This window comes from Calidris pugnax, unplaced genomic scaffold (genome assembly GCF_001431845.1).
Source record: "Calidris pugnax isolate Ruff unplaced genomic scaffold, ASM143184v1 scaffold103, whole genome shotgun sequence".
Taxonomy (NCBI): Eukaryota; Metazoa; Chordata; class Aves; order Charadriiformes; family Scolopacidae; genus Calidris; species Calidris pugnax.
Genome location: NW_015090990.1, coordinates 17,973,276 through 18,117,454, shown reverse-complemented (window position 1 = coordinate 18,117,454; position 144,179 = coordinate 17,973,276).

Below are 144,179 nucleotides of genomic sequence, written 5' to 3'. Positions count from 1 at the left end.
CTACATCTTTCACTATTCCAGCTCCTGTGAGAAGATATGTTTATGTTCAGGAATCGGAATAAGACAAAAAAAGGTTCATTTTTGCCACATCACTTCAGCAAAATTGTGTGCTTTGCTTTTTATAACTAATACTCTAGTTAGAAAAGAACTTTAGTTGTGTGTTCCCAATTTCTTCATTTTGTGCACTTTTAAAACATACATACATATGCCAGCACATTTCACAGGCCTTTGATGTTTTATTATCTCTGTATGTGGGTGGTTTGGTTCCAGCTATAGTTTGAAGTGCAAATTTGCCTCTCAGTTTTCATATGTGAAGGTTAAAAATACAGTCATGTAACAGCCCCCACACCTTTCTTCCTGGGTTTCCAAAGCAGAAATCTCAAACAAAGCTCTTTTCTATAAACATTTGCATTATATTTTTAAAAAATAAAATAAATAACAATCAGCTGTTAAACAAATATAAAGAGCTTCAAGGCCCACTGTCCCTAGATATTTCTGCATATCCCTAAATCATTAGCCATAATGCCCACTCTGTTAAAAATCTCTTGGAAGCACCAGGCATAGCAGCAAAATGAATCACGATGGGTTGGAGATTAACTTGGCACCTGCCATTTTCAGCCCACTGTGCACTCCTAGTGCTTCGCATCTATTGTGACTCATACGGAAACGAGGAGATGGATCCCAAACAGAGCTTTGCTATAGAAATCAAACATACCATCATCTATTTATTAAATAAGCATTTCCATCTGACATACTGAGAACAAATAAGAAAGTGTTAGCTACGTGTTACTTTTCATTCTTTATTTGACATTCTTGCAAAGCAGGATGTTATTTTCTCAACCCTGCTGGCCCATGGGTCAGTGGCAGCAGCAACTTCTACAACATGGCTCCTGAGAATTCGGCTGTCTGAGAATTTTTGAAATCATACCAGCTCTGCTGCATGTGCCAGTGAAGAGAGGAGGCGGCAGCATGTTACTTCAGTGTTTTGTTCTCTATCTCTGAAAGACTTAGGAGGGGTTTCTAGATTTTTCTATGGAAATTAATGTTTAAAAGTAATCCCAGAGCTCTCAAGCTTTAAGTGCTGTCATGAAGACTAAAAAGGGCTAAAGGGAGGTTGCTGACTTTTAAAATTAACACCTTTTTAAAAGACGAAAAGTTGCATAAGAGTCTTTCCAGGAAACCAGGTGCAAGCGGAGGCACCAGACTGTGCCTGGGGGGGTGGTACCACCCCTCAGCCAGCTGGGCTGAGTTAACTTGGAGCAGCCCAGCAAACCTTTGCTGCTGGGGCAAAGCTGCAGTAAATGATTAGTTCTGTGCAACAAAGGGCAGCGGGGAGAAAAGTGTGGTTTGCTCTGTCAAATTTTCTCCTTACAATGATCTTGAGGCACTTTGTGCCACGTATAGTCCTTTATTACTGCAGTAACCTTGTGAAGAAGTAGAACTTCTCATTGAAACAGTTATACATTGAGAGAAAGGAACTAAAAAGGAGATTTTTTCCAATTTCTTTGACTTCAAGCATCTCAAGGTGCTGCTTTTTAAGGTTAATGAGAACAGACAGAAGTGTGTTTTTCAGGTTGCAGATGCTCCTTTTAATGATGTCAGCAGATTAGAGCTGAAGCAGTAGCTGCAAACGAGCAGTTATAAGTGACCTGATCCTATACTGCTGATATGCTTTCCCTGAAGGTGGCTTTTCTGCTCAGCATAAGAAAGCTAGGTGCGATACTGATGATAAGGTGGGGTATTTAATCCACACTGGCCAATGGTAATAGGATTCTTAATCCACCAAGTGCTGCCATCACAGAAGTTAATTCAGTCTGTGGATTGGTCTTTCCTTTATTCCTTTGGGTTCATTTTGCTTTGTTAATATTCTCAAACTTTTCCCTGGAGACAGCCTTTCTTTTCCAGCTTGTGACCCCTTGTCCTTTGCTTACCCCTGACTTTCAATTTCCTTTTGCCACTGCTCTGTACATAGTTTACTGACACCTTCTCTTTCTCTCCCCTATCTTTCAGCCTGATACAAGCTATGCATTTTCCAGGTAGGCTGAACTGTAAGAGTGTGTCTTTTCATTTGTGGGAGATATGAAATATTAAAACTAACATTTCCTTGCTTCACTCAGTAAGAGCTTAAAGGAGCTGTTACAAGGATTATTTTTCTTCTACTTGCTGGAAAACAAAGATAAAATTGTGGCTTTCAAGTAGGTCATTTAATCTTAGAACATTTAATTGTGAGGTTGCCAGCCGTGATTTGATTTCTCATCTTCTTTTGTTCCAAGGTTACAAACCTTCCAATTCATTTATATTTATAAACAATGTTCCCACTATATTACATGCATGGATTATTAGGAACACCTCCCAGTAGAGTACTGTCAACTTTTTGTACATAATTAATTAAAAGCCTCAAAGTTACCTTTTATCAAACTTTTACAGAGGTTTAGCATATCAGAAATCTCAAATGAAAGAACTCTATTTAGACCAAAGGGTTATTCAGCTTACCCAAGTAAGGAAATACTCTTTATTTCATGGGATTAAAAAAAAAAAAAGGATTAAAGCCAAAGTGGAAACCACCTAAGGCAGAATGTGGTTGCACTGATAACAGAATTATATTTCACAGTAAAGGGAGCCAAACTCTGGCTCTAATTAAGAGTCCAGTTCTGATGAAATAAGTCAAAGGAGAAATCTGCTAGCCCAAAACTCTGATCTTACCTGCAAAAGAATTGAAGTGGGAGTAATAACTGACCCCTAACAGTTAAACTGCTTATAAATCATCTGTGAGAGGGAAAAATACTGGAAATGGAAAGCTCTGCCTATCTGTGTGGCTGCTGCTTTTTACAGTATTTCCTCAAAAGCAAATTGAGCCTTTCAGCTTCAAATTAACTTGCAAAACTTTGAATCAGAGGCCAGGTCAATCTCACGCAGGCTCTGTGCGTGTGGGAGTCCACACATTGTCATCCTAATTTCATACTTGCTATGTGCAGCATGTGTGAGTAGGTCTGGGATGGCCCCTAAGCAATGAGGATGAGCTGGTGAATTGGATGAACACACATTTCTCCTTGCATGCCTTTAAAAAAGCCCTTTTTTGTGTGTTTCCTTGCTATCCTAACACATTCTGGATCTCTGTGAGCTCTCTGTTGGGGAAGTACCATGGTGAACATGATTTATAGGCAGCAAAAGTCCTTTTGATTCAGACCATTGCTGGCACTTAAACAAATGCAAAACTCTCAACAGCATGTTGCACTGTTTAGCATTTTACTGGGACTTTTGGGACAGGGTTTGTTGCCGTACTACTTTGCATAAATTTTGCTATGGAAGTTAAAACGTTTGGAGAACTTTAGGGCTTACTCCTCTTTCTCTTACAACAAATTATTGTTGAAACCAGGCCCTGCTGTAGGCAGCAGTGCAATGGGCACAGGAGATCCTTCGCATGATTCACAAATTAGTGGACTGGACACTTTCACAGAGGTGGACTATCTGGAATATGACGGATGGTTACATTCCCACCATTCACTCTGATGGCCAGGAGATAATGTTGGCCCTGTATATGAGATGGGGAAATCTTTGAGCCACTCTGCCAGCTCTTATAATTTTTATCAGCAGATTGAAACCATTTCCCAGGATCAACAACTTTGTTTTTCAAATGCTATAAAAAGTAGCTTTGCAACTTATCTAGGAGTTTTCCTTCTCCTGGTATGTCACCACTGGTGCAGCAGTACTTTAACTGAATGGACAGTTTCTCTCTAGAGAAAGTCATGTACTTAGTGTCTCAAATGCTAGGTTATGTCAGGTTTAATTTGAAACCTGAGATGCTGTAATTCAGAAGAAATTTCTGGCAGAGTGCTCACAATTAAACAAGACAACATTGGTTTTCCTAAAAGGCGTTCTCTCATTCTCCTTCCTATTAATTATCTTTAATGATTAATGGTTTACCTAAAAAAAAAAACTACTAAGAACACAAAGGCTAGCAGACTCTCTAAAGTTCCCTAAAAGACAACAAAAGTTAAAGATCCTAATGATGGAGTCTTTACTCTTATCTGCCCTCTTACCAGTTCCCAAAGCATCACTATACTATCTACAAAGAAAAATTCCCTTTCCAAGAGACTGAAACTAGAATTTTGATGTAATAAGGTAGGAATGCAAATATTACATCTTGAAGCATTCTGAATGAGTAATTTACTACACAAACCTTGAACAAAATGATACATTTTATATTGTACTTATCCTAAGCTGTCTATGCATTTCTTCTACATGCACATGCCAAAATCCACATGGCTGTTCTTACAGAAATAACTTGGTCACCATAGAAGTGTACACTCATTTTCTTCAGTGAATCAGCTCACCATGTTTTATGCATTCCCATTATACTTATCTACATCTAAGGTCCTCATCCTGGGCTTCATTTATATTCAGTGGAGATCTAGTAAATGAGTCTAAAACATGGGCTATCTTAATATAAAACAGATGTCTACATTTGCTCTGATATATCATACCCTGACTTCTACCAGTTATAACAACTAGATATCCAATGGTGATAGAGAGATCCCTGGGTAACTGACTCAGAAATAGTAAATACCATCCCCCCGAGTTCCTGTTACAGCTCTATATTCTGTCAAGCATGGAGCTTTGGCGTCAGAAGTTTATAGATGTAAAAAGTAGCCAAACATTTTCCTTTTCTTTAAACAGACACAAAGGGAAGCTAATATAAGGTACAACAATAGCTAAAATCAGTAGTCTTTCATGAAAGGGGAGAAAATTTTCTCTCTCTGTAAGTAGCAGAAGTCACTTGACAAGGCTTGGACATGGCCAACCAAATTAATCATTTTCATAAAACACTGAGATTGTATGAACTGCAGTAAAAAGCACTGATTGCCACTTCGAGACTTCTAGTTGAAAGCACAGGACACCCCCCTGCTGTCTTTCTTCATCCTTTTTAATATCTTGCAGAAATTCTGTAAACCCACTTTCTTAAAGAAAAAAAAAAAAAATCACTGTCATTAGTGTCTTTCAGGACACCTCCTATAAATAGTTAAAATTGCCCTGCTTTACTCAGTTTAATTATTTATTTGAAGAATAATTACTCCAAAAGATGTCAGATCCATTATCATGGAAGTTGTAAATGATCCTGAAACCAAAAAGAATGCTGTCTTCTCAAGATCAGTAACCTTAGCATTACAGACACTATTTTAATTGTTGTTTCATTGCAGAATCCATACAGAATAAGAATGAAATGTGAATCTCAGACTACCCTAAGATTTAGATTAGAAGAGCTAAGAAAACCTACAGATAAAAAGTGAAGGATTTCCCATTGCAGATGCTTGTCTGTACCTGTCAAAGTCTTGCAGAAAATAATATATCCCTCAGCAGCAGGAATAGGTAAAAGAAATAGTATTAACGGACACAGTATAAGATGTGAATATATTATGATAGAACAGTGTTGTTAAAGCTAGAGTCAATGAACTTGAATTAACTTCTCTCCATCAAAACCTAATCCTTCCAATCATACATATGTGTGCAAAGTAGATCCCTATCAAGGCCAAAACTGAACATGCTTCTATTAAAGTAACATAAAATTTGTTTATTATTCAACTTATTTCTTGACAGTTTGCACACATCTGCCCAGTTCTGTGAAACATCAACCTTGTCCACCTCTCAGAAGGACATAGAACTTTTTTGCTAAACATACTGTTGCAGTTAAGCGCTTTCACAACACTCATCTCCTGTCACTGAACAAGAAAACACGTGGGCTGGGTCAGACCAAAGATCTGTTCAACCCTGTAACCTATCTCCAGTAGCGGCTGAAGGCAGATGGCCAGGGGGAAGCTGAAGAATATGGCACAAAGACTGACACTTCTCCTAACAGTCCCTCAGCTGCCAGTCATCCACAGCCCAGGGACTGCTGGGGCTGTGTGGGGTTTCTTTGCTCTTTGTCACATCCACTGGACATGCCCTCCCACAGTGTGTTCAGTCTTCCCCTTGCGCCATGGAGACCTTCAGCTTTCAGTATGACTTTTAGCCCAGGACATTGGATGAAGACCAATCCTATCCAGCCACTCTGCACAAGAGTTGGCATTACTTGTGTTCTGCCCAAGCAGATTTTCCAGTTGTGCCTATTTAACCATTTGCCTTAATTTCTAATTGTGTACCACTTTTCCTTGTCATAGCCTCTTCTCTGCATTGCATATTTGCACTCTCAAATTCGTGCTTTATTATTGTGTTGCTTGGTTTTTGTATTTTGGCACTTATGAACTATGAGAGACTGTATATTCCTGGAATACTAATTCAGAATTGCTACTGAAGTGATCAAGTTGTACCACATAAAAGCATCTTGTTCCATGACCTAAAAGTAGCCCAGACATTTCCCTTTACCCAGAATCAACACTGTTACCATCTCAATACTGTTTCTAAAAAGGAACATTCCATAACATGGAAAATAAGAGGAATATTGCAAGGTACAGGCTAAGGGGTTTATTTTTGCTACTCTGAAAAGAGCCTACTATCTGTCCTCACTTGTGTAAGGCTCACTCTCACACCAGCCCTGTATCGCTAGTTCATTTTGGCAGATTGAAACATTTAAGGGCAGGTTTTGTATTATTTCTATCAGAAGCCAACTTTCTAATTTCTGAACATATAAAATGATGTTTTCTCAACCATCTTTCAGGGCTTACTATATTGGATTTGAAACTTGTCTACTTCTCATTTACTATATGCCACTTTTTTCTAATTGCAACCAAAATACCATCTGTGCTAAAATTTATTACATGAGATTTTTGCTTTGGATATCAACTATTTCTATAAAATATCACTTAAAATCAATTAGTCACTTTGGACATAAATATAAACGAAACAAACAGTTACATACATCTTCCTACGCCTTTTTCCTTTTAGCTTTTATGGTATTTTGAGAAGCACCAGATTCGCCTGACGAATGGTTGCCTATTTAATGACAACAGATAAAAATTCTGTAACAGCAGCTGGGAAAAAATACAGGGGGAAAATATATCACTCTGCTTATCATCGTACTGAATGAAGGAAAATATCCTGAAACTTAGACTAGTGACTAAGATGACTCAGAGCTCCTCCATCTGTCTGCAAGGCTGGTGTCAGCCACAGGATGATGGCCAGTGAGGATCCTGTGCCCTTCAGCAAGCTGGGGGTCAGTCTGGGGAGGGAGAGATGCAGACCCCAGCTGGGAGAATCTCCTGCTGCGGGGGTGGGAACACAAAGGTACTGACACAGCTGAGCCAAGGAAGAGAATGAGTTGGGAAGATAGATCAGGATTTGTGGCTGTATTTCAGGCAGGAATACAAACTACAGAATCCAGAGACAAGCCTTTTTTTTTAAATCTACTTAGAGATTGTCTTTTCTCTGTGCTGCCAACCTAAATGTTCAAAAATCATTAATCAGGCTCCCAAGCACAAGAGGCCTGACTTGTGTCAATGCCTTAACACCAGACTCCTGGGGACCACAGGTGAAGTCAGATAGCCATTCCAGAGTCTGTGGGCTTCTCTGACCTTCACTGGGCTGAAAAAATTAGCCAAGGAATGTTCCTCCCTGCACCCTGCCAAAAACACCTCCACGATCTCCACATTAATAGTCACTCTGTGTTGGTACCTGCGGCATGCTGGATACTGCCTATATGTAGCTTTTTACTTACTATCAGGTTAATCTGATTTAAGTATGGACTGCTACTAAGAAGGAAACTCCATCCTGCCACTTGGTGCCCAATCTGTAGAGCAGACACTGTGACAACCGTTAAGGGCAGCCCAAAGAAGAGGTCAGGGACACAGAGATGTCTCTTCAGTGTGAACTTAGACATAGTTAAATTGCGGTCATCGAAACACAGATAAATTCTGTGAGGTCATTTGACAGTCCTGTGAGTCAGGACTGCTTTTTCTGCCATGCTTAGAGGCCAAGCTCTTTTTAAAGAGGACCCAAATATGGGATGAGAAATTATGGATGCTACAGTCTTTTCTTTCATGCTTTGTCAGTCAGATCTTCAGATTACAAACCCTTCACAGCAGGGTTCACCCACCTTCCTACCTCTACAGAAAGGGCTTTACTTGGCTTTTTAAATAAACACACTGGGTAATAGAAGAAAACAGAGGGAGAGGACGGTACTACTATCATTTCCAGCAGGGGCCCCAATAAAGCTTGCTCCTCCTACATAGGTTATACAATAATGACTGCATTTAGCACAATGAATCCAGAAATGCACCTATTAACAACCATGAAGGGGCTTTCTTGACTAAATCAGCTTAATCTCACTGCTCCTTGACAGAAAGTTTACATGGCCTGTAGGTCACATGCATTCTATTTTATCTCCTTTCTCCCTGTGTACATGCAGTTTAGACCTCTAATATGAATTTATAGGATACAGGATTGCAGCATATCACTTGGGGCATATCATTAAGAAATGAGGGATTTGGAGAGTAAGAGAACAAGCCTTGCTATTAGAGTACAACAGCTTATGTTCACTTATTAAGTCTTAAGAACCACAAACAATTGCCTTTAGAAGGCAGAGTCCCAAACAAAGCAAGGTCTGTAGGTCTGATTTTACTAAATGTCAGGCAAAGATGTAAGTTTAAGCACCTGGGTGTGTGTAATAAAACAGAATCTAATCTTAAAGGGGTTTGAGGTAGGTTTTTTTTCCTCCTGAAATCCCTAAAACAGAAAGTTTGCTACTGTTGGGAAACAGTTTTACTGAGAACGCATCATATTGCTTAGCAAGGACATGAATAATTGAAGAATACACTCATTGCAGTAATCCTCTTTGGGGGCTTTCCCAGCACCTTGTTATAAGCCGCTAAGCAGCATGAATGAAAGCAAACTACAGCCTCAGCTGAATCCTCCCTGCCCAGCTGGAAGTCTCCCCAGGCAGGGGCCAGGCTGTTGGCTTCAGATGTGCAGTCTGCCTGCCCCTGTGCTCACAGGGTGCACGCTGTAGGCACCACAGCCTCTGTAACACAATGTGGGTGCTTGTACATACCACAGCCCATTGCAGTCCAGGGACCACAGTGTACACCCTTCTTCTAGGCATATACATGGATTTGTAATTCAGGACCAAAGCAAATTAGCACATATCTCTTAGCATCAGTGAAGTGATACCAACTTACACACCGAGGACATATTTTTAGTTGCTTTTTGCTATATACCATATATAAACTAAGATTGAGACTTCTTACACTCTAAACTTAGGTCTTCTTTTCAGACCAATATAATATTTTCATTGTAAAAATGATTCAATAGTTCAATATCAATTCAACAATTAAGAAATAGTTTAGCAAATATTTTGCATGTGAAACCTCACCAAGTGGCATCTACTCACAAAAGCAGCACAGGACAACATAACCACAACTTTAATTTGCTTCTGCTACTGAGCAAGTTGGCTTTCCCCTGTGCTTTTCAGTTACAGTAGCTTTGATTAGACTTTTATCTATAAAACTGAAGTCTGCATCGGACAGCATGGAACAGATCTATCTCAAATATGGAAAACTATAAAGAAATAACAATAATAGGATCCCCTGCTTGCATGTGAGAGAGTGAACGAGAACATACACAATTATCTGAATGAAGTTAGAATTTCAGCTCCAGTGACCCTGTGGTCACAAAGTTCACAAATTGCACGACAGAAAAGGTTCAAAGAAAAGGACTTTAGTCAGTTGTACATTGCTACGATACAGCCTGCACTTATTATATCTCCAAAACTAGTTTTCTTAAGACAGAAATTAGGCTTTCCCTTAAATTTACAAATAGTTTACAAAACACAGCTCACAGTAATTCATACTTTTGATCAGCAGCAGTAAGGGAAATATCTCTACATTTAAAGATGAAAAAACTCCAAAATAGAAGAAAACAAAGAAAGTACCAAAAATACAGACATGATCAATTTTCTTTGTTGAATTTGGCATAGTCCTGCATACAAGTCCTTTCTAAGGGAGCTGTGGCTTAAGTTCAGCAGAATACAATAATACTGACAGGAATATTATGGTAAACGTGATAGTAAGAAAATCAAGATTCCAATATGTGTAGAAAAATATATTGGTGAAGTAAACTAATAGAAATGTTCCTATTTACAAAATTAGTTCTGCATCCATTCTTGTTTGCTTTAGACCATATACACTAAGCTACATCCACTCTGGGTCTTAGCTGAGCTGTGTGATTCCTAAAAGAGGTCCCAATTTTGTAGCAATTCCTAAAACCCAAAATGGATCAAAATCACATTTAGATTTTTTCCAGGCTGTAAAGGCACAGGGACGTTACCCTACAGCTTCGAAATTAACAGTTCTCCCTGCCTGTGGGTGGTCAGTCCTCCAAGCTCAAGGAATACCACATAGCCATAAACACTACCAAAATTTAAAATATATAGACCTGCTATGAACACCAGAGTCTAGATCTCTGCTGCTATTCATATCTAACTCTTCATGCCATCTTATTAAGAACTATGTGAGTATATTATGTAATTTAGAAGAGCTTTTCTACTCATAAAGCTATGGCATCTCTAGAGGAGTTAATATTTGTTCTAGGGATCAACAGGCACTACAAATGAAATTAAAGATGACTTTTTCATCTAAAAAATCCTTTCTAAGCCTCATTGACTTAGTGCCCTATACACAATCTAGAGTTTGGAGCAAAAACAGAGACCACAGAGCCAGAGAGTCTGATGACAGAAAAAGACAGTTATTGGAGGGGTTTTATCCAATTTGATCCTACTCAGAGGATCTCAATTTCACACAATGTTTTAATCAAAGTAAGCTTTTACGAATATCCACTTCTACTTATTCTAATGGATCCTAGGACTGAGAAGCCCATATGCTAGAAAGCAGGACATAGCTATTAAAGTAATTCTCATTAAGTAACATAAAATTCAAAGAAACATATTTCAAGAATCACTGAGTAAAAGGAACTAGGACACAGACACACTAAGCCTTTGTTAACTTTCCTTGGATAACAACAGTTAATTACATAAACAGGTTACGAAGAACATAATTTTGCAGAACCAGATCAAGCAGGTGCACAGGCTCTATGTGATTTGGCCACTAAGGTATCAGAACTGCCATGAACTGTGTAAGAAGAGGCACCAAAGTGGGAAGGCATCAGGTGTCCTCGTGCCCTGCCCCTTCCAGGAACAGTGTTTTGAGGATGCGTATTCTTAATGGTAAATCTTTTCAAAGCCTCCACACCCCTCCTTAGACAAATACCAAACAATTAAAAAATGTTTCATTTCCCCAAAGACATTAGATTGAGAGGAAATTCAAAACACAGGGCTACTTTCTAAATTCACCTTTCTGCAACTTCACATTTCAAAGAATTAATATACAGTGCCAGAAGCTGTATGATAAAAAAGCAAACAGTATCTCAGGAAGTCTCATTTTCCTTTGTAAGTCTAATCAGTATAATATTTTAGGGACATATGCTACCCAGACCACTTCAGACCATGATCACCTACTATGTTGAAAGGAAGCAAGCAAGCATGAGAGATAGCATAGTGTCTTCATTACAGTTTAACTGTTTCACGTATTTTTTTGGGATAATGGCTGCAGTTTAAACCTGAATGAGGGTGCTAATACTCACGTGCACTTAGCATGTGTTGTTTAGAAATACAGTGAGTTAGGCAAACAGTTCAGAAACATATTTCTAGATGAGGATGATCACAGAACAAGTCAATGGAAATCTGCATGCCAGGTCACGGGTAGGTGGTAACTCTCACAGAGGATTTAGAGTCACAGTAACAAAAAGAAGTGATGCCAACATCCCTACCAAACAGCACAGAAAAAAATGAGACATTATTCAGGGTATGTATATTTGGCCTACATCTAGACAATATTTTTATATATATAAATATATATCAGAATATATCATTAGATATGGCAGGGATCACCACAAGAAACCTAGCCAACAAAGACTTTTTTTTTGGGGATTAGTTCTCAGAAAAGTAATCAAAATCCCAGACCCATTAAATTAGGGGGAAATTCATTGTGTGGAAGCAAGGATGGTTGGATTTGTTGGGGCCCACATAACATTGCAAACACAACTGCAATCCCTGAATACCTACCTGGGGATGAAAAAAGTTATTGAGCTTACAAAAGCCATCCAACTCTCGGAGAAAGTAAATACCACAAGGGACGTTCCACTCCATGAGTCACTACTGAATGTTTTAATTCAGGTGGGCTATGGGATCTCTGTTGTCACTCCTTCACAACCCTTTACTCACGTGCTTAATTTGACACACAGAGCCAAAGATTAGTTCCAGCAAAGTCCTACAATATCCTTAACCATAGGATCAAAAAACTCCTACTGACTTCAAGTGTGAGAGATCAGAGACTGAAGGATCAAGCTTTATAGCAAGTAGGGTCAAGCAGAAAGTTTCCAACCCACAATATGAGCTCTGTTTTTTATTATATATCACTGCTCTTCTCTGAAGGACTATTCTCTCTCCAGCATGGCAGTTTCTCTTTTTTTTTTCCCTGAATGGCCATTATCAGATCACAGCTTTACACTGAAGTTGTTTATAAATGTTCCTTATCACATTTCCTTTATTTTTTTATCAAGCCATTTTTCCAACATGAAACAGGACGTTTATTGTTCATAAATAAGAGGCAATGAACCTGCAAAAGCAGTCTTCATAAACCCTGGAAACCTCCTCAACAAGCAAAATGACTAACTGTGATGGACATTCATATATCACTCCATAACATTCATCACAATTCCTGAAGTTTCATTAATTCCTAGAGGAAGGCATAAATGTAATGCACATCTTAAGGAGCCAGCAGGTTGGCTTGCTCTCTAGGCATAAAATAAATATGATGCTCTCTTTCTTACTCAAGAGATGCAGGTTTTGCATGTGCACACAGCAGAAAATCAATGTCACTCAAAATGTGGGGATATTCTTCTAGCCAGCCCTACAGGCATCAATTTTGTTTTCAGAATGGGCAAATGTTTAGTCCTAATCCTGTTCCCATGAACAAAATGGACATTCTTCCCTCTGAAGCTCAGGCAGACTTGTATGAATAAGGCTTTTGATCTACCTCTGTTTTTGAGCAACCAGGTTAAGAGTGCAGATTTGATTCCCAGGAGAACTGAGGGGCCACCAGTGTTCGGGCCAGTGCTGCCCAGGACCCTTCAAAGAGGATAAGAGGATACCTGCAGCAAAGTAGGGTCTAGCTAAACTGTAATAGCTTGGAGGATCACAGAGACAGCATGTCTATAAGAATCCATAAAGAAAAACAAAACAAAAAGACAAAAGATGACACAATCTTTTCTTTTAAAGCTGGCAAGCTGATAAAAAATAAACAGACCAAAAAAAAGCCTCTTCTATGAAGCCTGGTGCTATGCAAGAATCTGCATTCCCTGCAAATGCTAAAGCAAGCTTGACATCCTGTGGCCAGAGCCAGCATGGGAATGATTCATCCTTTCAAAACCTGGGCTCACTCAGGAGATAATCCTGCTCTCGAGGACATATGTTTTCCTTTGAGGTGGATGTGACTGTCTTGTGACAAGCAAGTAAGTATCCTGAAAAAAAAAGGTACAGATGTGCATGCTAAATATTTCTGGCAGGGTAAAACTAGGACCTGAAAGAGTGGTCCCACATGAAAGCGCACCAAACGTCAGAGGGTAAACATGGGATGGGTCTCCTTTTTAGCCCAGAAAGTCTGTGTGGCCTCTATGCCTGAAGTGACCCCCTGCCCTACAAGAGGAATGCAAATACAAAAGGGAGACCAGAGACTGGAAAAGAAAAAAAAACAAAGTAGAGCACAGAAAGACTAGTTTTTCCTGAGAGAAACAGGTGCAAGCTTGAAATGTAAATATCTCTGAAAAGATTTAGTCATAATCATAAAGTCTGTTTAAAACTCTGCTGCTTCTTTTTCCAGCCTAGATTTCACAAAAGAAAGAAAAGCTGTCCTTAAAATAGCTGTGATAATTGTTATAAAACAATCATATGTAGCAATCTCAGCTTATTGATGCACAAACAATGCACTGCATCAATCATTGTAAACCTTTCCAAACCTACATGTGCACGTAATTTGGAAGAACTTATCCTACAGCAAAGATAGCGAGGCAATTTGCTAGGGCTTAATATGAAAAAAATTATTTCTGTTGAAAGAGCAAATGATAACAAAAGGGATATCTCTAGATTTACGGTTGAGAAATAAGACCCGGCGTTTCAGCTGCACAATACCTGCAGAAAAGTCACTTTTGCAAAATTTACAGAAAATTGTCTTTAAACTTTCAAGATTATTGGTATACTTTTAAGTAGAAGCTAATAGATTTATTGCTAGGATTATTAAGATAGAATGAGTATTATTTACCCTTGTTTTGTTTTCCAGAGAAAAAAAAAAAAACAACTGTTATCCAGCATATTTTATATATTCAGCCACAGCAAGCTTCCCAGGTTAAATGTACAGCCTTTGAATCAGGCTACAGAATGGTTATGTTGGGTAAAATAAGCAATTTCTACATAATCTTATTCAAATTATTCACCCACTGTGAATTGCTTTCTAGTACACTGCTTGGGACAGATATAAACCTCTTACCATTTTTGAATGGTAGTGTTTTGACTTTACAAGAAGTAAATTTTTGTGGTTTTCAACAACCTTTATTTTGACCTTTTAAAAAACACTATATTTTATTCTTACAATATGCAACAGAAGGTTAAAAAGGAGAGACAAATTCCAGTCCTGAGGACACAAAGCAGTGAAGCATTCTGAGGATTCAATTACTTCCTCTTGCAATTGTTATTATTTTATATTTTATATTATTATTTTATTATTATTTTTTTTTAGCTAATTTCAGAACATTCTGGTTTTGTTGATGTTCAGCCCAAAGCAAATTCTTAACTGGAAACGTTAACTGTTAGAATGGAAAGTTGTTAATGATATGAAAGAACAGGCTGAAGTCTATTCCAGCTTATCATAAAAAATAAGTTTTAACTCTAAATATTGAATTAATGTAGTTGATAATAATGTACAAGCATGGTTTTGCATTCAAAGTAGACTTTCCAGGGTTTGAAATTTAAAAAAAAAAAATAAATACTGAATTTCACAGATGTTTTTAAATCAAAATATTTCCAAGAAAATAACCCCTGCACTGTTACCTCACATAGGCAGTCTTCTAACTATAAATCTTGTTTCAACTCATTTGATTTCACTCCATGCCTGAATATACAAAAGCCTTCAAAAGCAATTTATTAGACCAAAAACACGACCAGTTCTCTGTTTGATCTAGTCTTTGCTTCATGCAAACTGAAATGAAGTTTACAGCCACTTCTATTAGCCAAAGCTGACTCAGCAATAAAGACTCCTTGGATTTTACATGTGTTCATAAGGTGACTAGGAGAACAGCACAACTCTTTGTGCTAAGTTTATTCATTGAAAAACATGTCATCAACCTAAATAGAAAATTAATCTACACAAAAGCATGCAATGCATGTTAGCTAGAATCAGAGAGCTACTCCAGACATAACAACACATTAGTGCAAACAATGCCTGCCAGTTTCTAAGGTTTTTCACTTACATTTCTAAATTATTCCATATTAGAAAATTATTACGCACACATCCTTACTGTTATCCTTACAATTGAAGGCAGGGAGGATTAGGGCAGTCAACGAAGACAAATGACTCCTGTCCTACACAGCAACACCCAAACACTGACCCTCCAGCCAGTGCAACGGGGAACTATTTAAACCCTCATTAGTTAAAGAACTTCAGCTGTGCCGATGAATAAGCAGACTGCTGTCAACAGCCTGGGCTTCTTTAGCAGGTGTGCAAACACACAGGCATGTGGGTTTTGCTCTGCAAAGGTAGGTGGTGGCAATTATAATCAGTGTGGAGATGTGTCACTCCGAATTTGTGAGCTGTTATTCATCAATACTTGCACTAGGAAACATTAGATTATTCTGCAAGATGCTGAATGTTCCTGTTGATTGAAATTATTTAAGGATGTCAAATCAAGGCTTTTCTCAATGCTGTACCACACCTGTTCAATTTCTCTCTCATTGTTATCACAACTGCAACAAAAATAAGCACTTCCTGTACAAAAGGCCCCACTAACACTTCCACAGATGAGAATCTGCTTTGCAAATTAGCTTGATTTGTAGAGCAAAAATCACAAGGGTACTTATATGTAATTTTTAAACATAATCATAGGCACCTTAGAACTAAACTTTTAATGGCATGTAGGCAATTTTTTAGGTAAAATTAGATCTTTAAGAATCAGCCTGGTATACAACGCGTGTTGTTCAAATATCTGACCATAAAAGCCACATTTTCAAAAGGACAGAATCCCTACTGCATGCCAATGTCATTCCTGGGCTCATGACATTAACATTCCCTAGAAAATATTATGCCAGCCTTCCATACTAGGCTTTTTTAGGGCACTGACAATGGCATCTTTACTTTTGCAAAATGTGCCACAGAACCCACGCACTGGCAAATGCCTTTTTCATCCCAAACCTACCTTCAGGGCAAAAGCTGTAAGAGCAGCAACCGTTGGGCAATTCAGTTACCCAAGTCAGGTGTGGGCAAAGTGGGATGGATTGAAGGGTCTGTTTTGGAGAGCAATCACCTTGCAACTCTCATGCTTATGGTTCATGCATCTTCTGTAGGTGTACAAAGTACTTTTAAGGCATAATCCAGCCTGTGCCCATTTAGAGAATCCTGGCTTTATCTACACATGGAGCACACTGTGTAAACGCACATCTGAGAGACTGTTTCTGCTCCTTGGCTGGATGAATGACGTTTTATAATTAGAGTGGTGATCACATGCAGTATAAATAACAAATACCTCTCCAGATGCCTTATTTAGGTCTGCATATATTTATGCAATCAAAACACAACACGGAGAAAAAAAACCCAAACAATAAAAGCTTAGGAACAACAAAAAAACTGGGATAATAATAAACAGAACCATTGCTGAACTAATAAATATTTTCCAGCAGGTGGAATCTTGCTATTATATCCAAAATGCAGCAGGGATTTTTCCATGCTCTGACATCTGGGCTGTAATAGCATGACTTCTAATACCATGCTGGACATAGCTTTACTGCAGGCTCTAAGGAAATTAGGAACATGACTTAATGCAGAAAATAGGAGTAATAATATTTTGCTTATGGAATCAGAGTGAAGGGTGATTTAACTGCAGATTCAAAATACCAGTAATGAAATCTCAGTGTATGTAGAGTTGGCCTATTTAGCTATTTAACTGGTGGCTGATGATTAATGTAGTTATAAGACTTTGAAATGGCTTTTTCTTGGAATGCAAAATTGATAGTGGTTTATGTTTTCCATTTGGGTTTTTTTTTATGAAATGAAAGAATTTCTAGGAGCCAAAGAACATGAATGGGAATGCTGGAATACATTAGTTTTGAACACTTTTAGAATAGCCATGATGAGAAGTATGTTGTTTTAGACTTTAATTTATTTTGATAGTTATAATGAGGGACAATCATTTTGATTTGTTATTCTCCATGTTTTCGACAACTGAAGGACAGATTCAAGTGCATTTTTAAAATTAATAACCTGTTAACTCCACTGTGCTGCATTATGTTTATATTTTCCCCAGATACAAATACAGTTTTCTAATTTAACCCCTGGGTCTCTTATTCAAATCACTATTTTTAATTATTGACACATAAAACAATCAAATATGATGCTTCAGCAATAAATTAGCATCATATTAGAGGGAATCAATCTGAACATACTCACTAATCAAGTTGATGACTCACCAACATGACTTCAATCCACACAATTGTGAGTGTTGAACTAAACAGTCCAGGTTTTCCAATAGTTAGCAGGCAAGCTCAAGAGCAAAGAAAGAAAGATGCCTACAGAGACTGCTGAGACAAGATTAGCTCTCCTTTCAGAATCAAGTCCAATGCTCATTTAGGCAAGAGGACACTTTATTCGTCTTTGCACAGGCACTAGATCAGGTCTGTACTAATAGATTTGGAGGGGGGAGAAGCCATCCTTTTCTTAGTCACTGAAAGAACTTCCAGTGACAGACAATAAGGATCATGGCATCATTTTTATCTGTGGTAAGTTACAAGATGGACTGAAAATAAAGCAAAACTACTAGGCTGGAGATTTGCTGACTTGAATGCATCCCTTGCAACCTCAGCCCAAAAATGTGAGCGTTATTAGGGTGACTAATGTCCCTACTGATAAACATGCAGAAACAGGCCATTGACTGGCTTGCCCTATACACACACAGACACAAACATGATATTTAGGGCAGGCTACGCACACAGAGGTTCTGCACAGCATTTAAAATACTGTCCATCTACTTTTCTAGAGAAATGAAGAGATAACAGGAAATGGACAGACAGGCTCTGACCCCAGAGGAGCTGAAAAAAGGTGAAAATGGGACAGTCTTGCAGCATTGCAGGTACATACGGGCCACAAGCTCCTGCTGCTGATGGGGACCTGTAATGAGGGCTTACACACAAGGCTCTTTGCAGGGTCAAGGCCTTCATCTGCTTGCTAAGATCAAACCCTTGAAAAAGTGTTTGCTGTGTGTGATAAAACAGCCAAAGATCATGTACTTTCTCATGTTACAGCCAAAGTCTCAGTGAGATCACACATTAGCGCATTATGTACCAGGACTTACACTGAAAATGAGACTCCATGAAATATGCAGAGCTCTGCAGTGTGTTTTGTTCCTCTTGCCACCTATTCCCTGCTCCTATGAAATTGTTCTGCTCCCGTTTGTGGTGGTGTGAAATACAGAGACTTCACGTATAGTACACAGCCGCTCCACCTTGGCATGGCATTATGCAGAGCAGCTGAGGGCTAAGTGCCATTGACACTCTCCCAATCTGTCCAGGACCCTGATGCAGCTGGAGTCTTGGCGGGTTGGCACTTTTACAGGCACTGTGAGATGCAAGTTTCAATCTGCTTGTTCCAACTCAAATGTTAATGTCTTCTCCCCACGCTTTTCAATCACAAATAATTATCCATGAAAAACCAATAAGTTAGGTATGAGATTTTTGTCACCTTTTTACAGTGTTTTGAAATTGCTTTTACATAGTCTTTTGGTTTTCTGTTCCATCTTCTCCTGCTCTTCCAACTGCTGCTTGGCAACACAGATTACTCTGCAAAATATGTGCTCTCCAAGATTGCTCAGTTCAATAAAATTTTAACCAGAGGCAAGCATGCAATGTAATTGAAATGCAGTATTTCAATACAATAATTGAGGGTTTGGTTTGGGTTTTTATTATGGCTGAAAGATTCCATATTGATGAGAGAACATGGCTTCTGCTCAAGTGGACCAAACAAGGCATATGCAAGAATTTGAAAGATTAAAGTCCTGTCGGTCTGGGGACTGCTGTAACATCTCCACTGTGAAAGGACAGTATTCATTGTTCATTCATTGTTCATCTTACACACTAGCTACTAAATACCATCCTGTCGCCTGGACGGTATGGTATAAACTAATTCAAACTGTTTAAAACTAAGCAAACTGGGGTACGGAGGACATCAGTTAATAGCTAAAAATTAGGAGGCATAAACAGTCCCCTGCATATGCATGGCAATTTAATATGGCCTGGGGAATTTTCCGGGACCATTTGAAAATGCAAAATGAGTTGGTTTCACAGAGTCTTGACCACTTCTTCTGTGATACAAGCTTTTGCCTTTGCACGACCAGTTTTGGGGGTTTTTTTTCTGATAAATCAGTTTTTCATTCTACCTAATGAATGCCTTTTCCAGAAAAATCCTGTTTTTCCACTGGCACTTCTTTTCATTATATGACTTGCCTTTCAGATAGAGATGACACTAAAAAATAACCTAGGTTCAAATGGGATAAAATAGCAGAGAGGAGTTTTCCTTAGATTCTTACTTTTTTTCTCCATATATTCTCCTATATTCAACTCATTCCCCATTTTTTTTTTTAACAGACTTTATTGTCTACATTCTGAAAATACCTTATTTTTATATCTCCCTTCTGATATTTTTGTACTGTTGCCCTGGGGTTTAAGGTACAGTGTGTGCTAACTGGACCCCAAGTAGGTGAATTGTACTCTCCAGGTTAGTGTCATGAGAGAGTTTCTAGTAGAGTCTCCCTCTCTCTCCTCTCTCTCTTTTTATTAATCTTTGATAACCCTCTTTTTCATCTGCACACTACACCGTTCTAATTTACGGATGCTTTTAAAACTCAGGCATGGGATTACTTCATTTGATTCATGGAAGGCCACGAGCACTTCAAATTAACCTTTTGCTTCCTTGGGAAAAAAAAAATTTACTTTGGGGATTTGGTTCACCTGTTGAGAAGGAAGCTGTCTCTTCTTATTTACCGAGATTGCCTCAGTACCATGGAGATGACTCATGCATACTCTGCAGGGCTTAGATGGCACCGTAAATTCACTGCTGGACACCATGGACCCGGTCCAGAGCAAACTGAGGTCAAAAAAATCATTCCTATTGACTCCAATGCCAAGCCTACTTTATACTGAGTGCACTTTGTTCTCACAGAAATTAATGGAAGAACATGGTGCGTAGTATATAAAAGAACCATCTAAAGGTGACAATGTATTGTTTTATCTGCTAAAAAACAACAGCATGAAGTGACATCATCATGCCACTGACAACTGTATCCTTTGACTTTTCCATATCTGTTTATCATATTTTTTTTTTTAAAAGGTGTCCTAAGAGAGATGTGGTCAGTGTCCAAAGCACATGTTAAGCCCTATTGTCTAGCAGCCCACCAAGAGTGCACAACATTTGCAAATACCTCAGTAAAATGAGGAGAATAACTCCCTAATGGAAAAAGAGATAGAGACCACTTGAAAGGAAAACTCACACGGGATGGCAGGTAAAGGTCTGCAGGGCTCATCTTTAGCATGAGGCATGTGAAATTCTAAGAGTGCGAGGGACTACTTTGTCAGGGTCTACAGAAGAGCTAAGGAAAGCGTTCACACACATATCACCAAAATGCTGAAAAAGTTTGCCCATGAGCAAAACAAATACGATGTCTCCATTTCCTGATATATACATCAGAATTGGAGTGCAAACACTTCCAAGTGCTGGATGTGGTTGTTGTGTTTGAGAAACAGCTAGATCAGAGTTTTTTCATCACTGTCCCTGGCCATCAGACAGAAGTGTGTCTGATGCTGAGAAAATAAAACAAGCCATGGAGTGAAAGAAAAGCAAACACTGAATTTTGTTTCTGCTTTCCTAAGCATTTTACAAACAGGAACTTGGCAATTAGAAAATAAACCCAGAAACTGTGGTAGTATCAGTTTAACACTGTTTTTCTTCTTCACAAGTTTCTCCTCTGTCCCTCTCAGTATCCAGAGACAAAACTGAACATTTAAATCCGGTCCACAGCCCTGGTCTAATTGCTTGGCTGCAAACTACTTTACATAACTACTGTAATAGGCAGCAGATTTGTATTGTTCAAATACTGTTAGTGTGCATACCATTTTACAAGTCTGCAAGAAAAGCAATGAACCTAGGAGGGCAACAGTACTTTGTGAGGGTTTAATACAATGCCACATTGTGCAGACCCAGCAGGGCAGAACAGGGCAGTAGCAGAGGCCATTTCTGTTAGAGCCTTTCGTCTCAGACCATCCATTTGCTGCCTGCGATAGCACAGGTTGCCACTATATATAAAAAAATAATCCAGAAAGCAGGAGAAATGTCAGGATGAATGTTGTCTTTTCATCTCCACAGAAGCTGCTTCCTGGCATTAAATTTGAGCATTACACCCTGCATGGCTTATCCTACTTCCCTGCTTTAGCCTATCTGCTTCTCTGCCTCTTAATGAATCAGGACTCAATAAAGCCTGGCTTGGTCCATTATACTTGTTCACTTGTAGCTCTTAATAATACAGAGGGCATATCTTCACCTAGGGTTTATTGGGTAAAGCCATGGTGCAGATTAGTAGTTCATACAAGACTATATATAGTATTCAAGTTATCTCATTTGAACACAATTTTCTTGCTTGTGATCCCGCAATGCCAGAGTGTTTTGCACCAGGAGGTACTGGTCCAATATGATCTCAGTAAGCAAGCCCCTCAGGCTTAGTAAAGTACAATTCAGAATGCTATTTATTAGAGCTAACATTACAAGAAGAGATTAGCATAGATAATCTTATGTCCCTTTAGAGGGTGGGAACCCCAAGCGGTGTAGCATCGAAGGGGTGTGTGATCTACGTGCGGCACACCGTGCAGACCCTGTCCATAGAAGAGATTCTCCCCTTTCAGTCATTCGACTTATTATGTGATTTTCTTACAAGGAAACAACTCTGTTCATTGCTTCTGCTGCCAAACAGAACGGATTTCCGCACATGACAACTTCCTGCTGCACCCCTAGGTACTGGCAGGGCCACACAGGTGGGGCAATGGCAGCACCTAGTGGGACTGGGCACAGACTCCCCTGTTACAATGAGTCGGTTGGATTTCTCGTGTGGGCGAGGGACTTGTGTGGCACAAGATGGGCCCTGAGGTCACGCTTTCCATCTGCATATACTATGTGGGCTGGGTCCACTCGGGTTAGCTCAGCTGTGGGTCACTGACCACTCGACGTAAGGTGGTCTCCCAGGTGAGGACCACTACACAGGGTAAGTAGGGCTAACATTTAGGATCAACACACGGCATTACGCTGTTAATCATCCGCCCACTGATGACGGTGCTGCAGATGGAGACTCTGGCAGGGCTCAGGAGGCATACTGCAGAAGCAGTAGGTTTATCACCCTAAAAAGCTACGGACTTCTGTAAATTAAAGTACAGTGGAAATACTGACAATTTAGGGACTGTGCTTAATTCACATTAACAAGGAAGATTTGGGATCACGGTGTTTTCCCCAGAATTGCATTGACTCTTTCCACATAGAAAGCACTCTGGGCCACGTAACCCAGCTTCTTCCTCCCTTTCTTCCTCCTCTTTTCTTTCTCTGCATAAGCCAAGTACTCTCATAAATCAGTCTTCTCCAGTTCTTCAGGAAATAACTCAAAGTGCCAAAGGGACTGAAGAAACAGCAATAACTATAGTGACACCAAAAGCCACAGTATCACCTGGACCTGCACTAGCAGCAAAACGTGCAAGATTTATAGGCATCACTGAGCCAATGCAGAAAACACAGCTGAAGTCATCAGCCTAGAGCTAAGCAAACTTACTGGGCTGTGGCATTGGTGGAAGATTTTTCTTCAAGGTCAGTTGATCCCAAAGGTTCCAGAGTTTTTAGGTAGAAAATGTCCATAGCATACACGTACATTCCCAGTTTTATGCTGCTTTTCTTTATCTCCCCACCAGCCTAGTGAGAATAACTAGTGTGTCGAGACATATGAATGAATTATACACAGCCCTAAACTGCCAAACTCTTCACTGCAGTGAAAAGCATTAAACCTCAGCACGGTGCAGAACAGATGTAGGAATGAAGAGAGGAAAACGAGTGAAGTATCAAGATGGCTCATTTTACTCTGCGTAATTAGAGTGACCACAAAAGAAGGCAATGTGTTCTCCTGACACCTTTGCTACGCAGAGTAGCTCATTAATATGCATCCCAGCTAGCAAAATCAAGCTTAATGCCAGTGCAGTTAAAGAAATGGAGCAGAGTTGAGATGGTCTCAATATTCACAGTCAAATGCTTAAAGTTGTATGAGTGTTTATTTGTTCCTTGCAATGATGTAACATGCCAGATGACTGGTATAAAAGTGTTTAGTTGTGGCTGACCTCTCTTAGAAAATACTATATGGCTATGGTTTATGGGGTAGCTGTGGTTCAACCTTGTGAGTGATGACTTCATTCATTTTTGATGATAAACTGCTGTCCTTTCAAAAATTATTTCAGGAAATGGAAGAACACTGTCTCTCATAATCAGCGCAAGCAGACAGTAGTGTCAGTCACATGTAGTCTTATTTTGCAGTAAAAAGACCACAGAGTAGGAAAGAATAACATTAATGTTTCCATGTGCAAACACAGATAACTTCTCTTTGTCAGAATCATGGCAACTTTGTGATAGAAATTGGGACCCAATGCCAAAATCACATAAATCTTCAAAATCCCCAGCAATCCAATATTAACACTTTCTCAGTACAGTGTGACATTATATACAGTTGTCCCAGCAGGAGAGAAAAAATAGCAAGACAGTAAGCTACTTGTAAACAGAACTGCCTTTATCTTTCCCTTAAATTGCATTTTGCAATGAACAAGTTAAATTGTCTCAGTTTGGCTTCACTAGCAGTGTGCCTCAGTGCGAGCACAAGCACAAGCCGAACAAAAAATGGACTCTGTTGCATTATTTACAGCTCTTTGCACAAGCCGCTTTGCATGAGCATTTATTAATCGCCTGCAAAATCAGCAAAATATGTTCCGTGTGTGTCAGTTCAGCATATATTGAACATAATTGCACATCTGAGCCACACGGTTGTTTATGTCACTTTGTAATCATACTAATAATTACCAAACAACCAAGTAATTCAATGAACAGTAAATGTAACATTTAATTACTTTATTAATTTCCACATAACATGGAAGAGGGAAAATAACCAGCTCAATCTATAATTTCACTCTTTTTGCAAACCCCATCTTTATGCAGATATATGGGAGGAATTATCAAAACACAACACAGGAGGTGCACAAACATAACTCAGTGTTTGCTTGATGTTTTTCTTGTTGGCATCTCTCCTGCATGGAGCTTTGAAAATTTATCCTATAACGTCAAGCAACTTCAAGGCATCCTGGACTTCGAAAATTAAAAGGAAAAGAAAAAAATAAATAAATTCTGCACTGAGATACAAATTCCACCTTCTGTCAGGAACTTACTGATTAGAAAACTCTTTATAGGTTAAGCCAACCATTACATTTTTATGTTGCTATATATTTCAAAACATAAAAAATAAAACATTTTCTCCATAAAACCTTTCAAAACCGTAAATACTAGCACAGTCCACAGCTCCAGACGAAGTTGCAATTTATTATTTATCTGTTTTTATATTCTGCTATAGTATCTCTTTCTTTTATAAGCCTGGCAAGTTTCCCACAGAAGTTTCTTCATCAGCAGTTATTTTAAACTATACTCCTTCTAAGTTCATGCTGCTCGTACGTTGAACCAGCCCTCAAGAACCAAGTATGCTTTAGCAGCAAAGTGTCTTGGTTTGGAGAGGCACAACAAAATCTCTGCAGTTAGTGAGCATTAAGAAAGCTATTTAAAATTCAAATTCCTCATTCTTAACCATGTCTGAATTCATGCTGAGGAGGATTTTTTTCACAAGGATTTCTGAATTCACACTACCTTCAGTAACAATGCTCAAGACAAAGCTCAAGTTTTCAGTGTCAATTGTGCAAGTCAGTTGCATCCACCCTCAGATGAGAGGATGAAATCCTGAACCTGAGTTTCCCTATCTGGAGCCTCTCTCACCTAGGACAAGAGCCAAAGGGTGAGCTGTCTTTATAGTAATTTTGATGGGCCATTAGAAGAAGTGCATTTGAAACCTACGCGAACATGGAAATACTGATGCAGCTTCTGATGTGCATAAGGCTATTTTCCCTAGGAACTGGATGTAATTGAGTATTATCAAAATGTGGCATCCTCCCTAGAAAGCAGTGTCTGCCATCTCTGACCAGCCTGTTAGGCAGAATTAACTGTGCTGCATAGGTACCACGTAGTGTATTTGACTTTCAGTGACAACGGCAAAAGACCTGGGCCAGCTCTCACAAACATGCTGTAACAGTCAAAGGACTCAACCAAACACTCATTTGTCCTGGCCTGCAAGGCACTGGGAAGAAGCTGATCATTTGGGCATCGTTAAAGTTGCACAGTGATGATCTTAAAAAAGGAATCTTTTATCGAGGTTGCTATTTAATAGTTGGGCAAATGGGAATGGCTTAGCATCTCGTAGGGGTACAACTTACCCCTACTGTGTAGTTATCGTACCCCAGATCAGAGCTAAGGCCCACCTGTACCTACACCAGAAAAATGGTGTAGATACACCATGTTGCACAGTGATGATCTTAAAAAAGGAATCTTTTATCGAGGTTGCTATTTAATAGTTGGGCAAATGGGAATGGCTTAGCATCTCGTAAACTACAACTTACCCCTACTGTGTAGTTATCGTACCCCAGATCAGAGCTAAGGCCCACCTGTACCTACACCAGAAAAATGGTGTAGATACACCATTCACAAAATAATTTTCTAGCACATCTGTTCATTTATCTCATCACAAAATAATTTTCTAGCACATCTGTTCATTTATAAAAATAGTTTGTACTTCTTTTATGATTTTTATAAATTTTCAGGTATTCATTGACAATTGACTGCCTGGATAGCCTGAATATAAAAAAGGTTTTAGTGCAAAATGTAAATGTTCTGCTTTGTCCTTGATGTTTAATACTCATATCTTTCAGCTCATCTACTTTATTTATTAGACTTTCACCTTATCCCTCACATTTACTCTGACACACAGAAGTTCTTAGTTCAGAGAGTAAATATAGTACAATGCAAAGGGTTATGAACATAAAAAATGCATTAGAGAAAAATGTAAATGCTCAGATTTGTCCTTGATATCTAATACTCCTATCTCTCAATTCATCCACTGTATTTATTAGACCTTCACCTTATCCCTCACTGTTGCTTTGATAGTAAAAACTTCCTACTTAACAAGGGGTAAAATTGCTTGTGCTGAGTACTGAATAGTACTCCTGACGCAGATGTTAAACTTACCATGGGTTTTGTAGCTGGGGACACTGCTTCTGAGAGAAGACTTTGAAAAATTTTGAATAAAGTTGTTGGTGCAGAGGCTTATATAACATCAGGTTGTTCTTGTTTTTAGGAGAATGAAATAGTCATTTCTCTTTGAAAGCCTTTCACTGAGAGCTCTACATGTGTTACTACTGCTACCAGCAAGGATTTGTGACCATTTTTACCTCTAACCTCAGCAAAGAAAGTGATGGATCTCATCTATTTCCAATTGCATTATCTTTGATAACACTGAGGTGTAAGTCAGCTTGGCTTCAATAAACATCTTGAGTGATCAGTCGGTGTCAGTTGTTTTACTACATGTATTTTTATGCCAAAGTGCAATCCTGCTCATTTTCTTTCCGTCAAGATAAATAGTATGAAATACAGGCCTTTGAAGTTTTAACAAGACAATAAATTATGAGAGTGGAGTTGCCCTAGTCAGAGCTGTCCTAACAATCTATACCTTTCACCCCAGACTGAAGTAATTAAGATTTTGTACTGTTACCAACAGTCATTTAGATTTTTTAAGAAGTAATATTCAAAGTCCTTTGATAATGTAGCTGAAGGTACTTCAGTGCTGACCTATAACCAAAGCTTAAACAAAAATTCCCTTAGTTTCCCCATACAGAGAAGAAGGTTCTCTGGAACTGAGACAGTTCATACCAAATATTGCTACTCCTAGGAAAAAGAAAACGTAATGAAAAGATAGTAATTTGACTAAGACAGAGTGTTGAAATGTTGATAGAAATCTAACTTACATAATACAAAGACAAATGCAAAGGATTAAAATATCATATAATTTTGAAACCATTACAATGTGCCTGAGTGATTCTTTATTAGAGAGTCTCAAAAAAGCATGTAATTTCATCTTCCATGAAAGCTGTAATCTCTCTGTTGGTGGTGTTAAAAAAGGCATTTCAACCTCCCCTCTGAAAAGTCTTTGATTTTGTGGGTTTCTGTCAGGCTGCTGTCATTACTTTAATGCATTTTGTGTATATTGTAATAACCTAAATGTTTTAATGCATTTCTTCTCAGATCAATTTGAACAGGTATCTCTAAATCAGTCTTTGTAATGTTAGTTAAAGAAGTTATAATTGGATCAACGGGAGCTATTGGCAATGAAGAAGCATTAAAACTTTATTTTGTTCATTTCCCTGTAGCAGAACTTGTAGTAATAGACTTCTGAAAACTACTCATAGTTATATTTTTAGTTCTTGACTTTTAGAAAACACTTACGTGAGATAAATGAATTTGGAAATGCACATGAAGTGCAAGCTATAATGCATATCTCCCTCACAAATCACTTGCAAACTGTTTTTATAAAACTCAAAAAGCCATGTGCAATGATGGCATGAGACGTACTTTTGAACAACTGGAAGCCATCATACTGAATCTGTCAAGAAATAGCCTCCAGCAAACATGGAGCTGCAGAGGAGAAACCTCACCATTCCTTGAAGTAAGGTTGATTTCCTAGAATTATTAGAATGAGAAATTTTGTTTGGCAGGAGGAATCACCACACTTTACACAAAATTTGTAACTCAGTATCATGGAATTGAGTCCAGTCAGAAAGATAAGATTCTATCAGCTCTTGGGAGGCCCCAAACCTGCATTTTTTTCCTCATCTAGCCCTCCATTGAGGTAGCTAGAATATGTCTGCCACTGACTTATGGAGCATCATGTTGGAAACATGACTTGGGTCTTGAAAGTCATTCAGCATGACAGCTATATCAACAGCAAACCATTATCACTATTTGGGAGCAAAACCACCCCTGTAAAGGTTTCTCCAATGTCTTAAACTCTTATATATAAAGGTGATGACAACCTGACAATATTTAACCTCCTGCCTTGTCCATATAATTGAAGGAATAATATTAAATTAATTTATTCAAGAGGATATATTGAAGTGCCATTATAATCATCCACATGCCATTTTACTTCCATGTGGAAACTCTACTTCTGTAAGTATACCATCATTCTGATGGAGTATCTTATTCATTAGAGGAAAATAAAAGATTGAAGCTTTTAGAGTTCAGCTGGGCATCATTTACTGATGGTAGTAAGAAAAAATAGGAAAAGGTCAAATTTCCTACTTAAGCAGAACCATCAGGCAATCACTTAATGGTATATCAAATAACACCACCACTGTCCTCAAGCAATAGAAAGCTTGCATATATTAGCCAACACCCCTAAACTGGGTTGAAGACGTGTGAACACACAGTTACTGGGTTCAATCCTTGGTCAGTTCAGAAGACCCCTACTCCAATCGCCATTGCTTTCAATAGTGTGATGAACTATTATCCAGTTTGAGTGCTGGAATCAGGATTTAGCCCACTGAATGGCTGATGCTTACCCACATCAGGCTCCTTCTTGTGGGTTTTTTTGCCACTTATTTATGCAACCTCTTGAGTACTCCCTGAAAGGTTCTTGAACTGATGTTGATCAATAACCATAAAAGGATTTTTAAAGGGATAATTTAACACTAGCACTCTCTCACAGCTGTCAGTGAAAGCCAACACACACGAGTCCAGTGTTCAAGCCGATCTAGCCACAGTAATTAGACACTTCAAATGTGAGCCTTATGCACATGGCTTCTTGCTCAGTAGAGACAAGTTTAGCCTTTGGCTTAACATCTAGCTAAAATCAATCTGAAACAGCTGACATGTAATCTTCCTGAGCATTGTCACTTAATTCCACAGATTCATATTTCCTATCATCAGGGATACAATTTACAGGAAATATCACTTTCTGAAGCTCTGTTGTTCTGACTTTAAGTTTTCTGATCTTGCCAGAGAAGTCTTTCTTTGTCTGGACACTGGCAATAGGTTATTGAACAAATAACTTTTGGATCTACTATTTAGTTCTGAGGTTATGTTCTTAAGATTTGGCCAGGTTTCTACACCATTTATTAGGACAAAGGACTGGGGTTTCCTTCACTTGGCAATTGGTTTATCCAAGGAAAAGCTGCACGGTGGGTTCAAAAGGATTCCTGTCCAGTTCTCCTGGGGTAAATACACCAATCCTAAATACGGAAAGATCATTAGGAGGACCTGAGAAGCCAGAGAAAACTACCAGAATCCATAATCAATATCAATGAGACAAACTCAAGAGAAGGAGAAAATTTTGCTCTGAGGCATGTATTGTTGTAATATACCATATCTCAGACTTGCAGTAGCAAGTCTCAGACTTAGCTGAAGGAGCCCAGTGTCTGGGCTCCCAGAATAGTCTGAGATGCACACATACAGGCAGGTGCACAGGGAAACAGGTACCTTTAGCATAAAACTTGAGCAACTGATCTGATCACCAGAAAATTACATTGAGAACTAGGTAAGAGATTATAAAATTAAAAAAAAAAATAAAAGGGAGGGGCAGCTAAAATACACATAATACTGGCATTATTGTTTTGTTTATTTATATTGTCTGTTTATTTATAGAATCATAGAATCATTTAGGTTGGAAAAGACCTTTAGGATCACCAGGTCCAACCATTAGCCTAGCACTGCCAAGTCTACCACTAAACCATGTCCCTAAGCACCACATCTACACGTCTTTTAAATACCTCCAGAGACGGTGACTGAATCCGTTCTCTGGGCAGCCTGTTCCAATGCTTGACAACCCTTTCAGTGAAGAAATTTTTTTTAATATCCAATCTAAACCTCCCCTGGCACAACTTCAGGCCCTTTCCTCTTGTCCTATCACCTGTTGGTTGGGAGAAAAGACCAAGAAACACCTCACTACAACCTCCCTTCAGGTAGTTATAGAGAGCAATAAGGTCTCCCCTGAGCTTCCTTTTCTCCCAGCTAAACAGCCCCAGTTCCCTCAGCTGCTCCTCATAAGCCTTGTGCTGTAGACTCTTCACCAGTTTTGTTGTTGCCCTTCTCTGGACACACTCCAGCACCTCAGTGTCTTTCTTGCAGTGAGGGGCCCAAAACTGAACACAATATTCGAGGTGGGGCCTCACTAGTGCTGAATGAAGGGGGATGATCACTTTCCTAGTCCTGCTGGCCACACTATTTCTGATACAGGCCAGGATGCTGCTGGCCACCTTGGCCACGTGGGCATGCTGCTGGCTTATGTTTAGCTGGCTGTCGACCAACCCCCCAAGATCCTTTTCCGCCAGGCAGCTCTCCAGCCACTCTTCCCCTAAGGCTGTAGTGCTGCATGGGGTTGTTGTGACCCAAGTGCCCTCATGGAACCTCATCCCGTTGGCCTCAGCCCATCGATCCAGCCTGTCCAGATCCCTCTGTAGAGCCTTGCTACTCTCAAGCAGATCAACGCTCCCACCCAACTTGGTATCGCCTGCAAACTTACTGAGGGTGCACTCGATCCCCTCATCCAGGTCGTTGATAAAGACATTAAACAGAACTGAATTTAAGAAACAATTGTCAGGTAAAAATAGTAGAAGTGTTCTGGGTCAGATTTGCAAAGGTGCCTGGTCACCCGCCATGCAGGCAGCAGCTCTGTGTAAGGTACTCTGACAAGTGGAAATGATTGACTTACCTGCTTCTACTGAGGGTCAGCACCTAATCTGCTATGGGGCTTTTAAAAGCACTTTTTCTAAATTACCACATATTTAGGCCACTTTTTCACACTGAGATGCCTAACAAAAGTTTGAAAATGGAAAATGGCTATTAAAATATTAAGCATCCTTGAGTTAGCAAAGCTTTATTTTCCTATTCCTGAGCACAAAGTATTGATGAATTTGCCTTTTGTGGCCACTACACGCATAGTTCTCTGTGCAAAATCACGTTGAAGTTACTGCTACTTAAGATGTTTTTTATGCTTGTTGTTTCTTACAATTGCTAAGATTATGACTCCTTTATATACATGTTTGTCTTTTATTTACACAGCTCTTAGCATAACAGGGAATCTGTAGACACTGATACATTTTCATGTATCAATCTATAGCACAGAAGATAATGGTTTTGGAGTTATACTACTTCTCCTTCATTTTTCATATGGATAGGACCAAATGTATTGAAAAGAAATCGGGATGCAGAAGACCAGTAAGTTATGGATCAGCACAGCCAAGGGCCCTAAAAGGACCAAAGTGGGGAGAGTGGCCCATATTAGAGTTTCTCTTTTCTCAGATAGAGCATTTTCTGGATTTCACTGGGTGACACAGATGCTGGAGGTGAAGGCAAGGGTAAGTAGAGCAGAAAAGCCTTAGCAGATCATTTAAACTGCCCATGAAACTTTGGCCTTAATGTTTGTTGAATGTGTAAAAAACAAAGATGCGTTTCAACATGGAAGGAATAAACATTGCAGATCCTTTTTGTGCACTTTCACAAGAAAGTGGATATATGAATCGGTAAAATAAATTCTTTTTAACGTTTACAACAAAGGAGCAATGTGCATTCTGTCAGCCTGCTAAGCAAGACAGTTCTTTTATCATGGCTTAAACTGTATCTTTAGAATTCTGGGGAATTTTTTCATCTTCCTATATATATTCCACAAAAGGCTTAACTTTAAGGGTAACCAAACATTATCGTCCTTGCAGAATAAAGATTGTAATTACAAGACATGTAAAGAATTCTACTTGACCTTTAAAAACTGCATGCTTAACAAACATATTGATGACTGCAGACACATCAAAAATTCTATACTTTGTAGGTATATATTAAAACCATGGTCATACTAAAAATCTTTTCCTTTTTTTCTGCTCTAACCTGGGACAATGCTTAAGTATGTGTAGGAGCACTGCACTTTCCAGACATGAAAACTTTGCCTAGTTTTTTTCCAAGCGTCAAGGTGTCCTTTTTATAAGACCTAAGCAACTAAGACTACTGATAGGAAAGGTAACCGTTAGTTACAAGAGAAAGCTGGGAGCTTGAACATAGATCTTTCTAACTCTAAATTCTGTCTGTGCTTCCTTGGCCAACGTTCCTGCGGGGGATGTGAGGAAAAGAAAACCCCTGTATCAGTTCCTTGAGCATATGCTCATTCAGTACATGCTCTGCTTTATGTGTGTTAGGAAATCAGTCAAAATTCCTCCTAAGCATGTATTTTCAGTCTTTTCCTCTTGAAAATATGGAAGAATTTTTCTTCATACTTTAAAATGTTGTCATTGGCATAAATTCAGGATGAAAATTGCAGCACAAAAGGTAGGTGTTTCATAAAGTTATGAGTGATTTAAAACAGGGAGTTACAATGCTAACTACTTTTCAACATTAATTATAGAAGCCGCTACCAGGCATATTCTATAAATACCCACCCTCTTCTCTGGAAGTAACAAGAGCACTTTCTGTGATCCTGTTATCACACTGAAACAGGAATTCTCATAGTTTTGCATTGTTAACTGTATTTTGATACAGAGATTTGTCTCACATGCAGAGCATTTACAATTCTGCAGACCAGAGGAGGCTGTTTCTGTTCATGACTGCATAATATATATGCAGCGGTGTAATTATAGCAATGTTTTATTAATGTGACCACCTCTTAATAGCCAGCACTGGGAATAGTCATCTTTCTTGGACCACTTACCCACAACAGAATGAAGTTTGGGAATCTCTGCACACTTTTAAAGTAATATTTTCTGATTGTTTGGTGCATTTCTTGAGCCAAGTTTCATAATTTGGTACAAAGAAGAGGAAGCTGAGCTCTGCACAGGTGCAAGAACCCAGCAGTAGAACTATAAGACCAGTGTACAAAAGCAGAACCGATGTTACTGTCAGACCACAGGCAGGGCTCTGAATTAACTACCTGGAGTGAGTTTCCTGTATCTCCCTCTCTTTTTGTTTGCAGCCTTGGGCAGTTACTTCAAGTAATACTTGAATGTTCACTCTTTATGCGCTGCTTTAAGACCTGCATATTAGGGATTTGAAATTGTCTGGTCTTACTAGTTAGGTCACATGACATATTTCTGTTCTTTGATGATGGGATTGCTGTAGTAAGCTTTGCATTTCCAGAGCAAACACTCATAATTATAAATTCTATATTGGTCGTCTTTGCTAATCTTGGTGGGAAAAATTCCACTGCAAATTTCCAGCAAGTAAAAAAAAAAAAAAATTCCACGCATTTCTCAAAAATTGTGAGAAATGCAGCTTTTAATGGTAATTTTTGTCTGCTAAATACATCAAGGTGAAATCTTGGAGCACTTCAAGGGTGTTTCCAGACTCCTGACTGTCCCCACACATCGGGAGCTAAGCTTCCACTACCTATTCAGGGTCACTGTTCTACTTACAAGTGAATGGTTATATGCATGTAACTATTATTATGATAATCATGCAACATTTATTTTATTTATTAGGTTGGAAAATAGGGCAGACGATTTGTGACAATGTCATCCAATATCACATGTGAAAATTGTTACCAAAATATGTTTCAATGGGTGCTGTGGTAACAAGGATGTGATGGCAACCTGTGATCTTCACAATAAAGTTCCTTTTCATAATTCTGGGAGCCAAAATGAACAAGCCAGCTCGTTCCATGAATTTCACAAATAAGGAAATTAATATTTTGTTTGCTCTTGTTTTGTATTTGCAAATGATCTGAGTGTAAGCACAGAGGAGCAGTTTTAGGAAAATGAAATTTTGATTGGATACCAGCAAATTCAGTTTAAAAAAATATGAAAAAGAACTATTAAGCTTATAGCAGGACTTCATGCTATAAATTTGGTGAGACAGTCTGAAGTAAATTACTTAATAGCTATCCTATTTTAGACTTTGAATAAAAGTGCTATAGTCTGTATGTTGAGTATATTCTGATTTTTCCTTCTTCCTTCTATACAATCCATTCAATGTGATATATGTTGGTTGTAAATATCTTAATATGTTGCTACAAATGGAAAAGCTTGCATAAGCATGATTGATCTAAAAACTGATAACCATTTCAGCCTGAAGACAAGTTCATTTCCTTTTCTCCATCATAAAAATCTTACTTTATATTTCCTTACTACAGGAAGTGCAGTGACTCCCATTGAGTTGGAGCACCCTATTTGAAAAAGTCGTAATTAAATAGGTGAACCCTTCTCACATTGCACTCTAAAAATGTCAAGAGATCTTTCTGAACAGCCCATAATTGGTCTTTCACATATTTCCTATGTCAAACGTTTATGAGTAGCATAAAGTTCTTCTGTAGTAAATTTTTGCCAGAACTAAAATCACAGTTTTGAAGCACAATAGCATAAATGCAAGATCTCGGTTTTTTACTGTGTATTCTACACTTACATAGCGCAGAGAGAAAAAAAAAAGGTGTTAAAAATAATGTGATCTAATGGAAAGGTATTCACACATACGCAAAAAGTAAAAGTCAGCATGAATTATGTTCTTAAGCCTCTATATCTTTTAAAAGCTTCATTCTCAACATGTAACTATTTTACTGGGAAAATCTTAATAGCAATACACTCTCTGAGAAACTTGCAGCTCTGGGATGTTGGACACAATCTCCCTGATTAGTATCAAAAACCTGATTAGAGATCAAAGCATTTGCATACACTTTAAGCCTAAATACCCTTTAAAAACAAGGTAAATTGCCGTATCAGGCTTCTTATGAGGTGGGAGGCTAAACCAGAACTCAAATATTTTTGTTTCATGGAGAGTTCATTTTTTAAGGGATTTATTACAACGGTGTTCTCAGGTCATATACAAGAGTAGTTGTCTGGTTAGACTTCCATAGCTGGCCATTTTCCAGAAAGCTCCCCAGAAGGGCCACTACTTTGAAAAAAAATCAATGCTTTTTTTCCCCAGAAGTTATTAAATATGACCTAAAATTATTAGAACCCCCAAAATGTGGCATTTTTGAAACTCCAATGAAGGAATATTAAGACTATGTCAAAGAGAACTTTCATGTTGTTTCCTTCTACCCTTTCTAACTTCTGTGCTTTTATGTAAAGAATTCTGATTTCCTTTTCTAAAAGGAGCTAGTAGGAATGTACCTCATAGCATATCTTCAGCATATCAATCCCTTTTCCAAGGAATTTTACTTTTTTGAGCATTTCCATATACTCAGATTAAAACTGCGTGAAGATGATAGATTTATAGTTAATGCATACTACCAGGATTACCCAAAAAAACTATTTTAAATCTATGTTCTGATTTTTCCCTAAGCAGATTTTTTTTTTTTTTTTAACTTTAGGCTGTAGATCCATGGAGGAAAGCATCAGCAGTTTCTCCCTGGGGTTAATACAGTGCTTCGAAAGAGGAGCATTAAATTCCCATAAGTACAGACCTGATTCAAAGAAATCCTGTAAATGATGAGCGGAAAAGAAAGAAGCATTTAACCATGCAGAAATAACATGTTTCATTGCTCCAGCACCAAGAAATTACGCTGTGCAGTCTAGAGCTCCATCTCCTGGTGCTTGTCAGAGAACTAAAATAATTTCCAAGTGTCTCCAAAACCATACACAGATACCTCAAAGCACCTAAGCTATATTGCAGGGGCAATTGCAAGATTCCTCACCCCACAGCGAGTCGTTTTAGGTCTGTAATCCCTTGTGAGTAGGGAAACAGAGCTTTGTAGAATGCTCTTCTGCATCACTCTGGACTCACTGAATCTGTTCCCCAGCTTGGTCCCCACGGGCCGAATAATAAATAGCATGCTCCTGCTTTTGATGCAAAGCATGAGACTTTGTGCATATTGCCCCACTCATAAGTTTTTGAGAAGGTGGAGACTGCAATTACGCAAAAGCGTTGTGCAAAATAGAATAAAAATTATGCATTCTAATGTATTTATTTGGTTCTCCAGTTGTGAGCTGCTGAAGAAACTGTCATTTGAGGGTCAGATTACTGTCTAGGAAATAACTATTTGAATTTCTCATAAAGTGGAAACTTTATATTTAAAACCTCTTTTTAAAAAAATGTAAAATATGTATGTATGTATAATTCTACATCCAATTTTTACCAGAGATGTTAAAATGTGATTTCTACTCAGCAAAATATAAGTTGCCAGAGGAAATACCGTACAGATAGGTAAACTAAATGTACAATAAATAAGTGAATGTAATATATGAGGGAATAGATAAATCAAAGTTAGGATGCCAGTTTGGAATGATGTGTTATAAGGTCACAATGAAAGGTTAAGTTAATGCATTTTGTCTATGCATCAGCCACAAAACATCCCTAATAGGAAGGACACCACAAATAATATCTCTCAGAAATATTTCTGAAAGAAGAAGAAAATTAGCATTGTTATGAATATTAGTCATTTTATTAGAATCTTTTTCTATCATCTTGCTGGTAAACGTACCCATTCTTGTCATACTTGTATTAATTTTTCGCCACGAATAGATTTAGAAGTGAATATCCCATCATTTCTTAAGAAAGATCATTATACGAGCCATTTAGAATGTTTTTGCTTCTATTAAAGTATTTACAAGTAAATAAGCTATTTCATTCAGCCAATCAAAAATACCGTAAGTAAAACACATTGCTACTGCTGTATGGTAGCTGGATCATTAATTTAATATACTAGCTTCATTTTATATACAGGATTTTTATCAGCACTGCCAGTGCAAGAACAGTCAGTCTAATAGTAAAGTTTATAACTTATCTATTTTTAGTTTATTTTTTAATCATTTGAAGGCTTACAGGATCACATGAAAATCTATATCTATTCAAGAGAGGACTCTCATGAAACAAACAGAACATATAATGCAGGATGGTGATTTCTTTGGGAATGAGTGGTAGCTGTGACCTGCATTTAATTTAAATAACTGACACGTGCACTTTTGACCAAGTGCACATTGCTCTCCCCATTTCGTTTACATTCTGGCTATCAGCAATTGTTGAAATCAAGTCCTGTTTTGTTATCCCAGTGTAAAGCAATATTAGCTTCATCAACTCAAGCTAGCTGATTCCATATTTATTCCACTATGAGAGCAGACATTAACCTGCAAAATGGTGTAGCTGTATTCGGCTGCTCAGTAAAGTAAGGTGCACCCATTTCTCTTTCAGAAGCTCCCCTTAAATTTCATGAACTGAATATCACTTTTAACATTTGTTAAACATAAAGAGGAAAGAATGAAATATGAAGTGGAATATTAAGGGAAAAGAATAAAACTATGAACAAAGGTCTTTTGCAATATTTTTTTAAGAGTAGGAGTAGCATACACTCCTATCTACTCTTAAGTTTAATCACACGTAGTCTTCATCCTAAAAAGACAGATAAGAATTGATTTGGGACTATGAACTGCATTTCTTGTGAATCATTATGCAGCAAATTCCAGTAATATATGTCCATCCTCCCACAGGGAGCAGAAAATACTAGAAATCACCGGCATTATATATGTGGCAATTCTCTTGGAAACTATTATTGCTACTCAAATTATTGCAGATTCTTATTACAAGGCACATGACTGATCAATAACAGGCTTTTATTAGTTCCCTTACCAACCTTTCAATATATTAAACATGGGTGATGTTGTCACTTAAAACTTGCCAGGAATAATGCAGAAAATTTTAGAAGCATTGGTTTGAGTGGGAAACTTCAAGTACGTGTTTTTTTCTGCTCTTTTCTTCCTCACAGTCAGCAGGGATACCCCCAACTAGACGAGGTTGCCCAGGGTCTCATCAAGCCTCACCTTGAATAATATTACCTACCTTACTCTCCTCGTGATGTTCTTCAGCTTAGCCCACACAATCTCATAAGAAACATATCAGTTGCATTTATAGAACACAGAGAAATTAGGTCTACCATTTTCACTAAACCCACAGAGCAATTCTTCTCACCAAAGAAAGGTAGTAGCGTGTTTTGCCACCACTGTCCTTGGGGAATCAATTGTGTAATATATTCATTATATTTCTATGATTTTAATTAGTCATTCCTTCAAACTGTTTTAAACCTTATATGATATTGAGTCAGACTCAGCCAAATCCAGTTTGCACCTTAACTGCATAACCAGAGTTGGCTATTACTCCCACTGTTGTGCTATGGCAAGTCCTACAGCCGTTGTCTAAAAGTAGATATATATACAGATTTGAACAGTTAAATTACAGTGTCTTGGTTCTTTAGCTTATGTCTGAATTGAAGTCCCTAATGTTAACAAACTTATTGAGAAAATATTAGCTTGTGAGTTTTGACTGGATGGCTAGAGAGAACTATCATCTTCATCTACTTTAGAACTGTTGCTTTTAAATCTGTAGTTAGTGTAGTGTAGCACACTGATAGAGCACCTTTTTTAAGGAGCACCAGCATAATGTCCTTACCAAAGATGTAGTAATGATTACAATGAGCAGTGGACTTGACTAAGACAGGGTGACTGACAAGGAAACCACTGGACGAGAATATAGCAGACCTTACGCGCTGTGTAACCTTGGGCATGCTATAGTTCTGGCACCTCTGTTTCCTCATCACTATGTAAGGGAGGGAATGCAAACTGCTTTCTTCAAGACGTGCACTGAGATCCATTAATGTTACATATGAAGGAAACTATTATTAACTATTTTACTAGAGACCAGAGGCCAGGTATTTCCCACAACTTTGCTAAGTGAACCCAATCAAAATCCCACAGATTGCCCAGCATGCTCCTTAGTGCATCCACTCAGTGTAGCTGGCACCTTTCTTCTCTGAAAGGGACCTCCAAGTCTTTCATGGTTACAAAGTCAAATTGCTCTCATTAGGCATTCCCAGAATGTAGGACATCATGAAATTACTCAATCTCATATATAGATAGATCCACTGATGCTAAACAACCGTCAATCTTCCCTTCTTTTAGGTGCAAACTTCCAATGTCAGATTTGGGGAAAATCAAGAATTTGGACTAATTATGCAGTGCACCTACAGGCTTAACACAAGTTTGTGTTGTGGGTTTTCTTCTTGTTCCTGTTAAATTGGCCTTTTGAAGACTAAGGGCTTGTGAGCTTTGCATGTTAAAGGCTAAACGCTTGTTATAGTGAAACTGATTTTTTTAAGGCCTGAGGGAGATTGAAGGTAAATTGAAAAGAAAGCCATGGAGTCCTTGTGCAAGCCATTCACCTTGTAGAGCTCTAGGCTGAGAGCTCAAATGCCGCTCTACATAACAAGCTCAAAAATACTAATTTAAATAACAAGCAGAAACTCCGCTTGGGATCCACACTGAGGCATTTGTGGATTGTGCAGCCTGAACGCCCAAACAACACTATTTGAAGAAAAAAAGAAGAGTAATTCCTTTTTTGAAGTGGTAATTCAGGGACCAAGTCTCAAAAGCATTTGAACATTTCAAGGACTACTGCTATACCAAATTGTTCTTAACTACAAGTATGAACTTTGAAAGGAATAGAATACTTTTTTCAAATTCAAGTTATTAGCTTCTAGTCTCACAAGGATAATAAATCTATGCATATTCTTGTCACTTCAACTTTAGAAGAAAGTACAGTATTTGTGCTTTAAAGCTGAAAAGTTAATGCTTACTAACAAGTGATGTAGAGGATGCCTATACACCATCTTAATGGCTCAAAAATGTTACACAAGAACAAAAACTATAACTCCTGTATCTAATACTGATCAAATAAAAATATTTATGAGACTGTAACATACGGATTTCATGGAAGAAAGTTGCAACATGAATCACTAAATAAAAACATATCACATCTGGCCAGCGAAGTCCTTTGGTACAGATCTTTGTTAACTGAATGCCACATAAGTACTCCTATCTATTTTTCCAGTCATTAAAACTTTCTCAGTGTGTTAAGAAGCTGTAGTTAAACTTCACTGGAAGTGTTTACAGCTAGTTTGGACACCTCTCCACATTTAAAAAGTTCTTCATAATTACAAAACACTGCATTTTCAAAAATATAGAAGAATATTTGGTGTTTTTTACAGAACAACTTTGCATTTTGAAAGAAAATATTTATCTATAAGACCATTTAAGTTCATGTTAGAAATTAAGTTTTTTCACCTGCTCACCATCAGTTTTAAAGATTTTTGGTTCACCAAAGAAGGCAAGAAGCTAATTGCACTTCTTTAAAATAGAAGAAAAATCTATATTTTGGAAATGCATCTAGTGTTCTCTAAGAGGACAAATTTTACAAAGTCTCTCTTTTAAGTCAACTGAGCTTAGTGTTTTGCTGTTTTTAACAGATTTTTTTCAATTCAAAGGTGATTTAAAAATTCCTTTTTAGACCAGAATGGTACTCCTATTTAAGAACTGGAACATATTAGAAAAAAGGAAGTACAATGAGCAAGATAGCAAGATCTTCAGAGGTATCTTAGTTCCTCTGAAGATTTTTAGAAGTACTTATGTTAAATAGGCATCTAAATATTCTTCAAATATCATTAAATTAGAACTAGACACCCCCTTTTTAGCTGTTGTGAAGATGATGAATTCTGCAAAAAATATATGCAGATGTAATTCAAGTATATGGCTTAAGGCAAAAGCAATAGGTAAGAAATGAAATGTTTGTTTTCAAATTCAGTTAATTCCAGTGCAGTGTAACTTTTCCTTACAGTTTTGCAAGCCAGTTTTGAGAAAGTCCCACAATTCACATACAGTCAAACCTCCCATTCAGTAAAGGGGAACTTTGCCCACCTGCAGGAGTACAAGCTGCAGCACTTGGCCCTAAGAATTTAATATAGCTATAATGACTCATTATTGAATGTTTCTTTGAATACAACTGCTTATTAAGTGTGTTAATCTCAGGCTGATGAATGCAAAAACTGTTTAGTGAAAAGCTGGTTTTCTTTACACTAGTATGCAATTATTTAACTGAAAGGTTGAAAGAGACGTATCTAATTACGGTGTTGCTTTAAAAGTATTTAAGCATCAGTTATTAAAATATCATTTGAAATATACTTATGGACCTCCTGTAGTGGTGTTAAAATACAACATTCTGGTGTCAGATTAGTATTTACAATAGGCTTCCTTTCAATACTGAACAAATCCTTACGCAATCCAGTTAATGTAAAGGATTGATCTGTTTCCTGTAAAACAGAGCAAGAAGATTCAAGAATTTCTGTGTGTGAAGAACGCATACGTCTATGATCATACTGAGATTACTAATTGAAAATCAAAATTAGTGATGCACATTTACAGTGGATGGATGATAAGAGCCAGGTACTTTTCCAGCAACTTTATACTACAAAGAAAGTGTGATGTGGTAAAGCTGCTCATCCTGCTCAACTTCAACAGGAATAGCAGAAGTCTGAATGACAGTTCCCAGACTCAGATCAAATTCTCTGCCCTATGGCTTAGGCACATAATAACTATCCTTGCTGAACTATTAAAGTACAGTTTTTCCGTATTTCACAGATGCAAGGCATTAAGAAAGCCTGTTAGATTCTTTTCTCACTAAGCCCCTAAACTGCTCAGTTAACCTCTTTCCGCTCTTAAACTTCAAGCCTACATATTATTATTATTATTGATTCTTTCTTTCTTTCTTTTTCATTTTGGTGTTAATGTTATTGATCTTTCTGACTCACACTGTAATCCTGTCACTTTGTTTTCTTCTCTGCCTTCTGTTTCTTATTTCTCATGGGGATGAGGTCTCAGTTCTTGTTCAGGGCTCAGGTTGCATACCTGGGTGTCTCCAAGGTCAGTACATGCTGTGGTTGTACCAAAAAGGGACAGAAGAGTTGCAGACAAGTAAAGAGGGCAGAAAAGCTGCAGGGCAGCTTGCAAAGAGTACTTCCAGTTAATGTTAATTAGCCATAAACCTCCATAGACTGCTCAGCCTAGGGACAGGCTCTTGGCTTGTTCCTTAAGATCTCTTGTTGTGCTGCCAGCTTTCTGTAAGTAACGACTAAACTGCAAAAGCTCTGAGATTGTTGCCTCTTTCACAAACTGTCTCTTTGATTCACTTTGTTGCATGCTCCTTTTTCGCATGCATCTGTTTTTTACTACTGTAGCAGGAATGCTATTTTGTCCCGTGTTTCTGTTGTTCTACGAGAATCAAGGTATCAGGCTCTGCCAAGTATCAGGGTTCATTAGTAGGGCTGTGGGTTGCTTCTTCTAAATGGTAAAGTAATTATATGTCACAGTACTCATACTTTCACTTTGTAGAGACAGTCACAGCAAGCCAAGCTCTGGCTGGCTTCACAAGCCTTAAGAAACAGGACTTATTTGCAGGACATTCATGTAGGAGGCAGGGAGAGGAGCCCTGGACCACCACCTCTGCAGCAAGCCCTGCCCTCAAGTGACAGGCACCACTCAACTCCACAGATACGAGATTTCTGACCCACACAGTTTTCCCAGGTAGTACAGTCACAATGCGAAGAAGTACACAAAGGATTAAATATCACATGTAGAAATTTCACAGGGTTTTTTTTTTTTCAGTCAAATAATAGCACAGTGGAAATACAGATCATTTTCTGTGCTGTGGAGCTAATGCAAAAGCCTTGGTCATGACAAATAATAGCAGAAGTTGTGACCAGTGCAGGAGGTTCTTACTCACCACCACTGTGGTCCAACAGCCTTGGTGACCTTAGCACAGAGGTTCTGGATCCATCAATGGCCATCAGCGCTAATGAAAAAAAAATAAAATCAGGTCAACTTTACAGCATCAGTTTAAAAGTAAACTTCCTTAACTTGTGATCTAATTGCAAATTCACTCTTGGGATTTGCAATCCTATTACTGTATCACTAGATCTAGTGAGGGCTTCTTTAACTAAAAACTGAAAAGCAGAAAAAAACCCAGAACCAAGAAACACAGCATCTTCAGCCTCCAGCTTGCAGCAATGTCTTGGAATAAAAAAGAAATTTTTTGTAATAGCATTATGACATTTGCTTTCCCAGTAAATAATTATTAGCCTCCAGCTCAAAGTTGTCACCTAGACAATTCGGTATGGCAGGTGTGGTGGGGAATCAACTGTCAGATTCATATCACAGTTTCATTCTATTTTCTTCCCCCCGAAAACATCTAGATACATTAATACTCTACATCAGAAATTACTGGCTGCTAGTTTGCAAGAAATATGTCAAGAATTGCATGTAAAGTTTACAAGTATGCATACGTATATTCCACGTTTCCTTTGCAAAAGTGGCCTTGCTAATTCCTTGCCTTTTGTCTCCTACTTCTGCCTTCAGTATAAAAGGACTCAGAGAAGGGAATAGTAAGAGACTTTCAGTTTCCTATAAAAATCCTAACCTAATCACAGTGCTGGTGCCTCTTTAGACCCCTACAGCGGGATCTAAGGGGCTCTTAGAGGTAATTAGGGGCAACTCCTCAATACGAGGCATGAGAAGAAGAGCAGTGTAGCAACAGGAGTCTTGATCCCTGCTGCGAGACCTAACTGAGGCTAGCGGCAGCTATCAGACTCTCTGCATGGGAACCCAGCAGGAGAATGGCAACAGCTCTTAAACCCTCTGCAGGACATTAGAGATGAGTACTAAAAAATACTAGAAAATCACACAGGAGTACTTAAATATTACTTGATCATTAACATAGTAATTACATCAGTGCTGCTCCTGCCTGATGCCATAATTTAAGAGGTTTCAGCATTTTCATTATAATCAGTAGCAGTTATTTCCTGTGGTTCATTGCCCATAAAATGTTCACCATGAAAAGAAAAGGAAAAAAATATAGGAGAGGAAGCGACTTTGCCATGCTGGCAATTAATATCCACTGTGGTGCTTCTGCATCCCTGAGCTACAAATCACTCTGGTGGGTGCTTCATCAGGCTTCAGGGAGCCAAACAAGGCACATTTGTTCCTGAAAGCTTTTCATAGAGACTTTTAACTAAGATTTTTAACGGAACCTATTCTGAGGAAGCAGGATGCTTCTCAAGTATGCCTATGTCTATTTTTTTTCTCTTTTTACCAATATTTTAAAGACAAGGTTCTATATTTACTAGGTTATGTGGAACATGCGGTAGTGCTTCTACAATAATGTAGACCCCAGCAACTGTGCAGAATGCATTTCCTAAGGAGGTTATAATCGCTGACATAAACATGCAGAAAGTGAACTATCAAGCTCTGCTGCCGTCAAAATGGAACTTCAAAAATGTTATCAGACATGAATTTATCTAACAAGCTCTCACACATTTTGCAAATGGGAATGTAAAGGATGGTTCCTATCTACCAACCAGATTGCGTTATTAATTAATGCATTACAAGAGAAAAAAGTTTGACATTTAAAGCAAGATTGGGTGACTCTCTCAGTGCATTAGTTTTTATGGTTTTGAACTGAACTGGGCAAAGAATTACAACATTCAATCAACTTGAACTGTTTGTATTGATCTGCATAGAAGATTGGAAAAAAAAGATATATTGTTTCACTATAAGCTTTTTCCTGGTTTTATTTGTTTTGCAAGACAGCAATATTTTTCTGAGCACAGATTGAGTGCAATGGCTCCATAAAACGGCCCAGGAGGCTTCTGCAGCACCATTAGAAGTGTGCTCTCTCTGCTCAGAAGCTACTGAGCAATATTGCTGAGGAAATGGAGTCCCCTGGTATATTATTCCCACAGCTGTCATGATGAACCAGCACTTGAAATTCCTTGAAATAATTCTGGGTTGTGGTGACTATGATAAAAGTAGTGTAGTGAATTTCTTCCCTAAAACATTGTCTGCCATATGAATGACTCCTTCAGAAATTAAACACCTTGGGAAATCACTTGAGATGAGAAAATTAATGTTCGGCCTATAACTGTTGTATTGCAACTTCATGACACACAGTTTTTATTTATTTAATTTCCCTTCTTCTGGGTTTTGAGGGTTGTTTTGCTTGTCTTTTTCTTTCTGGGCTCCAGTTTTCCACAAGCAGATTGTGGTTGCCTTGAATTCACCTGTTAACTGAAATTACTCTCCAAGCACTGAAAGGAGCTGTTGGACTCAGCACAGATATGGGCTCTGGCACACAAGGAGATAATTTGGGAAGCAGCTGTGACTCAGGGTACAGCTCCTCCTGTGCTCCCTTCACTTGTATAAGGTAGGGAAGAGGTGGGGGTGCAAAGTGCATTTTCTCACCCATTCTCAGGGTGCAGCTGGCCCAGGCTGCCTCAGCAGACTGGGCTACTTTCATCTCCTTTGAAGAGGGTTTCAGTGACCAGAAAAGAGCATGTTAGCAAGAAATGATAAGCCAGGCATAGAAAAAATTCTGTCGTACTCTCCACAGAAAGACCAAACTGGTGAGAATTAACAGACCATTTATGCAATACCCTTTGAACACGAGCGAAAGGGATCCTTCCTGAGAAAACAGAGGCATCTCCTCTCAAATTAATCCATGCCATCGAACTGCTGTAACTGAGAGGACCGTTTGTTCCCAACTGTTTAACTTTGCCACATTTTGTACCACCTGCAATGACATTTCATTACTGTGGAGTGGCAGCAGCAAAACCACCATGCAGCTATCAGCAGGAAAGGAAATTAGTGATGATTATGATTAACAAAACAACTCTGACTTAGCCAACGCTGAGAGAAGACAGCCTCCAAAGGAATCAAACACTGCAAGTATCAGGAATGAAATATCAGCACCACCCTGTGGTTCCCTCGATCTGCTTCCTCTTTGTTTGGGTCAAGAGGGACTGGACCTGGCCAGGCAAACTCAGAAGGAAGAGCATTGTTTCCTTCTGGATTTTCTTCAGTCCTCTTTCATATTGCTGATACTTAAAACTCACCCTGCTGCCTCTTTTGATGTCCAAAAACCATTCAGAAAAGACAGGAGGTTTTGTGGGACTTCAGGCAATCCCAAATGAATACCCTGCTTGTCTGTAGCCAGCATTCTGTCCCATATTCTTCATGTTTGCAGCTCTTTAAATTGTTCCCACAGGGCAATACAATCTGATGGCAAACTTAAGAGAATGCGACTGAAATCTAATTGTGGTTGTGTCCTCGCTTTTATAAATTTCCCCATTATTTTAAACTCTGATTCAGACAATTGGAAAATGGGTGTAAGTGTGGAAGATAACCTTTTCTGTGAAAATAAACATATGCAACAAGTCCTGTCATAATCGAGTGGTTTGGTTGTGCAAATCAGTACACAAATGCCGTCCTTACTTTAGCAGAGTTTTCATTAAGGTATCAAATTAAGAAAAAATGAGACTAGCTGTATATCCTTATGCTATAATTTTCTTTGTTGCAGCAAATACTGAAGTCATTTCAACTAAACTGATGGACTCATATAACAGCAATAAATGTCACTCGAGAAGATGCTTATGATGAATCAACAGATGTAAGACTATCTGTGCTTCCCCCATAAAGATACAATCTTGATAGTTAAAACAATCAACAAAATACAGACTGAGCTTCCACACCAAACTTTTTTACTAATAAAGAGGAAAAGTCCCTGTATATATAGATCACTAAAATAAATGCAAATATTCTTTGATTTTCTTTTCACATTAACAAGTCTTCCAAGGATTTGACAAATTTGTGTATGAAATTCTGTTAATCTTTGACTATGTTTTTCTATCTTGTCACAAAATCAAAAAGTGGCATATACATTACTAATAGCTGGGATTTAACACCCCCAAAATGACTCACTCTTTCCTTTTAACTGAATTATATAATGGAATCAAAATAATAAATTTATCCAAAATATATACTAAGTTTTAGGATGCATGTGACCATCTGTGGTACTGGGTGTTGTTACCACCTCCACACTGCTGAAACATAATATGGAGACAGTATAAATGCACTCCAACAAAACATCTACTTACAGCAGACGCTCACAAATGAGCAGACAGTCATAGCCATAGCAAATCACATCATTGGTCCAGTTAGCTCAGCAAGCTGTCCTGAAGAAGACCCATGTCACCAATTCAAAGAAAAAAGCAAGTATTAAACAGTGGACAGCTGAGATCCCAGCTCACCCTATTCCTCACCATACAGAGCAGATGACTGTGTAGCAAGCCATTTCAATAAAAGTTCAGGTTTCTAGAGTTACTTTCTTCCCACATTTGGAATTACCTTTAATTTGGGTGACTTCAAACTTTTGTTAGTTTTAGGGCAGGGTTGAGGATTTTCTTCCCGCAAGGAAAGAATAAAGAGGAATCTGTGTAGGAGTCTGTCAGACTGAGTGATTAGTTTAATACTGCTGAGATTTTATTGTAATATTAATGATGTGTTATGGTGCCTAAGGTCCTGGGTAAGCATCATTTATTATTTTAACTCTAAATAAGTAAATAAATACAAGAATCATAGGAGAAGTTTCTTGCTTAATCTTATCAGCACTGTGGCATAACCACAGTCATAATAAAATTAATGTACATTATATATTCTACCCATTTAAGAAACTACTCACATTGAAACTCTGATTTTATTTAAACACAAAGGAAAACATCCAGATGATGAAATTTATCAGCAAAGTGTATATTGCCACTCTGCTAATTTACTAAGAGAGTAAAGAAGGGATTCAGGATACCATATGGGAAATACAACTATCACTTTCCCCTTATTACAAGACAGATTACTGAATGAACATTTTGAATCTTGTATGTACAGCAAATCCCATCAAAACCAGTAATGTCCTTCTTATTTTAGTTACACATTTAAATCACTACCCTACTTCTTCGTTCAGACTACTGCATACCAGCTTTCAAAGCGTAGTAAAAAAGAAATAACTTGCAGTCAATCTAGAAAAATAAATCTAGCTCAAGGTTTACATTTTTCCATTTTTTTTCTAACTTTAAATTTGTAGAGAGAGGATTAGTGGTTTTCCCACTACCATAAATATTTTCTTTTTTTTTTTTTTTTTTTTTAATGTGAGTAAAAGCCCTCTGGCTAGCCACGGTCACATATTTTATACATTTTGAAAACCCCATGGTCATTTTGAGTGTAGCTGTAAGTAAGCATTGGTAATGCAGCTGGTGAGCATGACCCATTCTGTATCTGTTGGAAACTTGTATTTTTGGAAGGTAATCTAATCCTTCATTGTGACAGAAAAAGTACAGCAACAATGAGGTCAGAAGTAGTTTAACAATTAATTTCATCTTAGAACCGATTGTATTAATATATTAGCATTATTAAATTCCATATTAGCTATGGGTAGGCAAAGAGCTTTTGTATACCCACTCCTAAGGCTTACTCAATCTAATGCCATCTCAAAACCAGACAAATCTAAAGAGAAAGAAAAAGGGCATAAATGCTAAAACAGACAAAATGCTCTAGTCCATGAGGCTCTGTTCTACACAGGGTTTTTCATTAAGCTCATTGCAGAGTATCTCAGTTTCTCCTTCAAGGAAAATTCCTGGTAAACCAGTAAGAGTTCTGGCCATCCAAAGGACAAAGAACCAACAGATCTGAGCCAGACACATGTCATTTAAAGGTATGACTCAGCAAGTTTATTTGAATTGGTGCAAGATCCCTGACGGAAACTTGAACAGGTCACATTTTCCCTTGCTTAGGCAGAGAAAACCATCACCTCTTTAAATTGGTGTAATTCCTGGGTTCAAGAAAGGCCTTTATTTCTAATTTTTTCCCCCTCATTCTTCTGGTCTTTGGAGAATGTGGCTACCACGAGAATTTTCCATCCAATATAGCTACACCATGGATAAAGGAAAAGATGCTGTAGGACTACAAAGGGCTATAGAGCACTGCAGCTTACATTTCCATTTCCTCTCTGTACAATTCAGCTTATTATAAAAACTTAAAATAAAAAATAAAAAAGTCCTTTTCTCTTTTCCCTTCTTTCCCTCTATGTATTTCATGCAGTTAGAAGCAGTGCCACCTTCTTGCCCTGTACGCGCAGTGCTATGTCTATAGTAAGATCAGAACTTTCAATTACGCCCAAAAGTTAAATTTTCAGTAATTACTTCACCCATCTATGCATATGGTTATCTAGCTAGCTGAAACTCATTTCTGATTTGGATTATTTTTCTTTCCCTGGCCTTAATGGAAAGATGCAAGGAAGCAGCTTTAGCTTGACTCCCAGAAATGAGTCCTTCTTATCAGGAATTAGTGTTCTGTTGAATTTCGCCAACAAGGTCATTAAAGTTTGGAGACTATGAGATGCTTCAGTGCTGTCAGATGGCCCATGCCAAAGGAAAGAGTAGAGGGGGTTCTTTTTGGTCTGCTGTGATTTTCAGCAGATACATAGTATTTTTACTTGTCTTTATTACCTGATTAATTCTCTTGGAATCACAGTTACTTTATGCAAACTCATTTAGTGGGCATGCTTTTCTAAGTATGACATATCTTAAAAATTAGGTATCCTTTTTCATAGTCTGAAAAGCATTTAGAACTGAAAGGAAGGCTTTTCATTCTTCAAATACATTTGCATTGATTCCCTCTAGAGCTGAAAAAACCCAAAACCAAAATGGCAGCCAAGAGCTAATCAATACCCCTCTTTTGGGAAGCTTGGCTGTAATCTTGAACTCCAAGGACAGGGTGAAATCTGAGTCTTTTAAATTTTCACCTGCCATCAGACCAAACACATTACTGAAGTACATTCACACCAATAGTTGCAGATGTTTGCACTTTTAGAAAATGAGGAAATATTTACTTCACAGAAAACAAGAAGACGACTTCATCTGACACTCTTCAATTATTTCAATCAACTATACATTCAGCCTATGCCCAGTGCTGCTGAAGAGTGGTGAGGAAACACCAGGCTGTGTAAAGCAGATGGGCTTTTGTGCCAGCTGGCTGCCACTCGCTCCAGGAAACGCTCAGCAGACAGAAAAGCAGCTGAGGTGCAATTCCCTTTGACTTGTACTCGGGGCCACACTGTGCTTCCAAAAGGCAAACAGGACTGACAGTGCCTGTCCATGTGTAGTTCAGATGCACTCCATTCCTTTAGATAAATGGAGATTTAAGAGAACTACCTATTCCTCAATGTCATTAAGCCAAACCTACAATACTCTCAACTTTCAAAAAGTAAGACACTGTTTTTTCCTAAAGCAGAAAATATTGATTACCCTGAAACATGTATAATGTCATGGTGGTAACATCTACTGGTATCCATCTACCTGAGGCTCTCAGACCCATCTTACATTTAGTGAGAAATAGCAAAGAACCAATGCTTTATTTTTTTATCCTCTCCTCAGCTAATTTTCTTTTAAATTTCATTTCCAACCCTTTCTGCATTGCAGAGAAGTATGTGTCAACAGACCAGAATTAAAAAGGTGACAAACTGTGAAGAATTAAAACTTCTAATTTAACAGATGAGCAACTGCAAATAACAAAATCTCAGACAAACACAATTTTAATGAAAGGTGACATGCTGGAGATAGGAGGTTTTTTTCCTCTCTCTTCATCAGGTAACAACAAATTAGTTTAGGAAGCCATACAATAATGCTGTGAATGCAATAACAAATTCATATCCTGTGCTGTTACTTTTGTTTGCTTGTTTGCTTTCTGAAACCATATATGACATTTCTTTTGTAATAGTATATTTTCTTCACACTAGATGTGTCAACATTTGTTCATGTCTGAACTAGCTCTCATTCTTATTACTATCAGCTATAGCTCTTATTTTTCATCTCCACAGTGGAGCTTTACATTTTAGCCTGCTGAGTGATGGGGCGAGGCTGGCACTGCAGCAGCCTTTCTGAAGTTCCCTGGCACCTTGTGACATTTCACATGTAGAGAACTGTCTGGATATATGTTGGCCACTTGTGTGTAATGAAATTTTCCAGTCTAATAAGCATCAGAAGAAAAACTAAACATGTATATAAAGGAACATACTGAGCATGAAGTAACAGTCCTTTACCCCTTTTCGTGGGACTAAATCTAGGCCAATAGTAAATACAAGTGGCTTCCCTGAAGTCAACCAGCCAAATCCAGAACCAATATAAAGCAATAGAACTTTGTAGAAGTTAATGAGCAGCCACACTGATTTACAGTAATTTAGGATTTTGGCCCAGTCAGATGCAATCTAACTATCTTATAGAAGAATGCAGTACTCTTTGAGTACATCCAGCAGCGAATTAAAAAGCCATCAGAGTGCTAAAACCTACTTTTAAAGAAATGGCACTACCTTCTTTACTCAAAGGGTGTAATTTAGATCAATATATGTGAATTTTGTAGGCGATTTGCCTACTGTTGCCCACTGTTGGTAAGCATCACTTGGATACCTCCCTGAGGATCACGCTGAAATAAGTTTTCAGTTGTAAGCAATTAAACTCAAGTAAACACAATGAAAGGCTGAATAACTTGAAATGACTTATTAACAAAACACTGTGTTTACTACATAGTAGGTGGTCACCATGTCCAGTATTAGGAAAGCCTGAATCTAAAATGCATTGCCATACTTAAGATCACAGAAATAGCTCTTTTGTCCTACAGTGCTTCCAAGTATAAAGCATCACAGAGATTTTTGTAAATCATAATTGTGTGAACCATATAACAACAAATTTGATCCAGATCCTATGAATAAGATTCCCAACTCAGTGACTGGGAGTCTTTGAGGTATCAGAGTCAACTCCCAGCATCACTTCCAGCTAGCCATCCTGCATGTAATTTTCCCAGCAGTTCATAACATGCATGGTTTATAAATTCCCCTAGATAGCAGAGTACCCTAATTTTTACCTACTCTCTACTCATATACTTGAAAAGAACTCTCTCATTTATTTCTATAACCAGGGCAGGTGCCACAGTAAATTAACCAGTGGGAATCTCTCATATGCACCTCTGCCTCACTGGGTATTAATGAGGTTTTTCATTTAACTTCCATTAGGGAATGATTTCATGAATTCAGCATATGGGACTTACTGTTTAAATTGCTTACAAGTGACACTTTGACTCTGCAAATGTAAAGTATATATGACAATGGGGGCTGTTTGCCAAAGTAACCCATCTGTGATAAACTGTTGTGTATTTTATGTAATAATCTGAATTTAAAGCAAATGCCACAACTTACATTTTTCCCCTCTGACACATAATATATGTTACAGCATGAACTAGCTATGCCTTTTTAGACTGCAGCTAAATTTCATCATAAATGAATCCGGTTTATGCATGTTTGGGGAAAAAGGACTTTACCAGTTAACAACATCCTAGAATAAATAATGGCACTGGGAGGTCATTTTGCTTAGATTATGCATGGCAATTGAAAGGACAGGAAGTATTAACAAGCAAATATTGGAAATTATTGCAAGACATAGTTCAGATGTGTCCAGTGTAGGCAAAGGAAAATTATCACTTACAACTTCACATGAAGTCAAATGACAGCCCTTCATTTTACACCACAGATGAACTCAACACACACATTTCTCACAGCAGTTAGGGACAGTGGTCTGGACTGTTACCTCATTGTGCTGACTTGGTACAAACACAAATCAGAAAGAGACAAACTGTCCCTAATATTTACCATCAAAACATAAAAGACCATTAATGATTTGGAGGAAAACACAGGAACATCACAGTATGTTCTTTAATCAGCAATATAAGCAGCTGTCTTTGCACACTAGGAAAATTAGTCAGGTTTGGGGAGGCGTTGTAGAATGGGGAAATCTGATAAATGTAAGATCTTTGATCATGTCAAATTTGCTCCAAGTTGGAGGTGTAGCATGGCAAAAACCATTAATGTCCTTGCTTGAGATTTTAGGAAGAAGATAAGGAAGATTGACATTATATGCTAGAGACAGCATTTTAAAAGACTCAAAAAGAGTTGGAAGCATGGAGATAGGTAACAAAGTGCCCAGTGGTAAAGACAAGCAAACACACATTTTTTAGTAAAGGGGGAGTTAGAACAAAGGTAAATGCAACACAAAAAAAGCGAAATTACCAAAGGGGCAAGTTAGGGAAGTGATATTTGAAGCTGCATTTGGGTAAATAAGTGCTGTCAAAATTTAGATTCAGTGAGTCAGATGAAAGACCTTGCAACAGATGAACCAGGAGTTAATGTGCTTCCTGAAACTAAATGTAACAGAGAAGGAAGAAAGAACAGTAGCTGGAGATCTGGGCAAGGACAAGAGTTGTTTGCTGGTTGGGAAAGACTATGAGAGTAAAATCATACTTATCTAGATGCAGAGGCTGAGATGAGCGAACAGATAAGAGTATGGAAAAGTGGATGGAAGTATCTAAAGGGCCGCTGTCAAGAGGATGGGGTCAGGCTCTTCTCAGGGGTGACTGGTGAGGGGACAAGGGGCAATGGACACAAGCTGGAACACAGGAAATTCTATTGCAACGTGGAAAAATTTCTTTACTTTGATGGTGGCAGAGCACTGGACCAGGCTGCCCGGAGAGGTTGCGGAGTCTCCTTCTCTGAAGATACTCAAAACCCCCCTGGATGCGTTCCTGTCCAAGCTGCTCTAGGTGAACCTGCTTTGGCAGGAGGGTTGGACTAGATGATCTCCGACAATCCCTTCCAACCCCTACAATTCTGTGATTCTGTGATTCTGTAAATATGACCAAGAAAGATCAGGGGACAGGTCAAATATCTCCTTTTCTTACAGGAAGAAAGCAGAGGAGAAATTTCTGTATGTTTCTATCAACTTCAGTCCAGACCTATGGCTGAAATAATTCCTGTCCACTAAATGAGAATGTGGACCCTGTCCTGAGGAGTATTAGTCAAACAAAATAACTAGTCAATATGAGCATCAAAGACTGCAGTTCTAACCTTTGAGCAATCTTTAGAACAACAGGTAGTGCCAGAGCCATTCCTGTACCATCTTGATGACTGCTCAGCTCCAGGCTAATGAGGAGGATTCACAAGACCAAGTGATCTGATGTGGCCTGAATGCACACCCTTCACATGCTGTGCAAGAACTGCCCTATGATATTTATTGCTTTTTAAATAAAAAGGAAATCCTCCCTGGGGAAGTATGGTATTTATTAGCTGCTCTCATGAAGATTGCTATTTATCTTCCAAGCTATCTGATTTTGCTGCAGATTCTTCTATGAATCTGCCTATTGACATGTTCAGCACTTTTTATTCCAGAATAATTTTTCTCATCACCTGTGTAGATATTTTCAAGCGGTGACAGAGCCTTCCATATGCTTCCACTGACACATAAGACTTCCTCCTAAATCACTGCTAAAATAGAAATATATATCCCAGCCTATAGAAAAGCCTGGATCCCAGTCTTATCTGTTAAGATCAAAATCTGGTAACAAACTCCCACTCACTAGATAAACCAGATCCTGCAGCAGGGAGTCCTGACTCCACTGCCTCTAAGGGAGAAAGATCTCTTTAAACCAGGCCTTTTCCTTAAGAAATTAACCATGATACTGTCTTTATCAGAAAGAGGAAAAGAATAGATGTCCCAGATGCAGCTTCTTTCTGTTCCACAATATATTAAATAATAAGCCTGAGAATTAATTCAACAGGGACAAAATGTGATGTAGAAATGATGTATAAATTAAAGCATTCATTCAGAGTAACAAAAATATTGATGGTATGATGTAGAGCCATCTGTACTGTGCCATATGTCAAGTAGAAGGACAAATAAAATCAAATAACATCATTAATAATCTTTCAGGGAATAGTCAAATATTTTCAACAAATTAGATTTACAGAGATCATCACATTTTTAAAGAAGGAACATACTGTTGTCATTATTTATGTGTAAGATGGAGACTTAATGTGGAATATGTCACTTAATTATCTTAAATTGTACTTAACTAACTCCATGGTATTTTGTGAAACCTACTCTATTATTTAGTAAATTTAGAAGTCTGGGATGAGGCTACCCAAGTTCCTAACTCTCTTAATTTAAATATAAAGAGGAAACAGGTGCCCAAGTACAATTTAGGATCTTTAATCCTTCTAGGTGCTGCGGAACAGGTATTCCTCAACTCTAAAAATCTAAGGGTAAAAGGAGAAGGGAGGTTGTCATAAGCCATGACTGCTCTTTGAAGGGTTGCAAGGACTTATGGTATCTTTAGAGGCAAGTAGGTTCTTGTTGTACAAAACTCTTCCTAAAAATCAGGTCTGTTCACTATAGCCAAAAATAGAAAGTACCATCACTTTGATAAAATAATCCGCAGAGAATAGAACAAGGCAGTCGGGCTGCATGTCTGCACAAGTTGCCTGAAAATTGAGTGGTGGGAAGAAACCAAGAAAAATAGTTTGCAAGCACCTGCAGAAGGTGAGATAGAACAGTTAGACCATTTGCAACCCACAACCGGCCTCAGCAAGATTGTACAAAGCAGTGTAAAATATTCTGTGAGGAATAATCTAGTTTGAAATTTTCTGCGTTGTCAGTTAACATGAGGTTTCTGTCAACTCTTTCACTTTCTAACAGATACATATTAATGTCCTAGAGATATTCCCAACGTTTTCTTAATCACATGCTTTCATGTTCCTTTGTAAACAATCCATTTCCATTTTGTTCATGCACATTCATCATTACTAGATTCTAACACCTGTTCTTGACTCCCAAACAAACTACATTCCAGTTTTATAATCCTTCATCTTAAGTAAATCCCTCCACCTATAATAATGATTCTAATCTTTGAACTCCATTCAGTTTGCCAAGGTATTTATCTCTAGTGAAGGTACTCCTACATCTAAGAAGCCACAGAAGGGAACCTTATTTTTCTGCTCCATAGCATAATGACTCTGTATGCTTCCCTAACTTTCTACTGCTATGCTGCAAAATCACCTCTAATTTCCAATCTGTTATCTCCCTGACCTTTGGTAGTGCTATGCTTTGCTAGGTCTCTCTGTCCCACTGAATCTCTTTTGTATTAATTTCCTCTAGATAGATGTATCTTTCCTTTTCAATGGGTTTAAGGCTTCTAAACTTGCCTGTTATTCTTGTTCTATACTTTAAGCTCTTTTTTCTTTGGTTTGGATCTCTGGTATTTGCAGCTCTTCACAAGTTAATGTCATCTATGAATTTTATTTATATGTAATCTATTAATTTTATTTTTCTGCCGTTTTTATAATTATAAAAAGTAACACAAGTATTTTATAAGATGAGACTAAACATAAGAAATATTCTTGTAGCAGCCTGTATACTCCTACTTTATAATGTATTGATTCATCCTTCTTCCAGATTTCAATGTATATTGCATGCCCATCCACAAACCAATTGCTTCAGGAGCACATTTTCAGATACAGGAAGAATTCATATAATTCATATTATACCCATAATGCTCTCCCCAGTGCCTAATGCTGTAATTCACTTACAAGAACGGCATTGAGTTTGATTGGCAAGGTGTGTCCTCTGTGAACCCAAATCACTTCTTGTTTCTGTCTCTAGATCATTAAGGGTTTTCATCAGTACTCACTTTGTTAATTGTGGCAGGGGGAGAGGGGGACTAACTCCATTACACAGTTGAATTGCACTGCTGGTCTCTCTTTCTGGCATCACAAAGAGATCATGCCATCTGTACCTGCTGCACCTCAAACACCACTCTGAGGCCACTCAGACTCTCACGGAGAGATTAGGTCTTAAGAGGAAGACACGACCACACTAATGCAGAGGTATAGTTTCTGGTCCTGCACTGCACAAATGTTTTAAACAAAAAAATTTGTATGGGAGTATGTTATAACGTACTGTATGTACAAGCTGTCCTGGTGCAGATCTTTGCTATTCTGCTTAATTCACTGGAACTATTAACATTCAGAGCCAGCTGCAAGATCAAGAACATAGTCAGGTGCTCTGCAGACACAAGACAGCAGAAAGTTTAGCCGCAGAGAAATGTAAGCATTGATAGGATCTTGGGCAACTTATGGCATCAATCCTGCAAACACCCACACCTGTGACATGCAAAAGAGGAGGAATGCACAAAGCAGCAAAAATTCCATTGTATCTAAAAGCTGAGGTTGTCAGGCATTTGGAGCATTACTACCTGATCAAATTTTCTCTCCAAGGAGCAAATGAGTTTCCAGTCCAATTTTTTCAGAATCAGGGACTAAAGATCAGTCTTAGAACCTACTTTGCCTGTCTTTTTAGCCAGGTAAAGTTGGCCACAAAATTTTATGGCTACAAACGTCTGACAAAATATAAGCACACAGGGAAGTTTTCAGCTCTTGGACATCAGATGTTGCACTAGAAGCCATTCCCCATCTCCTCCAAAGGTAAGAGACAACAGGCAGATTTGCAGCATTAGGAAATTGTAAGCATGGTAAGTACAGCATGACAGACGGAGGTTATAACTAGTAGTCTTGCAACAGGGAGACTGGACCTGGTTCAGATGTGCAGGTGTGTATTGGGGGGTTCTGGGTTCTTCCCAGACACCAGGAGCTCGCTGGGAAAGGTGAGCTGCTGTCCTTGGCAAGGGCAGGGGAATGAGGTCTCAGATTCTGAAATAAGAGTGAGGAAGAGCTGTGAAAGTGAAGTCTTCCTGCTTATTAAATTCATAGCTACTTCATACAGTCCTGGGAATACTGATATTTTAGGATCTAAAGTCAATATGGAAGATTTGCTCAATCTATGTAGTTTCTCCCTAGTTGGTGTTTATTTTATCTAGCTTGGAAAAGCAACTTTGTGTTCTCTCTGTAAGTGTATATATGTGTGTGTATGTGCATATATATAAAAAATGCATATGTTTATAAAATACATATATAGTACTTCCCTTAGTTTCAGAATGTCATTCCCTGTGGCCTTACCTCTATTACACACATCATTCATTAGATTATGAAAACCATTAATGTCAGGCAGCAGAACCAAATGAATTCACTAAGGGACCACCATTAGCATATCAAGTAGCTATTTCTCAGCTAAATATTCCTGACAGCCCTCATTACATATGATGGATGGGCTTTATAAGAGGTAGTAGTTCCAGAAGAAAATAAAATCTCAGCATTCTACCACATGTGGTCCAATAACTAGATATCATTTTTTGACTGTCTGTTTGCATTTCTTTCCTTTTTTTTTTCTTTCAGAATGAAAGAGTTGTAAAACTCACAAATAGATTAACTGCATAATTCAAAATTCATTAAAAATTGTGAGCCTAATTTAGCCTACTTTCTGAATTCTGCAGGTGCTTTAGTCATGGGATATCAAACACTGTGTGTCATCATAGCTGTATTGCCAGCAGCCTGTCAGAAAGAAAAAGAGACATAACTGAAAAAGCAAGTAAGGCTGGATTTTAAAAGACCATGTATTGCAGAAACTTTTTATGAGTTGAAACCCAACACTTTCTAAGGTAAGAAAACCAGTTTAAAAAGAAAAAAAAAAACCTGTAGCAATGTCTTCAGGAGTAGATGAACAGTTATTGCAGTGCGTCATGAAAAACAGGCAATTGTACATGGAACCACAAACAAGCACATCTAAATATCTGCTAACACTTGCAGTCTTCTGCAAGGTGGGCACATCTGTGGCAACTGATAACACCCTTCTATGAGAATACAGACCTCAGCACTTCATTTTACAATGTGATGAGAAACAGTTTGAAACTTTCTGCTGTGCATTTCCCTGTAAATGTCAGTAGTGGAGCATACAGAACACCAACAGAAGATTTGGCCCTTACATGCAAAAGACGGAAGCATTTTTAAAGTAGAATTGCTATTTCTGTCCTTGAACAGTTGAAAACAAGTGATGTTCAAGGGATCAAATGATCTTTCACTTACACTCATGATGACACAGAGGGGGGAAGGGGCCATTTGTCATTCTGACTGGCCAATTCGGCCAAAACCACAACAATACTGTATTCAAATCACTTTAAAACCTGCTGACTCTTGGCTATGTTTGAAGAAGAAAAATATACTTCTAGACACTTATTAACTACTGCAAGTATCTGGTCAGCAGTTGTTGAAATCTGTCAATCTGTACTTTTTTTTTTATGGCACTACTGCCTGCTAGAGCAGAAAATCAAATTGTAACACACTAGCCATTTCCCATCTCACTCAGAATGCCTTCAAATATTTCCAGACTATTAACAAATTCCCAGATGTAATCTTTTCGACATAATTTGCTAAATTATCTAAAGTTTTCTAATGAATCGATTTCTCTAGCAACCTGATTCTGATTTTTCTGAATTACAGCTTTCTAGTACTTCTGTGCTGAGAATTAAATACCGTGTGAGACAGAAGGAAACGTCCTGGATAGCAATGGCCCTCCAAGTGACACCATGTCTTTGTGCAAACTTCCCCAAATGTCTGATTTTTCCAACTGCATTATGACATTGAAATCCTGTATTGCAGTTATTGGAGAGCTTTCTTTTTTTTCCCCAGTTGGCCATCTTCTTAAATGTATATTTTTCACAAATTTCACAGTTTATATTTGCCAGTCTGGGTCTCAGTTTCTTATCCTCTGTTCCTCTTTGCAATTTCTTTTGTTGTGGATTTTTTTTTCTTTTTGATTACTTGTCCTGAATACTCATAAGTTAATGTCATTTACTATTCCATTCTAATGTTGTCTACTCCTCCTTCCATACCATTCGTGAAAATGTCAGTTAAGATGCAGCTTCTCCAAGGAGAAGCTCTCCTTTTTGTCCTTCAATTATTATGCTTTTTTTTCTCTTGGTCCACAAAGCATTGTTCATATTTGAAACAAAGTAAATTAATGTTTCATATCTGTTTTCATGGGAATCACTATCAAGTGTTTTCCTAAAATCTAAGTACATATCTCTCACGGTTCACGCATGTACTGATTTCATATTTTTTTCAAAAACTGCAATACAATTTGTCTAGCATGATTTATTATCAATACTGCTAAATTTTCACGGTTCTTTTACTGTCTAAATCTGAAGTGATTTGATTTAAATGAGGCAGAGGACTCCTTTGCAAACGAAATTATCAAACAGCAGGGTATTAATTTTATTATTATTCAGAAATTAGTATTATTGCACATTCAGAAAATTGACTGGACACCTACTGCACAATGATCACCAGTGCCACATGCTGATGTGGCAGGAGGATGTGTTCAGTTTCTTTTCACAGATTTAACTCCATCTAATACTTGTTAACTTGTTTCAGCTATCTTTTTTGCACTGTTATTTAGAGGAAGAGTCTCACCAGTAACAGAAAGAGGTTCATTAGAACAAGTCATGTAAAACCGAGAGAGATATAGGGAAGCTATTCTTTAGAAAATTGCCAAAATCATTGGAATAACACTGTTAAACTCCAAAATTATTTTTTTTCCTTCTGGTATAATTCTGTAGCACTTGTATGCACAAGTGCTAATAATACTTCTGAGGCACCTCCAACCAGCTCAGGAAAGAGACCAGATTTTTTAAATGGCTCATCATTTTAAGTACTATGGTTTTGGGGTTTTTTTGTCTTTTTTTTTTTTTTTTGCTACTCAAACTCAGTAAAGTGTGGTTTTTTCTTGATACTTGATTCTTCACTGCAGAAAGGGAGAGTGCTCATCCTTTGAAAATAAGTGCTCTAAAGGAAATTAGATTTGCCACCCAAAAATTAAGGGACCCAAAAATAAATGTTCACTGTTGAAAACTCCGTCTGATACAATTATAAGCAATTATAGAACTATTGAAAAGCAGCTAGCTAGCAACAGAATTTTCAACACTGCAGCTCAAGATTTCTGGCCAAATGCGTACTGAGATATCTTAGGGTTTAGTGGAGTTGTAATGAAATATAATGACAGTTCTACTTACTGTTTATGAAAGCACTAAAGTGTTTACAATTCCCTTTCCCCAGCAATTAGCTACAATGTAACACTAATACAATAGTGTTATTTATTACACAAAAAGAAAGCTGTAAGGGCCTTTTATCAAGACATACTCTGAATTTTTTTCTCCAAACTGCCTCAGATTTCAGAGAATCACAGAATTGTAGGGGTTGGAAGGGACCTTCAGAGATCATCTAATCCAACCCCTCTGCACCTAGAGCAAGTTGGACAAGAACGCATCCAGGTGGGTTTTGAATAGCTTCAGAGAAGGAGACTCCACAGCCTCCCTGGGCAGCCTGTTCCAGTGCTGTCACCCTCAAAGTAAAGAACTTGCGATGGAATTTCCTGTGTTCCAGCTTGTGTCTGTTGTCCCTTGTCCTGTCATTGGGCACCACTGAGAGCAGCCTGACCCCATCCTCTTGACATCCATGCTTTAGATATTTATAACCATTTATGAGGTCCCCTCTCAGTCTTCTCTTCTCCAGGCTAAGCAGACCCAGGTCTCTCAGCCCTTCCTCATATGAGAGGTACTCCATTCCCTAGATCATCTTCATAGCCCTCCGCTGGTCTCCTTCCAATAGTTCCCTGTCCTTCTTGAACTGAGGGGCCCAGAACTGCACACAGTACTCCAGATGCAGACTCACCAGGGCAGAGTAAAGAGGGAGGATGACCTCCCTCAACCAACTGGTCACATTCTTTTGAATGCACCCCAGAAGACCATTGGACTTTTTGGCCACAAAGGCACATTGCCAGCTCATGGTCAATTTGTTGTCCACCAGGACTCCAAGGTCTCTTTCTGCAGAGCTGCTTTCCAGCAGGTCAGCCCCTATTCTAGTATCAACAGTTACATTGAAATGAAAATTAATACGGAGTGATACTTCAGTGCAGGATACTCAACTCTGCCACATGTTGCTTGAGAAAAATTATTTTAAATACTCAGTTCTTATCAACCAGTATGAACTATAAATCACAGAACACAGACGATGTAAACTGTCAAAAAAAGAGTAAATATATTCATTGCTTTAACCTTCATAATTACCTCTATGTCCTGATATATTAATTCTCATAACTCTCACTACCTGGACAATTCTTTAAATAGAAGTTTATATATGAAGCTATGATATATCTTGAGAATTTAGAGCTGAGAATTCATTCAGTAGGGCTGAAATCTTAGTCTTCCCTAGCTAGATATCACTTCAGAAATCTTTCCAATGAACTGTAAGAGTCAACAGGCCTGGGGAAGAAGGTGGTATCCTTAAGACATGCCAAAACAGTCATTGATCTAGTTCTGCCACTGGGTTGATTTTCATATGCTCTTCTTCATGGTATTTAATTTACTTATCATTTCATTTCTCTATCTGCAAAAGAGGGACATAAATACTGGCCTCTTGTAACATGCTTTGAGGCCTACGTATGGGAAATATAATAAAGTCTAGCTATTATTTATCATGGCCCATTCTTATATCAAATAGAAGTCAAATCCAGAAATAGTTATAGATTAGAAGATAGATCCACTTGTGTAAGTCCTGAATATCAGAAGATGTAGCAGCCATTCTGTATGACAAGAAAAAAAAGACGAACAGGCAGACCAGAAAATAAATCACTTTGGCTTTTCTCCTTGTAAGAAGCTTCTATGCATCTGTCCACAAGGAGTGATTGATGATTCAGACATTTCCATCCTTCTGGACCTCAGCCTTGACAAATGCCATTCACTCTGTATCTTCGTCCACAATAGTATTAGAAAATATTTAGACGTTTTCAATATACAGACATTCCAGCAGCACATCTCCAGATTACAGACAGAAAAATGTAAAACACTTCTGAGTTAGATTTGAGAGTATACAATGGTTTATGCTATATTTTCAGTGTGGGTTTATGCAATATTTTCATGTTGCATTGTAGTTTTTAAAAATTAACACATTCAGAAGAAACATTAACTGGAGGTCCTAGACTGTATAGGGTGTAAGCCAGCAAGCAGCATACTTTACTTCCATTGCCATTTTGGACTGTTTGTTTTTCCCGGCAGTAATCCAAATTAATAGGAAGATGCAGTCTCAGTGATGGTGCTCTCTTTTCCCTTTCAGGAGGTTTTTCAAGACAGGCTGGGGGCAGTGCCTGCAGACCCCCTGGAGCCCCACAAGTGGGATGTGCAGATACACAGCAGCCACCTCGTGAATGTTTGATGGCAGCATTGCCAGTGGTATTTACATTATTTTTACATAGATTTACATCTGCATAGTGAATGGAAACAAGAGCTGTTCAGACATGAGTGGCGTATTTACACATTAAAACAGCAGGAGCCTGTAACAGATCAGCATACTGCTTTCATGCCAGCCCTGCTCATTGTGATGCTTGCTGAGAAGATCTTCAAGGTCTGCCATTGCCAGTTCTCTGACTTCGACCATCTACAGTCACTTAATCCCACCTGAATCCTTTCCCTCTTGCAGGATCTAGGACTTTGTGTTCCTAGAGACATGCAGTCACAACAGATCACAGAGGAACTGGCCAATTCCAATTGAAGCTTCATTTTCACAGAGTGTGGTGCAGAAAGGGAAAAGAAGCAAATATAAAATAACTTAATCTTCTCTTCATATGTATTTGGTAAATCGTGCAATGAAGGTCCAGAACAAGTAGTTTTCTTCTAATGTTTATAAGGCATTGGCTGGATCAGAGTTGTTCTAACCTTATTCATTGCAGTGTTTCTTTTACAGGTGAGAGCGTAAATGGCAGTATCAGGCTCTGATACCTTGACACAGTATCTACTTTGTGAGACGATATGTCAAAATAGAAATTATAAGTGAAAATTACCCTGTTGAGAAAATGGCTAACAATTTTCTACATAACATTTCTCTGTTGTTTTCTCTCTCGAGTTTATTAAGAGCAGACATGTATTAGAGCCTTCAGAAGCACTGTTTTTTGCAAGATTCACATTTCTTTGTGAAGATCTCTTCACACTGGCAGCGAGTCAGGAGGGACAGGGAAGAGCAACATAAGGGTACCTCTTGTGGAATGAGACACAGAACTATAAAGAGAAATAAAGAAAAGGAGATGAGAGAAATGTGAAGGCAGGAATGAAGGAATGAGGAAAGACCTGGAAAACAGCAAGAGACAATGACAAAATGTGGTAGGGATTCATAAAGAAAAGCTGAAAACTTAAAGGAGAGGAACATAGAGAAAATTATTATAAACCACAGAGTGATAGTGGGGGAACAGGTAGAAAACAAAGAAAAAACAGGAGAAAAAAGTATATGAGAAGGGATACATAAAACAGAAATAAAACATTATTTGTGGCTGGGGTCAGTAGATTAGGAAAAGGAACAAGAAATTAAGAAAGCAAGGGTATGCAGACTAAATGAGCAGTCTCAGAAGCAGGGAGATGATGGCTGCCTTTAGCAAATACATGGCACTCTAATCCTAAACAGATACTGCCAGGAGCCTTAAAGCTTGCCTGAGATAAAGCTTCAGGCCAGATGATGGAGAGAAACTTGTGCAGCTATCATTAATGCATAATCTTCCTTTGACTGCAGATGATGATAATGCACGAAGATATGACCCTCTCCACAGTCCCTGATACTGCAGTCAGTATCTGGCAGCACTGCCTCTCCAATACAACATTGAGATGATTTTGTTCTTTTTTTTCCAATGATTTTTAGGCTGTTATCTTTCTATTTCTAAGTCCTTCAGTTGTTGATTACCATAAATTTCCCATAGCACCTTCCATAGTAACCCAAAATAAACAAAGGCACTAGGATGTGAAAATTAGGGAAGAGAAACAGAACTGGAATCATATCAAATAATCATATCTTTCTCCCTACAGAGAGCAAAAAGCAAAATTAATCCTCTGTTGTATGCATTTGGGAAAAAAAACCACTTTATATAAGCTTATCTCTTATTATTTAATCGTAATTGATTAAGTAATAGAGAAATACCATAATGCATAGGGAAAGAATGTGTTTAAAATGGACAAAAGCCAAAGCTAACAATTTTTTAAATAGTACCAAAATCTTCTAATTCTCTGTGATGTTTCAGATAGCTATAGAGATTTTTTTCCACTAAATATATTAGGTCTTTCTTCCTCCCTTTCTTGTCTCTTCTCCCAAATGGGAGCAGAATAAGAATAACTGTCTTTATGCAGAGATGTGTTCTTATCAGAGCTGAAAGAAAGAAATGAACAGTTGTTTTCATCCTAAGAAGAAGTAGGAAGTATGGGCACACATTTTTCATGAGAGTCCCAAATCCAGTTTGGAAAAGCATTCAGCAAACCATATCATGATTTTGAGAATGAGTGAACTTAATTATCAGGAAAGTTTGTTTTTTTCCTTCCCTCTTTACTCCTCCTTTCCTACTAACCATGAATCTACTATTATCATGACTTGCATGTAAGTCTGAAGATGAATTAAAAAGCATGGCATGATTCCCAAGCATATTCATCTCAACAAAACACATTTTTCAGATTTAGGATTCTGCCTGAGACAGAAATAGGTATCTATCAATGGCTATGAATTTGAGCAAGAGTAGCTGACTATAGCAGCAGGTGAAGAAGTGCAGAGAAATATTTTGTGGATCACGATGATGAATTTCTCTGTGTTTATAGATTTCCAATGCTTCCCTATTTTTCTGAAAGACTTCTCACTACTTGCCTTGGGAAGAAAGGGCTCAAATGAAAAAAAAAAATATGACTAGTACTGATTCAGAAATACTGGACAAGGCAATGGGCCTCCTTTTTTTCCAAGTATGCTTCCATGCAAGGATGTATACTGGTACAGTTTGCCCTTTGCAAGTGCTATATTTTTCCTTACATATAATTATCCTCTTACATACATACTTCAGTAGTAAAGCCTGCATGTTTGCATGAGATACCATACTCCTACTTTTCTGAAACTACAACATACAAGGTCAGTTTTAAAATCTTGTGAGCTCCTTAAAGTCACCTTACATCTATTTCTTCAATATGCACAAAGGATGCTTTATATAACAAAGAGAATATCCAAGTTTTTGTCATCCTACCAGCCAAAGTCACATGAAATTCAAGCATAAGTTCAAAGGAGAAATCAACTGCTGTTTTAGTAGTCCAGGGTAGTTACAATTTGGTTAGATTGGCAAGAAATCTTGTTCTTCCTCTCTCTGTAAAAGAATTCAACTAGAAATGAGCTATCTACAAGTGAGAACGGTCAAATTTGATGTCCTCTCCAGTAAAAATCTCTAAATCACTTTTTGGTTCTAAAAAATATATAATACATTTAAAAATACAAAATTACAGGATTGCTGTGATGGTTGCACAAGTGGTAAACATGCCATATATTTGTCACAGTGTAACTTTTCCCTTATTCAGAATAATGAAATCCAAAATAAACTGCAGGGTTTTTTCCTAAATATTTCACGACTCTCTGCTGTCATGGTTTTCCTTTTAAAATTTAGTTGTTACAAAATCCATGCTTCATTCAAGTACACATCCCAGTCTTCTTGGAAGCATGCGATACTTCCTAGTTCTATAGAATGTGAGAGCCAAAGTGTGCTCCTTTCTTTGCAATATCCAGAGTGCATTTTTTAACATTTAAAGTTAGAAGCGGTATCAAAAACACTACAATGTATCTACTGAAATAACTGAATGAATGCCAAATTCCTAATAAAAATCTCAGCTCCAAAGATTCATCCTAAATCAACTCATTTGTTTTATTTTACTTTGGCCCTCAGAAGAACTGGGGAGCAAAAAACACATCTTAATCTATTAATTTTTATGAAATGTTGTGCCAGAGGAAATCTTTAGAAAGCATGGAGTATTCAAATGTTTGTTGCATGAGGATGTGGTACACACCATAAAGGTGTTTGCCACAAGAGAACTGTGCATATGAATCTTTAATTCCTCCCTCAGTGGCTGGATTTTCTGTGGAGGAGCTTCAGAGAAACTCCCAAAACTAATTAAGCAGAGATCCAGCATTATTAAGCTTTGTCCTGTGAGGCACAGAAAAGAACAGCCTGATCTTAGCACTGCACAGCAACTGGGAAACAGAACAGCACTGATTCAAACCCGTTTCTGCCCAGTGGTGTCTGAAAAGCATTTGCAATTGACTACTAACAGTGGTGCACATTAAATGGGTCAGTTGGCCGTATTTTAAATAATTATTCATGTAAGATTTGTGGAGGGATATGATTCTCACAGTGTGCTGGGGTATATTCTGTCAGGTTTGAGTTTGATCCGTGGTACAAAACCATTTTCAAAAATGAGCAAACTAGCACCCATGCTGACAGCCTTAGAAGAGCAAAGGACTGAAAAATCTGAGATGGAATGGTCTTACAGTGATTCCTATAGGTCATGATGATAGGGGAGAATTTGCTTTTTTTTAATCCTAACCTGCTCACATGCAAATATATTAATTAATTTAATTTCATTAATTCAGGGCCACAAATATGGTCAGAGGGCTGGAGCACCTGTCCTATGAAGACAGGCTGAGAGAGTTGGGGCTGTTTAGCCTGGAGAAGAGAAGGGTCTAGGGAGACTTTATAGGAACCTTCCAGTACCTAAAAGGGTCCTACAGGAGAGAAGGGAATGCAGTGATAGGATGAGGGCTAACGGTTTTAAACTGAAAAAAATCTAACATTTTGTTAGATTTTCCCATTAACAATATTGACTTTTAGTGTCTTTCTTAATTAGACATTAATGGGAACATAAAACAAATTAGTAAAAGACTCATCAGTTTAAACTTGGAAGGCTTATGGACTTGACAGCTAAGAGTAAAACCAGTTCCCACAGGTACCTTCTCAGCTTGTGTTGGGAAAACACACTTGATGACATCACTGGAGAGGAATTTTTAGGAAATGATCTCATGGGTTGCTTTCACATGTTCATATTTCTAAACTTGAACATACAAATACCTCTCTCTTTAGTGTTTGATTAGCAACTGCAGATATAAACTTGTGGCATAAGCCCATCCTATGTCTTTTTTAAATTTTAATTTGGTGAAAGCCAAAAACCTCTACTTTTTTTTAACCATTCCCTGTCAGTATCAAAGACTTTTACCATTTCTGTGGAAGGCACTGTGTTTTCTCTCAGCAGTATTGCCAGTGGTGTAGAACTTCCCTTATAAAATTCTTGGACGTTCATACAACAATGTGAGAACTGTTTTAGGTAAAGAGAAACAACCCATCTGCTCAGCTTTCTAGTTGGTCTCTTTTTTGTTCTCCGTATCTTGCCCAAAACAGTATTGAAAATAAATGAAATTTTGCTGCTGTTGCTGCAGCTGCAGTTTCTTCCAAGAGAATCTCTTCTTCAGCACCCAATCAACAAATCCAGTTTAGCAATGTCCGTTAAGAAGCACTTTCAGCATCTCTAGATAGGCACGAGCTACATAAATCCCACAAATTTTAGGACATAGTCAGGGCACTGTGATATTTGCTTCACCAACTGAATAACGTTTAGTGCTTTTTCTTTTGATATTAGCATATAGTTATTTGAAGTTCTCCAATGCATGTGCCTAAATCTGAAGCAGTGGGCTGTTATATCTTACCTTAATGTGTAAAAGGAGCCTAACAAACTTCTCTGTAATTACTGATATTCTTTAAGTCAATAAGTGCCTAAAGAACTGTATCTGAATGTGGCCTGCAGGAATTCTGGTAGGGGTCTCACAGTCTAATCTTTTTGGATATAACTATTCCCAAATACGTTTTCCATACACTTTCTGTCAAAACTCACTTTTCTAGTTAGGAGAATTATGTACTTCTTACTATAAAGTCTAACTCTCTTGGGTTATATTGTGAAATTGTCCAGAATAACCTGACTGATCTTGATCAAGTAATTTTTCATTCTTTTCACCAACTCACTTCAACAAGTTTTTGTGTTTGGCATCATAGGGCACTTTCTATAGATTTCAGGACCATTTTTTGTAGTTCTTTTTTGCTCCTTCTCCAATTTTTCAGCAATTTATAAGAGTCTGGAGTCTTAATCACAACAGAGTATTCTAGGGTCTGAGTCACCAATCTTTTCCAAATTATTAAATCATGTTTTGCTTTTCCATACTGCATAAGTCAGAAAGTCATTCAGAGGAACTGAATGAACTGTCATTCAGAGCAACTACTTTCTTCTGTAGACCCAGATGATTCCCTCCTGACTATTACTTTTTGATACCTGGATAATCAGACAATGTGTCTGTCTGTTCCTATGAATAATCAGTCTGATAGGTTTTCAAAATGAAGGGAGAAAATTCTGCTTCTTAATTTATATTTGTGGAGCTGGAGTGGTTTACCATGAAAAGAAGACATTTGACTGATAGGGATATTTCTAGAATTATTTTTTATAAAAAAGAATAATGAGAAAAGGAGAGGGAAAGATTTAGCGACCATCCATGACCTTATTGAGTCTTAAATGCTCCAGAAAAGCAAAACACATTGGACTGCTGTTTTCTACCTCCCAATTTGTTAAATATTTGCTCTTGAGTAGATTTTCCACAGCTGTCTCTTTTTGCACTTGATTTTCCTGCTTGATATTAGCCCATCAAATGCAGTCCCAGCACACATGCTGCTCAGCTGCTGTACATGCCCTTCAGTCTTCTTTAATTGAAGCACAGTTTGCACTCTTCACAGGGATTCCACAAGGACAAAATTTGTGCAGGCAAAATGCCAGAACAATCTTCACTGGAAAGCCAGATGTTTCATTTCATCGGTTGGCTGGCTGGCAAGGTTTTACCAGGGGAGAAAAGAAAAGATCTGTGCCTTTTTCTTAAATCAAACCCAGAGTTAATTCACTACTAAGTTAGCAACCTCCGATTTAGAAGTGAATTGTTTTTTCGCCATTCATTTGGAATGAATTTGGAATCCAAACAAGTAAAGCCCATCAAAATAATTGTAACGCTGGGTAAAAAGAAAGAATTCCAGTGAGGCTTTGAACACCTTATAAATTTCTTCTCAGTTAAGACATTCTTAAAAGACACATACAGCAAAATGCCGTCATCCCAATAAAAAAAAAAAAAAAAGTATGATGGCTGTGCTTGTTAATTATGTTTGGTTTTCTTATGACTAATTTATTAAGGACAATTGAGAAAGCTAAAGCATCTGAACTGATTTTCCATTTGTTTGGCTATTAAAGTTCCTCTGTGAAATGTATGTTTATTTAAAGTATCTCCAGCTACCCATTTACAATGCATTTGTTAAATTAGTTAAGAGACTTTAATTGGGCATTGGGGATTTGTTGTGCTATTCCCAAATCCGTTTACTAAAAATACATGAGAACATTAAGCAATTTATTTATAAGCTTGTTATATTAGGCCATTACCAACATCAGAGTTTTTTCTTAACATGTTTTTAATTTGCATTGACAAAATTCAATCCATGTTTGCTTTTTTTCTATTTTTAATAGAGCAGCCTGCAAACTGTTTCTAGTTAAATACAGTAGAACCACCTGTTATATTTGGAACAGTGTTAATAGAAGCAGATTCCAGAAAATAAAGCAACAATATTGAATCAGCAATAGAGAATACTGTCTTTCTCTCTTTTGTAACACATTAAGATCATTTGAGCAGTTAACTATATTCGAGATTATAAAAGCACTGTACTACATTGGCATTACCATCAAACATGCACTTATTTTGATCAGATCCAAGGCATTTCATACCAATTAAAACACAGCACACCAATAAAACTCCTATTACAATGCTTTGTTTAGTGACTGGCCTATTCTCACCATCTTACTGAGCCATACTGCCAGACCTTGACATCCCAGTATCAGACCTATATGTATGAACCCTTCCATGAGACAAAGAAAAGGAGGGTTTTTTAGAACACTTAGCTGAAAAAAGGCTAGTTTCATCCAAACAAATGGGAAGAAAAGACAGTATTTCCAGCATCTTGACTAGAGTTCTAAGCATCAGGATTTCTCCATAGTGCAGAAGCTGAGTTCTGTTTTGTTGCCTCAGGTGTTAGAAAAATAGGGACTATTTACAGGATGTGTTTTTTTTTACAGATTTCCAGATTATTTTTTTTTATTTACAGTACTCTCCCCACAGCATCCTATCAAAGTTCAGTATGTTGTCTACAATGTATTCTGAAAAGAAACAGAAACTTGATCTTGCATTTTCATGTGAAAAATGAAGAAAATATCTATGGATCTTTATGGTTTCTCTTAAATAACTTAGCTGGCTAACAGGCAGCAAAGTGTGGTGGAAGGGTTTGGACTTGGGTTAAGCAGACGTAACCTGTGAATTCTATCTGAGCTAAATGCCTCGGACCCAGGAGAATGGATGATGGTGCGTTTCCAGATTTTCCGTTCCCCATCTTGTCTATAAGGCTCCCTGCTTGGCCACTACAGGTTTCCAGATTTTATTTTTTTTTTTTCTCAATCCCCTCCTTTCATTAAACAAATCATAAAAATGAAGCTACCTCCACAGAAAGACATTTTAAAGTTTTGGGGGTTTTTAACCAAAGACCGTTCTATCTGGTGAATCCGCAAATGAGTGAACTACATAGCATTCATTTAGCTAGAGAAAAGTTCATAGATTAAGCCCTTCCATTTTTGAAGTAGGTGTGGGATTTGAAACCAATTGCTACTAAAGAGAATTACATATATAATGTGGCTGAACATTCTGGATTTTAAATATGCTATCTCCTAAATAGTAAAAGGAATTATCTTTATGTCCCTGCAAAACTTTTGGCAGTAAAATAAGCAAAAATTTTGACAAATTTGCATACATTACTAGGGGAAACCCTTCCACTTTAACATCAATTTTAAGTTGAAAGCAAAGACTCTAAGAAAAAGGAACCATATTCAAAGTTCCAGCCCTTCATTAGCCCTTTTATTGCTGGGGTCAAAAGATAGCAATGGGGATTCAAATGCCCCTCTGAGATGAGGATGTCTGCACTCCTATTCAGACAGGGCATTCATGTCCAAGTCAAGTTATTTCTAAACTACAGTCTTACTGTTAGAACATCGTACAGACAGATCTCTGTGCCCACCCAGAGCTAGGGAAAGTGATTGGAACACTACGCTGAGGAAAATGGTTCATTCCCAGGAAATTGAATGTAATTAAATGTTTCAACTTTCCAGAACTATTTTTTTTCTGTCTTGTTAAATCTAGTTACTTTCACATAATTTTCACTCCTGCTGACACTGATCCCTTGTGATGTGATGAGTGAGTAAGTACGTTAACAGCTGTAAATGTTAACAAGTAATTTATTTAATCTGTTATGGAAGTAAGACATCTTTCATGGTAGGAGAAACAACACCATACTCTATGCCAAATATTTTTACTGAACATAATGTTGTGTGAAGCTTGAGTTGTTTTCCATAGCCCAAAGAACAGCATTTTGTTATTATTAAAAAAAAAAAAAATTGCTGTCATTTTTCAAAGGACTGCATAACCCTGGTACATGAGGAGAGTCCTGAAGTGGTACAAATTAGCATAAATGCGTCCATTTCAGTGGAGCTATTCCAATTTACACTGGCTGCCGTTCTGACCAAATACTTCTTTTAGCAAGAAAGAAGACACTAAGAAACACAAAATACTTCAGCAGGGAATGTAAAAGAAGGGGAGCACAATCATACCTAGACACTCTCCTATCATCCTACAAATTACATGTAAGATAATGTTTTTTCCTCTTTACCTGCAAATTATCTAATCAATCTCTAACCAAAGAGCTATCCTCGCTTGTCTGTTGAATGCTTTACCTTTTCCCTTACTCCAAGAGCCTAGAATTAATGACAGTTTCCATGTAGACTTCTTGAAAGATGACAAATTCTTTCTGCTCAATTAAGACCTGACCTGATTTTCAAAATGTGTTCAAAAAAGTTTTACCTAGGTTAAAACCTTATTTTTAAAGAGTGCTTCAAGCACATGGAAATAAAAGTGAAAGAATCTTAAGAAGTCCTTTTGGGGTTTATGACTGCTTGGAAAGAACAAGAGGTAATAAACCGATTGATAGTACTCTACATCCTGGCATAAGCAGCACAGAGGAGAATATTTGCTGGACTTTGCCGGCAGCTTACAGCTAAAACTTATATTCAAGAATCAGAAATAATAATTAATACACTTATATGATTGTTCTTAAGAGATCACAGACGTTCAAAAATGTATAACAGCAGTGGGGAAATGTGGAGACAGTTTTAATTAGTGAACATGTTGTTCAAATCAAAGAGTTGATTTTTATGTTGTTTACTCATGTTATTTCACATAGCTTAAAGCAAACGTAGTTTTAAATTCTAGGAAAGATCAACACTGGCAAGAGATTTTGAAAAAGAAAAGAAAAAAATGACAAACATTTCACATAACTTATCAGGAAGCATCAAGAGCAGCCTTCTTGGTGAATGGAGAGTTTAGCAGCTAGCAGCTAATATTCTCACAATGCCATCTTGACAAATTTAGCACTCTAAATCCTGAGAGCCCAGATTTATACCCATCTGGCAATACTGAGAGACAAACACTCATATATCAGATGTACTGCAGAGCTAACATTCCCACGCAGAGAGCAACAGTCATCCTGTTTTGATCTCAAACTATCTCCAAACATCGTCTATTTCCTGATTTTGTTGTCCTGAACATTGTACTATGCCACAACAGGGGAGACAGATCCAGCCATTCAGAGCTGCTGGAGAGCACTCATAAAAAGCTCATAGGCAATCTAGGGGAAAAAAGCTCATGCCAATAGTATCAGAAGATGTCTACAAAGGACATGAAAACATGTTTGCTTCTGTGACACAAACGAACAGAACTGCATATTTACAGCAGAGAGCAAGCAGAGCTGACAGAAATGTGTAGGCTGGCTAACACTGAAGTTCACAGAATGAATCTAGGTTTACATTTGAGTTCCAGTGAGTTTCTTGCAAAATAAATATATTTTCGGTGATGGAGGGAAACAACTCTTTTATAATGTAATCAGTGTTGATTACACTGTATTTCCCAGGTGTCTAATTTCATTTCTATACTTAATGCGATAGCAGAAAATAAAAAAATAGATGGGACTCGATCTGCAAGTTTCCTTCCTGTAGTAGGAAAGCATGGCAGCAGAACCAGCAATCCTTGGAGCAGGTGACTTCTCCCTGACTGAAACCGATCTTAGCAAAAATTCCTAGAGCACCAGAATGCCCACATTTACTTATCAATGAAATGGGAATAAAGCCTTCCATGTAGATTTTGAGGTTTATTTTTTGTCTTTCTTACACACCTGCAAAGTGTCTGAAACGAATGGTCTATTTTCATCTAAGAATTACTCCTTACAGCTTTCTCGTTTTGTTCACAGGGAAATTGTGCCATTTAAGAATCATTTTTATCATAACAAGAAAGCCCTGTCGTGAAAAATAATGTAACACTTGCCATGAAATTAATTTCTTCTGACTGAAAATTCTGCTTTTTCATCTGTAATTAGAACTTGGGCTTCGAGGAAGTTTTCCTGACAAGGAAAGAGAACTCGGAACAACTCATCCATGAGACTGAACAGAGCCACAAGGAACAGTTTCGTGAAGTCAGGTTACCTTCTGCAAAGGCTGTTCTTGACTTGTCACCCTGCAATGGCAGGAATGAAGAAGGAAATCAAACCCGCCAAAAAGATGGCAGAAAAAAGATTGAGGTACACAGAGATTATACAAGAGAGATACTACTGTACAGATGTCAATCTTAATAAGTGTGTTCTATGCATTTTCAAGGAAAGCAGAGAAGAACATAACAGCCTACACAGAGAGAAAAAGAAAAAATTGAAACTTCTAGGGGAAAAAAAAAAAGAAATTATGTTTGTTTATTTCGTCATTATAATCATGAAATAATGATGACAGATCAATGGGGTTGCAAATGAAGTCCAGGTTTCCCAGACATCAATGCAGACACATTAATAATAATAACAACAAGAAGGATGCTATAGTCTGAATGTTGATTTCTGACAACTTTCAAAGTGCAAATTGTATTATTTTAGGGGCATCCTTTTCCAGTATTCAATAGCATCCCGGATAGGCCTTGTATAATATTGATGTACTATGAAGTGGAAATTTTATGCATTCATGCAACTTTTAATATACATGCACACCTACATTAAGAAGAGTAGTTTACTCATGCATCTGAAGTTAAATACCTTAATCCATACTTAGCTGAGCATATGAGTAGCCAGATTTTCAAAGGAACTCAGGATATAAGCTCCTTCTTATTTCAACATTAATTAATCAGCAATGACATATTTAAGTTTCTTGCTTTACATACAGGACCTCATTCATTATCTTCCCTCAAAAATACAAACATAAACCGCAATAGATATGCATGTACATCTACCTGTCTATCAGTCTCTATATACACACACGCAAGCTTTCAAATAACAAGGTCTAATGAGCCCTTTGAGGTATACAAATGATTAAAAATATAGAACATCAAATTCTCATCTTAACGATACCTCTGAAGGGAACAGCAGGAACAAGCAAATAAAACTAGACCAAATACTCAACCTAACAACTCCCCAGTGAGGTATGGCAGTCTAGGAAAGTATAATAATGAGATCAAATACAAACTGCAATATGAAAAGTGAAAATTCAATATGCAAGTATGAATAATACAAAATTACATTAGTAAAGTGACATCTTCTATTAGTAGAATATCCTACAGTATATGAAACCACGTACTTTATGCAACACACCAAATGCTTTTTTATATTTCCCAAATTTAACTATACTAAAATACATCTTATGGTAAAGTAGCTATTTTCATGTGAACCAGAATACTCCAGAGGCAGTAAAAAGCTGTATTAGCAGGATGCCTAACCCCCACCTTCTTTTCTTTTCTTCAGAGCTGACTGCAGACTGTGGATAAACATATTCTCCCTTCACAGAGCTCCAGTGGGGCCCAGATGTCCCTTAAGCAGCACCACATTTAAGTAGCATCAGTACAAGGGAGGAGTAGCACAAGGAACCTCTTAAGGCTAGACCATCATCTTATTGAAGCTGACACCAACAATTTAATGGGAAATGAAATATGCACAGGCTACAACTACTGATACACACACACAGAGACATACAAGAGCCGTGTGTGTCCTCCTTGTATACGGTAGCTGTTTAGAGAAAATGAAAGATATAGTCCAGATCTATCTCCAGCCTAGCTATGGATATCAGGGTGCCCACCAGGAGGAAAATTTTATATGGTGCATTTTCCTACAGGGCCTTCACCATCCATTTCTTAGGCCATATGTATAGAGAAAATGTAACTTTTGCTCTGTGAAGCAGGATAACAACATTAGACCAAGGAACACAGACTTCCTCCCTCACTTGTACACTACCAAAGGGGCCATCACTAACTCCAGAAGTAACAGCCTATTTCCTAACATATCCAACTTTTTTGTCTCTTTCTTTGCCTCTAAAGAAACACAGTAGAATCAGCTATACAAATATACCCATGGAACAAAAAGCCTTCACATAAACAAAGTTGCACAAACTTCATCCTTATTGTATGTGGAATTACCCTTTCTAAAGAGAAAGTATTTTTTATATGTTCTTTTATTTGATATGCAGTCCTCCAAAAACCTGCAACACCATGTTGAAAGGAAAAAAAAGAATAATTCCATTTTATTCAGGTACATCAGGAAGTAAAAGTGAACGTATAGCATGTATTGTTTGCTTCCAAGATGAAGGCCAAAGATCATTGCAATAGCATACCCTTAAATCAGTAACAAGACTAGACAGGACAGGTTGTCCCAGGTCTTTTTGGATGCCAGAGAAGTCAAGCCTCCCTCTGCTTCTGTGTAGAGATGTTCCATGCAGCACAGTGCTGGCAGTCTTTGGCTACACTATTTGCTCTCATTTGTATTTCTGTATTGGATTCAGCACAGTGGGGAATGCTCCTGAGCAATTTATTTTCTCCAACCATTCTGTTCAGCTCCTCTCACCCCTGGGGACTGAAAGGAAATCTTTGACAGGTAGACAGCTTCCTGTGTATAAAAAAAACCCCTAATGTCAGAGGGAAATCAGTACTTGGCCAACTACAGTAAATACAGCGAAGGAAGAGAAACAGCAAAAGAAAGACATTTGACATAAATTGGCATTCAGAGACAGTATATGAGACAACTGGCTGCCTACCAATCTACCTGAGGGTATAATGGGTACTGGGAGGTTGCCACATTGTTATCTGTATCTTACCCCAAAACCTCTCAGTTGAAAGGTGGGATTTCCTGCTGAGACGTCAAAGCTGTATACAGGGCTTTAATTACCATTAGCTGGAGTAATTTATTCTAGTAAAATAAAAATGTCACTGCTGAAGACTGCTATTGCTGATGTGATGATTGTTAGGAGCACTGACACACGCTAACACTGTTTTTAATGAGGTCGTTTGGTTGGTTTTCAGAGAAATGTTCCTTAAAAAGATAAATCATTAGGAAGCTACCAAACACTATAAACAAAAATCCTCTCTGTCATAAAAATATTCACCCTTGTAAAGAAGACAGCAGAAGACCAAGACATGTAAGGTCCAAAAATTTACTTTGGTCAAATGATTAATTTCAAACAGCAACACAAAAGACAGCATCAGCAGCATCCAACTCTTTGCAGATATTCCATAATGCTGTGATGCAGCATTAAATTACACATGCATGTGAAAAATAAAATATATACAACTGGGCATCAAATTAAGGATTCTCACTCCTCCATAAATAATATTCACAACCTTTTTATAAAAAGGGCTTTTTTGGGGGAAAAAAGGAGATAAAATACTATATTCGGATCTCTAGTTCAGTACAGGAATACCTAGCAAATAGGTAAATTTTTCTACATAATAATTTACTGTAAGGAATCGAACAGTAGAACTGGAGGCCTTGAACTTGCAGACATTCCAGCAATTTCAAGTTTTGCATTTGAGAAACAACACTGCCTTCATTATTTTCTACTTCAGCGCTTCTGAGTAGGAAGAATTTAGGTCAGTGTTGAGTCTGAGTTACTGCTGATAACTCTCAACAAATAAAACTCTGCTCCATATTTCATTCTTTATGAAAAATAAATGAGCACGGGGCAAGGAAATTGCCTATCTTCCTGAGATAAGAATCTGCTAGCCAGTGCATTTGCATTTTGAAATTACTTTTGAAGACATAGTAATGGACTTTCCACATTCAGCTTGAGACACGTAAGGCAGCATCAGAGAACTGGCCATATTTGCCTTTGTTGGTACACGGCATGTGAACCTCATCTTCAAATAACAAACAGGTCTGTTCAGGAGATCCAGTATAGAAATTAAGTAAATGGTAAGAAGAAATTAGTTTTAACTCTGCTTAATATGACAGAGACCTAGAAGCACAGGGGGGAGGATTTATTTTCCTGTGGTGATGAGAAGAAAAGTTAAAGGACTTTTTGACTGTTTGTAGCTTTTCTCCCATTAGTTCAGTGCTTTTTCATATAGGGCTCATTTTGTAATAGATTAAAAATAAAACCTCTATAATACATTATTGAATTTAAATATACTGCTGCAATTGTGCAGTCCCAGAACAAGTACAAGTTTGAGTGGAAGTCTCTCTTCTCGCTCCTCAGTCCTCTGGTCTGAGAGAATAGCATGTTTCACTCCAGGGAACATCAATATCTGTGACTTGACATGTGTTCAAAAAAATTAATTTTGTCTATCCCTATACCTGATGGCACCTGTTAACTTTATGATTACGTATATTTCCCAGTGAAACCATCACAATTTAGCCACACACTTCAGCTCTGCATGTCATTCAGCATGAGTGAACATAAAAACTTAACCATGCAGAAATCAGGCCTCACGTTATAGTAAATTGCCTTGAAAGTTTTATTCGCATTTATACTTCTAGCTCTTTCTTTTATGGCCTCTCAGTACGTTTTCTCTCTTATATATAAAATATAAAATGGGGATTTTTTTTTTAACTGAGCTTACTTAATTGCTCTTTCTTGGCAGTAAAGAAGAAAAACTAGAAAGCGTTGAGTAAAATCCATTCCTTTTCAAGTACTTCTTCCTTTAAAAATGTCCAGGGCATTCAATATGTTAATTAAACTTTAATTAGTCATTTTCTTTGTGCTAGAAAAATGTCTGTGTATTGCTAGAACAAGCAACTTAAGACAGCATGGCATTACCTTCAGAGAGTACGCTACTTGTTCTTCTTTACAGGAGAAAATAAACCACTCTATAGAAGAGGAAAGTTATGCTGAAGCGTTTAGAACTGCAGCATGTACTTTGAACTAGCACAAAGCAAGTAAAGGCTTTGATGTTTTAATATGTGTTTCTGATACTAGATGTTCTGCATTGCCAAGCAAAATGATCACCTAGAAGAATCTCTGCAATTTACTCAAGGTAAAATCCTGGCCCCATCAAATCAGCAGTTTGAACTGATTTTACTGGGGTCAGGATTTCACCCAAGTGATTGTCCCAACCTTCCCTCTTAACTCTTAGTGTTTACAGTCATTTTAAATCAGAGTGTCAGAAAAGACGTCAACAGTAACAGAGTCTTGGCCTCACAGTCACAAAGTCTAAAAATAAATATATATAATACTCATCCTCTTCCCTAGGCTTATCAAGTCCAATCATAACATTTGCCTCTCTGTCTTTCCCTCAGTTTCTCCGGATATGTACTTAATTTTTAGAACACAATTCTCATCTAGCATAGGTGTTTATCAGATCTTGTGCTAAGATTCCCCTGAAATAAATAGTTCCCTTCTATGATTTATAGACACCATTCACATCTCTCAGCTGTGATTTTACCAGGCTGTGCAAGTTAAGCCTTTCAGGCACTTTCTATAAAAGTGTTTAGCATTCAGACACAAGCTGGCTCAACCAGGGTAATCCTGAGGGCTGAGATGCTTAGATACAGACAAGGTCTGTGAACTTGAACTCACCACTGCACTAACAAGGCTGCCTAGTACACAGCCAAAACCAGGCAACATTTGCGATAAAGAGTCATTCCCCTTCCCTCTGAGCATTTTGCTAGCCTGCTGCACTTCTTTCCAATACATATTTTTTTGAACATGACTGTGCAGAACTCTGCCAAACTTGTATCAAGTTAGTCTGCTACAACCCCACGTACGTTTTATCCCATTTTCTAGTCATCTTTTAATTCAATTGTGATAATACTAGTTTCCATATTTGAAATTATTAGCTGGTGTTATAAACCCTACTAAAACTGATGAAATTCCTTGATTCAGCACAGAGGTCATTCCGACTTTACTTACGATCCCTGCCCATCTTCACAGAAAAGAGATGCCATTTTCTTCAGTTTTATTTAAGGTAAAGCCACATTGTCTGTCATATTCTGTTAAACACCTGAGGTGCTTAGTCATATTTGATTTAAAATTAAGTTCTTTGAAAGGTTTGCTTTTGAATTTCCATTCACTAGAAACAGAAGATAGCATAATTTTCCATTACAGTGTATAAGAAAAGAATTACTTCTACAGAAGCAAGATTCCTGTCTCAATCATTATATCATTATCACATTAGAGAAAAATAAATCTGTGGATGATATTTGTGCTTTGTGGCTGTATTGCAAGAAAGCCAGGAAGAAACCCAGAAACTATGGCTCTCTACCAGCTAAGATACAAAATGACAATGAGATAAACTGTGTAAAAATGTGTGAAATCATTTAAATATAGAAAAAAAGATAGTACAACATAGCAAACTTGGAATAATTGAACACATTTTATTAGAATGTCACCTTAAAGGGACATGGCCAAGCAAATTGCCACATTTCTAGCTTTGTAAAGTGAAATAATTCCTTGAACCACTGGAAAGAATTGACTTTTGTGTCTTTTATTATAGCAGTGTAGTAAAAGTTAAAAGATGAAAAAGGCCTATTAGTTCATCTTACATGTAGCAGTATATTCACAACTGCTTTGTCCAAGAAAATTTTAATTAGCTCATGGAATAGCATTTCAGATGTTCCTCACAAGAAACTATTTTGCAGTCTGTTAAATTTTAGTGTAAGGAATTTTTCTTTTACCAAATGTACCCTCTTCTTTTATCTAACAATTCTGCAAACTTTTCAAAGTTAAATCCTAGCCTATTAAAGTTAAGGAGAGTTTTGTTACTGACTTCAAAGTATCTATGATTTCCACCTTAAGGTTTGCCTATTTTTTTATGTATAGCTATTGTGCAACCCCATTAAAAAGCATTACAGAGCTTCTAAGGTTTGGGATCATTTATCCAACTAAATAACTATATTTATCATCGTCAATAGCTTCTTCCCACTCTGCTGTCTGCGGGCCTACGCAGTCAGAATGTGCACATTCCTTCCTATTTTCAGCCCATTCTCCCCATCACTTGCTGATAAATAAAAAGTCAGTCTCACTCACTGACATCAGGATTTGTCTCTCCCCTGTGTTTATAAAACCCATGACATTTCTCAGACACTCAGAACCACACAAAAGGAAATGGGAAGGTAAAGCACTGATAATTCAACAGGAAGTAAAAGCAAGGTTTTCAGTACCACAAAGTATAGGCTTCTTCCACTTGAGAAAGAAGGCAAGTCCATTTATCGGTACTAGGGTTAGGCATACATTCTCTAATGGTCCACATACCCTGCACTATCACTTGCATAAAAAAGCCTATTCATGGGAGAACAAAGAATCTGACAAATACTCCCCTGTTTTTTCCACCAAAATGAAGACGGGCACTTGTAGCAAAGGACAGGCTGTGTAAAATAGACTCCCTGATACTCTGCTACCTGTGTAAACACATCTGCTGGAAACATGAGAAGAATTAGTAATTTTGAATGGTGCTTTGAGGTCCTTGGCTGAAAAGTTTGACAGAAGTATGAAATACTATTACAGTATCTATTATTTTTATATCAACACAATTCAAAGCAACAGTACAAGAATGGGAAGAACAAGTTATCTAAAGAGAAGGCACAGGAACAGGAGCTCTTATTCCTAAAATACTGCTGCTGTTTCTGGCTGACACTACATGGCTGACCAGTTCCCTCTGAATAAATATTGTCAAATCTGTTGCCCCATTCCTTTATCGTCAGTTTGAGAAGAGTGAACGATTGACTATGTTATAATGTGGTCTTTAAACTTCTTATCTATGGACAGATGTAGAATATCCTTTTCTGATGGATTCTGTGATTATCTGCATTTCCCATCTTTCTGGCACCTTTGCTCACTGCTACCTTTCATTCTTATACATCACTGAGGAAGTAGCTTAAAAAAAAAGAAGAAACAACAAGCTGGGAAAGCAGAAGCAATCAATCACATCTGTTTGGGACCTTCTACAATGTAAAAACAAATATTATTTGATTTCAACTTAATGCAGCAGAAAACTAAGCCATATTTATCTATATTGTCCCTCTCTGACACCTTGCTTGAATGTTGCTTTAGCGTATTCTTTACCAGAGTCGGATGATCATTTTCATCATTCACTTTAAATGTGCATTGATGTGTTATTAATTACTATTAATCACAAAATTGCCATATAAGTGCAAAGACTATGGGGGCCCATATATGCCTCATTAAGCTAATATAGCTTAAGAAATTGACTGGACTTTCAAACATGTTAGCTATTGAACTTGGTAAGAATTTGTGATTAAAACTCAGGTAACTTACTGTCAAATATACTCCACTGGAGTACAATGAATCTTGCAAAATCTTTCATGTTCCTAACAATATGTAATTAAGTATTATTATTGCTATTGTTCTTACTACCATTAGACAGTTCACAAACTTGATTCCAAAAACGCCAATGATGAACAAGGCACTGTAGAAATTAAACATGAGAAGCAGCCATTGCCACGATGGCATACAAAGAGGACAACACAAAAGAAAGCACTGCTCATTGCTTAAGCAAATGCTTTCCACCAGAAGAATGAGAGTTAATCAAAGGAGATATATCTGTTTGTGAATGTAATACCACACTAAATGCCCTATATTTTTTCTAAATACTTGTCTGAAGAAGTACTGAACTGAAAATTAAATAGCAATGAAGAGCATAATGCATAAAGGGGGCATTGTATTAACACAATAAATAATCCTAACAGTAAAGCATTGTAAGTTACAATGTATCTGTTAGTGCTGAATCTTCCTGTAATCGTTTACATTTCTAGTTAAAACAAGAACATAGAGAGGGACTGCAGCTGTTCTTCACAGAGATCCACTCTAAATGTGTTAAACATAAAGGTTGCTGCAGCTGTATTGCAGAAGCACAGAAATCATATCCTAAGGTGCACAGCATTGGTTAATTTCATTTAATTGAAAGTTGTATCGGTAAAAGTTTGAATTGGATTCAGAGCTCATGTTGCCCATTGTGTGTGAGACAGAAGTTGTCTGGTGCCATGAAGGCCTAGAATTAGCCTTGATTTCTGTTGCTAGAGCAGAGAGTTAAATGTGAACAGTGACATATGGATTGCATATGCCTAGACATCTGCATATTTGAGTTTCCAAAGGAGAGCAGCACATATTAAAACAAAAAAAATAGAATCCATATGTGATTTACTCTGTAATTTTTTGCTTGGAAATTTCATTTTGTCAACGACCTCAGCATCTAGAGGTGGCAATACAGGATTCAGCTCTGGAAGGGGCCCCCTAAAATATGAAGGCAATCTCAGCTATTGTAATTAACCATGATCATAAACTGATCAAGCTTAGTATCTTAGGTTTATTACAGAGCTTTATTAGAAAGCTGTTCTCACATCTGATCCCTCTGAAGATTAGAAACCTTCTTTTAATGTAATCCTAAATGTATTAATGGCTATTTGCTAAAGATGGTCTTTGTCTAAGGCAACAATTTTGTTTCCCTGGTGTTTATCCACTGATGTAGTTATAAACAGAAACAATTCTCCACTCAGTTTTCACTTGACTGTGTTTTAAAATATATATATTTTAGTGCTCCCTACCCTGATGATACAAAAGTACTAAGAAGATGGAATAAAAGGAGAATTTTGATGACTTTGATTTTTGTTTTAATTGAAACAGCTTAGATATCATTTAATGCTAAACTTCCTATTTTTTTCAGACTAGATCACCCATTCCTGAGTCAACCGTGTTTCCTATCATGTTAACCTTGTCAGACTAGAGGACTGACTGACCAGCTGATACAACCACTTCATGGTCTTTGGGTATGAAGGCAAAGGAATGGCAAACAAAGATATAAGAATGAACGGGTCATACTGATAAAGAAGTCACATTGGTGTCCGAACTGGGTGTCCTATGAGCCTAAGAATTTTATAAGTCAAACTAGTATCTCAAATTAGCATCACAGCCAACTGCTTTACATAACTACACTGGCTATTTCCTTCTACATTGGACAACTAGCAGCACTAAAATTATTCCATGCTAGTACTTCAGAGGGAAGTGGATGGACTATATGCTCCTGAAAAGTGTGCTGCTAATGGTCTCAGAAGAACCATAGGCCAAGTGATACTATGAAGGCATAATTTTTCCAGGCACTGACAAGATTTGCTGGCTGGGAAAAGCAAACCATGTTCCACAATGGCAGATGGAAAGGAAATTACTCTTGCATGGGCTTGAGAAACTTTCTTTAGCCTGCTCTATCTTTTGCCAATGTCTAGCAAGTTCAGCTGGATGACAGTTGCAGGCTGACTGCCCAGGTCCTGTTTAGCAAGGCAACAGAGGCCTTTTTCATTATTTAATCAGCACTTGAATCTCTATTAGTGATGACTTGGTTTCAGAATGCAGAATATACTAAAGAACACAGTCCTACTGTGTTAATGAGACTCATTGCTGAATTTAACATGCATGAGTAAATGTCTGAGTAAAATGCAAAGCCAGTGACTTCGGCTTTTCCAGGAGAAGCAATTGAGCAAACTGTAACAGAAGTGCTGGAGATATCTATAAGATAATCTACACAAGAACTGTGTGATAATAGAGATACAATAAGGAGTCTCCATAGCCAGAGTCCCAGAAGGGTGCATCAACAGTTACTTAAAGAAGGAACATCGAAAGCCAGTCAGCTGAGCTGACAATGAACTACAAGCCAATACTAACTTAAGTGTAATGCAAAACACAGACAGTAAGCTACAGAATGATGCTTTAAAATACAGAATTATAAATACCATTGAAAGCTATCAATTGTTTTGGTTCTTTGCATAACATTAGAGGCCAATAAATTATGGCACCTAATAAAACATCTGGAATATTAAATAATTTGATCTCTTCAAATGTGCTGAAAATGTTAGTCATACACTTGGGAAACAAAGGGGTGGCCAGAATTGACGTGTTTGCTGGTATGATCTAAAAACATTTTTAAAGTCACACTGCACCCTTTTTTGTTTGGTTGGTTTTGGTTTTTTCTTCATATTTTTAGAAGTGAAGATACTTCCAGGGAGGATTTCCCGCAAACATAGTTATAATCAGGACCTTCTTGGCAGATAGTAACTCTCTTCACACTTTCTAGGGATGAGGCAAAAGAAGACAGAAGTAAATGGCATTTTTATCAGTTTTAACTTACATATTTTAATTCTGATCTAATGACGCTTTGGAAGATAAGGGTTGATATTTATGGGATTTCTACCATTCCAGAGAAAACTGCTTAGTGTATGAATTAATCCACCGAAGAGGAACCTCATGGAGCTTAAATGCCAAGTGAACATGTGAAATACCAGATTTTAAAGAGGAGTTTGCACAGCTGCCATGCTGGTTTAGCAGAGAGCGACTGTAGCCACAGCTCTGAATAGCAGGAAAACAGAACTTCGGATGGAAAGTGCCTTTCTGCTATTTGGCAGAATCCACCAGTAATGCACTTTGCCATAGCTTTGGCTCTCTCTCCTGTTCATTCTTCTATTTTTTCTCCAATTCCCTCATTCCTCCTATGTTCTGCATATTTCCTTTAATAAACTTAATTGTTTACATTACTTTGTACTTTTGCAAATATTAAAGTAGGATTTAATATCTGAGTCAGTTACAATGATAAGGATTTAGCTCCAACATCAAGCAGAGGTAGTTATCTTGTAATTTGATTCAGAACAAACTGTAAAACACTTCCACGAAAATCAAGGTTTATTTGTTTTGTTGTCACTGACTGTAGATCCAGATCAAGCAATTAAAAATTTTGTAACAAAATACTGCCAATTATAAATATTAGCAGCACCTAAACTATTTTCTAGCTGCTGTCATAAAAGTAAGAGAATGCTTGTTGATGATATCTTAAGTATTGGGACTCTAAACATCAGAGCTCCATTTTGTGTGTTAGACAAAACAATACTTCTCATATTTCTTTTGCTGTGCTTTGGACGTCACTGCCTTCAGTGTTACCATTGCTTTGGAGTATAAATACATTGAAAGCTAAATAAGTCCTACTACCATGATTAGATTCTAAGATGTATCAGTATGAGCTTCTCTGTGAAAGAGAGATTTGAAGTACAGGATACCACAGAAGGGGCAATCCACTCAGCAAAACTTCCCCCAGTATCCTATTGCACAAGGCACAACGGTGCCTCAAAGTAAACTTAGATGTCTCAGGTTAGGCACAAATCTTGTCACTTTCTTGGCCTGAGTAATATACCTTACTTCAGTGAGGCTCTGCGATGCTCAGAATCTCTGAAAATTAAACCCAAGAAGTGTTATTTTCTGGATGTATTCTGGACAGACAAAACAAATGAAAGGAAGACTTTACCCAAGACTCAAAATTACATAAACAAAATTTGCAATGTAAAAGTATGTGAGAAGAACACAATTCACAAGGATACAGAAAATGTGTGAAAGGTTTTTGTTACTGGTGACAAGAAAAGAAACAACATGTTGGACTTAGAGGCAAGCAAATGTTTTAAGGTAAATACCTGTTTCTGTAGGGAGCCTGGTGCTCACATAAGGCCTTACATACAAGATTGATTCACTTCAATCCTGTTGACCCAATGAAGACTAAATCCCTCATACTATTGGTTTGAATCCCCACATTTGTCTCAAATTTACTCATGCAAAAAAGCTTATTCTAAAACAAAACCCTGGAATTTTACATCTAAGACATTGTTTGAAAACAAACAAGAAAGAGAAAAACATTCAGATTTCATATATATTCTCATGTGTTCAGAATTTCCTTAAAGAATTATTGCCTGCTTTATTTCTCCCCACGCCTGTTTATTTGACAACTGTGAGGAAATGCAGCGTGTAGTCAATCCTGCTTCTTTTACATGTGCATGTAGACATATTCTCATAAACCAGACTAGTTGCCTTTGTAGCAAAATAAGACTATAGAAAATGGTTTCTAATTTTTTACTTCAGAGACCTAATATGTAAATAGTTATGAAACAAAATCTCTTTGGATTAGAAGAAATACAGTGAGACTCGGCCTTCTTGCATATCATTAACTGAAATGAAGCTGAGACTATCGAAGTAAGAAATTTCAGCTTCAGTAGAAAATGTTGATGAGATCAGATTTTTTAGTGCCCGTGAAATGTAAATATTTAGAATTGTATCAAGTGCAATGAACATCTGAATTTATTTCTTGTCATTTGTGGTGGTATCTGAATTTTTGTTTCAAGTCACTGTGACAACAATTTACAGAAATTTTGAGATTTAAGCACATGGATCCTCTCATTAACTTTTAGATGGCTATTCATGTGATTATTTGTTGTTCCACACTGAGTCCACAGGTGGAAAAATAAGAAGATAATATCTTACTTTAAGGAAGGTTAGAAAAAACTCCACTTCTCAAAACCTCAAATTCAAAAAATATAAAGGTTCTTCACAAAAAGCAAAATCGCAAATCTATATCACTTCACTGTGTCTTGGTATAGAAGCTTAATCCAAAACTTACCGACGTGATTTGGAAATACTTTCCTTTACTTCATATGATTTGGAATCGGGTCTATATTGCTGACCTAGGTAAATAATTTCTCCACCTATGAACTGCTTCACCACTTAGTTACAACTACTTTAATTCCTTTGATTTATATAGTTTCTCCCAACTTATACTAGCAGGTATCAAGAGTCAATGTCCCATGTTATTGCTCTTTAGGTCTGTGTGTCTTGGTTACGTATAAGCACAATGAAAAATCAACCATAGCTTAGAACCCATAGACATTACAAAGGTTATCATAGACTTCAGGACCAGTAGAATCTACAGATCATGCTCTACCTGCTGTTAAAGACAGACTGGTTTTGATCTCTTCTAATGAAATTGCATATATCACTCTTGGGTCACTTTTTCTTGCCATCCTCTGCTACAGTACCGTCATCTGTACAGCCAATGTCACAGCATTTGAATTATTCTTCAGTTAAACTTGCAACTGACTGAGATGAATGAGATCAATATTCTTTTCCTTATAGGTAAAATAAACTTAGTAATGCATAACAATAGTAGATCTTCCTTTCTTTGTCCAGCTCTACACTACAATCCATCAATGTATTCTGCTTGGCACTTGAATTAACATATCTTAATTTGTGGGCGACAACTCCTTCTAGCATAATGAAATCTTTCAGTCTTTGATTTCAAGTCTATTCCATAGTCTGGTCATTTTCACCCACTACCAATGATCTTTGATTGGGATATCAAGATATAGAATAAAAAAAGATACATCCTAACAGTGCACCACTTGTAGTTCTAATGCTTAAGCAAGAGGTTTTTTTATTATTTTTTTAAGAAAGATCATCTTTAATTAAATGGAATTCAATTTTATGCAAAGTATTTTCATAGAATTTTGTTTGTACTGAAGGAAAACACCAGTGCTTTTTTCTGGCTGAAAAGATGCCAGCTGGAGTGAAGTAATGAGCCCCAAAAAGAGAACATTTGTACAGCTGGAGTCTGAATGTTATCAAGCTGCTTGTTTTTGATTGACAGTGTAACAGCCATGGTAGTGGAAGGTGATCAATAATACTCCCTCTGTGACAATGTAAATAGTATCATCCAAGAGTGACTGGCAAAGAAAAATATTCAGAGGTTCAGCTCAATTTGGGTAACCATCCAAGATTTCAGATCTTTGTTCTAATTGCCTAGCCCATTAGGGTCTCCAAACTTCAGTCAAATATTGGTTGATCCGTGGCTCACTTAGAGTACTCAGGATTGCTCTGTTACTTGGTATCAGCCCAAGGCAGGAAGTATTATAATGAAAAAGAACAGGTTTTGAACTCAACAGCTCTTAAGCTTTTAAAAGATTTGCTTTGGAAAAGGAGTTTAGCTCCTGCTATTTACTTTGAGCTAGATCATTCTTCTACATCAGATTCAATTTGTTGTGTATTTAATACACAGAACAGCTAGTGCTCTTATTCATGTTGATATATGCAGCCATGTACCCAGCACAAATTATTCAAAAATTTTACACAATGTCTACATGATCTTAATCCAACTCCAATGGAGACAGACTTCCCTGAAATAAGTAAAATAGAGCCCCATCTCAACACAAAGAACAACAGTTTGTCACTACACCCAAAACCATGTTTGTTTCCAGTCAATGCAAAAGTACTCCTGGAGTAAGTGGCTTCAAAAACAACAGAGGAAAAAAATACAAGCACTTGCAAGAATGTGAGGCAACTTGAAGGGACGATAGGAGCACTTAAGACAGAAAGATGGGTGTATCAAAAGTGTAGGAGATAAGATTATAGGTATGAAGGCTATAGATTATGAAGGGCTGTAGCAATGTTTGTGTATATTTTTGTGAGGTAGTAGGAGAGCTTTGCCCAGAGCTAAAGCAATAGGTTCAACAGTTTGGAGAAGTGTGGGGTTTTTTTCATTTTTTATTGTGCTTTTGGAGTATTTAATGCCTCACTAGACCTAAAAAACCCTAGGGTCCCATGCTCATTTCAATTCAATTAAGATATACAGGCTGTGCAAAATATACATCTATAGGGAGCCACATTTTCAGAAATAACTGCTTATCCGTGCACTTTTTAGCTCATTATAACAGACTCATGGAATCCAACTTTAAATAAAGGCTGTTGGTGGACTAAATTAGAACACAATATCAAGAGACTTCATGAACTAGATATATTCTATTTTATTAAGCTTTTATTATATATAGTATGAGTCAGCAAAGCATTCAGTCTCTGCTAACCAGAGTCCTGGTAGTAACTCTAAATCTTGAAGGCAAATATTTTCCGCCAAGGGCACCCTGTAAATGAACTATAGGTTTTGGCCCTTGCTCTGTTAAAACAGACTTGACACAGCGTCATCACACCGACATTTTGGATCTCTTTCCAGAAAGCCTGCCAAGCGCTTGAGGAGACAGCACCATCCTCACGTCCTCGCTGTATGGCACTGTCCTTTCATGACAATATCTTTCCATGCAAACACACCAATTCCCTTTATTTTCAAGATGATAAAGATTTCTTTTTTTTCCAATTCTGAATAAGTGAACAATTTATTTCTCTTGTAAAATTACTTACCTGGGTTTGAGGGGAAGATAGGGGCTTTGTTCCTAAATCCTGCCACAGCGATGGTGCCAATGTTCCACCTTGTTCCCTGCAGATGATCTTGCTCTCCAAGGGGCTGCCATGCAACATGCAATGGCTGGTTCAGGTTATAAACACGCTGGTGTACACCAAAAGAAAAAAAAAATGCTCCAATTTCGATTATCCTTGTAGGAACTCAGTATTTTTAGGTTTCCATTTCTGTCAGATGCTTGAAAGCAGCCAGGTGCAGTGAGGCCTGTCTGGGAATGACAGCACATTACCTCAGACAACCAAATGTAGTTTCTAATGTGGTTTCTAGTTGATTTCCCTGGTCGTTTTCACCAGCCATGAGAGGGCGTTAGCAGTTATCACCACCACAAACAATACTGACGATGTGCAGCTCAGAGAGCCCTGTTGCCCCTCTGCCAAAATGGACTAAAACCCTTCTAATCTGCAGAGGGCGCCTCTGCCAGCACTCACACCGTTAACAGGCCGGATGAGAGAAACGCAGCCGGGGGAAAACGTCTTTGATCATAAATTACATAAATTGCCTCCTCCTGGGCTCTCTTTAGGTAAGGAATGTGTTTCCAGCTGCACCTGGGGTGGCAGTCCCTGAGAGCTGCCAGGCTGAGGCGGCAGGGGGGCAGTGTGGCTGCCCCCAGCACAGCCCAGGCTGCTGAGGTGGGCAGAAGGTGCTAGAAGGGGGGCAGAAGGGGCTGGATGGCTATTTCAGGAGGGGTAGGGGAAGCCCCTCTCTCCGAGAGCAGGGCCGTTTGCCAGACCTCAGAGCTGCTCAAGTGCAGGTGAGGCAGGAGGAGCAGGGCAGGCACTGAACATGCTCCAGTAGGGATGTGCCTGTGGAAACGCCACTTTGGGGTTTGCTCTCTCTGGTCTGTGGTGTCCCCCTAAGGCAGCATTATTTGCTCTGGTCTGCATTTTGGCGATGCACAGTGTTAGGGGTGTAAAGCCTTTCTGCTTTATGGCAGGGGAGCAGGCAGGTGCTGCCGTGGGGTGTTATGCCTGCTCCAGGCTAGTCCAAGAGCTGGGCTGGTACTGTGACAGTGTTTTTTGGGGCAGTATAAAAAGCCTAAGTGAGCTAGTGGGTAGGTAGCTTTGCTATGTGATGTGGGGGGAGCTCCAGGAGCTGCAAGGAGAGGTAGGGCCCCCTCATGTGCTGAGGCCATGAGGAAGTGGGTGCCCTGGCTGGGCTGCCAGTGAGTCTGTGTGCCCCATGGCGTGAGGTGCTGTGTGGGGCCTCCCTGAAGAAAAGGTGTGAAAAAAGCAGCAAACTGAGGGGAAACAGCAGTTTCAGAGGGAGCTGCTGGGCTGGCCTGGGTCCCCTTGCCAGCTGGTTTGAGAACTGTATCTCTAATGACAGGTCTGCGGAGAGGAAACAAGGAGCACTGGCAGCTGGGCTCTGGGGAGACACCTGCAGCAGGCTGGTGAGTTCTGTGTGCCTTTGGGTGGTTTTTTTTACCCCTGGAAATCAGATTTGACAGTAACCAGGGTACAAATATAGCTTAAAAGCACAGTAAAGCTCTTCAGACACCTCCAAGACTCAGTTTACTTGTTGCAAATGCACCCAAAATGGTGATAAAGAATATAATCCCTTGGCGGCGTGGGAGACTAACTAATCATTTAATGTTGGTGCAATTCTTAAAAGGCCTGATAAACGGGTATCTTACACTGGTACTTTTTAAAATTTTCATTTGGAAACATAATGCCAGAGGTCACAGTGGAGATTGTACTTGGCCCAACTTCCTTGAACTGTAATAACTGTAAAACGTACCTCTCTTTTTGTTGATATTTTTTGAACAGTAACAACCTTTGTGTTTGTGTACATTAATGTTCTTGTAATGGAGGACTTTGAGACATCCCCATTGAAAATAATCATGGGACTTGATTCACCTTTGAAGTAGATAGGAAAACTGCAATTTCTCACAGTGTTTGATTGTATTGTAAAATATATGCACAGTTTTTATTTCTAAAATGGCACTGCTCTGAAAGCTGTAATGAAAGGTGACATGAAATAATCAGTCTCAACACTATATAGTTATTTCTCTGCTTTAACTACAAGGTAAAAGAATGAAGAACCTTACACTGTTTTTCTGTCTTGCTTTCTGGAGTCTTTTACATCTCTTATAACACAAGTTGGTACTAGCATGTAGGCAGTTAAAATTAACTCCAGCATTACAGTGATATGTGCCAACATCAGAAAAATAGCACCCAGAGAAACAGTTGGTATTGTAATATGTAAAAAAAGTGTTGAACACACACACACATAACACTAACAAATCCGTCTTAAATTTCAGCACATGCAAAGTATGAAGTTCTCTATCACAAAAACTTTTGGTATAGTTGAGACAGAGACAAGGGCTGGTAATCACTTTCTTCATTACTAAGGGATTTTCAAAAAGAATGAAATAGCAGTAGTTTAAAAAGAAGAAAAGGGGGAAAAAAAATACATGCAGGAGGGACGTTGTCTTCTAAATGTGCTTGCCTGGGATTATTCAGAAGCTGGCTGATGTCGCACTTCACATTCTTCTCAAAGAAATAATCAATATCCACTGTTTCTTACATAATATATAAAAAATCAATTGAATATATAAATCAATAATAGGTACTGTGTGGATTAGTTTGTTAGTGATTCTGAAGTGTTAAAATGAAATAGAGTACCTGGCACAAAGTTTGAGCATTCTTTTTAACTATTGAATGCCATTCAGATGTCCTCTAAACAAGACAATGGATGCTGAAGAATGGGATGTATTTCAGGGCATCTATTTACCATCTTTTTTACATGTTTCTTTCATAGTAAAATCCCAGTGTTTGCTGGTAACTCTGTAGTCAAATAGAGATGTAGGAGAGTGTGACGCATGAAGAAACTAACGGTGTCTTCTGTCTTGCCAGACAGCTGGAAAAGTTCACTCCTACCCTCCACTGAGAGTACTACCATTTTGAATTTATGAGCCTGTCTGTACCAGGTTTGAAGGCTGATGATGCCAATCAGTGTTAAGGCATGTTGAGGCATGATGCCAATGAGTGTTAAGTCTGTGGATGTGCAGAATGCTGTATCCAGCTTCCCAGAGTGTTTGGGATGGTTTTTGTTCTCTGGGGAGGAGCAATCTATGTTGGCAACCAGTCACTGCAGTTCAGAATACTTTTTCTCCTACACCTAATCAGTATCTGTTCATGTGAATACAGCAAGCACTGAATTTCAGTGACTGCAAGTCTAGCATGTGTACAATTCTGATGTTGGGGACAGCTGAGAGCAATAATCTCTCATATTGTCCCCATATGAGGAGTCCCTAGTCTCATCTAAAGATACCTTGAGTGAAGAAAAGTGTGGAGGGTTTTTTTTTTGGTGGTGATTGGTTGTTGGTTTAGCTCACCTTTAAAAAAAGCAGGGGGGGGGGGGCGGCGGAAATTGGTTGGGTTTCTGTGTCTCATACTTGCATCACATCTCCCAAATTGTCCTCAGGATTTGAGTTATTTGCTGAAAATCACTTGTTACTTGAATGGAATTAAAGTTGGGTAAAATACATGTGGGAGTTATATGGCAAAATTAGGAAAGATGAGGTTAGTGGTGTATAAATTTAACAGCAGAAATAAAATATGCAATTCAAAACCTTTCAAACTTCTTTTTCCTTCTTAATTTGTAAAGAAAGGGAACAAGCCCATTTCTTTCTTATGAAGGTCACCTTTAAAAGTGATATATGGTTTCTTGCACTACAGTAACTTCTGAAGAGATATGGGACAAAGAAAGGGCTGCTGAGACTATCAAGACCAATGAAAGCTTGATGATAGTGGCACCAAATTAGAGACAGGCACCTTGTATTTCAGGGGGAAAAGAAAGGAGTGTTGTTTATCTGAAGTAGTAAAAATGTCTTCAAGTATGGTAGTGGGTGGTGTATAACTTTTTTATTATCCTGTCACAGTCAGAAATTCTGCTTTGCAGCACCACAAAGTTAAGAGCAAAACAAATTTATTGCAGTTTATCTGTACTTTCAGGTGGTTGGGTTTTTTTTATTCCACTTTTCCTATTTAGATTTCAGACTTGATATTAATCATTTCCCATCTTGTTCTTGAAATGACGTGAAATAACATGAAATAACAAGGGACTGCAATGCTAAATTCAGATCAAAGAAAAACACTGCTTTGCTTTTTTTTTTTGTTTGCAAATCTAAAATGATGACATCTAAAAGCTATGTTAATTTCAGTGTCACTTTCGAGGAGAGGATATTCTCTATTCCCAACAAATTGTCTGTGCATGAAATAGTTTCTGTGGCATTTTGCATATGGTGAAAATCCTCTTGGTAATTTTTGATGCTCTACTGAAAGTGAAAACCAGATGCAATTTAGGCCTGGAAAACATCTTTCCTCTTTTACACGGATGCATACATTTGTGCATGCTTTTTTAATCAGGGCTGCAAAAATTTTCTGTTATTCTTTACATGGTCAGGTCTTTGTGGTTGTGTAACATTGTTTCACTTACGTACAAACCCATGTTTGGTTAACTGATTACAATTTTTTAAAGTTTGGGGGGGTTTCCAGTAAAACGGAAAGGGTTTTATTTATCTTTCCTACATAAGCTCAATTTTTAGAAGCTAAGATTAAAGGAATGACCTGAATCAGTGGGTCAGATCTTGCTGCAGGTTCTGCCATGGCGCAAGAGCTGTCTGGAGTGGAGGACTGGGAAATATGCCAGTGTATACAATGGCATGTCACACCACTACCAAGTAACTCCATATGTTAGACCTACAGACAGACCTAGCTATGCAGTGTATATTTGAATATGGGTGGAAGTATCCTAACTTGTGCAGTCTAATATCTACTGTGCGTGCCTTTAACCCAGAGTATCACTTCAATGTGAAATCTGAGGGATATATATATACACCTCTCTAGTAAGTCTGACTTTTTTACAACATACGTACTCATATGGGTTTTCCTTCTCCATGGACTAAAACCTAGTCTTTTTCAGTGCCTTTTTGAATGATTGTAAGGTATAGAGGAGTATAAGTAGTAGCAGAAACACAGGCTTCTGATATTTAGTACTCGAGTAAGAACAACAGACTCCTAATGGCCATGGGAAGCTATTAGCTGTCCAAGCAGTAATTAGGTCATACAATTTCTGCTAAATTTATAGTTATATTAGTTATGAAGTCACTTCTCAATTCATAAAGTTTCTGGAGCCTGGATGGTATTGAAGTTTAACTTTGTTTACATATCAGAAGACAATCTCTTGCTATATGAGAGGAATGGGTAGATTTGAACATCTCTTTGACAGTCAAAGACCAGAAATCATTGTTATATTTGTCATTGTTATTCTAAGCTGCAGAACCTCCAACTTACTTAAATGGAGGTGATTTATTGAATTACCCATTTTGGATCAGAAGCAAGATTCCGTCATTCAGATGATCACAGCAAAAGAAATGTGAAAGAGGATGAAAACTTTGAAGGTAGAATATTTTTGTTCCTAGCTGGTGGATAACTCTTTCAAACAGAGTCCTAACTAACACAAACAGTTTTATGTAGCTGTGTTAAGGAATACACTGTCTTCCACAATCCAGTCCTCCTTTCTGTCTTTACCTGAATCCTTAGGGATTTGAACATGCATTGCAAGAGGTAGATAAGAAAATGCAAAAATACTTCTGCATTTCAGAAACGTGGTGTTGTGAGAGGAAAGCAGCGTGCACAAGCTGTAACTATCAATCATATTACAAACACTTTCCTCTCTTCCCACTTTTCCTCTGATAACTTACCCAGTGATTACTTGCAAAAATTCTCACAGCTAGAGTATCTCTTGTCATGGCAGTTACCACCCTAATGACAAAGCTGAAACTCTGAACTCCATACCAAAGCAATAGTTTCTTCTATGGCGTTATTGTTTGTTTTTGCATGACCTTAAGAGTTTCAGTCTACATTGGAGGTTGGGGCAGATAGGTAGTTAATAGTTTCACAACATAATGAGCTGAGGTTTTGGATTGATAAGGGTTCATGGATCCAGTAGGTAAACTGCCTGTCACTGTTCAGCGAGTTGGGCTTGTGATCTCACTACTTCTTGTCCTGCAAGATTCCAGTGTGTCATAAGCACATGCAGTTGTGACCCTGCAATTTGCAGCTGTGAGACTTGAAGCTTATAAATGTTTACATTCCCACAAAAAATTGTGATTCCCTTTTACATGCCACTTGTTTCTCAACCACAAGTAGCACTGCATATGCAACTCACTTTCCAGTGTCTGCTTGCTTATGGTTAAGCAGCTAATTATGTTCACTGCTTATCTCTTGGGTTTCTCCTACTTCTCACATCACTGTCATAGTGATAGTCTGGTCTATTCCTTAAGTGTACATTACAGTGACTAAACAACAAATGATTAGCTTTTTTTTTTGGTTCCAGATGAGAAAGCATATATAGATTACCTTCCGTTCTTTTATCTTCAATGTTACAAGACACACGTAATATGAAATGTGAAGCAGGTAGTCTACATGCTTCAGTGATAGCATCTCTTCAGTGAGAGTAATGTGTTCTGACTTTGGGATAAAGGGAATGCCATCAAGACTGCATAATAGGCAAGACAGAGGAGAAAGAAAATAAATGAGCTAGTATCATATAGTGATTATGGTGAGTCAAGGCAGAGAAGCAGCTCCTTTGACTGATACAAGAAACTTAAGATAGTAGAATACGAAACTCTGGGGGCTTTGAATACAGGCCAGTATTTCTTGCAAGATCACTATACTTTCTAGTGTCATAAACTTTTCTGTTTAAGGTTTTCCTACCTGCAAAATGTTTGTTTCCTTTAGGAAAAAGTAGGTATAACCTTCCCACAAAGAAGCAGCAGAGTCATTCCTGAGTTATTGGGGATGGAACAAGAGAGCCATCATTACTTACAAAATAATACTTGCCAAGACCTTGTGAGCCATGCTTCAACCCACAGTGGACTTGGAGGGTATTACAGAATAAACATCTAAAAATGGGTTTATAATGGAAACCTTGACAGACCTAAAAGCAAAGCAGTAAGCAGGTGCCACTATAATTAAGAGCAGTGACCATTCAAAGAAAAGGGTTGCCAGCAGGTAAATAAACTGCCATTGTGCAGCTCACCTCGTTAAACAGGAAAGTTTGGAAAATGATTGGAAAAACGGCATCAATCAGTGTTACCTTAGACATCAGTTATAAGAGACAGCTGCCTACTGTGGGACAAACATAGTATATGTACTATTAAACACAAGGTCTTTGTTCTGAGAGTTGTGCTACAGGTAATCTGAACCCTTGGATTTATATCCTCTTCGCAGTTGTCAGGTTCTTTAATATAACTTTTAATCATGTCATGTTTCTCACACACACACAATCTTTGATATATGTAATACACTGGGTCAGGTGGATAGAAATATTCAGATGAGTAAGTCAAGCTTCAGGCAGTCTGTCGTGGGTAGTGGATGTGCCAGCATAATTCTGTATGCATGCTCTCCCATTCTTTTTTTTTTTAACTACATTTCAGTATACCAGTGTAATTGTGTCTGATCTTGACTGTTGCAAGTTCATGAGCTACTATAGCCAGTTAAAACTGGGTTGTTTGGTACGGTTTCCCAGTTGTTGGGGGTTTTGTTATGGTGTGAGTGGTGTTTCAGAGAAACATGGTGAAACTGCTGAGTGCACGTGGCTGATTGGATTGGCAGAGGACACTAAGTCACAGCTGAAGCCTTCCATCATCATGGACTGCAAAAGTGATATTGTTTTTAGAGTAGTGAAAGAAAACCCAGAATGGAGTTTGGAATTGTGTTGTTCATTATCAAATATATCTCATTCTAGAGGTTTATTTTACATATTGTGCCCTGAATGCAAGCTCTTCTGTGGGACAGTATGATTTTTGGATTTTGCTGCAGGGAAAGTAGCCAGATTGCCTCAGACTTTACCTCACGTTATTGGGCTTTTGGGGGCATTTTGTGGGTGGTTTTTTCCCAACAGTCCATGATGTGTAGGTCTTTGGAGGGAGTACTCTGCTTTTTTTTTTTTAATCAGAGATAATGATTTGGACTTGCCAGATACTGTTTTTAAGGCTGATTAAAATTTAAATAAGCTTACGAAGCAATTGAGTTAAAATGGTGCAAAATCCTATGTAATTGCTTTCAGTTAGTTTTCATCCTATCTTGTTCTGCTTTAACTTGGGAAATAGAGCAGTACAATTGTAAATTTAAACTGTGGCTTCTAGAAAAAAATAAGATTTAGTTTTTTTCCCCCCACCGGCTTAATACTACTGGATTCTCTATCCATTCATCTTGAACTATGACCAGAAAAACATGGTGCTAAACTGCAGCTTCTGAAGCAGCGGGCATTTTTTCCTCTGTCAGTCTTGTAGGTGTGGCACAACTTATTAGCATTTGCAGACTCATACTGGGTTTCTTTAGCAAAAATGAACCTATAGGTGCAGTCTTAATGAAAAATAATCTGTAAATTGTGCTGTATTTTTTAAATGATTGGTTAATGCCTGCTGTGTGTGTTCATAGTGATTTGAAAGGAGCTTGAAGCTATAAAGCTTACAGCAGCTGTAATTTTGACCACTAAAGAAGCAGTTCCTGGCTTCTGAAGGTTTCACTTGCTTAATCTCCTTTTTTAACTCCTCACAGATTGCTTGCTTATCAAACTGGCTGCTTTGATAAAGCTGCTTATCTTAGATCAAGAGCACAGTATCTATCAATTTCAATTTATTAAATTCCAGGAATGAGAGTATATCTGGTTTGTTATCTGGATCTTCACAATAATTTTGGAATAACGGGTTGCATTTAGCAGCTACTTTCTTTTTAAACATGACACTTTTCTATTTTTGCTGGTTAACCATTTTGTGTTTTTTTTCTTTCTCTCAAAAGTTAGTCTAATGCTGGTAAAAAGTACCTCTCTTCCCCTGATCTACTGGCTATGGCCCCGTTAATACAGCTGGGATGCTGTGAGCCGCCTCTGCTTCTCACTCCCTTCTCTTCCTTTCCAGATACATGACTCTGCTTTTGTCTTTGCTGAATTTCACAAGGTCCCACTTGTGCCATTCCTCAGACTCTTGTAAGTCTGTCTAAATAGCGGCCCTGCCTTCAGGCATGTCAAAGGGTACCCCCAATTTGTTGTCACTTGGTGTCTGTGAACTTGACAGAGGGCTATGTCACCACCTCAAGAGTCATTGATAAAGATGTAAACACACAGGTCCCTGTGACATTCAACTTACTGGCCTCACTATGAAGTATGAGTAGGTACTATATATTTAGAACAAACACAGCATACTTTCTGTGTGTAATCACCACTTGCATAGCTTGAGTAACTCAAGCTGGGTCTGTTAATGGGGAAGAAAAATTATACATATTTATAACTTCATTTCCATTGCTTACGGCTTCACTGTGACCCTACTGTATTGTCTTCACACTGTAGTGGTAACACTGCATTTCCCTTAGCCTTTTGCTTTACTTCTCAGCCTGTTGGCTGTTAGGTTGCTTTTCTACACATTGGATCTGCAGCTCCAGCAGCTTTGACTAAGAAATTTAAGTGGCAAGCAGATGCCTTCTGGGAAGGGAGACTCATTAATCTCCTATACAGCTATCCAGTTGCGTATGTGAGAAATGGCTTCTAGCTCAGACTCTACTGAACATCTATACTTCCCAAAAGCAAAGAAAGAAGTACCTTACGGTAGAACCAAAATGTGCCAAAATTGCTGCTCATGGTCTCTTAGCATCATGTGATCTCAGCATCATTTCAGGCTGTTTTATTGGAGGCTTTTGGGGGTTTTGATCTGTTCTGAACACCCAAAATATCTTTCCTGCAGCACTCCAGGCAAATGCTGTCACTCAAAATAAAGGAGAAGCAGAAAGGTCCAACTAGCTCAGATTCAGGCTTAATGTTGCAAGAACTCATTTAATGCAAAGAATGGATTATCTTCCAATTTTAAAAGAAGATTACAGTAATGTGTAGCTGTTAAAGAGAAGAGAAAAATCAAGGTATTAGTTTCCGATTAGAAACCTGTTGTAGGAGTTAGCTGGAATAATGACAGCTCCTTTATTAATGCTTGCTAGTTCTGTATTATGATAGCAGCATAGAAGAAACCTGCAGTTACTTTGTTTTCCTGCCTATGTGAACCTCTAATGCTTTAACTGAAATATTAAGCTTCTGAAGCCACCTGGTTTAACTAGTTCTAACACTTTTGAATACATTTGTTAGAAAGCTACTGAAATAAATATAGCTGCCTTTCTTCCTCTTGTAAGCTTTTTCCTTTCGTTATTTAGTTTGCCTTTTCCACATGAAATATTCTTAAGATACAAGATCTTAAAGAGACTACTCATCCATATTTTGGAAAGGTATACTGACCTTGTAGGTGTGGGCAGGCAAGGGATGAGTATGATCATCCATCATCACAAACATCACCAGACAAAGTGGAAAGAGTAAAATACAGTACTTGCAAAGAGGGTAAGCCAGTGGTTCATATCATTATCTTCCAGAGCTGCTTTTCAAGCAGCAGTATATGGTGTGGAGCAGCATATTCTCTATAATAAGAAATGCAGATATAAACTTTTTACCTCTTCCTGACATTGAGGGCCACATTCCTCATTCACCCATGAAAATTTTACAGTTGTTTATTCAACCTTTGGAGCTCGCTGTCTCTGCCTGAAGCCTGTCTGAATATCTCTGAGCTTCTTACAAGACCTGCTCATAAGCAGTGGAATCCCTAAGTGTGCTCTCTTACCTCTAGCTTGGCCTTTGGAAGTGTTGCTCAAGGGACTTAAAATCTGGTGATATTTGAGTTTATTGTTAGTGCTTGAAATTGAACACTGCTTACCTGTTTAGTTCTCATTGAAAACCACACAAGAAGGTATTAGAAAAATGGTCCTTCAATTTTCTATCCTGGCAGACTTTAATTAGGAAGAGCACACAAGTATCTGTTGTCCATTCCCCTTGTATTCGACCAACATCCCGAATGGATGTATTAGGGATCTCTGCCTGTTACACTTAGCATCTGTTTATGGGCATGCTTTACAAGTTCAAAAATAACAGTATTAATATGAATCATAGAATCACAGAATACTTAGAGTTGGAAGGGACCTTAAAGAGCATAGAGTTCCAATCCACCTGCCATGGCCAGGGACACCTCCTGGTAGGAACAAACCTTATGTCTGTTCAGGCTTCAACATGCAGTTTCTGAAATGCTCCTAATGCCTCAGTGTTCCCTCTCTAGGAACCAAGTTACTCAGATGACACCATTTTGTTGTAGATTTTTTTTCCTCTTTAAAATACTTTAACCCTTTAATTCAAGCAGATAACATTTGAAATTCTTATGTCACACAGGGTTAATCCATTCTCCACAGTGAAGTGCAAAAAATTTCATACTCTGTTCCACTGCCATCCGTATAAAATATTGTTTACACTCCAGGCCTATTCCTTCCGGAAATTATTGATAGGAACAGCTGTTCCCTCACAAGAAGAGTAGAAAAGTCCTTCCTCTCCAATGAGGGGCACTTTTCAGCCACCTTTTCTTTATCACCATGACACAGAAGCATGGAAGATTGGATTTCAGACTTTAAATAATAATAAGAAATGCATAGGAAAGAAACTCTCTAAAACTTCACTCGGGAACTTTTGTGAAGCTCTGAGCCATCTCCCTGTGTTCAAAAGGATTTGTTCAAAACAAAATAAAATTCATAGCTTGAGATATACAGTACAATCAGTATCCAACTTCAAATGCACCTCATTGCTACTGAGTTGAACATTATAATTACAATTATAGCTCTGCAGTGCTTTATGCATAAATTATTTAAATTAAACCACATAGATTATTCAAATTTTATCTCCAAGAAACACTTCTAAAAGGCTGCTAACACTCAAGTTACAACTCATTGCTAACATGCAAAACTATTAAAGGCTTGATTATTTTCTTTAAATCTTTTTGGAACTAGACTCTGTGCAATGACTTATTTTAAGTTAAATGCATCTTGGGTTAAATGTATTTGGTGCTGGTGTTGTGATTTCAGATCCGCCTTCAAGCTCAGTTGAGCAAAAGACTAAGCTGGTGCTATTCAATCTTTCTTGGTAAGAAAGTAGCATTCTGTGACTTTTTTTTTTTTTCTTCATGCAAAGCAGATGTCTCTCCAGTAAAAATAAGGAGTTTGCACTTTTTATGTTGTAAAAGAAGCCCTGGCTAGTGTGGCAATTTGACATGTTATTGATGATGATTCACTTGAGACAATCCTAACAAAAGAATAATATTTGCAGGTGAAGAGAGCTTCATGAGAGAAGGTTTAACCAGGGGAAACCTCTCTCTTCGCGGATACCCATCATTTGAGCATTTGTCATGGGGAAAGTAGTGTCATCAGTTCATTCCTCTGTTGTCAATGCAGGCAAACAAAGCTGGTTAGAACAGTCTGTATACCCCAGCCTAGCAGAGAATATCCATGCCAGGGAAGAGTAATGGCTTCCCCTTTGCAGCTCCTCATTAGCCCAAACTCAGAGACCTAGTAAAAACAATCCAGAGTTTCGAAGTACAATATTTTTTTCTTTTAATATCTGAGGTTTGGTTACTTTTAAATCAGAAACTTCTTCATATGTTGTCGTACTTACTATAGACTATGAAGCAGATAAAAATACCTTTTATTATTCAAATACATTGTATATGTGAATAAATCGCTGTCCTGATTTTTATTTTTTTCTTCAGAGAAAAGGAGTGGAAATAAGGAAAGCACAACTTTAGTAATTGTATTATTCCTTTCCCTTTGTGAATTAAAACAATATAATAAAAGAGTAGAGATGCTTACTTCTGTGTTGAAGTGCAACAAAACAGTCAGCCAGATCAGGGAGTACCTGAATAACCAGGTGCTTGATCCTGATTGTTGGCTAAGTTTTCTGAACTGTTCAAACTGTCTTCAGCCCACTTTGAATACCTGGCATGGGTGCTTATTAGCAAAGAAACTCTAAACCCCAAAGATGACAGGGGAAAACAAAAGCCGGTGAGAAGATGGAGGTGAAAAAGTAGGAGTAAACGTTCAGCATGATCCAGGACAACAAATCCTGTCTTGTTTGATACTCTATTTCAGAGGAACAGTATACTTGCAGTAAATCCAGTCCTAGTACCTAGTAGCTGCAGACTGGCATATGCTCAGAAGCAATAAATTAATACTCAGACAAAACTGAAAGCTGAATGATCAGCTTTACTTTAGTATCTCCTAACAGTGGTGGGCTTGTGAATCCTGTACTGGATGTCAGTACATCTTTCACTTTGGGCTATGCTGTGTTTCAAAGTGCTGTGTGCATCCCTCACAAGAGAATTTTTCTCCTGGCCTTGCCAGGTGCTGGATGGTGGCAGTGTGTGTTTAAGTATCATGAATTGATGTTTTCCCCATGCTGCAATACTAGGTAAAGCAGTGGTAAGGTATGTAATTATTTAAGTGTACTGAAGATGTTTCCAAAGGTCCTGGGACAGCATACCGAGTGTTTTACAAACAGAACGAAGAGGTGCCCATTCCAAAGCATTTAAAAAAATCACATAGAAGACAAGTGAGATCAGATGTATTCGAGCCAGACAGGGAACCTGAATAGAAGGATGAGTAATTGCAGGCAGCATGTTATCTATCCTCTTCAGAGTTGTCAAGTGTAAGCTTGCATTTGTCAGCACCAGATACAGAAGTCATGCCAGAAAGTGACAGGACTTGAGGGTTGTTTTTTTCCCTGTAGAGATGGGAAAAGGAAAAAAATAGCACAAAAATCCTGTATGTTTGGTGTGAGTGGTTTCAGCATATTTGAGTCCTAGAGGAAAATGGAAAACAATGTAGAATTTCTGCTATTAGAAAGCACAATTTTTCCCCACATGGTATTTCCATGTGGTCTTCCTGTATATAAATTAACATTATGATAGTGAAGTCAGCTTACTTCAGGCACTTGGTAATCTTTCTCCACATAACCTGTTCTCAAGATTTTTATGTTGAGAGTTGATGAGTCACAGCACCTTTCAAGTCAGTCTTACTACCTCCTGAAGAGAAAGGAAAGTAAATCTCAGTCTTGTAATTTGTCTGTGGTGTATTGCTGCCTGCTATGGTAGAAGAGGATAATCAGTATCCCTTAAAATGGGAATTGGACAGTCACATTTTTTGTGGACTCGTAAACTGTCAAGATAGGCTAGTTATAGAAAGCAATCTAATGCTTGGCAACCCAAATTAATCTGGTTGGACTAATTTTAATACAACCAAATAAAGGTGCTATATCTTAGTATGAAAAATGTAGTTCATCCTTAGTGATAAGAGAACATACCTGGGAGGTAGCGACTCTGGCAAGGATCTGGAAAGCACAGTGGGCAACCAGTTGAGGGACAGTACTGTTGTGAGGCTCTGGACTAAGGTGTGTCCTGGGATGTGTAAGTAGAGAAGAGATTGGTACTCACTTAACTCAAACAGAAGCAATGACCTTCCTAGAGAAACGCTGCCGGAGTTCGGTGCTTGTGCTATGCAGCAGATGGACAATTGAAATGGCAACTTCTCCCTTTAAAATGTATGACTATTAAAACTCAAAAGCTGTAGAGTCTTGAGAATATTAACCTCAGAGGCTATTGATATTTGTTTGAATTGGTAAATGTATCATACTTTAAAATTGGATGCTGTATTAATCTGTTATTTGACCTTAGATATCGTTACTATTGTGTATATACTACTGTGCATAGCAGCAGGTGCACTTAAAATAAATATTGTTAAACATTACTGTAATATATGACCTGAGTTTAATCACTGAGGCAAATTACTTGTTTGAAAATCTGGCATCTCTGCAGCAATAACTTCTATGCAAAATACTGCTTGTTACCAAACCAGCTGTGATACACATAGGATTAGAGCACTGAAATCTTTATCGGTGCAAATCTTTAACTACTGGGATGTAATTTTCCAGCCTCACCCTCTATGGGCGATTAGTGTTGGGGGGGGGGGGGGGGTGGGGGGTTTGGGGGGGGGTGTTTTTCACCAAATAATCAAATTAGCAAAGAGAAGGGATGGTTTGAGTGTGAGGCTGAAATACAGGGAGCCTGAACTTGTTTCCTTTCTTTGGCACAAGCTTCCTCTGTGAGACTGGACAAATCATTTTGATACTTAAATGCTTTCAAAACTGTGTCCCTGAGCCAATTCCTCATCTGTAGAATTTGAGGGCTATAGCAGTCAAATGTTTTTGTGTTGGGGGGGGGGGGAGTGTTGTGTGCTTGGGAGGGAGTTATTTTCCCTGCCAGCTCTTCACTGTGGGGAGGCACAGGTGTATTGCAAAATGATTGAGGTATGCAAAGAAAGGTGTCCTCCATGACTAGCAGTGCTGTAAAGGGACATGCCACTGCTTGTCAATGTAAGCTTTAGGAGTGATAACACATTATATTAGTATCAGTAACCAAGTATTTGGCATCAAATATATAAAAACAAATAGCTGCAAACATCTGCAGACAGATTAGAGTACCTCTAGTAAAACACAATATTTTCATCTTTTCAGCAGAACTAAGATAAAATATATTAATAATCTGGTTCTGGGAGCAAATTCAATAAAAGTTTTAACCCTTCTCTCTGTCAATAACTCATACTCAGCAGTTTTCTTTGGTTCGGTAACCAGTATTTCATATTATGAAAGTTCTTAAATCTGTTACTGGCCATAGACTGTATAAAAAAGTCACTGAATTGCAGTGTGCAGGAACCTGGTTTGCAATTCATGGAAGACTCTGTTTTAATCCTCTTATTCTTAGATATCTTAATTCTGAATTCCTCTATCTCATTTAAGATTTCCACATAGTATAATTCTGTTTCCTGAAAACTCAGTGGAAAGTGGAGTTAAGCCAACACAGAATGTGTCTGCAAATCTCATACTTAAAGTCTGAGTGTTTTTTTCATAAGAGTGACAATTTACTGCTGTGGAAAATGTGATGAAGAAGGGTATGCTTTTTAAAGCATCGTCTTCTCTGAATAAGTTCCTAACACAGTTTTGCAGACATGGTTATTTGGAGAAGTATAGTATTGCTATGACACTGAGATACCTGATGAGAAAGAAAAATAGACCTGTTCCAGGTTACTGAAATTGTGGAAGACGACAACCAAAATTCTAAAATTCCTGTTGGGCTTTTTGTCTCTTAAATTAGAAATGAAAGGAAAAACTTTCAACCTTGTATCCTTCATCACAAACCGAGTACTAAGTTAGCAATGTGCGTATAGTAACTCAGTAACAATGACACAAGGCTTAAGAGTCTATATAGAGTTGCGAGGCTACATAAGAACCATTTCTGCTTCCTTGTGTAGGCTACTCACACCTTTCATCTTTAAACAGGGCTGTACGGGGCAACTTTCCTCAAAGCAAATGGGCGTAGAGTTAACAACCTCATGATACACAGCTGCTGAAGACCAACAGCAAGATATTCCTTCCTTTTTGCAGTGATGGAAATCCATATTCTTCCCTATGTTATTCTTTGGTAGTGACGTTATAGTACCTCTTTTAGGTACAGTATTTGTAGCACCATGTGATTTAGATCTTAACTTGTGATTTCATCTTTTCAGTTCTAGAAAGAACTGCAGTAGTTACTTGAGGTTCGGGGTTTTTGATTGTTTGTTTGTTTGGGGGATTTTGTTGGGTTTTAGTTTGGTTTTGTTTGTTTTTTGCACCCCACCCCAATCTGGGTGTGCTTGGCACTCAATAGGAAAGTTCTAACCTCAATACCAATTTTAGCTGTGTTTTGGAGTGAGTCAAAAGGAGAAACAATCTGGAATTCACTAGCGAGTCTCTGAAATGGGAAAGATGAGTTGTATATCAAGTCAGTCCAATTCAGTGGATAAACAGGAGTGTTCAGTTGTTATCTAAGACTATTTCACTCTTTGACATGCTGTTTTATGGTTAAAATTACTTCAGCAAATCAGAAGTAAACCTTAATGTTGTATGCAAATTCTAAACTCATCAGCTTTAGTTGTATAATAAAGTCATGTCCAAGCACAGTGTGACATGATAAAGATTGTGTTATTTTAAACCACCGTGGTTTATAGCCCACATTCCATGATGATTTATCCAAAACTCCTTTTAAGTTTTCCCATGTTATCACTGAAAATATTTCCTTGTTGTCTTTAATTACTCTGACAACTGTGGTAGACTGTAGGTTGAATGTGCTATTAAACAGGTTACAATTAAATGTATGTTTCAAAGGCATAGTTCTGCAATTTTTACACAGAATTGAAGACAAGTATTCAGTGAGTTAATCGTGTTTAGCAGCATAGCTCTCATGGTTCAACTGTAGCAGGACATTAGTGTCCTGTTGCAGGGTTGAGAAAAGTTAGTAGACTTGAATGTAATGCTTCATTTCTTTTTTCCTATGCATAGTAGTACAGATTATTTGTATGCATGTAATTGTTGAGAAGAAATCTTGTGATGGCACTTGTACTTAAATAGAATCTTCTCACAGCAGGGGGTGCCCACTGCCCGAACATAAAGGCAGACTTCATACACAACAAAAATAGGGTTTTTTTTTTTAGTAAGGAAAACTAGTGATGTTTCCAAAGCAATGTGAAGTTAATCAAAACCAGATTACCTTTAAATCTTATTGATTTAAATCTGTGCCTATCATCTGTAGCATGAATAGTTCATAAATACAAATGGTCCGAAGCAGCAGCTTCTGTTCACCATTATTCTTGGTTACCTGCCTGATGATGTCCTACACATACATCATTAAAAGCTTTTGGAGACGTTTTCTATTAGTCAACTATCTGTTCCTTTACTATCAGACAATCGGCCAATATTTAAAATGCAAATAAGAGCTTACAGATATCTCAACAGTCTTTTCTACACTGATATTGACCTTAAAAGATGTTTTTCAAGGAACTCAAAACTGCTTTGTCTGAACTGTTTTCTGTGATATCTGCTCTATTTCACAGAAGCAGCCTTGCTTTTCACTATTCATTCTGAATATGCTTTTTTAGTAAAAGCATTTCCCATCAGCTCACCTTTATTTTACCATTCATGTACTACTTTCACATTCTATTATGATGATCTGTAACAATGTTGAAGGATGGAACCATTTCCTCAAGCAACTTCCTTTTGAAGGATTTTAGTTCTTATGTTGATAAACTAAATGCTTAGAAGATTGAAAACAAAATTTCATGGGAAGAATTAATATACACCAGCTTTTTATTATAGGAGAACAGGGCAAAATATTGTTGAAGATCTGAAAAGCCTGTGCAAAGTAGAGTGAAAACTGCTTCCAATGAATAGGCCATTTTTTCTGATCAGGCCATTCTACTGTATTATAGAATATAATAGAATTCTTTCTTTGTTCCAGTAGTAGGAAAAAAAAATCCTAATAACAGTTATATGTAGGAGTACATATTTTAGAGAGATTTTTAACTTGCTATGGCCATATACTGTCAGTTTTACTCCCAACTATATTACTAATCCATAATTGACTCAGATTTATGAATGCATGTTGCCTTTTTTTATTTTCAGTCGTTAAGTTTCAGGGAAGCTGTTGTTAAAGTAAGCCTGAACTTTGATTTCACTGTATGACTGGACTGTGGTTTTCTGACTTATGTGTTTTATTATGGGTTTATACTAATGACCTGCGGGCTGGAGTCTTTAAGTCTGTAAGTAAATTGCACCTGCAGCCTTAGGGTTTATCTGTTAGGGAATAAGTGTTCATTGAGCAGAATGGTGGAGCAGGTAACTTCTGTGGATACCAGTTTTCTGGAACTTCCCCTAAGGAGAATGAAGGCAGAGTAACGTTATTACAAAGGAAAGAGTAGGAAGCATATGAGTCAGACAAGGCTGTGAGCTAGAGGAGGAGGAGGACTGTTAAGATCTTAGATATGTCTCAGAGTGGCAAGAAAAGGCATGATACAATCTCCACCACCCCCTTGTGTTTGCTATCTGAAGTAAAAGAATTACAGCTTTTGGGAGCCTGGGTAAAGTTGATGTGTTGGTCTGCTTTCCAGTATTATTACTAAGTTACTGTAAACATAGACCTTATGAAGCTGTATCTCTAAGAAAGGAGTATATTATGAGCTGTTTGAGGGAGTCTAGGAATCAGTACTTTTCCTTAAGTACTACAGCCGCTAAGCTGAACTGTCTCACTTGCACAAAGTCGGTACTAAGGAATATCAAAAGGACTGAAAAATGGTGACTGGAGCCTAACAGTCAGTAAAGCTAAAGTCTTATAATATTATATATGGCAGTAGTATTTCAGCCTTGTGTTTCATTCCCCTTTCTCCTTTGAAAAACATAAGATACTTTCTGCTAAAAAAAAACCCCACTTAATTATGAGCCTGAATCTCTGTTGCCCAACTTTTGCATGGTCCTCAGTGCTGAAAATCAGAGTGCTTATGCATCAAACTACGTTGTTAGTAACAAGACATGATGGATGTTGAAGGCAAGTGTGGTTCAGTAAATACAGCTCATCTTAAATAATTCATATGATAGAATCACAGAATATCTTGTTGGAAGGGACCCATAAGAGTCATCATGTCCAACTTACCACTCCTTAAAGGATTACCTAATGCTCTGTTATTGGATGGAATTTTGTAATTATTCCTGGACACATCTCAGTTATTTCATTACAGTATGTCCTCCAAAACTTTTTCTGTTCTATTGTTTTCCCCAAGATTTTCTCTTAAATGTTTCCAAAATAACAACAACAAAAATCAAAAGCTTTTTCTTACTTGCAAGCTCTCTCTCCCTTGGTAAGCTGACAGATTTCTATGCACTGAATGGAAACAGAAGATTATATTGAATTTCATCTGTTTCCTAATATTTGCAGCTGTTTCCCTCCAAAAAGCCAAAACACTTGTCATATCAAAGAAGAGTACTTTCTTTGAATCAATAATAAATCAGCAAGAATTATTAATGTACTGAAGGGGGAAGCTGTTTTTTTAAGAACTATTCACTGATTTTTATCCAATCTTAATGTAACACATAAGAAAACATTGTTTGCATCTGTGATCTCATTATTTGGCTAGATGAGAAGTAAAGAATGGAACAAGCACTGAAATTAACCAATGGTTTTAAAATTCAAACAAATATATACTCTCTATACTCATTAACAAAATGGTGAAAAACAGACTCCTGAAACTGTCTTAGAACTCTATACTGCAAATTTTCCCACCATTCCAATCAATTTGGCTTATAAATAAAGAATTTGGGCTAACTGTGACTGATTAAGGAAATCAATAGTATTTAGCGTTTGATGCTTAATTCAGAGGCTGTCATCACCTGTCCCAGCTTCAGTGTTTATCAGACTGTCCCTAAAGGCTCAGTAAGTTTATCTGGTGTATAATGTACATTCTTCTTTCAGCACTCTTCTATCTGAATTAATATTCAAATAGCACTTATTCTTCTAATTCACAACAGGTTATTACGAGTGCGGACAGTCAAATATTGGCATCCAGAGTGTATTCTACACATTCCAATATGTTTCTTACATTGTTTTAAATTCCCTACCACTGTTTTCCCACTGGCCTTCCTGCAAACAGACACCATCAGCCCTTCCCACCTGCACAGAGTTCTATTAACTGCAAACAGACTGTGCAGATAGGAAAGGTTTGCCAGGTCATTCCAGTCACTAAAGAAGCAAACAAGCTTTTCGACAAATTTTCACTGTTATGGGAAGTGTGATTTCATTTTTTTTATTATTCTGAACAGCTTTTTTATTACTATGAAGTATGCAGGTTCCATCTGAGACTAGGGCTCTGCTAATTGTTTGAGACATGTGAAGGGTGGAAGGGGATTCCTTGCCCAAAGAATTTATAACCTAAGTAGTTAAAGCAGAAAAAGATTGCAGAAGGAATAGTGCATAGACAACTGACACTTGCCCAAGATGTCATGGCAAGGCAAGAATTTAAGTCCAGCATCCTGACTTCCAGCTCAAGAACCTGTTTCACTAGATGTGACAGATGATAGAAGTGTTTGGGTTTGCTAAGCAGAATCCTGGTTTTAGCTTAACGTGGCCTACTTGACTCATTAAAGTCAGATTGTTTTGGAAAGGTAACATGTACAGCTGCAGTTACTTCAATCTTTATTGCTTCCCTCTAAGCTATCACATCACAAGATTGATCATGCAAAGACAGCTATAGCTCATGTAACTGAAAGAGGTATCCTAAAAGCTGGAAGAGCCATGGAAATCCTCATTAGGAAAAGCACTACCTGTGGATGAAGCAATCCTGACAAAGACTGAAAAAAGATTAGCGCCTTGGGCACAAAGTAGCCAACAATTTCATTAAAGCCCTTTGGTAGTCCTTTTTTAGGTCAAGACAGGCTGTTACACAGAAGGGTGACAGAAGTGTGGCTGCGATGCATGTGGGCTTTGGCTGACAGAGTCTATTCTAAGTCTCAGTGGGGTATTCGATCTGGACTTCAGAGGACTCTAATAATCTTGTTGTATTTTCACTTCTAAAAGCATACCTAGGAGTTTTCTCTTATGTCCGATATGCTGGAGAATAAGTAGTGTGTCAGTCCTGTCTCCCAACATCCATTCACTTAATTCTTGCATCATTTCCTCTTTATGCTTCTAATATTCTGGCTAATCTACAGTATTCTAATATTTGTGGCTATATCACCTGTATTAAATTAAAATTTTAAATTAAAAATAGTGCACTTGTTAAAACTTTAAGTTCCTTATCTCCAGTAGGAATTGGTAACACTGTTATGTTCAGGCAAAGTAGTGAAATTGAAAAAGAACTCATAAGCATTTTTCAAATTATTACAGGTCAATAATAAGCAACTTTTCCCTAGTGCTGTTATACAGCGATAGCTCTCTTGTCTCAATTTTTATTTTCCAGTGCTAAATTAATTTAACAGTTACTTCAGACCTCAATAATTTACTCGCGGTAAATGCACAGTTAAGAGTGTTCTGGGAATCTGCAATGAAGAGGTAGAAAATGCAGTGTGTACTGTTAATAAGAAATTGGTTTTTAGCTTTATTGTGTTATTATGGCTGCAAGTAGATGGAAATAGATAGAAATGCAAAAAAAAAAGCAATAAATATAAAATAAGAAGACTGGCGAGTTGGGAATTTTGGTCAGGATTTTCAGAGATGTCTGGGATTGGAAAGCCAAATTCCTATTAAATTTCCATTAAGTTAGTGGAAATCCACCTCTTTTACATAGTTTTGAAAACCTTAGCTCTTTTTTTAATACTCTCCATGAAGTTACACAGATGAATATTTGGTTTTTCAGGTGTTTTTTTTTTTCTAGAAAAAAGGTGATACAAAGTTTACATCTGTACCATAGGACAGATGAAAACATAGAGTGATCCCCATTGGCTTACTGGGCTTTGGAACAGACCTTTGCAAATAAGATCAGTGAGTTTTACGTGGAGGTAGAATAGGATGCACTAGAGGAATATCGGCAACATGCTGCTGATTTTTATCTTGCAAAAATACAGTAACTTAAAAGATCAGGGATATTGCCTTCCTCAGATCCAAAGCATTTGCTGCAGGTCCTTTTCCTTTTTTTTTTTGTGTGTGTAACTGGATTTGTAACTCAGGTGTTTGAAGTAAATGTCTGAATTGTAATGAACCCAGCCAAGTGTGATAGTAATATGATTGAGAAATAAATATACCAACACAACTTAAATGTTATAACCTCTCACTTTGCTTCTGGGACAGGAAAAAAAGATGTTTTTCCTGGAGTTATTTCTTGTTTGCTTTTAGGGCATACTTTCTTGATGTTGTGTTTTTCTATACTCCAAGAACAAAATGTAGTTTCAAGCAGAATTCTATTTCATATTAAGAAAGAACAACAAAGAGTACTTTCAATCTGTTCTGAAGAGACTATATTTCACTCTATGATGCTTCTGGAAAACTTGATAGCTTGTGTTTCCTCAAAGGCAAAAATGCATCCAGGTGTTACTCTTGCTTTCTGTGTCTTCCACAACTGGCCTTATTCAGCCAGTCCTGCAAGCCAGAGAAAGCATCTCTCCCTTTTAGCACAGTGTCTTATTTTTCTGTTTTTTTGTTGTTTTCTTTTTTTACCCAAATTTCTGTTGTCTGCCAGGATTGTGTACAGTATATTTTAAAGTTTGTCACTGTACTGAATTCATTAGACAAATCCTGATTTCCAACTTTTTTTTTTTCCCCATGACACTTCAGTTATATAATGGCTTTATGCCATCCTCAGATCTTCTGCGTTTCAGGATGAGGCACTCAAATGCCTTTCTCCATATAATTTGAAGCAGCCCTTGGGCTAACTGTGCCATACCAAGAACTCCTTGCAGAATGCCTGTGATCCACTTGCAATTGTAGTCTTATGCCTGCGCCAGTGAAAACCAGGTGGACTACGTAAATCATACTTACTTTATAAATATTTTGGAGATGTCATCAGGCTTTTACTACATATGTATGATTTCAGTTGTATGTAGGTAGTCTCCTTCTCACTGGAAATAGACTGCAGCTGAACATGTTTTATGTTTAAAAAAAAAGTTCTTAAGAGGTTGTATGACATCCTCTAGAGAGAGAAAGTGACAGGTGTTATCACACTGCTTCAGTGTAGACTTTGTCTCAGCTCTCACATCTCAATATACATATTTTTGCAGGCAAGATTTGTTTTTTCTATGTGTATTTGTATATTTGGAGAGTTGGAAAGATATTTAGGGAAGAAAAGTTTCCTGAGTGTATAATAGGACTAGCAGAATGAGAATGAAAGTCACAGCAGCTCAAGAGAAACTGCTGAGCAGATAAACCAGACAGGCTGGCTTCAGGGATGAGGAATGAAGATGCTTGGAGCCAGAAAGAGTGGTGCTGCAAGGCAGAAAGCAACTGATTGATGGAAATCAAGACTGAAAGCAAGGATGTGCTTCAGAGGACACACCAGGCAGGGAGGGCTGCTCCCCTCTTAGCTAATTCTGGTTTACCTTGTATCTTAAATTGGCTCTGTAACTGGATTTTGTACTTCTTGGATTTAGCATGTTTCTTAGCTCATTTATTGCTTTATTGTGTGATTCCATCATGATTTTCCACTAACCAGGTATGTAAGTTTGCATATATCTAACATTGATTCCTCAAATGATGAGGAAAATAAACCTTTTAGAAATCTCCCCCTACAGGGCAGTGAGGAAGAGTCTTCCAACAGAAGAGAATTACTTCAGATGCAGCTGGTGGAGTACAGGCTCTTAAACCTGGAAACACGGATGAAACTTAGAGGTGGACAAATAATTCTTCTAGAGAAAAAGGAAATTTCTTCCTGTTCCCTCCTGTGGGGACATTTTTGAAGATTCTCATGAGAACTCATAGAAGCAGCTTCTTCTTTAATTTTTTATTAATCAGGATTTTACATGAATCACATGTGATTCCAGGAACTGGTTTTAAGGTGGTTACCCTTAGCAACCTGTCATTTGCCTTGGATCATCAAATAATGACCCCAGTGTATGTAGCAGGTGTTCTCCATAATAACTGCAGGGAAGTAGAGAGAATACTACAGTAATATTATGCATTTATCTAAATTGAAAACAGCTCATTCTCTTAAGGAAAAGACTTCTACTTTTTGCTTTACAGCCTTGTGTTTCTACACCCTGCAGTTCAGAAACTGTATTTCAAAGCAAGTAGAGTAGGAAAAAAAAATCACAAGAAATCAGTTTTAAAAAAAAGTAGAAGAAACAATAAAAAAGGCAAGAATCACTATAAAACTCAGTGCTTTGTGGCTAAGCTATATATCAGTGAATGGACAGGTTATGTGAAAAAGGTTGGGGATTTTGTTTTATAGCTAAATATAAATACTTATTGGTAATTCAGGCAAAACTAGTGTTTTTTCCAGGATAAACTTGTTTTATTTCAGACTGCTTTCCCTTCCCCCTTCCACTGCCAAGGCAAAAGCTTTTGGATTCTGAGTAAGGGATTTTGAAATCTCTTGATGCTTAATAATGAATCTGGCCTCATTCACCAGCAGTCAGACAGAACCCCACAAAAGAGATGTGGGGGTGGAGAATCTTGCCTCTGACAATCAGATTCCCTGAAAGCCTTCACAAAGCTGAAGATAATGATGGGGAAAGAGATGAAGGATGTATGTGAACTTGTTCATGGATATTCCAAGTCAGTCTGACTACTGATTCATTCGTTTCCTTCTCTGACCCTTCCCTGCTTCAAAGCAAACACATGAAAGGTGACATGAGAAACTTCTTCCAGGCATGAAGGCTAACAGGAGAGTCCTTTTTAGTACAGTCCCACAGGAGCCATGCTTGCATGGAGGTAGCCTGAAGGCAAAGAAATATCATCCTACCCACTGCTCCCCAAGCAAACTGGCCTCTGGGGCAATTCTGAGATGAGTTTTGGGTGTCATTTTTGCCTTCAGTCAGAAAAGTCCTTTGCAATTGAAATGAACAGCAGGAAACCAGAGCATGGCCCAGAGCTTTGAAGATCTCAGAGCTGTTCTTTACCTTCTAGATTTCTATCCAGGGTTATTTAATTTACCATTGCTAGTTTCAAAGACTCCTTCCATAAAGAGGCATCTGCACCAAAAAAATATCTGTTACTAGCTGTAAAAGTCTACTTATGGAAACAGCTTGTCCTTCAATCTGAAAAACAATTACTTATAGACAACAGTGGCCTTGAGACCCTCCCCCTGGGTTCATATATATTTCTGCCCTTCAAGTTGGTCAGATTTGGGAAATATCACTCAACAGAAGAGGAACATGTGAAATAATAGTGTGAGGCAGGGGAGGAGCTTGCAAATTTTCAATCTAAGTATTGGCTAAATAGTTTCCCTCTAAATTGAAGCATTTAATTAAACACAGAATTAGCTTGTATTTCAAGTCCAGCTCTGTTAGACTTAACTTTCTGTACTGATTGTATTTTGTGGGCTCAGAGTCAGTACGTTTGCACTTTACAGGATCTACCCTTTGAAAAAAGCCTCTTTTGCAGTTCTTCATGGACACCTTTCCACTCAGGAAAAAATTTACTTCTGGGAGAACTGAGTGTTCAGCATCCCTGTGGAGAAGACCTGTAATCTTTTAGCAAATTAAAATCTAATATGGTTTGTCTACATTTATGCCTCAGGACAAATTAATGTTAAAAAAAGCCTTTGAAATGAAAATGGTGAGCCCTCAGATCAACCTACTTGTAGTGGTTTTATTTCAGATTTCATTTGGGGATTCAATGCAGCTGTTAAATTACTGGTAGGTAAAGCATCAGTAACAATTTGCTTGCATTTTTCTGCAAATAGATTTTTCACTCAGAAAAGTAGAGTGGGATTTAGAAAAAGAAATTATGAAAATAACTGTATCTGCTCTGTTCCTTGAAGTTTTATTTTATGCTCCAAAACTTCATGTTCTATTAATAAAGCAATAAATAATTACAATCCTAGGAATTCATATTAAGAATAGTCAACAATTACTTTATTTAAAGTCATGTAGACTGGGAATAGGTCACGTTAAGCTTCCTATGCAATTTGCTGTTCAAATGTAGCAGCCTTCACTATACTGTAAGATGGCTTGAACTTGAAGTGAAATTCATTTTCATGGGTATAGTGTAAGCAGCAAGGCCCAGTAGAAAGAGGGAAAGCAAGTATGTTTGTAGATTTACCAGTGTCACAGTGTGAGGAGATCCTCTCATGCACTTTTCAAAGGCTTTGTCAGCCTAGAGGAATCTTAATGGAGGGCAAAAGTCCAGCAGAATGTGTGGGAGATAATGCACTTCTTTCTGCAGAATACCCTCTCATGAAATTCTGCTGCCTTTGGGATCTTTACTAGACATGCTGCTTTGGACCCTATAGCCCACCAGAAGTGTTTCCAGTTTCTGCTTCTCTACCACTAGGGCATTGATTTTCAGAAATGTGCCTCAGCATATGTGACCCCGTGTGTATTTCTCCTGATGAAAAGTAGCTAGCAATAAAAAAAACTTTTTTTCTTTCTAGACTCATCGCATTTTCAGGGATTAAAGAGAAATGCTACTTTCAGCAGTAACAAACATTCATTGGGTCAGAGTGTGTCATGAAATGAGGGGGGATGAGGGGATGTCCTGTACGTATTTTATTATTTTTGAACTGAGTTACCTTATGTTGGTCTGATTTCTGTAGGCTAAGCAAGCCATTCCTGTATGTGATATCTGACAGCAGAACTGCTGAATGCAGATTTTCTGGTGGTATTTAATCACCTTATAATAAACGTTTGTTGTGGCTAAACAAAGCAGAATTCCAATAAGGAAAAAAAGTATTGAAATATACTTCTTTTTTTTTTGTTTTGTTTTAGTTTATTATGTTTATAGTTTACATACTTGAAAATTACTAATCTGTAAAGTAGAAGAGTGCCTTTTTCATATCCCATTCTCATCTAAAAATAAAATATATACATACATAGTAGTTTATTTTAAATGCACATATTGTTCTGCTCCCCGCACAAAGCTTCCCTGCAGATTTTGGAGTTACGGTTAGCTTGTCCTTTTTTAATATAACATTAAACCTAACTCTTGTATAGCTTCTGAGCTCACTGTCATTTCTTTTCACCAATTAAAACTGACTGCTTCAGTGTGGAAGGAGCAAATATGAAAATCCACTGACAGCCACAGTAGCAATTTCATTCATGGAATATAAGCCCCGAGGGTGAGTGTCAGGAAGCCAGCATCTGTTAAATGCTTTATCCATGTTATGCAAAAAATGTGTCTTACTAGTTATCTTTTGTCTTGTTTTGGTTTAAGAGAGCCCATTATTTGGTGAAGTCTAATTTAACTTGCTAGATAGAAATGTATTAATTGAATAGATATACTCTTTATCTTGTCTTGGATAGTTACAGGGGCTGTTAGTCCATTTGCTTCAGGGCAAACACAGATCACCTCAGAGGTCAGAAAGCAATTGCCTTCCATGGTGAAGCAATACTCAGTGTAATAGTTCGTGTAATAAAAGAGATTAATTTTCGGTTACTTTATATTGTGGGTAGCCATGGTAGGTTTCTGCGCTCTGTGTCAGTCTCTCTTTACTGTGCATAAGATAGTAGTGACTTATATGTAAAGGCTTTCCTATAAAGCCTTTAGTACTGGCCAACGCCAGAATTAAGGTACTGGACTACATGGACTATTGATCAAACTGAGTGCAATATTCCTGCTTCGGCAACCAATAGCTGCAATTAAAAAAAATCCTCTGGTCCTGATTTTCCCTACATATTACACAGACTTCTACTTGGTCAAGGTGTTGCAAGATGCTGTCACCGCTTTTCACACTAGTGTCAGTCACTTTGTACAGCAGGAGTTACTGAAAATACAGATGTCATATCTTTTGAAAAAGACTCAACTCAGGAAGCAGCCTGCAAAACATCACTTTCTATATATGCTGAATGGATCACTTTTGACCTTTATAAGGCCATTTACACCAGTGGAAAATGGGTATGAAGTATCATAGTATCATAAAAGATCTTGGTCCTTTATCTGTACTACTGAGTGAACAGAGCACGTGTAGGGAGCCAATAAAACTTGTTTATTGTTTTGTTTCTTAGTTTATTACAGTTCCACTATTTTAGCAGCTTTTCATATAAAGGATATTTTGCAACTTGATTGTAACAAACATTTTTTTTCTGTAATTACATAAAGATTTGACTGCTTGTATGCAACATCCATTTAAGAAAGATGTACCTCAGGTTTTATACGTGGGTCTGACTGAAGATTTTTGCTACTTTGGTCTTGTTCAGTCCATTTCTAATATAGAGAAAGGGTTTGGATTGTGAACGTTTGTCACCTATTTAATGAGTTGTAAAGTATTTTGATCTGAAATACTATTTTAGCCAGTTCATGTCATACATGCAAGGAGAAGAAGTTATTCAGAAGTGCTCAAATGCATTGAAGCACTTGGCTGTGGTTACCATGTCAAACAGATTCCTGACTTTAGCAGCACAATGAGCTGTGACAACAAGCATGCCAAACAAATGCCAGAACAGACAGAAAGTCAGGACTCCAGGGTTCAGTTTTGCCTATACAAAACATATCAAAGCACTCTAGGCATATTTACATGCACGGTTCTTTCTTTTCCACACTGGTTGCCTGTACAAGAATGTCGTTTTAATGGCATGCTCTAATTTGAACTGGTTGCGTTGTGCATAAATATAGAGGTTTGAACTAGATACGGCTTCTCAGAGTACCCATATCAGGAAAACAGTGGACAGGATAAAACAAAGGATTGATGATACAGATGTAAATTTGCAGGGAAATATTCTATAATGGCCAGCTAACAACTGTCATGTGATGTTTTTACTTAGGCAACCCACTTAATGATGTTCTAGACAGAAGTGTAAGATCAAATCTCTTCACTGGCGAAGTGAAGGCCTTATTTATGGAGTGGAGGATGGTTCCTCACAGGAGGAGCTTGCTGTGTCAGTACATAAGGCTTTTTCCCTTGCAAATTACTTGGTATAGGGACAGTGAAGTGTAGATCTGCATTCCTGCTGTCTGTGCTGAGCTGGAGAAACAATCCTTTATGGGCTTTACCATTAATGGGGCAGTGGTGAGGGGGGCATTTTTAATCTGTGTGATAGTTAACACAGAGAATTTTTGCATGATCATAAGTAAACTTGGAGAATTTTTGGACGGTTATAAATAATGACCCCCTACTGGCATTTGTGAAGGTGGCTCATAAAACAGGATGTCAAGCTCAATATGTTGTAGTCACAGCCTAGACCACTGAGTCTTGCCCTGCTTCTATTTCCATAGCTTGGATAGTTCCTTGCATGCAACCTAATCCACTCTGCTTCTAGACACAAGCTGCTGTTTAGATCTCGTTAATTAGCATGCAAGCAGAAAGAAAGTGACCTTTCTGTGGCCTAATTCTCCAGCTTCAGTTCAACAAGAGCCAGTGAAGTGCCATGCAATTAATAAGAGTGCAGAAGGAAGTAAAGGTCTCATTTTATGGTTGGAGAGATTAATTTCACAAAGAGGGACTCAGTGTAATTTTAGAAGCAGTTAATATGCACTCTGTAGCACAGGTGCTTAACTGAGCCATTCCCTGTGTTCTACCAGTACGTTAAGACAAGGATACATTTAATAATGTTTTCTTTTGCATGATGTTTCTGCTTGGTTAGTCATCAAATCTGAAATGACATCTTGGCCTAATTGGACTTTCACAGCTCCTCAAGGCAGTCATACTTTGAATTGTCCGTGTTTGTTTTTTACCTGTTTAAGAATAGATGGAAATGAAGCGTTTCTCATTGGTGGTTTGGTAATAAGGCAAGTCCAAAGGGGAAAACAGCTATCGTGTCCTTATGTTTGCTTCCTAATAGCACGTTCAGCTGGTATTGATATATATCTATAATATACAAATATTTAACAGTTTCTTTTTGCATATGACACACCTTAATGAGAACATGAAAATGTTTTTATCTCAGGATTGTGTCTTCATAATAATGATCTCTCTGTTCCTGTTCACAAGGAAAGCCAGTACAATGGACCATTAATACTGAGTCTACAGATACATGCTGTTTAGCTCTGCTTCATTTTATGAACAAGAATATGTGAAAAGAGCTAAACATGCAAGCACATGTTGACAGGATTGGACCATGCAGCATCAGTGCTAAGAGAAGTGTATATTTAATTTCCTCTTCTCATTTTAATGGAGTTTTAGGCAATAAGCATGCAGGAGGAAGCCCTGAAGCCTTGGCTGTTGTCATTAGTAATTAGAGATAAAGGCAAAGAAAGAAGCTGGAACAGCAGAGCTGCACCTGTCAGCAATGAGAAAACTATTATTTGAGAACCCCTTTTTATTCCAACCACCATAATGGAACAGTAACTCTTGTATCAGAAGATGTAGTTATTAGTGTGGGCACTTTCAATCCTAAATATTCTGTGGTCCAGCAGGAGTAGTTACCATGAACATCATGCATATGCTTTTAAATTTGTGCCAGCAAAATTTCATTGCTCCAAATGTTCACAAAAGTAAATTCAAAAGAGGTAAAAGCATGGTTGGAGTAAAATCACTTAAAAGTTCAGATATATATTTTTGGAAACATATAGGATGACTCATCTGTCTCTTCTGGCAGTACCTTGGGCTCGTAATATTTATGGGGACCTACAATATAAGAAACAGTTCTCCCCAACCCCACCAGTTTCATCTGCAGTTTTGTAGTTATAAAATCTCTTCCAGTAAAGCAGAGCCGATTTGCAAATGCAGTCTGCCCTAACCCGGTGCACTTTATCGACGCTTGCGGGTCTCACTGAAAGCTCTGTACAGGTCTAGCGTTCAACTGCCAGCAGCTACAAAGAACTGAGCCTCCCATGATGCAGCTTTGTAGGCCTATAAAATGTCACCATTCAGCGACAGCCTTTAACTTCAGTAACTGAGTAAATACTTTTGAGACAGTCTTTATGTCTATATCTACCAGTAATATGTAACCAGAATTTCAACTTATTCTGGGTTTTTTTCCTAATTAAACTCTTCATAAACTTTGTGCTTTGTCCAGAGGTTCCCCAGAATAACTTTCAGATATAGGTTGGTCAAAGCAGTGATAAACTGGAGTCAGAATATGTGAATGTTTTGTCAAAGAAAGAGATGGAAAGGGAAATGGATGCATTTTTGTGCCTGTATAATGTATATTTATGCACACACACGCTTTTGGCATGATTTGGTCAGAATTTAATAAAGTGTGTTACATTACAGAAATAATTTATAGGTATCTCAACACAGATATCAGTCATAACTGGAACCAAAATTTTGAGTGGCATTTGCATGTCATCTTGTGGTATTGAGGTTTCACTGAATGTGCCCACCTGATAGGTACTCATATACTCAGCACTGAACTACTACCAGATTTGAATATGTCTTTCTCTGAAGCATATGAGGGAGGCACTGTGCTTCGGAAATGCTCATTTAACATAAATTCTGTTATTTCCTTTCTGGTGCAGTAACTGAAGATGTTACCAGGGTAGTTGATGCTTCCTTCCTTCTCCCTCTAGTGCACAATAGTCTTGTATTTGTGCTTTGTATCAAAATTTTTATTACTATATTCTGATGGCAAGTGACTTGTGGTTTATACTATAAGAGGTAGAACACTTGTTTTCTGAACTTCTTTTTGATTCAAGTACTGCTTGAAATCTGTGTTCTCTGGAGGTGAAAACTAATAATGAAATAGTCTTTTTTGTTGTTGTTTTATGGTTTCCACTATATATACATTCCAGCAATTATCTGTTATCATTCTAAACACATTATCATTATTCTTTCAGTTTCAGCCCTGTTCCGCATGTACAGATCTATGCACACAGAACAATCTGCAGGCTGGGTTAATCTGCAACAAAATTCCTGATATATTTTTTTGATCCACATACTTTGTTTTCTCACTGCTCCCAACCACTGCATTGCTTGACTTCTTATATAGTTAAGAACATAATTCTTCCCTGTGCTCATCTCATTGCACTGCAGTGAGAAAGGACAGTCTGTTATTAGCAGTCCTGATGCAGCAGATGAAGCACATAAAAGTGTATTGAAAAAAACATTTAAAATTATTTCAAAGGCATATGAGACTGTCACCTGCTTTCATGTGTTTTGTAAAAAGCAATTCAATAATCTCCCGAAAATCATCTAAATTTGATTCATTCTGTTTTAGCAGCCATATTATTTCTGCTAGCAATTGGAAACTCATCTGACTGAAAAGCAAGTGTCTAAGCTTTTATTTTGAGATGTAATATGCCATAATATTTTGAAAAATGAGCAAGACACGCCTGATTTGTTAAAAAGTGTGCATTTATGTAAAAACGTTCAGCAGACTGAGTGTTATGTGGAAAATGGCAGCACTCTAAACTTTGATGTAAAGCTAATGTCATGAGACATTTTAATATAGCAATGTATCATGGAATAATGTTTCGTTAAAAGAGACATTTGGAAACATTAGACAAAGTACAGTTATGCAAAATGAAATATTTTACAATGTAGTTTTGACTCAAATATTAATCTCTTAGTACTTTATGGCAAAATGATAATCACAGGTGAAGACAAAGCTGCCTACACTACAATCCATAATATAGTTGGTTACTCTCTTACGTTTGTATATTGTACATTATATCAAGAAAACAATAGAGAGGGTTTTTCAACTCCAGTGCTGTTTAATATGCCCCATTTTGAAGTATTTACTTTAATCCCATGAAGAGGTATGGTACTAAACTACTGACACACAGCATCTTTTCTCTTTATGCTCTTAAAGAGTTCTCTCTTCTTTTACATTTTCTGTGCTCTGGAAGAAAATATTGCTGTCACTTTCAGTGGCGTTTGCCTTTCATCTCACTGCTTTTCAATGGCTTTCAAGTCTCTAAGTGGTATCCAATTTATTTGTATTCTGAGGCCACTTCTGTGAAGCATACCTTTCTGTCAGCTGAGTGCAAGCTTTAGATGTTTTGTATTTGGAAGCTATGGTATAAACAAATTGACAATATCAAGCGCAGCCCATCTTCTTGCAGGCAATTTCCACCCGTTTGCTATAGACCGTTATTCCTCCAATTCGTTCAGCAGAACCATTTACTTTCATCCAAGTAGGGTTGGGGTTGACTCTCAGTCCCCAGAGCTTGATTTAAAATCCATTGGATTTGTGTGGAGGCCATATGCTAAACATGAAAGTAAGTCTCTCTAAGCCAAATATACTGGAGGGAATTACTCCCTTCACCATATTTCTTCATCTGTTTTCTTCCAATATTAAAGGTTTCTTCAGTGTTTAAAGGGGTTCTTCTGCTATATCTTGCTGCTGATTTTGTAACTGCCCTACTAGGGTCTAAATTTGCCTCTCTGTGACCTCTTAAAGACACTAAATTTGTTCTAGCACATAAGAGATAAGAATTTATTTTCATACTTGCTTTTCTTTTTTCTATGTTTCAGCTCTCTACTGCCTTTATAATTTTGTGTTTATTGAAATAACAGCAGTCAGCAGTAATTTGTCATTCTTAGCACTGATGTACACTTTTGTTCCACCTGTTGTCGCCATTTTTGTGTGTCAACAGCTTTTTATGCACATGTATTCCTATGTGTGTTACAGCAGAGTAACATTTATGTTTGCAGAATCAAAATATTCTGGATAGCTTCAAAAACCTTAATCTGAATCTTTTAAACACATAGGTATGGGTATGTTTTAGAGATAACATAAATTACTATTAAAAATAACAAGGCAGTTGGGAGAAGCTCATGGTCTTTAATCTTACAGTCATTTATTTTCCTATGGGGTGTTTTTCCATTATTTGATGCTTTAATGTCAGCCATAATAGAGTACAGTGCTACTATTGCAAGAAAGTTGTATATTTTTAAATACTAACTTTTTAAAAAATATAATAAATTAGTAATACAGTATTTAAAAATTATTCGAATGGCCTTTTTCAGTCTAAAGTCTAGTGCTGTTTATAATGCAAATTTGGAAGCATTTAACTTTTCTACTTTCATATTAATTCGTTGCCAAACATAATGGAATCTGGACAGTTTGGTCGAGATGTGAAATTATAATTTAAAATATATATATTTCAGATTGAGAAAAAAGAACCTGTATGTTATCTATAATGTGATTTATGTCAGATTTATTTTAATAACTACAGCTTTGTGCTAGTGGGATGTGATTAGGTCACATACTTCTAATGTTTGCATGCATTTTTACAGGCCAGCTAAGTCACAATGTGAATCAATTTTATATAACATTACTGTTTTACTAAATTATTCAAATTTTCTGACATTGAAGACCCTGGCACAGTAAAAACAAGCTTTGCCTAATATCAACTCTGAATTGAAATAAAGGATCCCTGTTTTGCAGGGTTATTCTTGTTTATGTATCAAATATAATTGCTACGTTTCCTTTTCCAATATTTTAAATCTTTTTTTTTGAAAGAGTTGCTAGTCTTAGATATCTTCTGAAGAAAAAAAAAATCCCACTTGTATTTTCTTCCCTGAAGATGTGCTTGTGTTTAAAAACTGTCTAAGCAAAGCCTTAGAGAAAACTAATGATTTTTAGCAAGGGAAACCCTAACTGGGTCTTAAAGTATATAAGCGGAAGGGGAGCCAACAGGGAAACAATGTAGTTGCCACCATACCCAAGATACTTTTAGCTTACCCAACTCAACAACCAGTAAAAAAGGTAGATGCCCAAAAGCTGCAGTCTTCAGTGATGCTGTATTTATCCTGGGAAGGCTTACTGGGACACCTGGGACTCCCAGTATCCCAGCCACCCTGTACTTCAGTTACCCCTATGTGCTCTGCAGCTGGACCTCTGAAATACTGCATACTGGGTATGTTTTACTGCCTAAAGAAAATCCTAGCTTTCAGAAAAACGATATATGGATGTGGCTGCTTTTGTGAGATACAGTGCCGTGTTTTGACTGATATGTCATGGTGCCAAGTGTCTGCGGGTGGAGCTCAGGGATTGCCCAGATTTTGTTCATCATTTAGTCTTCTCCATAACTACTGAAGGAGAGAGAGCATAATGAAATGCATCCCTGCATTGCAGTGCAATCTCAGTCATGCTGGAAAGCATAAAGTTATGAAGGGAGGAAGCAGACAAACTGTTGGCAAAGTTTATGACTTTCTCCAAGGCACACTGAAATCAGTAGAAATCTTTCAGTAGACACTGAGAATCTTTGTTTTGATACAAATAAAAGTAAACAAAGATGCTGACTGACAGAAAGGGAAGAAGGGGGAGCGGAATAAAAAGCATCAAGGGAATAAGAATTTTGCCAGGAACTTACAGGGAGCCAAACCAAGCAACATCATCTCATTAATAATCATAAAAGAGATTTCCAGGCTATTTCTCTCCCTCAGGTTTCTTGACAATAGCATAAGGTGATAAGTCCTATGGATTTTTTTGACAAAGTTAACATAAAATGCATCCTTCTTTCCTATTCCTTAATGCTTTTTTTTTTATTATTACACTCATGGTAATCATTAGGAGCATAACAATGTCAAGAGAGCATGCCATGTCTCCAGCAGGTACTCAGGTAGATTTATGACGGCAGCAAGCATCCAGTTTCCCTGGTCACCTTTTATAAATTTAGATGCTGGTTTAATAAGAATGAACGATGAGTTATTTGTCAACTGGGAAAGCTGAGTTTTATGAGGAGATAACCTATGAATTTTTATTTTTCTCTTTAAAGAAGCATATGTGGGAAAACAGTTGTTTGTATATATGTAAAGTGAAGGATAGGCAGACTGAGAGGAAGCAGCAAATAATAGGAAAACCAGGACATTTGAAGAAGTTGAAAACATGACTCATTTTAGGAAGTTGTAAATGCTTGGTAAGGGATGGGATGATAAGTAAGATAGTTGTATTAATACAACTTTGGCTTATACTACTGATGTTCGCGTGAGTACAAGAAGAATGGAAGATTCTGCTAGGAATTGGCTCCTGATTATTTTTATGTCCAGTTGGCATGAGGGGAAATGCCAGCATTTTGGTCCAGAGTACTGGTCTTATATTTCTGAAAGGAGAGAGCTCAAAGCAGGCTGCTCAGTCTTCAGGGAGCTAGAGGACTTTAGGCTTGTTAAGGTACATCTGAGAGTTTGATAGCAAGTTAAGCTGTCCATATAGACATAGCCACAGAAGCCAATGAAAGCTTTCTTTTTCCACAGTAATCGATTTAATGAAAAAATCTGGTAATTCCTGCACTTCTCAGAAGGCTGTTGTAGAAATTGGAGCGTATGTTCTAGTGCAGTTCAAAGAACCTGAAAGTCTTACTACTTCTTCTTGACTTAGATGCTAGATGAAATTGATGAGGAAGATACATGAACTGAGGGGAATTTTAAAGTGAAGTCCATGATATCTTTTAGGTGAGCAAAAGAATAGGTGGGCTAGCATTAAGGACATTTTCATCAGCTTCATTTTAGTTGCCTGCGGATGGAGTCAGAGTAGACTCAGGTTCCTGTGGTATTATCTGAACTTCTGTACAGCTGTACATCCTATTCCTACATGCTGGCAAGGCTTAGCTGCTAACTACTGCTCCCCAAAAGACTTGAGCTGTACAAAAGCCTGAAAATTGAGGAGGTCCAGAAATTGAGAAGTTTTGCATATGTTCAGCTCTCCCTTAGGCACTCTATCTATTGCGTGTTCAGAATAGGAAATATATAAAATAACAGAAACTCATTCTACATTTTTCATTATGTGCTATGGCAAACAATTATTCTATATGTGAAGTCAGTCCAGTATGGCCCTAGCTAAACATAATTTTGGTGGGCATCCAGTCCTCACAGGAGTGGGTCCTGCATTTGTACTCCTAGCAATGAGTCAGGCCAGAAATCCAGAATCAGACTCTGTAGATGACTCTCAGAATTTTCCAAGATGAAAACCATAATCTTTAATTAGATAGACTGAGGTTTCTTCTTGACTCATTACATAAATGTTTCATGTTTTCAAACAGAAATTAGTACATGAACAAATCTGCACCACTTGGCACATGCTAAAAATGTCAATCAGAAATAACTAATTTTTGCTTGAAAAGGAACCCGAGGTTTTTTTGTGTATTTTTACTCTGTGTGCAGTGTTTAATATATTATGACCAAATGTTGAAGTACCTTGCTCACTTTTTTCCTTTTTCCTCAGCAGAGTTCTCACTGATTTCAACAACAATAATTTCTCACAACTTGGCCTTAAGTCTAGACAAATACCTATTATTAGAACAGATTGCCTATAGTCTGTCTGACTTTGAATGTACTCCCTGTGTTGTTCTGTCTTAGCCTCATCATAACTAAGAGGGTTAGGGGGTTTTGTTTTGTTCTTGCATCCAGATCTGACCACAGTGTGTAATGGCTTTAAGCCCTCAACCTTTAGGAAAATTTTAATTGGGAGATTTTTCTTCTTATCTCTTAATTTACACCCTAGAGTCTCATTAGGATGGCTTGTTGTTTCTGCTTGTAAACAACATTCTTGTTTCTGAGCTGAACTGAGTCAGTTACATTTAACCTCCAACCCTGCAAATGTAGCACTGGGCTGCCAGTGCCATAAACGAGACTGCCACCGAAAAAATGGGAGTTTTGTTGAACTTAAAAGTTCATTTTGCCACATTTAATGCAAAGGCTTTTTCAGATATAAATGGTTACCTTACTGGGAAAATATATCTTATGACAGTCTCAAGGCTCATTATTTTTTCTCATAGACACATTTAGGAGTACCAGTTATTGATCATAAAGGGATGCCATTGCAAGAAGCATCTTGCATATTAATATTCCATTTTGCAGGTGTGAAACCAAGGTCTCTTTTAAAGCAGAAAGGTTGTCCTGTCCTCTGCATTGTCCAGCATCTATAACTTGAATCTGAAGAAGGGATTTGAAGCTAGGAGAGTGGCCTCCACCCCATACTTGGGCAAATAAGACCTCTCCATTCCCAGTAACTTCCTTGTTCCTTTGGCAGGTAGCATTTGTCTTTAACTGGGAAAAGAAAGGCTGGATTTGTTTTCTGTTAGCCAGATGTCTATAAAAAGGAGACATCCCTCCTAGGCCCTGTGCTGGCATGTGTGAGGCAACCAGCAGGGCTCAGAAGAGTGGGCTTTGTCTCAGGTGCCTGACTAGTTGCATTGACTCAGTGGCATTATTTCACAACTGAGCCTAACTGTTTTTATAAGCCATGACCTTGGAGAACTGAGCTTGAGTTCCATTTTGACAGATTAAGTTATTCATAAAGACATCACGTTTGCCTTATGATAGTTTTAAAATTGTCTAAAATGAATAGAAAGGTATGGTGTTGTGCAGACAAGTTATTAGAACAAGTGAAGCAAAGCAGAAAGTCCACTATTCCAACTTTGTCAGAATTGAACTGAGTGAAAACAAGGGTTTATTCCTTTCTTGACCTAAGAATATTCTCCTCTATTTAAATACAAGATGAGAAGGGCACGTTCAGCTAAGGAATCTGTCAGAAAAAAGATACTCTGTCCTCCATCCTGTATCCTCTTCTGGCAAGCTGCAGTGACCTGTGAGTCAGGAGTGCCTGAAATAAAATTCAGGTAGCATGCTGATAGTTTTGTAAAGGCTGTGGAAAAGAGCTTTGTTTTCCTTATTCATTTCTGTGAAGTTCTGTTACATGACCCAACAGCAAATGTAATAATTTGCCTTGCTTTTTCTAAAAAAGTCTCGGTTCCACTGGGCAGAAGTGAGCCTGCATAAGAAATGTAGCCATTGGTATGCAGAGCATGCTGCTGCGTTAGTGCATTATTATAGCATCACAGTCATTTAAAAATGTGTGATGCTGAATAGAATTCATATCTCAATGATATGCAGCAAAAGATAAAATTTCCCTTGCCTTGATGAGAACTTAAGAAAAAACACGTACTGGGAAGGAATAATCTGTTGTAACATGTAAAGAGTTTATAATGACAAGCTTACAATTAAATGCTCTCTGCATCTGAGGAGATATTTATGTGTATACACTATTGTCACATTTCTCACCCAAAACCAATGTTTACTTGTTTTCTCTCTAGTGTTGGAGTAGAATATAGTCAGATGCTGCATAGATTACAAACTGCACCTGATCTGCTAAAATTCGTACTGATTCCTACTGTTCGATTGTACCTGTAATGTCTTTTATGGAATTTCTTCTGCTGCCCTGTGCAAAACACCACATCTTAAAATAGTATTGTATATATCACACTTTAGCTTCTGCCATGTCTCTTTCTCATGACAAGCAATTTATTTTGAGGTTGAGATGACTTACATTAGATCGTGACATGTTGTGTTATTATCACTTATTACTTAGTTTAGATTCAGGCAATCAGCTGTAAAGATGGATAAAATAAGTAAAATAAAGAGGCAGTTAAGCTTACAACTAAGATTTTTTTATTATTATTTTTTTTTTCTTGAGAGTCACTGTAATGTGTGAATGCTTTATCTTTTGACTAAAGCAAAAGATAACCAAGAAATTTTTTCTTTCCCTCTGGACATCCAAAAAATTATCAATACCAAAATAGTGAGATCTGGATTATTGTCAAAACTCCTATGATCTGTCACCAAAATAAAAAAATCCCAAAACACCTCTTATAAGTGAAGAAATCTGCCTATTTTGGCAGATAAAGTGTAAATAAGAGCACAGAGAAAGCGCTGAGATGCATAAATAGCTGAAATATGAATGCTGTAGAACCTTGTTTTCAAGCAAGAGTGTGTAAGCTGGTGCTGTAATACTTTATGCTGTTACAGCATCTTCTAAGATTTTCAGTTAATTTTACAAATACATTTAAGTAAGAAAGAAATCAAGATCCTTTGGGAGAGCGTATGAATTTTGTTGCACCTTTCATTATGAACAGAGAAATGGTCTCTTTGGTCCCTGGGGATGACCAGCAGATGCTCAGCCTCTCTCAGGATCTGACACAATAGCATTATTATAAGTAACTTTGATAACACCTCTCTTTCTCGTCTGAACTTCTATCAGTAGCTAACAGACTACTACTTCACACTTTCTAAGACACAAGTGTCTGATTCACTCTCATTTTTTTTTTCCATCCCAAGCCTATCTCCATGTACCCCCCAATATTATATAAAATAAGCCTCCGAGAAAAACAGATTTCTGGGACAGGAGTCAGTAAAGCTTCTGAAAGCTTGAAATGGATGTTTCCTGAGCCCATATAGAGTTACAGGGTCTCTTCTAACCTATTACAGATCTTAGATAATGATCTGTTTTGCATGTGGAGTCTCCAAGTACTGTTTATAGAAGGGGAACAGCTATCTAAAAGGAAGAATATTTTAACAGCTATGAAAACTTGCAGCACTTTGCTTAACAGAGGTAACCTTAGGAAGCACAAAGTCCATATGTCTACTACTAAGAGTTCAATAAAACTCCTCTGATCTTCCAAATGTGTCATCTGAGAAATAAGGAAAAAAATAAAAGCAGCCACGTGATTCCTGCCTAAAGTGATCGGTTTCATCTTTCAGTGCTAGAAGCTTTTTTTGTAGTTCTGTATTTTTATACACACGCTTACATTTTAAGCTTTCATCTCCATTTGACTTTGGACTCCTGCTGGCAATTGTTCAGTTAGTTTACCAGTGCTGCACACTAAAAATAATGATCAGCAAGTATTGTAGAAAAGGAAAAGATTAAGGATTTTTCATATCCCATAAATCTTTTTATTGTAGTGTAGTGTGATTTTTTCTTAATAATCATTTGGAAATTAAAATCCTTCACAGGACTGTGAAAGCAGTAAACTCAATAAATTAATTTCATTAGACACATGAAATATGGTCACCCACTTTTTAAAACTGGAAATCCGTAGTCCTTTTCAGGACGCAGATCTTGCACCAACAATTAATTCATGTAAAAAAGAGCAAATGTTTAAGAAAAGCCATGATATTTTTCATTTGATTAATTTGTTATATCTGTAAAGACTTCCCATCAATGTAATGATTTCCCATCAATGTTGCCATGCATCTGTTTCCTTCATACTTGTAAATACTGGTTCTGATAAGTAAGTGGAAGAAGTAAGAGATGTCAGGAGTGTGAACAACCAAAAAAACCAAGGAAAGAAAATCCCATTCACAAATTGTTCAGACTTTTAGTTTATGACGTTTGCTGAGCAGTTACAAATGGCTGCTTGTACGTTTCTTGTATGCTGCAAACACTCAGAGCTCCTTTGGAAAAAAAAAAAAAGAGAAAAATGTTTAATGTGATGAGTAAAATAAAAAAATTAAACTAAACATGCACATAACAATGGGGCACGTTTGTATAATTATGTATAGATCACAGCTGATTCTACCCTGGTGAGAAAGAGAAGCAAGCAAGCCAAATTCAACTTGGAGGCAAGATATAAACATTTACTTCAGGAATCTAGTAGGAGTTGCTCTGATAAAACTGGAGTGAATTTTGCCTATTGCATGATGGGAACATCAGTTCAATTCAAAATAAGTAATTTACAAGGTTTACCAGTCACCTAATTCTTCCTTTTCACCTCTGTAGGCTGGGAGCTATTTTAGGGAAGTACTGAGATTTCATATCCTCAGTGGCGCTGTTTTGTTTTCAGTCTCTATTTAACCACGAACATACAGATTTTTTCATTCATAGATGATGGGTGAACAAACACTAATTTGACAGCTTCTGATATCTATGCACCAGTTTCCTATTTAACATTTTGACATATCAATTGCACTATGTGGGGGTGTGTGTGTAATAAATATAATAACAGGATAAAGAGCAGTGTCTTTGTTGTGATACCAGAGAGTATGTTTATTTCACAGTATTTGTATTGCCTTGAGTTTCTACACATCTTTAATTTAAAAAGAAAGAAGGAATGTTTTCTCTCAACTCTTTTGAGAAGCAGATTTGCTTTTGCTACACTGATGAATTGATATTCCAATCAAATAAATGAGCCACAGAAATACTGTAAGTCACCTGCCTCACCTCTTTGCACTAGCGGTGTTCTCCTGGGGGTGTTATCATTCATTATCAGGTTTGTTTTGCTGTTGTATCACTGTGCTATTTTCTGCAAGTCATTTTAATCATATCCGGGTACATCAGTTTCTAAGGTAGACTCATGACTCTTCATGACTTCTAAAAGCAAATCGGAGGAGAAAAGGTGCCTTTGGTTTTTCACCATGAACAGCTATTACATTTTTGACATTCAGAAATCTTTATAATCAAGGTAATCCTAAAAACAAGATTTCTGGCCAACCAAGAGTTTGATCTCAGATTGCCTAAAAGTGATCGTTGGCACATGTGTTACCTACCTGTTATCAGGTATTTGAAGATGATACCCTAAGCTTTCTTGCACATGGAGTTTTCTTGAACCAGTTTCTGGTTCTGCTGCAGAATGCTACAAATGTTCCTCTCAGACTAATTCATGTTATAAAGAAGGAAGAGGCAAATTAATCATCTATTCTCAGTTTCTGTATAATACAAATAGGATTTCAATAATTGAATTCTTTTAGCAACTACAGCACGTACTTCAATGAAGACTTCACATTTTGGTGTTCAGACATCCAGTGGCAGAGACAGATCACCATCTAGGGCAATTCTCCATTATTCACAGAGCTGTTCCAGCCAGTCTTATCACTTCAGAGCTGTCCTTGCCAAACCAACTTTAAATTATTTGGGTGGTTTTTTTCCTTTTTTTTCTCTTTAAATTATAAATGGATCTGCTGTTAAAATGACAACATTCAGTACAATTTTTAAATATGGTCTATCATATTTACTGAACGGAAAATATTTCTTTTTTGTCCTGTGATACACATAGATACATTTCTTCATTTTTATTATTTCTATTATTTGCTTTTAGTTGTAGATCAGAGTTATTGTACGTCAGAGAACTGTTTTGTTCCTCAAATATGTAAATGTCTTACACTCTCTGATTTTGCTAGCCATAGACTTCCTTCCACATCTTTTTGCTTTCTTTACTGCTTTTCCAAAATTTCTAATTCTGTTTTGCAATGATTACCATCAACTCTCATTCATATGTGATTTGATTCAGTAGGAAAGCATTGATGGAAAGTAGTTTTACTCTTTCCCTTGTAAATTCTATTTTATTTTGCTTAAAGGTCAATCAATTCCCTATGTTTTTTACTACTAAACTCTACTGCTTTTGTATACACTCTTAATACTCTCATTACTTCAAGTACATTTATGACAGTGGATGTCAACATCTGCTAGACCCCAGAGAGAAACTTTATAATATTCACAATTTCACAGGCTCATTTTCTCTCCTTCTTACTGATGAACCTTTGTTATATGCAATATCCAGTATAGAGTCTTTGTGATTTCTCTATTGCTTCATTATAAGGAGGAGGTTTAAGTCACTCAGAAGTTAGGGTGACCCGCTAACATTTAATTTTCCTCTCATGATTAGTCCTGAAGAAAGATATCTCAGCATCTAGATCCTAGATATTATGACTGGTGATGTCTTTCCTTCTAATTAACAGATTACTTACAATGTCTTGCAAAAAATTTATTCAAAAAGTCCAATGCAATTTCTTCATCTTTTAAGTTGGTTTTGTCTTTCTTTTTGCTTTTTAATGTAATTCTTAAAGTAACTTAACAGTAGTCTTTTTTTTTTTTTTTTCTGCTCCAGTGTTTATTTTGATATTTTATTCCGTGGACCAGCAAAGCCCTCCAAGACATTTCTGATTATTTTATGTGGTCTCTATAGGCTTCGCATAAGGTTTCTTGAGACAAAACTGCAAAGAAGCTGATTTGGTAGAATTTTAGAAACAGTAATAAATACACTGTTTTCTTGATTACAAAATGGATAATGTAGGGAGTGTATTAACACAAGGGATTCTCTAAAGGTTAAAGCTAAAAAAAAAAATGCTTCTGGTAATTCCCTAATTAGTTTTTCCGTAGTTTTAGCAGGAAAAATATAAAAACTAGAACTCCATTTCTGCACTGAGATTCAACAAATGAAAAAAACCCATCCAGTCACCTTCCCTTGTTGATCTGTTCAATTGTGTTCTGTAGGATCTGAGTAAGATTCCAGATAGTATTACTTACCATGCCTTTGGTTTCAGTTCTTGTAGATCTGTAATTTTGAGAGCCATCTGAAACAACAATCCTTCTTCTGAGGGTTGTTGATAAATTTTTCTTCAGACTAGAACATCGGCATTTGCAAGTTTTATGGTCTGAAGTAAAATGGAATCAAATTCCTTCAGGGACGATGTTAAGACACAAAATATAAGAATATGGCCCTGTAACCCAAAGTTTTGAAAACAAATAATGTGAGAAAAATTCTCAGAAAATAAGAAAATTTTTTATTTAAATTGTAATGAGTCAGGTTCCCTGAAGGCAAAAGATTAAACTTCACATTTGAAAGTGAAACAATATTCTGTTTTTAAATACAGGACAGAGTTAAAGTAAGAACATATACAATAACTTTCCTAAAATATTTCTTAAGGAATACTGTGAACTACAGTAATATTCAGATTGTTAGCAACCCAGCTGTGTACAGTTGTTGCAATTTCTAGGTGATGTGAATGCATACCTGAGATTGAACATGCAGAGCTGAAACAGTCTTTAGGCAACTGTACAGTTAGTTTTCAGAAATACTATTTTTTGATCTATATGCATATATATTTATGTATCTATTATAAGTAGTCATGACCTGCATGAAGAATTAAAAAAAAAAAACCAACATTTTCAGCAGTTTATTCCTTAAAATAAAAGCCTACTCCTATAAACCTTTCCTCCTAAGGAAAGTTTCTTAACATAAGTATTACCTTTTTAATTAGTAGGGCATCAAGGGTTTTAACTTGACTCAAGTTTATTTCTCAGTTGTATTTCAGGAAGTTACAGTGCTTGTAATGACAAGGTGTAGATTATTTGGACAACGCAGTACAGCACCAAGCACGCAATAATATATATATATGTGGCTTCATAGTAATAATAACAATACTGTTTCACCCTGGCCAATGAACTGCAGGATCTCAAAGTGCTCTACTGATTAGCGATGATATGAAGTATAGATAGGGGGAATAACTCTTCCAAGATCCAACAGCAGGCAAGTGGCACCAATGATGATAACATGCTTCTAGAAATATGTAGTTGTGCATAGCTTTGAAGAGCTAACAGGCCTACCCAATCCAGGTGACTATCTTGAATGAAACCTCACTGGTTTTTAGGCCCTGGAAAAAATGTGCAGCACAGTAATGTAACTGGAAATAGCTTTTTTTTGTTAGAGGGTAAAAATGTGGAATCAACTTTGATTCCATTCTAAAGGATCTTCTTTGAACAGGCAAGTTACAGGATAGTAACTCTTACCAACTTTAATGTTATTGTGCCCTAGTAAAATGGAGTTATGGCAAAACTGGAACTTGCAAGCTGGCGGAGAGTGCAGAGCTGGCTTTATTTTTTACATAGTTGTTCTAATGCTTGGTCATTTTATAGAGTCAAATGAAGTAAGACATGATTCATAATTATTTAATTTCATTGCCCTTTCAGATTATAAGGACAAATACGTGCATAAAAGAAAGCTATTAGTTACGAGAGTTATTGTTGTAAGTGACTTTAGAAAACAATATATAGGTCTAGCTCATTTCTTTTTTTGAAACCTCAGCATCTTTGAGGAGAAACTATGGGCTGTATGAGCATATAGAAGAACATGTCTTTTCATTTTAAAAGAACTGGCTGCTACCAGTAGACCTGAGGCTTGGTAATGGTGTGATAATTTTCAATCAACATTTTTGAGCTGTAGCTTCATTTGCTTAGTTACAGTCAGCTGGCCAGTCATTAGACCTCTGAACCCTGAACTGTCATTTCTGTCAGGTACCTGGGTTTTGTAGATTACGAAAAAAATAACTCAAGTCTGAAATGTGCTTGTCTGATTTTAATGCTGTACTGATGACGTAAAGGAGGAATGTTTTTATGCTTCTATTGAGCATATTTAATGGGTACCTTATTCTAAATTTTATAATACACTAGTGCAGAGTTGTTCATGGTGTAGAACATTCTAGGTTTATGTAAGCATAGAATCCGTGTTAAGAGTCAATTTGTCTTTTTTTCTGATGGCTCATCCATGGTCCATTAAAACTGTTCCAAAGATAAAAATGACATGTCATCTGCTAAAAATAGCTGCACATTGTGCAGCTTTGATATCAAACATGCAAGGTGGAACCTGAGTCTCAAAGGGGAAAGGAATTTTTCCCTGGTTTCATGGAGATATGCTTGAGTCAGCAGCTAATGTAACAAAAGATTCCCTAATGTCTAACCTAAAATGTTGCTGTTACTGATTAGGTCAGAGTTTTGACCTGGTGACAAGAAAGCAAGTTTTCAAGTCTCAAACAAACTGACATTTTCCCTTGGGAAGGAGGAAGAATGGCCCATGAAGTTTCCATCTGCTGATAGAATAAACATCTGTAGTACTCATGACTGGCATGAGTTCAGTAGCAGTGGAGTTTGCAGTGAGTGATCTCTGGCCTCCTACATTACTATCGCCATTGAATAGTAATGGCTTTTAATGGAAATTACCTTAGAGACTCCTCAAAAGACTGGATTCTGTCTATCAGAGTTACTATAAAAAGTAGAAGTCCAAGTATGCGCAGTGTTTAAAGACTTACATGAAGGGTGAACATGAAAAATAAATTAGTCACAGAAATACACACTGAATGCCCACAGGTAACCAAACTATGAGGGCCATTTAGAAAATAAATATGTTCAATGACTCTGTGTTAATGTGAACACAGGTGTCTCTTGGTGGAAATCACAGATTCTATATGCATTCATGTTTGTGAATATATTTTTCTATCTCTATCATAATGATTCTTTTCATATATTAAAGAATAGTAAAATAAACTTCAATCTAATATTTTAGTTCTTTAGTGTCCAAGGATAAGTTTTATTATACTGTAAATAGTAGACATATTGCGTCGCTGTCCTGAAACCACAGATTTTCCCAGGAAAGCTTGGAATATAAGCCATTCAACACTCCAAAAAAAGGAGGCACGAGTTCAAAGAGGACGAAAGCTCTTGTGATTTAAAAGGAAAGCGATTTTGGTTAATAAGTTGTCTACCTCAGAAATTTCTGAAGTGTTTTGTTAAGCAAAGCTGCTTTTTGTCTTAATAAGAGACAGGCTATAGGCCTGATTCTTGAGCCACAATATTTTGCACTACCTACCCACTGATATTAAGTCTAGAAAAAAATCACGAGTCTTGGACTCAACAGTGACTAATATTATGAAAACGTCAAGTCATTTGAAAGCAGTGTTAAATCCTTTTCAGGTCTAAATGCAAAACAACAAAGTCATCAATGGCAATAAACTCAGCCAGACAACTCCAGACTGTTGTGTTCAATCATTAATTTCTACTGTCACTGCTGTATATACAGCTCACCATGCTAACTGCAACATACACTTCTAGAAGTACAATCTGCTAGGAACACCAGTAAGACCCTATTTAAATAAGTCTAATATTCTGATTTATAAAAAATTTAAAAATTCATAATTGACATGGTGCTAGTTCCTGGTCTTAAAAAACGTCATTTAGTTACCAATGTCTATCCCTTAAATGATATGTAATTGTTTTAAGTTACTTTATTTGAGCACTGAAGTAATTTTTTAAAAAAACAACCTGAAGTTGGGAAATGAAAATTGGAAACTAGCAGCGTGAAAAAATTGTTAATCAAAAAATTGAGAACTACTTAGCTTTCCATCAAAAATTTTGGCTTCCAGTTATTCAAGTGTGAAGACTAATAAAAGTATCAGGTATGTAATTATGTACCAAGTATGCTTTTGTTTTATAATTATTGTCAATCAAAAAGATGGAGACTATCAAAATAATCCCATTTCAATATTAATTTTCCTTCCTGCTTTTAATCTTTAAATGAATGTTCCTGATTGTCCCTTCCAACCTAGGTGATTCTATGATTCTATGACTCTATGAATAATTAATTAGTAGTTAAGGATCTACAGAACATTATCTGTATCAAATGCATTTCATTTTTGTTTTTTATGATGATACTGGATAGGCCTTTAAACCTTTAAAATTCCTCTTGTTCTGTATAAATCAAACTATCTCACATCTCATTTGGGAAACAGGGAGTACAGGCTTTCACGTAGCTGCTCTTTCGCCCTAAGAGGTGGATGGTCGTCTTAAATGGTGCTGCTGTTTTCCTGGTGACAATTTTTTTATCATCATTACACCATACTAGAACCCAAGGGGAAAAAAAAAAAACATACTCATGATCTTCCATAGAAAGCTCATTTACATAATCAACTCAATGATCTAAACAACAAGTTGAATGCATATTTGAATCAATTACATAGACAAACCCAGCTGTTTCAAGTCAAACCGTTCTACACAATTGTATAATAGAAATGATAATATGAATCCCATTCCATGCCTACGTCTTCTGTGTTTTATTTTGCAGGTTCTGTGTTACATAGTGAATACTATATGAACAGTTTGATATGTTTACTTAGTAAATGTTCTATATAATATTGCATATGCTGATATAAAACCTTTGCGGTATAACATCTCTGCGAAAGCTTGTTAAAATAGTTCATTAAGCTGAACTTTTGATTTTACCTGTATTGGTAGAGAATACCATAGTTCAGGTTACACAATAGTTTTGATGAGTGAACATGTAGTTCACTGCAGAATCTGGGCTACAAAATGCTCTTTGAATCAATCCACAGCTATTTCTTTATATCTTTTCTGAGTAAATTGTAAGCTCGACTGCTGGTTTACTATATGAGTACCAGGGGTCCTGTTCCACCAAACTTTAAAAAATAAGCATGATAAATGATAATGTTGCAATTTTTAGCAAGTAGATTTTTCACAATTGCTAAAATTGATTTGATCTGCTTTCTTAAAGAAAATTGGGATAATTTTGGAGTTATTGTGCTTTCTTTTGATGGGCAAAGTATTGTTTGAGGCTCATTTCATTTGGTGTAGTTGGTTTTGTCTTTCTGAACTGGAGAGAAAAACTCCTTCAGCCATTTTAGATTTAGAACAGTTTTTTCAAAAAACCAAAATCTATTAATCACACCTTTTTAGAAAAATTCTGAGGCATGTTTGTTTTGGAAGAGAAATAACTTAGCAACTAGGAGTTCAAAAGGAAGAATATAAAGAAGGAAGGCTTTGTACGGATTCCATACTTTACAAAGTGCAAAGGAATTGAACAGAAAATGAAGTTATGCCCATAGAAATTGTGTGGAGATTGGGGCTGAGTGTGCACAGGGAAGATTGATTAGGTTCAGCATTTCTTCTGTTTAGAATAGAGACAAGGCAAAGGTGTATTCTCAGCTAGAACATATGATATTAAATGCACAAGACATAACTTTACACTGCACCTTGAATATGGGATATGATGTTGCTGTACATCTTCACAACCCCATCCCAAGGCTTCACTCTTGACTTGGGAAGCAGCAGATAAATTATTCACAACAAAGTATTTCTTGCAGTCCTGTGCCTGGTTATCAATTCAGTGGCCAGTAAATTTTAAGGCCCGACTTTATAAAAACAGCTGCGTACATCTTTCTCTCCTGCTTTGTTCTGTGATCCAAGGAAGGCAGTGGTCATGTGGTCATTCAATGCAGGATTAAGGGGGATATCTAAATATTAAATTGCTTATAACTGCCACTCTCCGATGGGCTATGAAATATATGTATTTGGTCAAGTATGAAATATGTTTTCCTGCAAAGTTATGAGATGAATAAATTCCACTAGTTATGACTTAGAACTTTACAAAATGTGTACTTTTAGTCTTTACTTGTATTATAGCATGTTGTTAGTCTCTAGTAATTGCTAAACCCATTAAATTAAAAACTAGAGAGGAGAGGCATGTGATTTTCGGATATAGACTGTGCTTCTCTTCAAAATCAAGGTGATGTTTCTTTTTTCTTAAGAAGACATTACTTCTGTAAAATTGTGAATTTTGTATAATCCTTCTTACCATTTGTGTCTTGGTTCATTGAGGTTTTAAAGTGTGGTGATGGATGAATGCATGTGACCATCTTAATGTTAAAGGATTTGTCTCCTAAGGGTCTTCTGTGATAGAGGAAGGTTTTCCAGTTACTGTTTTTTGTGTTCTTAGCAAATAAGAACCAACAAAGGAAGGGGTTTGAATAATCGACTGACTTGTTAAAAATCTTTGTTATTAGACTTAGTGCAAGAAGCACTTGCTTCAGGATATATTTGCCATGCTAATTTTTTACCTCTAAGAAGTCAATTTGTTATGGAAATTAGTAAGAAACAAAATGGGAATGGAACTTCTAGTAAGACTACAGAGAAAAACTTCACTTTAATTCCAGACTCTGGGTGAATTGTATAAAGGAACCAACAGAAAAATAATTTTAACTGAGTTCTAACATCATTGTTTGTTCAGCTTGTATATCAAAGCAAGTAATATTTACACGTGATGTAATGTGCACATGTGTTTAACTTTTAGTTGACTTTTAGCACATAGTATTTTGAAGTGTATTTAAACATTTTATTTAGGGATTACTGAAAAAAAATTTATGCAGTTTGTTGAAAGTGTGATGTCAAATAAAAGTTCAAATAGTAATGCAGTGAGCAAACTTGCAGCTTAGAAGTTTTTTACAATCCTGTTGCTTTTTTTTGGTAGAATTCAAAGCTGAAATGTGGGAAATCAATGTGAAAACTTTATTGAAACTACTTTAAGATTGTGTCTTGTTCTCAACTCTTCAAATTTTAATAGACAGCAATTAAGGCTTTGTCCTTACAAGAGCCTTGCGAACAAATGTTACTGTGGAAATACTTGCAATTGGATTAATCTGCAGGCATAGCCCTAGTTCCAGTTTCTCATTTGACTTTGAACCCCAGTAAGATTGTAGCTGTTGTGAGCAGGTTGATACAGAACCCACAATTAGGTGATGACAGTACAAGGTAGTGCAGATGGAAGACACCTCAACAAGCAACACTTCAATCCCAGCTCTTGTCTCCAAATAGAAAATGCCATCCTAAAAGATCTCATAAGCCATAGTCTCATGATGCATGACTGAGAACAGACCTCAGTCCTGCAGAGGACCCTGCTTGCTGTTAGTAATGCAGGAGGCCATGGAAGGGAAAATACATTGCAGTTGCATGTTTTCCTAGTTCAGTACTAGTCCCTGGCAATGTGTGTTGTCCTCCAGCCACAGCTAGTAACATTCCAAATACCATGGCCACTAGAGTGATAGTTAATGCCCAGGCTTTCTCCATGTCTTGACTGAGATGCATTCATGAATTTATCAGTACATTCTCCCAGACATATAGTTGTATATTTTGCTAACTGAGTTGCGCAGTTTAATAACTGAGATATTATTTATGATTCTTCTTTGTATGTACAGTTAGTGAAGATGAATACACTCCTGATTTAGTTTAATTTGTCACAAATCCGGGCACCTGTTTCTCTAGCTGAGCTCCTCCATATCTCAGCTGTGGATTTTTTGAAGTACTTTGGCAACTGAGCTACATCCTCACTAGTTGAACACCACACTTCAGCTGCAAAGTTATTTACAAACTTTACTGATCAAGCTGCATATTCTTGGGCTGAATTTGCTACAGACAGCACTTTGCAGATGGAACTGAATTCTTTACTAATCATGGGAGATGAATTAATTTATTTGATTAGCAGTAATTTGCATTATTTTCCGATTATGTTCTTCAATTCCCACCCTCAAGAGCTGTGTTGTGTTGCTAGTGCTGGTTAATCACTTACTACACTCTACATCAGAGAAAAAGGCATTTTGATTGTAGATAAAGACATCTTTCTGTCTTCAAATACTTCCTAAAAAACACTCCTTCCATGTCACCTACAGGAAGATATTATGATTTTTTTTACAAAAAGACAAAAAAGAGTAGTACATGTGAAAGAATAATTTCCTATGAAGGCAATCTCATGCTACCGTTTCGTTTTCTCATTATTTATCATGGTTATACAAGTACTGTTACGATGGCCATTACTCTATGGCAATGCCATTCTCTTCATAACAGTGCCATGAAGGGTTTTATGGCTGTGTGGGTGCACCCATTGGGGTTGTGTTCCCCACTGGACTAGCTTGCAGTGTAAACTCACACTAAGCTACAGTCAGATGTGCATGGCAGGGACATGGGAAAGTGTAGTGGTTTACTCTCCAGCAGTGAGTTAGGAGGGTGCCTCAGTGTACTCTGTGCAATTCACTGGACCAAGCTGCCTTTTTTTTTATCTTCTTCAGCATGTATTAAAGTACATCATGGTGAAATTCCTCTGTAAATAAGCAAATTTCATGCAGGAGACAGTGTACAAGCTTGCACACCTCTACTCTGCTGTCAATCTCTCTGCTACATAACTTTTACAAATATTTTTTACAAAATACCTTTGAAATACCTGAGGGTCTCTGTCTCAGGCAATTAAGTCTTCCCCCCACCTTACACAAAGAAAGTTTTCTTCACTTATCTATGTAGTGCTTAGAGTAAGAAATTTTTCTGAGTATTGACTGTTCTCACCAACTTAAAGCGAGATCAGAGATTGCTGGAAAACTAGGGTTTAATTTCTCAAAGAACAGAGGTTTCAAAGAACGTGGTCTGCATCAGAAATAAAACAAGAGCTTTCCAAAGTGTTCACCAAAAATATGTATGAAAAATGCAACGCAAATTCAAAGTCCTAACTGTATGGCTAAAGTTACATGTTTTCCCATGCGTATCACTTTAGATTTTTGTACATTAAATCTTATGTGCTCTTTTATAGCTTTATTCTTCAGTGTCTTGAGATCCTTCTGAAACTCCCTGTAGTTGGCTTACTAGCCTGTAGTTCTTCAAATCTCCCAAGAACTGTCTTGAAATCTTGTTATCACATCAGCCACCTCTATTTTTCTGGCACCAAGCTAGTTATAAGCAAAAGGTTACATATTACAACATTACAGTAATTTCATACCTGACTGCCTTTAGAACATCTTACTGAATATCACTTGGTCTTGGGGATTTGTTGCTTATTCATTTTACCAATTTGTTCCTAATTCTGTTCTATTCTACCGGCACTTAGATTTGAGATGGTATGTTTGATATGTCAATCATAAAGGAATTTTGTGGTATAACTTAACTAAATTCATTTTCAGTGCATGTAGGAGAAAGAATTCATTTTCCTGACTTCTTTAAGGACCTCTTTCTTATTGTAAACGTGTATTGGCCCTACAGAATCTCAGGCAGCATCCCTGCTTCTGGCATGTTTGAAAGAACCTAGTTTTAGATTTTATGCTGCTGGCAAGTTCATCAGTGGTTTTGGTCTTCCTGTTATTTTTTACCTCTATCTTTCCTATATTCATTCTTTCTAAAACATTCTAGTAACTAATGTGCATTTTCTCCAAATCTATGATACTGTAACCGCTATAATACTGTAACGGTTAGTCTATAATACTGTAATCGTTGTAAACAAACTTTGTACACCTAAAAGCAATCTTTATACACCTAAAAGCACTTTACCCTTTTGAATGTGCATTTTAATTAAGTTTCCATAATAAAAGGAAGGATTCCTTCTGTGAAATTACCCATTTTCATGTAGCTCCCCTTTGGAAATTGAAAACTGAGAGATCTGATCTCTTGGCTTTTTTTGGTGTGATCCCACAGTGATATTGAATGCAAATATTATATTATTATATAGTATATAGAATGGTTCTGGTACTATATAGTATATAGAGTGGTTCTGGGTTTTGTGCATCACTTAAATGGGATTTTTTCTTTACAACATACCTCCTCCATTTTCTTCTTAAGTTTTCTTCCCTTCCCTCTGCCCTTGATTGTGCACCTATAAGAGGCATCTGGGGTTGG